The sequence below is a fragment of the Colossoma macropomum genome, unplaced genomic scaffold (assembly GCF_904425465.1).
Source record: "Colossoma macropomum unplaced genomic scaffold, Colossoma_macropomum, whole genome shotgun sequence".
NCBI classification, from domain to species: domain Eukaryota; kingdom Metazoa; phylum Chordata; class Actinopteri; order Characiformes; family Serrasalmidae; genus Colossoma; species Colossoma macropomum.
Window position 1 is genome coordinate 6,412,823 of NW_023494786.1, and position 144,179 is coordinate 6,557,001.

The 144,179-nt window shown below is 40.2% G+C and overlaps 2 protein-coding genes across 2 annotated transcripts; one reads left to right on the top strand and one right to left on the bottom strand.

Annotated features, from left to right (window-relative positions):
- Nucleotides 1-40,473: 40,473 nt before the first annotated feature.
- LOC118799133 (NACHT, LRR and PYD domains-containing protein 12-like) lies at nt 40,474-85,389 on the bottom strand. Its single transcript, XM_036558851.1, has 14 exons — nt 85,124-85,389; nt 79,476-79,572; nt 79,314-79,339; nt 79,016-79,169; nt 73,112-75,058; nt 65,287-65,460; nt 63,037-63,210; nt 62,361-62,534; nt 61,697-61,870; nt 61,179-61,192; nt 60,349-60,508; nt 49,153-49,326; nt 41,281-41,327; nt 40,474-41,077 (listed from the first exon to the last, which is right to left on the bottom strand). The coding sequence occupies exons 2-14, from the start codon at nt 79,520-79,522 to the stop codon at nt 40,542-40,544; spliced, it is 3,801 nt and encodes a 1,266-aa protein (XP_036414744.1). The 5' UTR covers nt 79,523-79,572; nt 85,124-85,389; the 3' UTR covers nt 40,474-40,541.
- Nucleotides 85,390-134,579: 49,190 nt separating this feature from the next.
- LOC118827166 (adenosine receptor A1-like) lies at nt 134,580-139,273 on the top strand. Its single transcript, XM_036598415.1, has 2 exons — nt 134,580-135,000; nt 138,610-139,273. Exons 1-2 carry the CDS (start codon nt 134,669-134,671, stop codon nt 139,262-139,264), a joined length of 987 nt encoding a protein of 328 aa, XP_036454308.1. The 5' UTR covers nt 134,580-134,668; the 3' UTR covers nt 139,265-139,273.
- The last annotated feature ends 4,906 nt before the right edge of the window (nt 139,274-144,179 follow it).

The window sequence follows — 144,179 nt, forward strand, 5'->3', positions numbered from 1 at the left end:
GTCTTTTTAGGTTTTAAATATTACAAACCCCCAGATTTTATTAAACCATGCTAGGAATATTTTTTATTTCCTCCCTTTCTTTGTCTTTTCCACTGTTTTCTGTGCAGGGATCCGGTGAAGCGTCCTTCCTGGATTCAGGATTTCAGACAGCAGAAGGACCTGGACTTCACGAAGACACCATTCCTCCTGGATTACAGACTGCAGAGGGACCAGAACTTCACAGACACCTGCACCTTCTGCGTTCAGCAGCCTACGTCGACCACCGCCAGGATTTGAATCGGCTACAGGATTCGTTAGACTGTGTTTTGTACATCCTTTAGATTTAATTATTAGATTCATGTTTTCATATTTCTTACTTCTTAACATTTTTGCATGTCTGTGTGTTTCTGTGTGAGTGTTTTGTTTTCAGGTGCAGGCGCTGTCGTCTGTAACCAGAGCCCCTAAATGTTGACCAGTGGGAGCGCTGAGGTCGAACATCACATCCACTCATCACCACAATGGAAGTCTATATCCTCCTTATTTTGTCTTTTTAGGTTTTAAATATTACAAACCCCCAGATTTTATTAAACCATGCTAGGAATATTTTTTATTTCCTCCCTTTCTTTGTCTTTTCCACTGTTTTCTGTGCAGGGATCCGGTGAAGCGTCCTTCCTGGATTCAGGATTTCAGACAGCAGAAGGACCTGGACTTCACGAAGACACCATTCCTCCTGGATTACAGACTGCAGAGGGACCAGAACTTCACTAAGACACCTGCACCTTCTGCGTTCAGCAGCCTACGTCGACCACCGCCAGGATTTGAATCGGCTACAGGATTCGTTAGACTGTGTTTTGTACATCCTTTAGATTTAATTATTAGATTCATGTTTTCATATTTCTTACTTCTTAACATTTTTGCATGTCTGTGTGTTTCTGTGTGAGTGTTTTGTTTTCAGGTGCAGGCGCTGTCGTCTGTAACCAGAGCCCCTAAATGTTGACCAGTGGGAGCGCTGAGGTCGAACATCACATCCACTCATCACCACAATGGAAGTCTATATCCTCCTTATTTTGTCTTTTTAGGTTTTAAATATTACAAACCCCCAGATTTTATTAAACCATGCTAGGAATATTTTTATTTCCTCCCTTTCTTTGTCTTTTCCACTGTTTTCTGTGCAGGGATCCGGTGAAGCGTCCTTCCTGGATTCAGGATTTCAGACAGCAGAAGGACCTGGACTTCACGAAGACACCATTCCTCCTGGATTACAGACTGCGCAGAGGGACCAGAACTTCACTAGACACCTGCACCTTCTGCGTTCAGCAGCCTACGTCGACCACCGCCAGGATTTGAATCGGCTACAGGATTCGTTAGACTGTGTTTTGTACATCCTTTAGATTTAATTATTAGATTCATGTTTTCATATTTCTTACTTCTTAACATTTTTGCATGTCTGTGTGTTTCTGTGTGAGTGTTTTGTTTTCAGGTGCAGGCGCTGTCGTCTGTAACCAGAGCCCCTAAATGTTGACCAGTGGGAGCGCTGAGGTCGAACATCACATCCACTCATCACCACAATGGAAGTCTATATCCTCCTTATTTTGTCTTTTTAGGTTTTAAATATTACAAACCCCCAGATTTTATTAAACCATGCTAGGAATATTTTTTATTTCCTCCCTTTCTTTGTCTTTTCCACTGTTTTCTGTGCAGGGATCCGGTGAAGCGTCCTTCCTGGATTCAGGATTTCAGACAGCAGAAGGACCTGGACTTCACGAAGACACCATTCCTCCTGGATTACAGACTGCAGAGGGACCAGAACTTCACAGACACCTGCACCTTCTGCGTTCAGCAGCCTACGTCGACCACCGCCAGGATTTGAATCGGCTACAGGATTCGTTAGACTGTGTTTTGTACATCCTTTAGATTTAATTATTAGATTCATGTTTTCATATTTCTTACTTCTTAACATTTTTGCATGTCTGTGTGTTTCTGTGTGAGTGTTTTGTTTTCAGGTGCAGGCGCTGTCGTCTGTAACCAGAGCCCCTAAATGTTGACCAGTGGGAGCGCTGAGGTCGAACATCACATCCACTCATCACCACAATGGAAGTCTATATCCTCCTTATTTTGTCTTTTTAGGTTTTAAATATTACAAACCCCCAGATTTTATTAAACCATGCTAGGAATATTTTTTATTTCCTCCCTTTCTTTGTCTTTTCCACTGTTTTCTGTGCAGGGATCCGGTGAAGCGTCCTTCCTGGATTCAGGATTTCAGACAGCAGAAGGACCTGGACTTCACGAAGACACCATTCCTCCTGGATTACAGACTGCAGACGGCAGAGGGACCAGAACTTCACGAAGACACCTGCACCTTCTGCGTTCAGCAGCCTACGTCGACCACCGCCAGGATTTGAATCGGCTACAGGATTCGTTAGACTGTGTTTTGTACATCCTTTAGATTTAATTATTAGATTCATGTTTTCATATTTCTTACTTCCTAACATTTTTGCATGTCTGTGTGTTTCTGTGTGAGTGTTTTGTTTTCAGGTGCAGGCGCTGTCGTCTGTAACCAGAGCCCCTAAATGTTGACCAGTGGGAGCGCTGAGGTCGAACATCACATCCACTCATCACCACAATGGAAGTCTATATCCTCCTTATTTTGTCTTTTTAGGTTTTAAATATTACAAACCCCCAGATTTTATTAAACCATGCTAGGAATATTTTTTATTTCCTCCCTTTCTTTGTCTTTTCCACTGTTTTCTGTGCAGGGATCCGGTGAAGCGTCCTTCCTGGATTCAGGATTTCAGACAGCAGAAGGACCTGGACTTCACGAAGACACCATTCCTCCTGGATTACAGACTGCAGAGGGACCAGAACTTCACAGACACCTGCACCTTCTGCGTTCAGCAGCCTACGTCGACCACCGCCAGGATTTGAATCGGCTACAGGATTCGTTAGACTGTGTTTTGTACATCCTTTAGATTTAATTATTAGATTCATGTTTTCATATTTCTTACTTCTTAACATTTTTGCATGTCTGTGTGTTTCTGTGTGAGTGTTTTGTTTTCAGGTGCAGGCGCTGTCGTCTGTAACCAGAGCCCCTAAATGTTGACCAGTGGGAGCGCTGAGGTCGAACATCACATCCACTCATCACCACAATGGAAGTCTATATCCTCCTTATTTTGTCTTTTTAGGTTTTAAATATTACAAACCCCCAGATTTTATTAAACCATGCTAGGAATATTTTTTTTCCTCCCTTTCTTTGTCTTTTCCACTGTTTTCTGTGCAGGGATCCGGTGAAGCGTCCTTCCTGGATTCAGGATTTCAGACAGCAGAAGGACCTGGACTTCACGAAGACACCATTCCTCCTGGATTACAGACTGCAGAGGGACCAGAACTTCACTAAGACACCTGCACCTTCTGCGTTCAGCAGCCTACGTCGACCACCGCCAGGATTTGAATCGGCTACAGGATTCGTTAGACTGTGTTTTGTACATCCTTTAGATTTAATTATTAGATTCATGTTTTCATATTTCTTACTTCCTAACATTTTTGCATGTCTGTGTGTTTCTGTGTGAGTGTTTTGTTTTCAGGTGCAGGCGCTGTCGTCTGTAACCAGAGCCCCTAAATGTTGACCAGTGGGAGCGCTGAGGTCGAACATCACATCCACTCATCACCACAATGGAAGTCTATATCCTCCTTATTTTGTCTTTTTAGGTTTTAAATATTACAAACCCCCAGATTTTATTAAACCATGCTAGGAATATTTTTTATTTCCTCCCTTTCTTTGTCTTTTCCACTGTTTTCTGTGCAGGGATCCGGTGAAGCGTCCTTCCTGGATTCAGGATTTCAGACAGCAGAAGGACCTGGACTTCACGAAGACACCATTCCTCCTGGATTACAGACTGCAGAGGGACCAGAACTTCACAAGACACCTGCACCTTCTGCGTTCAGCAGCCTACGTCGACCACCGCCAGGATTTGAATCGGCTACAGGATTCGTTAGACTGTGTTTTGTACATCCTTTAGATTTAATTATTAGATTCATGTTTTCATATTTCTTACTTCTTAACATTTTTGCATGTCTGTGTGTTTCTGTGTGAGTGTTTTGTTTTCAGGTGCAGGCGCTGTCGTCTGTAACCAGAGCCCCTAAATGTTGACCAGTGGGAGCGCTGAGGTCGAACATCACATCCACTCATCACCACAATGGAAGTCTATATCCTCCTTATTTTGTCTTTTTAGGTTTTAAATATTACAAACCCCCAGATTTTATTAAACCATGCTAGGAATATTTTTTATTTCCTCCCTTTCTTTGTCTTTTCCACTGTTTTCTGTGCAGGGATCCGGTGAAGCGTCCTTCCTGGATTCAGGATTTCAGACAGCAGAAGGACCTGGACTTCACGAAGACACCATTCCTCCTGGATTACAGACTGCAGAGAGACCAGAACTTCACTAAGACACCTGCACCTTCTGCGTTCAGCAGCCTACGTCGACCACCGCCAGGATTTGAATCGGCTACAGGATTCGTTAGACTGTGTTTTGTACATCCTTTAGATTTAATTATTAGATTCATGTTTTCATATTTCTTACTTAACATTTTTGCATGTCTGTGTGTTTCTGTGTGAGTGTTTTGTTTTCAGGTGCAGGCGCTGTCGTCTGTAACCAGAGCCCCTAAATGTTGACCAGTGGGAGCGCTGAGGTCGAGCATCACATCCACTCATCACCACAATGGAAGTCTATATCCTCCTTATTTTGTCTTTTTAGGTTTTAAATATTACAAACCCCCAGATTTTATTAAACCATGCTAGGAATATTTTTTATTTCCTCCCTTTCTTTGTCTTTTCCACTGTTTTCTGTGCAGGGATCCGGTGAAGCGTCCTTCCTGGATTCAGGATTTCAGACAGCAGAAGGACCTGGACTTCACGAAGACACCATTCCTCCTGGATTAGAGACTGCAGAGCAGAGGGACCAGAACTTCACTAAGACACCTGCACCTTCTGCGTTCAGCAGCCTACGTCGACCACCGCCAGGATTTGAATCGGCTACAGGATTCGTTAGACTGTGTTTTGTACATCCTTTAGATTTAATTATTAGATTCATGTTTTCATATTTCTTACTTCCTAACATTTTTGCATGTCTGTGTGTTTCTGTGTGAGTGTTTTGTTTTCAGGTGCAGGCGCTGTCGTCTGTAACCAGAGCCCCTAAATGTTGACCAGTGGGAGCGCTGAGGTCGAACATCACATCCACTCATCACCACAATGGAAGTCTATATCCTCCTTATTTTGTCTTTTTAGGTTTTAAATATTACAAACCCCCAGATTTTATTAAACCATGCTAGGAATATTTTTTATTTCCTCCCTTTCTTTGTCTTTTCCACTGTTTTCTGTGCAGGGATCCGGTGAAGCGTCCTTCCTGGATTCAGGATTTCAGACAGCAGAAGGACCTGGACTTCACGAAGACACCATTCCTCCTGGATTACAGACTGCAGAGGGACCAGAACTTCACTAAGACACCTGCACCTTCTGCGTTCAGCAGCCTACGTCGACCACCGCCAGGATTTGAATCGGCTACAGGATTCGTTAGACTGTGTTTTGTACATCCTTTAGATTTAATTATTAGATTCATGTTTTCATATTTCTTACTTAACATTTTTGCATGTCTGTGTGTTTCTGTGTGAGTGTTTTGTTTTCAGGTGCAGGCGCTGTCGTCTGTAACCAGAGCCCCTAAATGTTGACCAGTGGGAGCGCTGAGGTGGAGCATCACATCCACTCATCACCACAATGGAAGTCTATATCCTCCTTATTTTGTCTTTTTAGGTTTTAAATATTACAAACCCCCAGATTTTATTAAACCATGCTAGGAATATTTTTTATTTCCTCCCTTTCTTTGTCTTTTCCACTGTTTTCTGTGCAGGGATCCGGTGAAGCGTCCTTCCTGGATTCAGGATTTCAGACAGCAGAAGGACCTGGACTTCACGAAGACACCATTCCTCCTGGATTACAGACTGCAGAGGGACCAGAACTTCACAGACACCTGCACCTTCTGCGTTCAGCAGCCTACGTCGACCACCGCCAGGATTTGAATCGGCTACAGGATTCGTTAGACTGTGTTTTGTACATCCTTTAGATTTAATTATTAGATTCATGTTTTCATATTTCTTACTTCTAACATTTTTGCATGTCTGTGTGTTTCTGTGTGAGTGTTTTGTTTTCAGGTGCAGGCGCTGTCGTCTGTAACCAGAGCCCCTAAATGTTGACCAGTGGGAGCGCTGAGGTCGAGCATCACATCCACTCATCACCACAATGGAAGTCTATATCCTCCTTATTTTGTCTTTTTAGGTTTTAAATATTACAAACCCCCAGATTTTATTAAACCATGCTAGGAATATTTTTTATTTCCTCCCTTTCTTTGTCTTTTCCACTGTTTTCTGTGCAGGGATCCGGTGAAGCGTCCTTCCTGGATTCAGGATTTCAGACAGCAGAAGGACCTGGACTTCACGAAGACACCATTCCTCCTGGATTAGAGACTGCAGATGGCAGAGGGACCAGAACTTCACTAAGACACCTGCACCTTCTGCGTTCAGCAGCCTACGTCGACCACCGCCAGGATTTGAATCGGCTACAGGATTCGTTAGACTGTGTTTTGTACATCCTTTAGATTTAATTATTAGATTCATGTTTTCATATTTCTTACTTCCTAACATTTTTGCATGTCTGTGTGTTTCTGTGTGAGTGTTTTGTTTTCAGGTGCAGGCGCTGTCGTCTGTAACCAGAGCCCCTAAATGTTGACCAGTGGGAGCGCTGAGGTCGAACATCACATCCACTCATCACCACAATGGAAGTCTATATCCTCCTTATTTTGTCTTTTTAGGTTTTAAATATTACAAACCCCCAGATTTTATTAAACCATGCTAGGAATATTTTTTATTTCCTCCCTTTCTTTGTCTTTTCCACTGTTTTCTGTGCAGGGATCCGGTGAAGCGTCCTTCCTGGATTCAGGATTTCAGACAGCAGAAGGACCTGGACTTCACGAAGACACCATTCCTCCTGGATTACAGACTGCAGAGGGACCAGAACTTCACTAAGACACCTGCACCTTCTGCGTTCAGCAGCCTACGTCGACCACCGCCAGGATTTGAATCGGCTACAGGATTCGTTAGACTGTGTTTTGTACATCCTTTAGATTTAATTATTAGATTCATGTTTTCATATTTCTTACTTCTTAACATTTTTGCATGTCTGTGTGTTTCTGTGTGAGTGTTTTGTTTTCAGGTGCAGGCGCTGTCGTCTGTAACCAGAGCCCCTAAATGTTGACCAGTGGGAGCGCTGAGGTCGAACATCACATCCACTCATCACCACAATGGAAGTCTATATCCTCCTTATTTTGTCTTTTTAGGTTTTAAATATTACAAACCCCCAGATTTTATTAAACCATGCTAGGAATATTTTTTATTTCCTCCCTTTCTTTGTCTTTTCCACTGTTTTCTGTGCAGGGATCCGGTGAAGCGTCCTTCCTGGATTCAGGATTTCAGACAGCAGAAGGACCTGGACTTCACGAAGACACCATTCCTCCTGGATTACAGACTGCAGAGGGACCAGAACTTCACAGACACCTGCACCTTCTGCGTTCAGCAGCCTACGTCGACCACCGCCAGGATTTGAATCGGCTACAGGATTCGTTAGACTGTGTTTTGTACATCCTTTAGATTTAATTATTAGATTCATGTTTTCATATTTCTTACTTCTTAACATTTTTGCATGTCTGTGTGTTTCTGTGTGAGTGTTTTGTTTTCAGGTGCAGGCGCTGTCGTCTGTAACCAGAGCCCCTAAATGTTGACCAGTGGGAGCGCTGAGGTCGAACATCACATCCACTCATCACCACAATGGAAGTCTATATCCTCCTTATTTTGTCTTTTTAGGTTTTAAATATTACAAACCCCCAGATTTTATTAAACCATGCTAGGAATATTTTTTTTTCCTCCCTTTCTTTGTCTTTTCCACTGTTTTCTGTGCAGGGATCCGGTGAAGCGTCCTTCCTGGATTCAGGATTTCAGACAGCAGAAGGACCTGGACTTCACGAAGACACCATTCCTCCTGGATTACAGACGGCAGAGGGACCAGAACTTCACTAAGACACCTGCACCTTCTGCGTTCAGCAGCCTACGTCGACCACCGCCAGGATTTGAATCGGCTACAGGATTCGTTAGACTGTGTTTTGTACATCCTTTAGATTTAATTATTAGATTCATGTTTTCATATTTCTTACTTCTTAACATTTTTGCATGTCTGTGTGTTTCTGTGTGAGTGTTTTGTTTTCAGGTGCAGGCGCTGTCGTCTGTAACCAGAGCCCCTAAATGTTGACCAGTGGGAGCGCTGAGGTGGAACATCACATCCACTCATCACCACAATGGAAGTCTATATCCTCCTTATTTTGTCTTTTTAGGTTTTAAATATTACAAACCCCCAGATTTTATTAAACCATGCTAGGAATATTTTTTATTTCCTCCCTTTCTTTGTCTTTTCCACTGTTTTCTGTGCAGGGATCCGGTGAAGCGTCCTTCCTGGATTCAGGATTTCAGACAGCAGAAGGACCTGGACTTCACGAAGACACCATTCCTCCTGGATTACAGACTGCAGAGGGACCAGAACTTCACAGACACCTGCACCTTCTGCGTTCAGCAGCCTACGTCGACCACCGCCAGGATTTGAATCGGCTACAGGATTCGTTAGACTGTGTTTTGTACATCCTTTAGATTTAATTATTAGATTCATGTTTTCATATTTCTTACTTCCTAACATTTTTGCATGTCTGTGTGTTTCTGTGTGAGTGTTTTGTTTTCAGGTGCAGGCGCTGTCGTCTGTAACCAGAGCCCCTAAATGTTGACCAGTGGGAGCGCTGAGGTCGAGCATCACATCCACTCATCACCACAATGGAAGTCTATATCCTCCTTATTTTGTCTTTTTAGGTTTTAAATATTACAAACCCCCAGATTTTATTAAACCATGCTAGGAATATTTTTTTTTCCTCCCTTTCTTTGTCTTTTCCACTGTTTTCTGTGCAGGGATCCGGTGAAGCGTCCTTCCTGGATTCAGGATTTCAGACAGCAGAAGGACCTGGACTTCACGAAGACACCATTCCTCCTGGATTACAGACTGCAGAGGGACCAGAACTTCACTAAGACACCTGCACCTTCTGCGTTCAGCAGCCTACGTCGACCACCGCCAGGATTTGAATCGGCTACAGGATTCGTTAGACTGTGTTTTGTACATCCTTTAGATTTAATTATTAGATTCATGTTTTCATATTTCTTACTTCTTAACATTTTTGCATGTCTGTGTGTTTCTGTGTGAGTGTTTTGTTTTCAGGTGCAGGCGCTGTCGTCTGTAACCAGAGCCCCTAAATGTTGACCAGTGGGAGCGCTGAGGTCGAACATCACATCCACTCATCACCACAATGGAAGTCTATATCCTCCTTATTTTGTCTTTTTAGGTTTTAAATATTACAAACCCCCAGATTTTATTAAACCATGCTAGGAATATTTTTTTTCCTCCCTTTCTTTGTCTTTTCCACTGTTTTCTGTGCAGGGATCCGGTGAAGCGTCCTTCCTGGATTCAGGATTTCAGACAGCAGAAGGACCTGGACTTCACGAAGACACCATTCCTCCTGGATTACAGACTGCAGAGGGACCAGAACTTCACAGACACCTGCACCTTCTGCGTTCAGCAGCCTACGTCGACCACCGCCAGGATTTGAATCGGCTACAGGATTCGTTAGACTGTGTTTTGTACATCCTTTAGATTTAATTATTAGATTCATGTTTTCATATTTCTTACTTCTTAACATTTTTGCATGTCTGTGTGTTTCTGTGTGAGTGTTTTGTTTTCAGGTGCAGGCGCTGTCGTCTGTAACCAGAGCCCCTAAATGTTGACCAGTGGGAGCGCTGAGGTCGAACATCACATCCACTCATCACCACAATGGAAGTCTATATCCTCCTTATTTTGTCTTTTTAGGTTTTAAATATTACAAACCCCCAGATTTTATTAAACCATGCTAGGAATATTTTTTATTTCCTCCCTTTCTTTGTCTTTTCCACTGTTTTCTGTGCAGGGATCCGGTGAAGCGTCCTTCCTGGATTCAGGATTTCAGACAGCAGAAGGACCTGGACTTCACGAAGACACCATTCCTCCTGGATTACAGACTGCAGAGGGACCAGAACTTCACTAAGACACCTGCACCTTCTGCGTTCAGCAGCCTACGTCGACCACCGCCAGGATTTGAATCGGCTACAGGATTCGTTAGACTGTGTTTTGTACATCCTTTAGATTTAATTATTAGATTCATGTTTTCATATTTCTTACTTCTTAACATTTTTGCATGTCTGTGTGTTTCTGTGTGAGTGTTTTGTTTTCAGGTGCAGGCGCTGTCGTCTGTAACCAGAGCCCCTAAATGTTGACCAGTGGGAGCGCTGAGGTCGAACATCACATCCACTCATCACCACAATGGAAGTCTATATCCTCCTTATTTTGTCTTTTTAGGTTTTAAATATTACAAACCCCCAGATTTTATTAAACCATGCTAGGAATATTTTTTTTTCCTCCCTTTCTTTGTCTTTTCCACTGTTTTCTGTGCAGGGATCCGGTGAAGCGTCCTTCCTGGATTCAGGATTTCAGACAGCAGAAGGACCTGGACTTCACGAAGACACCATTCCTCCTGGATTACAGACTGCAGAGGGACCAGAACTTCACTAAGACACCTGCACCTTCTGCGTTCAGCAGCCTACGTCGACCACCGCCAGGATTTGAATCGGCTACAGGATTCGTTAGACTGTGTTTTGTACATCCTTTAGATTTAATTATTAGATTCATGTTTTCATATTTCTTACTTCTTAACATTTTTGCATGTCTGTGTGTTTCTGTGTGAGTGTTTTGTTTTCAGGTGCAGGCGCTGTCGTCTGTAACCAGAGCCCCTAAATGTTGACCAGTGGGAGCGCTGAGGTCGAACATCACATCCACTCATCACCACAATGGAAGTCTATATCCTCCTTATTTTGTCTTTTTAGGTTTTAAATATTACAAACCCCCAGATTTTATTAAACCATGCTAGGAATATTTTTTTTTCCTCCCTTTCTTTGTCTTTTCCACTGTTTTCTGTGCAGGGATCCGGTGAAGCGTCCTTCCTGGATTCAGGATTTCAGACAGCAGAAGGACCTGGACTTCACGAAGACACCATTCCTCCTGGATTACAGACTGCAGACGGCAGAGGGACCAGAACTTCACGAAGACACCTGCACCTTCTGCGTTCAGCAGCCTACGTCGACCACCGCCAGGATTTGAATCGGCTACAGGATTCGTTAGACTGTGTTTTGTACATCCTTTAGATTTAATTATTAGATTCATGTTTTCATATTTCTTACTTAACATTTTTGCATGTCTGTGTGTTTCTGTGTGAGTGTTTTGTTTTCAGGTGCAGGCGCTGTCGTCTGTAACCAGAGCCCCTAAATGTTGACCAGTGGGAGCGCTGAGGTCGAACATCACATCCACTCATCACCACAATGGAAGTCTATATCCTCCTTATTTTGTCTTTTTAGGTTTTAAATATTACAAAACCCCAGATTTTATTAAACCATGCTAGGAATATTTTTTTTCCTCCCTTTCTTTGTCTTTTCCACTGTTTTCTGTGCAGGGATCCGGTGAAGCGTCCTTCCTGGATTCAGGATTTCAGACAGCAGAAGGACCTGGACTTCACGAAGACACCATTCCTCCTGGATTACAGACTGCAGAGGGACCAGAACTTCACAAGACACCTGCACCTTCTGCGTTCAGCAGCCTACGTCGACCACCGCCAGGATTTGAATCGGCTACAGGATTCGTTAGACTGTGTTTTGTACATCCTTTAGATTTAATTATTAGATTCATGTTTTCATATTTCTTACTTCTTAACATTTTTGCATGTCTGTGTGTTTCTGTGCCACTTTCCACTGGCTGTTCGAACAGCAGACTCCCTCGCGGTCTTTAACATAAAGCGAAGGCCCAATTCTTCAAGAATCACTTAAGCGAACACTAATTCAAGATTCTTATTGAAATGCTTTGTTTTGCATTTATGCCATGGTTAATTTTGTATTTTTCTTTGTAGGTACTGGCACTTGCTTTCATTTTTGGCAGCGTCTGAGCTCAAGGGTAGTTTTGGAGCATGTCAGCCTGGCATAGTTTTCCCTCTGATTTGGCAGGATGGGATCATGTGTTTTATGTGGACATGAGTCGGGTAAGTCTTTCTTCAGTAAGGAGCACTACCTCAATATCCACACAGTTTCTTCAGCCTCTGCCATGTTTTTATTTACCTCATTTTGTTGCTTTTTCTCTGTCCACCTTGCTGGGTTCACCGTGGACCCAGTGCCATAGGTTGAGGACTGTGGTCTGCCACGTGGAAGAAATCCAGAGAAGTGGTGACCTGTAGTGAAACCTGTTGAACACCATTATTGACCAACTCTGGGTTTGATTTCGCTAAACGTTGTGTGCAAATGAGCAGATGTTAGCAATAATTTCGTGTCAAATATTATCATACTATTATTTTGTGGGTGTGTATGAATTTCCTCAAATGTTGTTGTTGAATCCAATTTTAAGCATGCTTTAATTCATGTGGAATTATTCTGAGCTAGGTTCCTCCTGGCCTGTACTTGCTGACATCTGTGCCTGGCTGGACTGACCAGAGGATGACGTGCAAGTCAGAGTTCAGAGAAGAAGTGTTGAGGATCTCTACACCAAGGACACAGAGGACAGCGAGGCCATCTCTGTTGTTCACCTTGAGTTTGTTTGCTTTTTTTTTGTTACAGTTTAAAAATCAATGTGATGATGGTTCGTCGAACCTCGTGAGGAGACACGAAGTCACCGGGTAGGTTGTGACTGAATGGTAAGTGGAATGCAGTTGTAAGCTGAAGATTGGATGAATGGTTCTTTTCAAACGGAGAATCATTTATTTACAATGTGAAGACATACAAAAGAAAAACTATGCAAACCCAAAATAAACGATAGTTAAAATGTTGACCCGACTCATTGGCAGTACAGGTAAGTATAATTAGCCCTAGGCCGCAAGGCCATAGAACTACACTTTTAGCTTGGCTCTACTTCCTCCCCCACAGCTTCCTCTCAATCTGAGGTGAGTATCCTCGAGCTAGCCTCCCTTTGCTAAACCTCTCCCATACCTTTTATGGGCTTAGCCCCACCCCTGCATCACCTGAGCTGAACCATTCCACTCTGCAGGGGTGTCCTGTAAGAGTATGATTTTATTTCCCTTTGTTTTAAATCCACTCAATGTCATAAGGCCTTAATGTCATTCCCGGTAAAGGTGTTTCATCACGGTGCGCACATTTATTAACCTGGCTCACTCTGTTTTCTTGGATCTAGATTGGAGACATCACCCCTCCCATGAGCTAGCCGTGGGCCCTCCGGCACACTCATGAGTGAGCTCCGTCTGCTCTGCCTCCCTTTTGCAGACTCTGCTAGGAACAGACAACAGGTGAGTATTACAGGTAGACATTCAGGTAAGTATTACATACAGACACAAACACAGTCCCTGGTGATGGGCAATCAATCTTTATTTCTCATTAATTTCTCATGTATCTCTTTTCTGTCTTTGTGTTTTGAATCTGTCATGTGAAGTGACGTCAGAAGAACTTGAACGGACTGAGTTGGATACCAGAGCGGGGAAAGCTGTGTGTTTCCAGGATCATTCAATGTTTTGCCTTCTTAGCAGTAAACTGTACATATGTGGGGTTTAGTCATTGGTGTTAGCTGCATTGTGTATTGGAGCGATCAGTGATTGGGGTTCTCCTGTGTCTGCAGTTTCAGATGTGGTTGTAGGTTAGTCTAAGGTGTGAATTGTAGACTGAGCTGGCAGTCACGATGCTGATTAATTGAGGAGGCATCTGTCATGGACGTGAATACCTGTGGTGGCTGGTTGGACGTACCAGTCTTTTCCACTCATCATGAACACACAGACAGGACCAATCAAACTTGGCTAAGTATCATTTATTGATATTGTTTTTATAATTTCTTTTTTTTTTTTGTTTTGTTTTTTTTTAGTTCTTCACATTACTGCATTTTTGCACTTCCAAACTGTGTTTTTCAATACCTATTTCCACATCCCACAGATGTAGACTACCACATCATTGTCGCAGGATGCGCAATACCTGTGATCTTATCTATCCCCAGTGTTTGTCACAGGTGCAGACCAGGGTGGCCGGTGGTCTATGGAATTGCCCATCTGCAGTCCAGAAGGCAGACTTGATCTCAGCATCAGCATCCTTCCATTTGCTGCACTTCCTGCCTTTTACAAAGACACTGCTGCGTTCCCTTCACTGTCTTTCTGTAACAGCCCGTGTCATATGTAAAACTCTGATGCTTGCCTGCTTGCTTGATTGCAATCATCAAAACTTGATCTGTACCTCGAGCACTTCGAGCTACATGTACAGCTCAGCTTGACCCGCCATCCTTTACGATGTATGGAAGACAAGCATCAAGACCCTTCTCTGTTCTGGCATCCATTGGTGGAACGAACTTATGCTGGCTGTCCGACCAGCAGACTCCTTTGCAGTCTTCAAGCTTTGTATCTTTCTTGCTAGGTACTAGCACTGGCTTTCATTTTTGGCAGTGTCTGAGGTTACGATGAGATCTCCTTGTGTTTTATGTGGACATGAGTCCAGGTAAGTCTTTCTTCAGTAAGGAGCACTACCTTGGTATCCACACAGTTTATTCAGCCTCTGCCATTTTTTGTTTACCTCATTTTCTTGCTCTGTCCACCTTGGTGGGTTCACCTTTTTCACTTTGAGATGTTTTCTACTTAAGGGTGCGGTTGGTTAGTGAAGTGTGCTGTTGGTTAGTGAAGTGCAGGTTCTGGTGTATGTGAATCCAGCATTCTGGTTGATGTCAGTTGATTCTTCCTATTGTTTTGTATCGGGGAAGAAGCATTGGAAAATGTATAATGATGCACTGCCATTAGTGTTGTATGCTGAAGTATAGCATTTTGTCACAACATTGTGGTACGTAGCATGTTAGGAAATTGTTTCTACAAATTTGTCCAACCCACTTTTTCCACAGGCTAACCTGAAAATTTATTCCTGCCTGTGCCACTGGTATGTGTGGGGTTAATCACTGATGTATTCTCTACACTGTATTTGAGTGATCAGTGATTTACGTTCTCCAGTCTGTGTGTGAGGAGAGAGCAAACGTGTTCTCTACCCTAAACTGGTGGGACACCAAATGGCAACATGTCCTTTACACAAAGCTCTGTTGTTGGGAGGTCAAACTGTGCAAGCAGTTTTCTAAACTGCGTATCGGTATTGAAACTGCAGTGCGTTCTCTACACTAAACTGTTGTTGGGAGGTTGAAAAGTGAAGGGTGTTCTCTAAACAAATCTGTGTGTGTGTATTGAGACTGTATAAACCATTCGCTAACTTGCATATGGGTATTCGAAATGTGATGCATTCTCTACCCAAAACTGTTGTTGAAAGTCAAAATGTGCAAGCTCTTCTCTGTGTATGCATATTTAAACTGGAACGCGTTGTCTACATTAAATTGTTGGGAGATCAAAAAGTAAAAGGTGTTCTCTAAACTAAACTGTGTGTGGGTATTCAAACTGTGATACCTTTTTCTACCCTAAACTGTTGTTGGTACATCAAATTGTGTTTGGGTATTTAAACTGCAATGCATTGTCTACACTAAAATGTTGGGTGGTCAAAAAGTAATAGGTGTTCTCTAAACTAAACTCTGTATAGGTATTCAGGCTGTACAAACCATTTTCTAAACCAAACTGGGTATTCAAACTACAATGTGTTCTTTACAGTAAACTGTTGTTGGAAGGTCAAACTGTGCAGGGCATTCTCTGAGCTAAGCTGTCCATGTGTATTCGGACTGCGTGAGCCGCTCTCAAATAAACTTTGCACGCTTGTTCAAACTGCGATGCTTTCTCTACCCTAAGGTATTGTTGGGAGTTCAAAATGTGCAAGGCCTTCTCTCAACTGTGTATGGATATTTGAACTACAACACGTTGTCTACATTAAATTGTTGGGAGATCAAAAAGTAAAACGTGGTCTCCAAACTAAACTGTGTGTGGATTCAAACTGTGATGCATTCTCTACCCTGTACTGTTGTTGGTAGATCAAATTATGTATTGATATTCAAACTGCAATGCGTTGTCTACACTAAATTGTTGGGAGGTCAAGAAGAAAAAGGTGTTCTCTAAACTAAACTGTGTATGGGTATTCAGACTGTACAAACCATTTTCTAAACCAAACTCCATATGGGTATTCAAACTACATTGTGTTCTCTCCACTAAACTGTTGTTGGGAGGTCAAACTGTGCAAGGCCTTCTCTAAACTGTCTGTGTATTCAGACTGTGCAAGCCACTCTCTAACTAAACTTTGTATGGTTGTTCAAACTGCAATGCATTCTCTACACTAAACTGTTGTTGGGAGGTCTAACTGTATAAGGCATTCTCTAAACCGTTTATGGGTACGTATTTAGACTGCAATGTATTCTCTACCCTAAAGTGTGAGGGGGGTCAAACTGTGAAAGGTGTTCTCGAAACTAAACTGTGTATGGATATTCAACCTGCAATGTGTTCTCTACCCTCAGCTGTTGTTGGGAGGTCAAACTATGAAACGTGTGCTCTATGCTATTGGTGGGAGCTCAAACTACAATGTGTTCTCTACACTAAACAGTGTGAACATTCATGGTGCGCAATGCGTTATGTTGCTAAACGGTGTTTGGCAGTCAATCTGTGTATTGTGTTCTTTGCATTGAACTGAAGACAGATCAAACTGTGCAATGTGTTCTCTACACTAAATCGTTGCGAGGTCAAACTTCAAGGTCCTTTCTAAATTAAACTGTATGGACATTCAAACTGCAATACATTATGTATACTAAACTACATTTAGTATCACTCAGGGTGCTACTTTATTTGCACTCATCTGTGGACTGTTACTGGTACTTGATTATGTATAGAGATGCTTAAATGTGGGATTTTTTTTACTTCAATTGCAGTCTTTTCTGTTGATTCATTCTCTCTTGCATATTAGCTCTATCTGAGGTTTTCTTTGTTACTGCACTTACGGCGGTATGCTGTTCACCCAGCAGGCAGCGGCCCATAAATGTCGGGTATTTTTTCTCACTGTGCTGTGTCTTTGGAGGTATTCTTTTTAAACTGCTTTATTGAAGTGACATTTCATGGTTCTACCTGTTATCTGTACATCCAGACAGAGCAGGCTGAATGACCTCTTAGAGCACGTCAGTGAGGCAAAGTTTTCCTGTTTGTCTAAGATAGGATCTCTGTGTTTAGTGTAGACATTAGTCCAGGTGAGTTTTTTTCATTAAGAAGCACCACCTTGATATCCCACAGTTTCAGCCTATTGCAATTGTTTGCCTAATTTTCTTGCTTTTCTCTGTCCACCTTGCTGGGTTCACCTTGAATCCAGTGCCACGGGTTGAGGATTCACCTGTGTGGTCCTCCAAGTGGAAGAAGCCCAGAAAAGTGGTGACCTGTGTGTTTGTGTCTGTGTGAGACTGACTTATTGTTTTGGCTGTTTGTATGTGTTTTTATTAGGACAAAAGGATTCTTCAATTGCGAAGTGCCAAACTGTGGCAAAAAACACATTGAAAGGTTGGACAAACACTACCTTGCTTGCCACAAAGTAGAAGTAAGCATGTGTTTATAGTGACATAACACAAGACGTGACACGTTTCTAAATGATTGTAAATATAATTTCAGTTTTTGTGGGGCATTATTGTTTTTTCAGAAATGTGAGTTAGACAAATTTACTTTCATGGCCAGATGACATTTTACAAAGCCTGGCCATTCTTTGAGCAACCACTGCTATCCATCCTATGCTGTTCTTATTAGATGTAGGTGCTGAGCCACTGCAAGGTTTGGCTTGAGCAAACCAATCTCATAGCTGCATCAAAGTGGAGACAGCTATGAGACAAAACAGAAAAATTTTAACCCATCTGTGTGAGCTATTAGGACTCACCACTTCATCCTCTGACTAAGTGAAGGCTCCATCCCCTCAACCTACTCTCTCACCTTATTTGACAAATGAATACTTAGCTCACACTCTAACAAAGGAATCATTCCTTCCTCTCCATCTGGTCCTTTAGTTGGGGTTTCTTCATCATGGCTGTCTAAACCTGAGCCAATCAAAAAACCTGTAAAGTATCTGCCTGAGGCAACCTCCACCAAAACTGACTGTCCTGACTGTGAGGATGCAAACAGTTGCTGAGCTGAAAAAAAGAAATAACTGTCCTCTAAATGCAGCTGGGGCCGGAAGCCATGGGTTGAGTGCCTGGCAGTCTGGGGCGAGAGCAAAGACAAAGATTAAAAGACCAGGAAGAACTTGTCGTGATTGACAAAGGGGAAAAAAAAGCTGTGAAAGAACTTCAGCCACCACAGCTCTTTTACTGTGGCGGAGTTCCCAAATATGGTATGTAAAATTATTTTGTATAATATACATTTAACTTGTGTACATTTCATTTACATTATATGTTCACATACTTTTACTATATTTTACAGAGCAGAAGCTGGCTGATTATTTGGAATTTCTTGGGGTGTAAAATCCACCCCAAGTTATAGCAAAGTTGTTCTAATGATTATTTTTTTCCCACAAAGGTTGAAAAACAAATCAGCGTGTGCTCATGATCTTGCCCAAATCTGCCTGACCTGTGAGGAACATGGGTGGATGACCACATTCCTGGAAATTAAGAGATGTGTCCCATGTGGTCATTCACCCTATTTCTTTTTTTAATTCATTAGGGGAGCAATGTAGAAAACTGCAGGAATATTTCCAGATGGAGTGGACGAAGAGTCTGGGGTAAAATGGACCTCCCGCCCAATATGAACATCTGTGGTTTATTATGTGAGTTTTCCATACCACATTAGCTTTGAAACTTGTTTCTTCTTGCAGTCCTCACTATGAAAGGTGCTTTATATTATTTAAGGTTTATGTTCTTGTGTATTTCCAGACATCAGCCCCCAGAAGAAGTGCAAGGTCCAGAGGTCCATATGCCACTCGTAGGCACTGTCAAAACAATTTTACATCCCCTTAAACACTGTCTCAGAGGCAGCTTCTGTGAGAAACTCAGAGGGCTGCATTTGGATTCTCAGTGTCCTCAGCCATCGACTTTATGCTGTATCCACTGCCATTGGCTTCACTAGGTCACCGGCCGACGACTTCAAGGGCATCTCCAGATCCTACAAAAAAGAAAAAATGAGGCTGAGATATGATTCCCCAGAAGAATTCTCTTCAGATTCCTCCTCAGAATCCATAGAATCAAAAGCAAAGGGGTCTGACAATGATTCTTCAGAGGGTTCAGAACCTGAAGATCATCGTTCAGCTTCATCAGAGGAACAAGAACCAGGACAGTGATCATCATGCTCGCAGGAGCCCCCGTGTACCCCAGTTGATCAGCATCGCTCCTTAATGATGGTAAGTATGGTTCCTTTCACTTTTCATTAAAAACATTACATGGCCCTTGTGTTAATGTTTCTTTATCTCTGTGACAGGAAGAAAACACTACCAATAGCGAATGAATGAATGACTGTGCCCAGGTGAATGTGGATTTTGGCATATCTCCTGAAATCGCAAGACTGAGCTCTGCATGTACCACATTACATCAGATCGACAAACAAGCGTCTTGCCGGTTCTTAGCACAAGAGTCTTTGAGACGAAGAAGTTCAGGACATGGGCGAAGACACTGATATTCCAAAATGCCTTACATTTTGAATATTTGAAGTCTTTGGTTGACTGTGAATAGGTTTGTTTTGATGTAAAAAGATTTTTTAGATTGCTGTATTTTGACATTTAAGATCAGTTCATTTTAAATTTTCATGCTTAGTTACAGTAAAAAAAATAGTTAAATGTAAAAAGTTTTTTTTTAATTGTTGTATTTGTTGATCATATCTGTAATGGACAATTTTAAAATTAAGGGTTAGTTCATTTTTCATTTCAATATTTGAACAGAAAAATTTCCAAAAATGCTGTTTATTACTTTATATGTTCAATTAGGCTGCTGAACAGTCAGTAGTGCTGGTGTATCGGTCTATAGGCCTGTCACTGCACCTCTGAGTCATCATCTCCATGGACAATCTACACCTCATCCACATCTCATCAGACTCACTCTGATCCTCTGCACCTTCAATCTAGACTGACATTTTGTACATCTTCTATCCATATCTTGTATAATCTGGAAGATTTTTGTATCAATATTCTATCCTCTGTGTACCTGCATCTCATTTATCTACCTCAAGCTAACTGAACATACGGAAATGTGTACAACAGCACATTTCATAGTTTTATTTCATAACTTATTACTGTACAACTGTACATTGGAATAGTGCAATACTAGTGTATATTGTGTATATGTGTATATATTTAGTGTGTGTGTGTGTGTGTGTGTGTTATATATATATATATATATATATTATATTATATATATATATTTTTTTTATTTTTTATTATTTTATTTTTTTGTATTTAAATTCTATAAGGGGGCTATGCACCTAAGATTTTCACTCACTTTCCACCTGTGTAAATGTGATGTGACAATAAATGTGATTTGATTTGATTAGTACTTGTGATATTAAGGTCTTTTGATTTGTTATTAATATATACACTGATCAGGCATAACATTATGATCATCTCCTTGTTTCTACACTCGTTGTCTATTTTATCAGCTCCACTTACTACATAGGGGCACTTTGTAGTTCTACAATTACAGACTGTTGTCCATCTGTTTCTGCATACTTTGTCAGCCCCCTTTTACCCTGTTCTTCAGTGGTCAGGACCCCCATGGACCCTCACAGAGCAGGTACTATTTGGGTGGTGGATCATTCTCAGCACTTCAGTAACACTGAAATGGTGGTGGTTTGTTAGTGTTGTGCTGGTATGAGTGGATCAGACACAGCAGTGTTGCTGGAGTTTTTACACACTGTGTCCACTCACTGTCCACTCTATTAGACACTCCTACCTTGTCAGTCCACCTTGTAGATGTGAAGTCAGAGACGATAGCTCATCTGCTGCTGCACAGTTTGTGTTGGCCATCCTCTAGTCCTTCATCAGTGGTCACAGGACGCTGCCCACAGGACGCTGTTGGCTGGATATTTTTTTTTGATGGACTATTCTCAGTCCAGCAGTGACATTGAGGTGTTTGAAAACTCCAGCAGCACTGCTGTGCCTGATCCACTCAGACTAGCGCAACACACAGGAACACACCACCACCACATCAGTGTTACTGCAGTGCTGAGAATGATCCACCACCCAAATAGTACCTGCTGTGTGAGGGTCCATGGGGGTCCTGACCACTGAAGAACAGGGTAAAAGGGGGCTAACAAAGTATGCAGAGAAACAGATGGACTTCAGTCTGTAACTGTAAAACTACAAAGTGTCCCTATATAGAAAGTGGAGCTGATAAAATGGACAATGAGCATAGAAACAAGGAGGGGGTCATAATGTTATGCCTGATTGGTGTATTTTCAGTTTTTAATTGTCTATAATTATTTTAGTTTTCATTTTAAAATATTTAACTCTAACAGTTAAAGTGAAACAAAAGTTCAACTTGTTAAATGTTTGTTTTTAATAAATGTTTTGTTCTGAGGTTATGGTTTTGTCATTCTCTGTAATTGGGAGGGGCACTAATGGTAAAGTCTGAGCACTTACATTGCATTACATTGTAACACATCCCTCATGACACTGATAAAAAGTCTACATGCATTTCAGCATTTGCAACAAATAGTTAGGGTCTGAGTTACTGGCACTAATGTATGAAAGCCAGGAACCCTTCCTGTTGGGAGGACGTATGGACATGGGACCTGGACGGATGTGCTTGTTGGACCCTGTAAGTGATTATGGTGTTTTGCCCTAATGTTCCTTAGGCTTAGGAGCCAGTAGTACCAAGACATCTTAGTAGTACCAAAGTGGCTCAGTTCCATTTAACAAAAGGGGTAGGTGGGTGGGAACACCAAGCCCTCATATGGCACATACGGGGCCCCATGCTGGAAGCCCACACTAAGCCCTCATATCGGGGCTTATGGTGGGCTGCTGACATTGGGGTTCACATGTGCCCCTGTTTCATGACTGACTGGGGATCCACAATAGGTAGCCCATGGTGGGCCACATTTATACATCACATTTTAAGCCCATTGCTGGGATGGCTCGCCAACATTGAGGCCCACATGTCCCCCTATTTTACGTTATATGCAGGCGACCCACACTTAGTGCCTTTTAAATGGGCTGGGTGGGTTTGGCCACAGTTGGGCCATTAACAATCTGTCAATATATGTAAACGTTATCTCAACATTATGATATATTAGAATATACAATATGTTTTAACATTTTGCTCAAGTATAAACATGAGTATGAATAAATTTTGTAAGACAGCATCTACATCACCAACTTAAAAATTTATTTACATGCAAACCGTTATCAGGATCCAAAGCTTGAAGCGTCCACAGATACGGCTCACTAAGATTTCATTTGCATGTGAGGTACACAGCTCCAAGCTGTCAAATGTCCAGAAACTTCCAACCAAACACACACTTACAAACACTTAGGAGGACAGGGTCTGTTAATATAAAATATAATCAACAAAAATATGAGGGTAAAATCTTAATGCAGAAAGTGTAAAAACAAATGAATGATTATAACATTAATGTCAGACTTTTTGTTTTCTCATGTACACATTTTAAGTATTATTTCCATATTGTTTTATGTATTATTCCTTGTCTTTATGATAATGAGGGGCTTTGCATCCACTAATAACTGATTTACTATTTTATTTATTTTCCATATTGGCAGAAACACGAAAGTCCAATTATTGTCTCATTTTATAGTCACACTTGACAACTTAAATAATTAACATTAATGTGACATCCAACAGTCATGACTATTTGCCTTGCACTAGAACTTCACAGTGATACAGTGGTGAACACAGACTTGAGTGCGGGGACGTAAATGAAAATGCAGTTCTAGACAAACTTATTCTAAAATTGTTATTTTATTCTGTATGCAGACCTAATTTTCATTATACAAATGTATATTCAAGTCTGTTCTTGTTGCAAAAACTAAGACTAGACTTAATCCTAATGTTCTATTAAATAATTAGTGATAATGTAATATTATCCAAACTCTACATTTAACGGATGAGCTAAAAATCATTGTCATTGGTTTAATAGTGTTGTTGTTACTATTAACAACCATATCATAAGAATTTCATTCAGCTCATTCAATATTCTCAATAAGGTTTAAATATGAAATCATATGTTTTTGTTTTTATTAAACCACTTTTAAATGCTTTTTCACTGTTTTCTTTACAGTGTTTTACATGGAAATTATACCAATAATCAACCTGTCATAGCAACATTCAAATGACTTTAATATATCAACACTGAGGACAAGCTGAGCCCCTAATGTCATAGTAAAATTAAAATAATGTCTATATACTAACAATGAAGACAGACTGACCACCTGTCATAAAAAACCTGAGCCTGTGTCAGGTTATCTGTGGGCTAGCCCAGTGGTGTACAGCCCAGTCAGAAACCTTTTGTAGCCCACTGTGGGTTGACTCACAGTGGGCTAGGTTAAAGGGGAACTCCACTGATTTTGTAAAATTACTTAATCATTCAAAGGTTTAGATGTCAACAAAATCATTCAGAGTGGTTTGGTGTGAAATGCGCTTTTCCAGGGAAATTTACAGTCAGAATTGTTCACCAGTATAGTACTAGGAACCAGACGTCTGATGCATTTAATGGCTCTAAAAGACCTCTGTGAAGCTGGCCCCCCATGTGGTCAGAAATGGAATAAAAATGCTAATTAAAATGCTACTATTCGTTTGTGCTGGTTTGTGCCATAGAAATCATCGTTTGTGCTGGCAGCGTTTTTAAGAAATTAAACATTACATTTTACTAGTTGATGGTGAAGATCTGAGAAAGGCCTTTTTGCCTCCTGAGCAGCTGCTGACCCTGATCACTACAGAGTCTTCTGGCTTTTTCAGCTTTAATTATTCAGCTTCATCACTGCACTGAGTAGAAGTCCAGAGCTGAACTAGAAGTGATGATTAGAAACGACTACTTTGCTCTTTAAAAAACACTTTCAAAACGAATCAAGGGTTTTGTGAGGTTACACTTAGTTTAAGAAATAAAAACATTCATGTTGGTCTCTCAGTGTATCATGTGCGCTCATGTTAATGTGTGACTTGTTAAAATGCTCATCAAATATCAAAGAAAATTTACTGGAACCACCAAGAACACAACAGATCTTAACAGTGACCAATGTGGGCTTTAACCCACTCTGGAATTTTTGTGGATATTTCCTTTTCTGTCATCATAAATATGAATGAACATTTACCAATTTTCAAAATTATTAAACTTTTCTAATCATTTTTCAGTTTTTAATGACAATTTATAATGTATTTAATTAATATTAAATCTATACTTAAATGCTATTTAAAGATATGGAGACTCGTTCTGCTCCTCTGTCCTGTGCTCTATAACCCCTCCCAGTGTGCGAAATACCTCCTGGTATTCACGGCTCCCATGTTGGCTGCAAACTCACTCACCATAGTGGCGTTGATACGAGAATCAATGGCAGCAAAATGTTTAGTTCAACATTTCTTCTTTTGGAAATGTACTGTTCAAGTTTGGTAATGTGGTCTAACACACTGAGATCTTAAACACAGTCCTCACTGCCCATTCACTCTAATATCACAGCCTTATGTACAGTGAGTCTCTAATAGTTGAACCTGTCTAGATCAGGAGTGTCTAATCCTGCTCCTGATGATCTGTTCACTCTGCAGAATTTAGTTCCAGCTCTGATCTAACACACCTGATCCACCTCATCAGTGAGGTCAGGAACATGTGAACATCGGGGGTGGAGATGCAACAAGGGTTAAACAGCCCCGGATTTCTACAGTTAAAATGAGAATCGCATGTTGTAGTGAGACAGTTATGAAGGTGGGGCCTGTAAAAAGTGGAGTCAGGCTGCACCGGTGAGTGACTGAAAGGGAAGCGTAGGACTGATAAAGAGAAAGTGTAGCAGCTGGGAAAGTGTGTATTTGGTTTGGGGGGAGGGGGGCAGTTCCTGTGCTAGCAGGGGAGGAATGATTGTCTCTTGTAGGAAGACAGGCCAGGGGTTAGGCGCTCAGCCGTGGGTCCAAGTGCCTCTTTAATCAGATCAGTCTAACTCCAGAGTGGGAGCTGGTGGAGCATCGTTCTGGCCTGTCGTGATTTCCAGGGGACGATGCCATAAGCTCAGACAGGATGCTTTCAATTGTCTCTTGTGCTTTCTTTATAGATATATGGCTATTTTAAAAAGTGAAGAAGAGTTAGGGAAGTAGGTTAAGGGTGGTTTAGGGGGACGTTTTAGGCTTTGGTTTTCCTTTAAGAGACTTCTGTAGTGTAGGTGGTTTGTAGTGGTGGCTACCTGCAGTGAAAGTGAGTATTTTTTAGATGAGTTTAGATGGCCATTATATTTAATATTTACCTAATGGTATTTCCATTTTAGAGTAAATAATTAAATGTTTTATTAGCAAAGGGTAGAAGAGCTTGGAGAGGAGTTTAACAGAAGAGCAGCTGAGAGAGGACAGTAACTGACCATGCAAGCAGAGGAGGTGAGAGCTGGCAGAAAGTGATGGAGAGTCAAAATACCATAAACTCTTTTTACAAATTAGTGTTCTGATTTTTATGGGCACAACAAGAGACACAGATATGTTCATACACACATTTTCTAAACCGATTATCCTTCTGGGTCGCAGGGGTGCTGAAGTCTCTACCAGTGGTAGATATGTTAACTATTATTGTTATTAATAATAATAATAATAATAATAATAGTAATTATAATATATAAATTATGTTTTAGATAAAGGTATTGCTATTTTTTTTTGTTTGAATTGGCAAATTGTTTACAGTCTATAATGTAGGTGCTCTGAAATAGAGAAGACAGGCTGTGTAATCATGGGACCATGTAAAATAGGCCATGGGCTCAGCCCCTGATGTTGGTACAGTCTAGTCACACCCCTGATTCATAGGCTTTGGTGCTAATTTAGAGGAAATGTTCATTAAGCCTACAGGTCTTTTAGGTCACTTAGCCTCTGTGATACGTACAGCTGCTACTCAAGTTCTCCAAGATGAATGAATTAACAGCACTCGGATCTGCTTAAAAATTCTTTAAAAAATGTATGTGTGCCTACATAATGGTACACTTTATCAATAAATCTGTGAAGATATAATTTATTTCTCTTCACATTACAGTGAATCAAGGCCAACAGTAACAGTTTTAAGAATAAATTATACCAGAATCCACAGCATGTGTATCTACAGAAGACCAGTCCACTGTAAAGACATATGTATATTTTTTATATATTTTATATTCATTGTGGACTTTCATTCACTGTGATGAAGTGTGTCTTTCTGGTATTTTAATGTATTAATGTATTAATGATAAGATATTTGTTGTGAAGAGGCCAACTGCAATGCCCAAAAAGACCACCAGATGTCAGGGTGACTACCTAGGTCTCCTGTGCCCTCCTCTGTTGAGCCTTCAGACTCAGTCACTGTTCCACTTCTGGTTTCATTTTTATAGCACCTTTTCTCAAACTCACACAGCCACATCTGCTGTGTTTATAGTCAAGACAGCTCCGCCCACCTTCCCTGAATCCTCACTGACTCTCTACAAGCTCTCTGATTACAATAGCTTCGAACGCGGCTCAGCCAATCAGATTTTAGGACCGGAACTCCATTTTATAATAGACCACTGTAGTCGTGCATCATTCTGTAGTCCTCATTATGCTGATATTAGAAACTCCGGGTCTGTTCAGCTGTGTTAAACAAAAAAATTCAGAATCCGACACGTTTTGTCCTGTGAACATTTTTCCTCCTGAATACCACTGGATCCTCTGAATGACGAGGTCGTTAAAGAGCTAAAATACTAATATTGCTACTTGTGAGCTAAAGCTACTGCGCATCAATTTGATGTCACTAAGCTGCACGAAACTAAGGCGGGCTGTGGCGCTGCTCTGACGAGCTGTGCTACCTTATCAAAATCTTCTGCCATAGCACATATTCACAGGTAAACCCGTAAATAAAACCTCTAGGTGGGATATTTTGATAGATTAAAACTCCTCATCAAAAATACAATACGAGGCTGAATTTAGCTTCTTTTTTCGCAGCCTCTTGTTTGAATGTTCCGTTCCACCTTAAGGTGCAGCAGCTGTGACTAGCCATCACAAACATTCGCAAACGAGACAAAATACTGACCTGTCGGTTCTGTGAAACAGCAAAAATAAGTCAATGTTACTCAGCTGTTAAGCAGAAATAGAGAAACCTCCTCATATCATGCCTTTCATCCCTCCATGAAGCTGAAGTCAGCTTTTTTTTCGCCGGCTGCTTGTTCGAATTTCCCCGTTCCACCTTAAATGGCGCAGCAGTTCAGAAAGTGACTGCTGCACCACTTAAGGTGGACCAGGAAAAGTTAAACAAAAAGCTGGCGAATGTCCTGAGAAAATGTCCTCAGAAAAATGTTACGACCATTAAAATAAAAATTAGCATATTCTAAAATCAGTTTTTCAGGGGGTGATAATACAAAAAAAAATACAAATACACACTCAATATGTCTGAATTGTGTTTAAGATTTACATATATTATTTAGGCAGTTAATACAATTATTTCTAAACGATTTGTGGTGTAATCAATTCATGTATGCTTACCTGTGAACAATTTACGGATGTTGAGCGAACAAGATAAATCTATATATGTACACTAAGATCTAACAATTGGCCGCTGGGGTGTTTCTAGGTTATTGCTAAGGCGAACTAGTTGGTTACCAGATAGTGCCAGGTGGTCATTCGGGTGTATTAGTTGGTTGCTAAGGTGTCTGATTGACTGGAGGCATCTGCACATTTAAGCTACAAGTTGACGGATGTCCTTTTCTACCTTTCACACCCAAACTTTATCAATTATAAACGTGACCAGCAACACTGTATCCCAGAATTCTGGTTTCTCCTATATACATTTTGGAGCCCAGTTTAACAGCAGAAGGCCTTGTGTTTATCTTTGTGTGGGCATCATGCTCCAGCACTGCATCAGTCTAACTTTGCTTTGTTTCTGTTTTCTAGCTACAGAGAGGGTCATGCCCGTCCATAGTGAACACCTCATGGTCAACATCATGCAGAACTGGTGACAGTACACACTCCAGTCATCATCCAACATCATGTCCATGTGAGACTCTATCCCATGTTGAGCCCCCTCTTCGGTGACTCATTATGGTTGATCAACCAGGGCAAGTGGCTAATTTCTTATGTTTATTTGTTTTATTAATATTTATTAATTCCACCATGGATTACCTTTATATACATATATATATATATATATATATATATATATATATATATATATATATATATATATATATATGTTATTTCATTAGCAGTTGTTGACTGTTAAATCTATACCCACTAATTAGTAATTCCTTATGTGCTGTACTGTTTTTTTTTGCAATGAAATTCTGGCAACTACAGCTGCTGCTAATTTACTGTAAAGTTGGACTTTGCAATAAAATACTGTAATGTGTCATACGGTTGTACTGTTTTATCACTGATAGACTGAAATTATGTTAACAGTATATCTGTTGTTTTTAATGTAATTTACTGTATACAGATTTACAGTGTATGCTTTTTCACAGTAATTGTAAACAAACAACAGTTCTCAACAGTGAATTTTACGGTTGCCAAAAAAGCATACCGTAATGTCTTTATACATTGTCACTATATTTTTTACGGTGAATTCTGGCAACCACAGCTGCCTGTATTTTACCGGAAACTTTCCTCCTACTCTGACTGCCTTTCACCAGGCTTTGACTGTAATTGCCCCCTCATAAAACTGTTTTTCCATGTCAAAGTCACTGTCTGTAAGTAGTGGTTTGTGTCCTTTCCTTCCTTTTCTGGCACCTGATAAATGCTTTGTGGATTTTTTAATCTATTCAAGCCATCAGAAAACAGTAATTATTGTTGATTTGAGAAACAGTTTAATAGTCACACATTTGGAAAATCAGTGGTGTTTTGACTGGCTTTCTCTGATGTGTCATTCTTGGAACTACGTTATAACACTGTTGAACTATATCGAAAAATTAACTAACAGGCCAGTTTTGATTACTGCAATAACAATTGACCCACTTTTCTACAGTTTATGACATGCGCCCGTCCCCCCACCCCGATGACGGCCACGAGAGCCGGCGAGTGACGGACGAGTAGCAGCGAGAGACCGAATACGAAAGAACTGGAAAGCTTGAGTGAGAAAAGGACTGAAAAGTCTTGTTTGAAGCCACTGAAAAGTGACCAGCTTAGCTTGGGATTTGGTTTTGAGTTGTTTTGTTTGGTGAGTGAAGATAAAGAAAATGGCTGCTGCGACACAACCCTGCCTCCAGCATCCTTCTTGAGCCGGGGTAACTGTGCTATGCTGTCATAATCCTGCAGTCATATATTAATTAACTGGTAACACTTTATTTCAAGGTCTGATTCTTAATGATTACTTATCTATTAGCAAGCACTTAAAATGACCTACTAAATAGACCATTTTATTTATAAGCAGGTGTAGAAATGTAGTATAAATGTATTTGTGTGTTAATAAGGTCTTCTGTAAATGAGCAATTAACGGTTTGTTGACCAGTGAGTTCAAAAATCATTGTAATCTTTCAGTTACAAGCAGACTTGAAATATCTTTTTATAACATGTTAATCAACGAATATAAACATGCAACAATTATCTGGATTCACAGTGAACAAACAGGGTAGTAAATATCAGTAAATGGTCACATTTCATTTGCAAGCATAGAAGAGTAGAAATGACTGAAAGCAAACCATATGATCTGTATGATGGTGAAAGGAGGAGCTTACAAATCTTTACAAATTCCCTAAAATAGTGTGTAAATAACAAACAAATAATATTTCCATGTAATAAACTGTTAGGAATAGACATGAACTCTGCAAAGTACAATGAAATATTGTAATTTAAGGAAACAGTGCAAGCTGTATTGTAAGTTATTGTAAAATTACTTTGTTCAGGTGTCCCCAACTAATGAAATGTGACCATTTACTTGCATTCTCTGCCTTTTTTGTTCACAGGGAATTCAGATCATTATTTCCTGTTTATTCTTCTTCATTAAGTCTGCTTACATCTGAAGGATTACAGTTAATTAACATTTAACTCATTATTCAACAAGTAGCTAATAACCAGTTTAGAAATTCTCTTATTAATGCATCATATAAGTGCATTTCTATCACATTTCTAAACTCGCTTACAAATAATATGTTTTTGTTTTCTAGGTCATTATTAACCCCCCTAATAATTAAGAAACTTATAATTAGAATTAAAATGAAATGATTATCATTAAATTTTGGCCATTGCTCTAATTTTACTTATTTTGCTACATCACATCATAGTGTTGAAGTGAAAAAAATATATATACTTTTCTGTTTTTCACTGTCATTATGTAAATCCAGTAAATCCACCCGTCTTGTTTTTACACAGTGAAGTGTGTTTTCCATCATTAGTTGTCCTGTGTAGGTTTACATTAATGGTAGTGATTGAATAACAAACATTTTCACAATATTGCGCTGCACAAATGTTCAAAGGTTCGATTCCCAGTCCAGGAAGGAACGCCACACTGTTATAATAAGAGGCTTTGGGAAAGACTCCTACATTCTACATTCATGTATCACTGTAAGTAACTTAGTATAAGAGCATGTATATGGTACATGACCTGCCAGTAATTAAAGCATTTAGTAATAAATAAGTAATCAATAAATATTGAGTCATTAATCAGGAACAAATGTCATATTATTAATAACCATAAGATTAAATTACTCAGTATTAATGATGTACTAATCAGTGAGTATTAAGGTAATAAAGTCTTTCTTCAACATCTGAATTTATCAGGAAATCATGTGTTAATTAAGCATGCAAAAATGTTAGTACACATCGGCCGGCTGCTAGACGCTCTGTTGGTTTCATCCTATTCTTATCCTTCATCTTATTTTGTTATCTTAATATACACCACCATTATAATGGAAAATATATATACCACTCTCAGAAAAATGAAAGTGTGTTTCCCTTTATACATCTGTTATTCTTTTCAAGAATTTGTTATTTCTATTTTTTTTTAGTAATGGAAACACAGCAGTTTGGAACTCTTTAATTCTTTGCACAGCTGGAAATTACTGCTATTTTTCTTTGCCATTAGGTGGCAGTAATTGCGGTAATTGCTGTATGTCAAGTGGCCATAGAGTCTTGAGGGAATATCTCTGATGTGTGAGATTATGTTTCTCGTGCTAAACTCCGTTTTTAATGTCAGGTGCAGATTGAATACTTTTCTGCTGGTCAGGACGGCTAATTAGCACGATCACAGTTATTAAAGAAATAAAAGCTACCGAGAACAGCAACCTGGATTAATCTGTGTCTGAGGATTATAACAAAACAAATTTGGTGAAAATCGGTTGAGTAATAAGGAAATTGTGGCTGATTTAATCCTGAGACTCATCACCTCTCAATACAATTGAACTTGTTCACAAGCGGATGTTGACCTCTCCAACATGACGGACGCGCAGACGTATCACCTCAGATAGAAAACAACAGACACCGTGACATCCAGGTATGTATATCTATGGCCAAGACAGCGAAAGGGCGCTAACTGCGCTTAGCTGAGCGCTAAACTAGCGCGATACCCTCCGCTTTTCTTTTGTATGCCGTTCTGAGTTTTCCAGTAAAGCTGAGTCTGGACTGGATCTTCAGCTTGTGTGAGTCTTTGGAAACACCGCGCACAACAATATGAACATCTTCATGAAGATAATTAGCAGTTCTGTCTGTTTATGGAGCAACAGAACCAGTATGTATTGGTTCCTTTTCATTTTCACTGTACAACACTGACATATTCACGTACCCTGGTTCTGTGTGTTGTGTAAAAGTCATAATTTCATAATAAATTATTTTTATCTCAGTGAATTTTGTCAATGATTATGAGCCACGTTGTACTTCATAACTGTTATTGAGAGAGTAAAAGAATGACTGTCATTTTAATAAGCAATGAATATTCTCAATTATAATGAATTAAGAATTGACTCTATAGTGTTGTGTTTTCCTCACTCTGACACACCTCAACCAGCACAACAGGAGCTTGTGAATCAGAGTTCAGTCGGGTGTTCAAGATGAGGGAAAGCACAAAAATGTCCACAATGTGGGGTCCAGAACTGGGATTGGGAACCTCTGAATGAAGGATTCTTATGATCCTGGGAGAAAGACGCTGCACTTTCCTATCAATTATTAACTAATTTCCGAGTTCAGTGGTCACTGTAGGATAAACTGTTCCCTCATGCAGCTCTGAGTATCAGCATAGGAGTTAAAACGTGTCACATTATTAACATGAAAGATGAATTAAAACTGCCACAAATGAGGACTAGTGGTAAAAAGATGTGAGTGTAAGTGTTTTATTTTATTACATCAATAGATACTCAGTAGGTAGAAACAGAGAAGATAACACAATAAACTCAAGACCTGACAGACAGAGACAGGCAAATACAAGAGCTGCTCACACAGCAAGATGAAGCAGAAGGACAAGATGATGAGAGGATGGAGCTACAGGTGACTTTGATTGACACAATATTCCAGAACACTGAGTCTCAGGAGGATCTTGTGACAACAAACATTAATTAACACAGGAAATCCTGATAAATTCAGATGTTGAAGAAAAGCCTTTATTACCTTTATTACCTTCATCTTCATGTAATTTTAATGTAAAGTGTTACCTTTTGAAAATGGTTTTAAAACGGCACCAGAAGAGATTCTTTTATTGTTACAAGCTTGCCATTATAACAATATCAGAAAATGGTGCTGTATTGAGTCATTTTCAAGAAGGTTCTATATAGAACCACATACCAGATTCATCAGAAAGTGTATAGAGGATGTTGTGCCCACAAAACCAGTTCATGTTTACCCCAGTCAGAAGCCATGGCTCAACTGTGAGGTCCCTGCAGCTCTGAAAGCACGTACTGCCGCTTTTAAATCAGGAAACATGGATGAGTATAAAAAAGCCAGCTATGCTGTCCGTAAGTCCATAACAGCAGCCAAACACGAGTACAGGGCTAAAGTGGAGTCACAGTTCAACACCACCAACACGAGAAGCCTGTGGGAGGATTTAAGCACAATAACAGACTTTAAGAGGGAAACTCATTCTGTGAACATCAGCTTCCAGACTTGCTGAATACTTTCTCAGCCCGTTTTGAGGCAAATCACACCGCACTCCTGGAAAGAGCCCCTGCCCCCACTACGGCCAAGTCAACCCCCCTCCGTTTCCATGGCTGACGTGCGCAGAGCCTTCAAGCGCGTGAACATCCGCAAGAAAGAAGGGCCTGATGGGCAACATCACCTCCTCCTCACTGACCCTTAACACCGGAGCTCCTCAGGGCTGTGTGCTCAGCCCTCTCTTGTACTCCCTGTACGCCCACGACTGCTCAGCCAGACACAACTCCGATGTCATCATCACTTCTGCAGATGGCACCATGATTGTGGGCCGGATCTCCAGTAACAAAGAGAAGGCTTACAGAGAGGAGGTCAGCTTCCTAACACACTGGTGCCAGGAGAACAACCTCTCTCTCACTGTCGACAAGACCAAGGAGCTCATAGTGGACTTCAGGAAGCAAGTGAGAGTGCACACCCCCATCACCATCAATGGAGCCACTGTAGAGAGGGTTAGCAGCTTCAAGTTCCTCTGTGTTCACATCACAGGGGATCTGACATGGACCAAACACACCACACAGGTGGTAAAAAAGGCACAACAGTGCCTCTTCTACCTCAGATTGCTGAGGAGGTTTGGCATGAACCCCCACATCCTCAAAACATTCTACACATGTACTGTGGAGAGCATTCTAACAGCTCCATCACCTCCTGGTAAGGGAACTGCACTGCCATTGAGCGGAAAACTCTGCAGAGGGTGGTGCAGATGGCCCAGCACATCACCGGGGTCCAGTTCCCAAACCTTCTAGTTTTATACACCAGCCGCTGCCTGAGGAAGACCAGGAGGATTCTAAAGGTCTTCCACCTGAGCCACTGTCTGTTCTCACAACTGCTGAGCGGGAGGAGGTACAGAAGCATAAAGTCCAGAACCAGCTGGTCCTGAGACAGTTTCTTCCCCCGAGCCATCAGGCTGCTGAACAGCCAGTATTGCTGGCGTATCGGGTGTCACTGCACCTCTGAGTCATCATCATGATGATCTCCATGGACAATCTACACCACATCCACACCTCAACAGACTCACTCTGATCTTACTGCACCTTCAATCTAGCAAATCTATACTTACACATATAGATTGACATCTTATACATCTTCTATCCATATCTTGTATAATCTGGAAGATTTCTATATCAATATTCTATCCTCTGTGTACCTGCATCTCATTTATTATCTACCTTAGACTCACTGCACATACGGAATGTTTACAACAGCACATTTTATAGTTTTATTTCTTAACTTATTACTGTACAACTGTACATTGTAAATAGTGCAATACTAGTGTATATTGTGTATATGTGTATATATTTAGAGTCTGAGTTTATATATTTCTTTTTTCTCCTTATATATATATATATATATATATATATTGTATTTAAATTCTACAAGGGGGCTACACACCTAAGATTTTCACTCACCTTGCACCTGTGTAAATGTGATGTGACAATAAACGTGATTTGATCTGTTTTGAAAAAGACAGTATTCAGATTACAGATTACCACTCTTTCTCCATCCTGAAATATGCATCATCCCTGAGAGTCTAGAATTAGACAACACACAGTGACACCACAGGCCACTGAACACACTTGCAGCTCAAAGAGACATAAAATCTCTTTATACTTCTCATAGACTGAGATGCTTTGTGTTGTAACAAGGTTCTCAGGGCCTTTGGAGACAAAAACAGCCCAAAACATCAGAGATCCTCCACCTTACTTAACAGCAGGGATGATGATTTTCTACAGAAACATCCTCCTGTTTCCACCAGCCCCACCTTAAGTGTTTGTTTCTAAAAGGTGTGTTTTTTGTCTCGTCTGACCACAGAACCTGTTTCCAGTCAAAGTCCAGTCAAAGTTCCACTGCTATTGTATGACTGTGTGTCATGAACATAAAGGGCAGCTGGATTCTGTGGACGAGTCAGAGTCCAGCACCTCACCTGTTTATCTGAAGGGTCTGACTGCAGAGTTCAGCTACACAGTGAAGTTTAGTTCATGTTTATATTTTACAGTAAATCACACCGTGTTCCAAACCACAGCTACAAGTCTGCACCACCTTCATGAAGACCTGGATGAGGTTTGTGAGGGTTGAGAGAAGTTTTGGAGATGGATTTACAGAAAAGATTTGGGTGACTATTCACTTCTAGTGTTTGTTAGCTAGATTAGCCTTGTAGCTCCAGTTCTAAGCTAAAGAAGCTGAATTTGGACACCAAACAAGTCTTGGCTGTGAGTGGACACGTCTGGGGTGAGTGGACAACTGTGTAAATTTGTTACTGTTTTTAGGAATAATTCCTTTAATTATATTCTGAAAATTATTAGTTATTAATCAAACATTCATTAAAGTCTATGTTGTTGATTATCGTGATCAGAATATATTTATACTTTCTTTACGTCTTAACTGAACTAATGCATAATGTCACAACAGCTTATGTCGCATGACAGTTTTTACTGTGCACTCATTGTGTCATTGTGTTGGGGTAGTGACTCAAAAAAGTAATCCATTACAAATTACTCAGTACTTAACTACAATTGTAATGGGATTACTTTACTCATTACTTTCTGGAAAATGTAATATCAAACTTCATTACATTCTAAAACCCATATAAAACATACTGGAATCAAATCTACAAACATATCTGGAAAGGATAAAAATAGTAGACGATCGTTCTTCTTCCATAGTTTATTTAGAAACAAAATGTACCAGAAACAGCAACATTAAACATGTATAAAATGAATGTTACATACTTGGTGCTGCTGTTTTCTCTGAACAAGTTCTCTATGCAGATGGATCCTGAACTTCCTGATGGGCCGACACGAGGTGTTATTAATCAGAATATATTCCATATGTGTTCAAGCAATAGAAAAATATAGTCCAATAAAAGCTTCTTCAGTGGTCCAACAAAACAAAACCTGTATTTCAAGCATGTGGACAGGAGAGTATAAGAACTGAATTAACCAAGTAGCTTGCAAGTGTTTTTCGCTCTGATGGTGGTACACTCTTGCCTGATATCTTGTTCAGTATTTGTCTAAATCAGGAGACGGCAAAGTGCAGCTCTTTTACTGCCCTGTTGTGACTGCACAGCAGAATTAGATTTGTAGTTAAAAATAAAATAATCCTCCTTTGCAGTAAAATAAAGCTGATCATTCAACCCAGTTTAACAATAAATGGTCTTAAACTCTGGAGTTAATGTAGAACTGCTAATTCACCCTTTAACCCTGAAGATCAGCACAGACTGCTGGTTACCATAGCAACACAGACAACAATCTGGCCTAGCTAGTAGCTAACGAACAGACAAAGAGCCAAAGATGAACATTGATAATTTGGAGATGAATGACGTATTAGCATTTATAAATCACTTCAACTGGTTTCCTGATACGTTTAATCTGCAACGAGACACTGTCGAACACTAAAATGTTGTGAAGCTGTAGTCGGCTTCTCGTTCAAATTTTCCTATTCCACCTTAAATGTTTCAGCAGTTACATTCTGCCACTTCAAGCACCATTTAAGGTGGGTTGCTGACTTCTGGTCTGTATGATGGCAACTCTGCAGTAGACAGTGGTAGCATTTCCTCACTATGTATCTCTTAATTTCTCCTTTCATTCCAGGCGCTGAATGAAAACCGTTTATCTTGTTTGGTAGTTGGGGCTCTCTCTCCTTCAGTACAGTCTTTAGCCATGAGTTTTGTTTTAGCCTCAACCCTGATTAAGTGCTTCAGCAGTTTTCAGCAGTTTAAAGGTGTTTTTGCTTTGGTTGCTTTATATTTTGTGTATTAAAACGCAAGACTACACTTTTTTTTAATAATTTTAGTAACTGTAATGTGATTACAAAATATTTAACTGTAATGCGTTACTTTGTAACACTGCTCATGAGACATTTTTACTAGTAAAAGTTACATGACACTTATACTACTGAACATCTCCATCATGACAGCTATTGACAGTATATGACATCTGCTACGACATGATTATGGCATGATTATGTCGTGCAATGTTACTAATGCATTACTACCTATTTCCATTTATTTTACTTCTGTTTGTTCTTGTTTTAGTTGATTGTTTGGGTTTTATTTACGTCTATGTTTCGTTTTATCTGTTAAGTATTTTATTCATATTTATTTGAGTTTCTCATTTATCTTACAGATGTTTCTTTACTTTGTTATTTTTTAACTTGGCTATAATGAAGTCATGAAGGATTAATAAGAATGTTATGTAGAACGTGTTACCGTGTTACTCTGAGCTGGACTGGACTCTGGACACTTGCGTAAAACAGCATAAGGGAACTTTGATCTTCCCTTTAGCTTCATTGAGGTGTGTAAAACCTTTCAGTGTAAATGTTGAAGTGGAAAGTGAACAAATGTAAACTGAGTTTTAGACACTACATTTAAAGCTGCCGGGGATCCAGCCAGCTCTGTTTTTCTAGAGTGGCACTCTAGAAACCTCTAGCGCTTGGCTCTCCGCAGCAGTGCAAGCTTTGTGGTTTGCAAACTGTTTTTAAAGTAACAATGTAACTTTAAACTTAGTTACTTAAACTTGTAATGTAACTTAAAACTTTAATTCAATGTGAAAAATAAAGATTTTGCTGTAACTCTCACTCATCACCTTCCTCACGTGTTTGACTGAAATCCTGCCCATAAGGTTAAGATGTTTTATGCAGCTGACCACTACAGTCCTCTCTGAGGGGTAAGAGGGTTTTGGGAAGCAGAGGAGACAACAAGGCACAAAGTCCAGCCACCTTTGCTTGTATGGTTTGGCGATGCATCACCAGCCCAGAGCTTCAAAATGATACTGTAGTGGGCTCAAAGCAAATTGAGGAGGTTTGATGTAAATGTTGCTAAGATCATATTTGTTTTCTCAGTTTTAACTGAAATGCTTAACGTTTCAAACATATAAACAGGTTTTATATAAAACGTATATTAAGGAATAATAAATATTACTGTTCTAGTCTTTCTGACAGTGAAAAGATGTTTTTTTGTGAAACTCTTGCAAAACAACATGAACAGAGAATTTGATGTCTTCTATGAATATAATTGAGCTGTAATGTTTTGAGTAACTACTGAGTTTTATTTAATAATGATCATTTGTAAAAATATAAAAACATTATATGTAATTCCATACCTTATAAGAAAATAAAAAAGATTAATAGTAAATAATAAATGTATTAGTAGAACAGTGGACTCTGCTGGTTGAAAATGTAAAGAGAATGAAAAAGATTGTACATCATGGAGGAAAAGTATCTTTTATCAATTGGGTAAATGTGGTTTTAGCTGTGCTGCTCTCTCTGAGACTGATCCTCTGTCTGAGATCCTCAGTGAGCTGGTTCTGGTTTATCTTCTTCAGGATCTTCAGGCTGATCTCCACAGCTCCATTCAGGACATAACTCTCCACCATCCTGTCCACAGTGCCGTGTACGTCAGGGTTCTCCATCAGACCCTTCAGAACACTTTTAAAACCCTCCACTCCTGTTCCAGATCTGTCATCTGCAGCTCTTTTAGAGCACTGAGTCAGGGACATGTAATGTTCACCATCGTTCATCACTGAACATGAAGAGGCACAACAGGCTCAAGTTTAATGGAGAGTTTTCTGTGATCTTATTAATTAAAACCAGAAACACTAAATATTCAGATTTTAAAACACTTCTCTTATCTAGTGACCTCCCACAATGCACTGCTCAAGTCTATTGTCCAGGTTAACAGCAGACAGAGTTTATCGTCCTTTAATTAAACTCTGCATTTACGTCTCAGTCCTGTGTCAGAGTGTGAGCAGCTGTTCCAAATCAGAAGGTCCAAATGAATAAATATTTTCCAGAATTTTCTGACTCAAATGATCTTACTTTCTCAAAATAATGACTCATTATAAAATAATCACGCGCTTCCTTGATGAGTAATAAGATTATTGAGACCTTATTTTTGAAAATCTCAAGAAAAAATCATTATTTTAACCTAATGAGTCACAATATGAACCAAAACTGATTTTTTTCTCCTACCAGCAGAAAGAGCTCTATCAGGGCTCTGTGTTGTGTTGTGTCGGTCAGATGTTAATTACAAAGTTGTGCCTGTGTTCATTTGTATGGAAGCTGGTAAACTGACCACTTCAAATTTGATCCTAACCACACAGTTTATGAGCTGTGTTACATACAACTGTATAAAACTGTATAAATTAATGAACATTAACCTCAGATTAATGTGATGTGTAGGACATTAAAGATTGGATGACATCCCCCTCAGACTCAGTTCAGACAGTCAGAGGACCATCGAAGCCCTGCAGCGCAGCGTCAGCTGAAGACGTCATGATTTCGATACGCACGATGAGGGGAAACAGGGGGACTGAATTTACCATAACACTGGTCACCACTGAACCAACACAGTCATGTGAGCTTTATCTTACAATTTCCTACAGTGTAGGTTTATATTTCCTTCAAAATACTTTATTATTGACTTTAATTTATAATTGATTTAGCTTAGTTAATAAAATAATATTTGTCTGGTGAGTGAAATTTATGTGTGTTTGTGTGTGTGTGCAAATGTGTGAGTGAGTTATGTTTGTGTGTGGTGTGTATTTGTGTGTAAATGTGTGTAAATGTGTGTTTGTAAATGTGTGTGTTTGTATGTGTGTGTAATTGTGTGTGTGTAAATGTGTGTGTGTTTGTATAGTGTGTGTGTAAATGTGTTTGGGTATAGTGTGTGCATGTTTGTGTAATGTGTGTGTAAATGTGTGTGTGTAAATGTGTGTTTGTGTAAATGTGTGTGTGTAAATGTGTGTTTGTGTAAATGTGTGTGTGTAAATGTGTGTGAACAGTGAATCTGAATGTGTCTCATATTTAAACTTGTCTGTGTTTTTGTTCTGTTTAGTGAATCATTTTCTGAATCACATTTTAGAGAAAACAGTTTATTTTATTCTCTTTATTTATTCTGAATAATTTAAACACAGAAAGGTTTGATTTCTCTCATATTTACAGTCTGAGATCAAACTGATAAACAACAAACACATTTTCACAAACCTGACCCCCCACCCCCCCTCACTGTCTTTCTCTCTCTCTGTCTCTGTCTCTGTGTATCTCTCTCTCTCTCTGTATCTCTCTCTCTGCTTTTTCTCTCTGTCTATCTCTCTCTCTGTCTGTATCTCTCTCTTTGTCTGTACCTCTCGCTGTGTCTCTCTCTGTCTGTATTTCTCTCTCTGTCTCTCCCTCTTTCTCTCTGTCTGTATCTCTCTCTGACTGTATCTCTATCTGTCTCTCTCTGTGTCTCTCTCTCTCTCTCTCTCTCTCTCTGTAGAGGTTATTCTATCTCACACAGACTCACTAAGGAGTCATAAACCCAGAATCCAGCGTAAAGCGGTTCAGTGAATGTAGTGGTGAGTGTGTGTAGGTGGGTCAGTGTGTGTGTGTTAGGGGGGATGGTGTAGAAGGACAGAGTGCCGGACCCCCAGTCCAGATACACTCCTACTCTGTTAGAGGGGGAGGGGGGGGCAGGTAGGTCAGTTCTCTGTTTATTATGATAAACAGTGTATCTGTTCTTATTGCACTCCAGACTCCAGGAGTGATTATTGAATCCAAACCCACAGTCATCACTGCCTCCTTTCCTCCTGATTCCTCTGTATGATACTGATATATAAACCCATCTGCTCCACTGAACCTCCCAGTAACAGCATCCAGTCAGACTCTCCACACTCAGAACCTGAGACCAGCAATCAAATCGGTCTGGATGATCTGGATACAACTGATCTTCTCCCACATCCTCCACCTTTCTGTTCCTCTCAGACAGAGAGAGATGACTGTACACTGTGTTTGGATCCAGAGTGAGACTAACAGCATCTGTACACACACACACACACACACACACACACAGATACACACACAAACACAGATACACACACACACACACACACACACACACACACAAAGAAAATTTAATGTGTGTGACTCTAAGATATGAGTGTGTATGTGTGTTTTTATGATTTATATGTATATAAATGAGTGTATGTATTTGTGTGTGTGCGCGTGAGTGTGTTGGTTACATTTCTTCAGTCCTGGTTTGATCCTGATCTTCCCTCCATGATCCACCCTGAAGAACAAACACACATATTTATACATTCATTAAACTTAATATCAAATCAAAACTAAAATAAAGACTAAAACAGATCATTATGGTATAAAATGCCCTTCAGACCTTACAGTCCAGTTAAAACTAAACTAAAATAAAGAATCATATTGTTATGCTCCCTTCCTGGATTGGGGCCTTGTTGAGGCAGAAGGGCTTGTGTGGTCTAGGGATCTTCAGAGCTAAGTCGTCGGGAGCAGTATGCTCCTGGTAGGGTCTCCCAGGGCAAACAGGTCTGGAGTGAAGACCCAGACTAACTCGATCCAAAAATCCTCTATGAAAAATGGACACGGACAATCGTGTACCCTGCCCGGGAGAGGGTCACCGGGACCTACCCCTGGAGCCAGGCCTGGGGGTAGCGTCCCCCGGCGAGCGCCTGGTGGCCGGGCTCAGCCCGAAGATGAAATGTGGGGAGACCATGTGGGCCCACCACCCACAAGGTCCAGCATGGGGGAGCGGTGCAATGCCATATAGGCAGAGGGAGATTGCGGGGGGGCCCCTGGTGGCCTAGGCCCCTGTGGCAGAAACTGGCTCTTGGTACGTGGAATGTAACCTCACTGGGGGGGAAGGAGCCGGAGCTTGTGTGGGAGGTTGAGAGGTACCAACTAGATATAGTTGGGCTCACCTCCACCCACAGTGTCGGCTCTGGAACCAAACTCCTTGATAGGGCTTGGTCCCTCTCCTACTCTGGGGTTTCACAGGGTGAGAGGCGCCGGGCGGGTGTGGGGATACTCACGAGTCCGCAGCTGGCAGCCGTGCAGTTGGAGTTTGTCCCGGTGGACGAGAGGGTCGTCTCAATGCGAATTAAAATCGCAGAGAGGAAAACTCTGACTGTTGTGTGTGCTTATGCACCAAACCGCAGGTCAGAGTATTCGGCCTTCTTGGAGCAAGTGGGCGGGGTTCTGGAAAGGGTCCCGCCTACAGACTCCATAGTCTTACTGGGAGACTTCAGTGCTCATGTTGGCAATGACTGGGAGACCTGGAGAGGCGTGATTGGGGAGAACGGCCTGCCCGATCTAAACCCGAATGGTGAATTGTTATTGGACTTCTGTGACAGGCATGGATTGTCCATAATGAACACCAAGTTCGAACACAATGATGTTTATAAGTGTACACGGTACCAGAGCTCCTTGGGTCATAGATCAATGATCGACTTTGTTGTTGTCGTTTCATCTGACTTGGGACCATATGTTCTGGACACTCGGGTGAAGAGAGGTGCTGAGCTGTCAACCGATCGCCATCTGGTGGTGAGTTGGATCAGATGGCAGGGAAGACCGATGGTCAGACCCGGTAGGCCCAAGCGAATAGTGAGGGTGTGTTGCGAACAACTGTCGGAGGCCCCTGTTCGGAAAAATTTTAACTCCCACCTCCGGGAGAGTTTTTCTCATGTCCCGGAGGAGGTAGGGGACATGGAGTCTGAATGGACCCTGTTCAAAACCTCCATTGTGGAAGCTGCCAGGTATAGCTGTGGCCAAAAGCTTGTTGGTGCCTGTCATGGCGCTAACCCAAGAACCCCCTGGTGGACACCAGGGGTGAGGGAGGCCGTCAAGCTGAAGAAAGAGGCCTTTAAGGACTGGATGGACTCAGCAGATAGGTACCGACAGGCGAAAAAAGGTGGCAGCCGCAACGGTGGCAGAAGCAAAATCCAGGGTGTGGGAGGAGTTTGGAGAAGCCATGGAAAAAGACTTTCGGTCGGCCTCAAGGAGGTTCTGGATGACTGTCCAGCGACTCAGGAGCAGTCGGGGTGGCTGCGCCCAAGTTGTATTCGGCAGGGGTGGAGAAACTCTGACTTCAAATGAGGATATTGTCGGTCGGTGGAAGAAGCACTTTGAGAAACTCCTTAATCCGGGAGACATGCCTTCCTCACGGGAGTCAGGGCCAGAGGCTTCTGGCATGTCAAGCTCCATTTCCCTGGTGCAGGTCACTGAGGCAGTTGGCAAGCACTTCAGTGGCAAGGCACCGGGGGTGGATGAGATTCGTCCAGAGATGCTTAAGGCTCTGGATATTGTGGGGCTGTCATGGCTGGCACGCCTCTGCAATATTGCATGGACCTCGGGAACAGTACCCTTTGACTGGCAGACCGGGGTGGTGGTCCCTATTTTTAAGAAAGGGGACCGGAGGGTGTGTGCCAACTATCGGGGTATCACACTGCTCAGCCTCCCTGGGAAAGTCTATGCCAAGGTGCTAGAAAGGAGACTTCGACCGATAGTTGAACCTCGGATTGAGGAGGAACAATGCGGATTCCGTCCCGGCCGTGGAACAATGGACCAGCTTTTCACCCTCTCATGGATTGTTGAGGGGGCATAGGAATTGGCCAACCCAGTCTACATGTGTTTTGTGGATTTGGAGAAGGCTTACGACCGTGTTCCCCGAGATATCTTGTGGGAGGTCCTCCGGGAGTATGGGGTGCTGGGGCTGCTACTCCGGGCCATTCAATCTCTGTACTCCCGGAGTGAGAGCTGTGTTCATATACTCGGCATTAAGTCGGACTCTTTCAGTGTTAGCATTGGACTCCGCCAGGGTTGTGCCCTGTCTCCACTCCTGTTTGTGATATTCATGGACAGGGTGTCAAGGCGTAGCCGTGGTCAGGAGGGCATTATGTGTGGAGGCCGAAGGGTGGCATCTCTGCTATTTGCAGATGATGTTGTTCTTTTGGCTGGATCACATGGATGCCTCCAGCGCGCACTGGAGCAGTTTGCAGCTGAGTGTGAAGTGGTTGGTATGTGGATCAGCACCTCCAAGTCTGAGTCCATGGTCTTAGCCCAGAAAAGGATGGCATGCCCACTCCAGGTAGGGGGAAAGGACTTGCCCCAGGTGGAGGAGTTTAAGTATCTCGGGGTCTTGTTCACACTGTAGGATAGCTATTGCTAAATCATACTGCTAGGCTAGTTAGCGCTAAATGACAGTACTAGGCTAGTTAGCTCTAAATCACAATGCTAGGCTAGTTTGCTCTAAATCACAGTGCTAGGCTAGTTAGCTCTAAATCACAGTGCTAGGCTAGTTAGCCTTTAACACAGCGCAGCTATAACAGTTGCCACTGAATGATCTTCTCTGTTTATCCAGTGTAGCATGCAGGGGTTGTGAGGTGTTGTCCAAGATGGCTAACAGCTTGTTCAGTGTCCTCTGTTCTGCCACAACCTCCAAAGAGTCCAGCTTGACTCTGACAATAGAGCCAGCCTTCCTAACAAGTTTGTTAATTTTGTTCAGAGCATTTTTGTTAATGCTGCTGCTCCAGAACACAACAGCACAGAATAGAGCACTCACTACAATAGACTGGTAGAATGACCATAGGAGCTTAGTGCTCACACCAAAAGACCTTAGCCTCCTCAGGAAGTAGAGACAGCTTAGGCCTCTCTTGTACACTGCGAGTGTTACAGCTCCAGTCCAGCTTGTTGTCCAAGTGCACCCCCAGATATTTGTAGGTCCCAACCAGCTCCACATCAACTCAATCAATGGTGACTGGTGACAAGGCAGGTTTGGACTTCCTAAAGTCCAGCCCTATCTCCTTAGTCTTACTGATGTTTAGCTGCAGCTGGTTCAGCTTACACCAGTCAACAAAGTCCTTCACCAGCTTCCTGTATTCCTCCTCCTGTCCATTCCTCATGCGCCCCACAATGGCCGTGTCATCCGAGAATTTCTGCAGATGACACGACTCTGTGTTGTACCTGAAGTACGAGGTGTACAGGTTGAACAGAAATGGGGCTAACACAGTTCCCTGGGGTGCCCCAACACTGCACACAGCCTTGTCTGAGATACAGCCCTGCAGTCGCATATACTGAGGTCGTCCAGTCAGATAGTCCATTGTCCATGAGATGATGGATTCCTTCATCCGCCGTAGTTTCTCTCCTAACAGCACAGGCTGTATGGTGTTGAATGCACTGGAGAAATCGAAGAACATCATCCTCACAGTGCTGCCTGATGTGTCCAGGTGAGAGTGTGTTCTGTCCAGCAGGTAGATAACTGCATCATCCACTCCAATGCCATCCTGATATGCAAACTGCAGAGGGTTGAGAGCTGTTCTGACAAGAGGTCTCAGATGAGTTAGCATCAGCCTTTCAAGTGTCTTCATCAAGTGGGATATCAGTGCAACCGGTCGATAATCATTCTGTGCTGTCGGTTGCCTTTTCTTGGCGACAGGAACCACACAAGATGTTTTCCACATAACTGGGACTCTCTTCAGGCTGCAGCTCAGATTGAAGATGTGCTAAAGAATTCCACACAGCTGCTCCGCACACAGTTTCAGCACCTTGGGTTCAATGCCATCAGGTCCCGCTGCTTTGCTCTGCTTGAGGTTTTTTTCAGTTTAATCTTCACCTGATTAGCCATGAATGTAACATCACTGCACATTCCAGTTGTGGGGGAGGATGAGAGGCGTCCATTGCAGACAGTGGTTGCTGATGGTCACAGGTGTGAATGGCTGTGGTGGAGGAAGGTGAGGCTGTGGATGGCCCATGGTGTAGTTGTGTAGGAGTGTTAATCTGCGTAGGAGATGGAGCAGGAGAGGAGCCGTTGTCGAACCGCACAAAGAGCTGGTTTAACTCATTTGCCCATTCATGCTTTCCCTCTGCTGGAATAGGGCTGCGTTGGTTGAAGCCAGTGATGTCTTTTAGGCCTCTCCAGACATCACAAGTGTTATTCAGCTCTAGTTTGTTTTCCAGCTTGGATTTGTACTCCTCTGTGGCCTTCTTAATTGAGGTTTTAAGCTCTTTCTGTACTCTCTTCAGTTCCTCCCTGTCTCCTGCCAAAAATGCACTTTTCCTCTGGTTTAAGTCACTAGTGACCCAGGGTTTGTTCGGAAAGCATCAGACAGTCCTGGAGGGTACAACCACACAGCAGTTGATGTAGTCAGTGATGCATGATGTTATTGCATCAATGTCCTCACCATGTGGTTCACACAGGACATCCCATTGTGTAGCCTCCAGACAGCCCCTCAGTAATTCTACAGCCTCAGGTGACCACTTTCTCACTGTCCTTGTGATCACTGCCTGTCTCTGAACCAAGAGTTTATACCACAAATTGAGGTGAACCAGGTTATGGTCTGAACAACCCAGTTGGGGGAGAGCTGTGGATTTATATACTTCTTTGACTTCTTTTCCCGCAGTTTCTCTCAACGCTCTGCAGCCCTGGTGAGGATGTCTCAGCTCCACTGGAATCCCAGGCCGCTGCGATGTAAACTAAGCCGCCGGCTTCCACAGTGCGATCAGCTGATTCCTTATGTAGACAAAGCGAGGGCGCGTGGTGCAGTCGTAGTCTGGCTAGTTAACTCTAAATAAAACCACCTGGCTACATAGCTCCAATTCACACTGCTAGGTTAGTTAGCTATAAATCATACTGCTAGGCTAATTAGCTCTAAATCACACTGCTAGGTTAGTTAGCTCTAAATCACACTGCTAGGCTAGTTAGCTCTAAATCACATTGCTAGGCTAATTAGCTTTAAATCACATTGCTAGGTTAGTTAACTCAAAATCAAACCACTTGGCTACATAGCTCTATTTCACATTGCTAGGTTAGTTAGCTATGAATCAAGCTCCTAGGCTAATTAGCTCTAATTCACATTGCTAGGTTAGTTAGCTATAAATCAAACTGCTAGGTTAATTAGCTCTAAATCACATTCCTTGGCTAATTAGCTCTAAATCACACTGCTAGGCTAGTTAGCTCTAAATCACACTGCCAGGCTAGTTTACGCTAAATCACACTGCTAGGCTATTTAGCTCTAAATCACACTGATAGGCTAGTTTGTGCTAAATCACACTGCTAGCCTAGTTAGCTCTAAATCACACTGCTAGGCTAGTTAGCTCTAATTCATATTGCTAGGCTAATTAGCTTTAAATCACACTGCTAGGCTAGCAAGCTCTAAATCAAAATGCTAGGCTAGTTAGCGCTAAATCAAACCACTTGGATACATAGCTCTAATTCACATTGCTAGGCAAGTTAGCTCTAAATCACACTGCTAGGTTAGTCAGCTCTAAATCACGTTGCTAGGTTAGTTAGCTGTACCTAGTTAGTATTTGTAACTCTTGTAATTCTTTCAAGCTACAGAGAGCAGCCTAGCTTAGCACAACACAAGCTAAGTGAGCACAGCTAGATGTTTTTAGCCATTTTCATTTTACTTATTTTTATACATACATGAACATTTATGTACATTTTTATTTTTTCATTTTGTTTATTTTTACTTTCATTTTTTTTCCACGAGGGAAAAAAAATATAAATATTTCTAATTTTTCATACTTTTTATACTTTTTTATTTTATAACCCTTTTATTATTTTGAACTCATTGGAGCACCAAGTAAACAAAAATTAGAAATATTTATTTATTTATTTTTTCCCTCATGGAAAAAAATAAATAAGTATTTCTAATTTTTCATACTTTTTACACGTTTTTATTTTATAACCCTTTTATTATTTTAAACTCATTGAAGGCTGAAATTAAGGCACTGCTGGACCGTCAGACTCAACTCTACACACGAAAACCTCGCCTCGAGGCGGCTTGCGAGGACTCCTGTGTAGCTGGAGTGGCTATCTTACCCAGACCTGTGGAGGGTCATGGGAAACATGGTGCGCTAATCAATGGGGCCACCAGCGTGTGGGCAACTTCCATGCCGACCAAAGGTCACCTGAACCAGGCCAGACCAGCCAGTTAGACCAGGGACTCTCATAGTCACCCCCGCCTTTGGACAGTGGAGTCTGGCAACGCCAGCGTTGCAGAAGACGGCCTGGGTCCCCACCACCACCTCAGTCTGAACTCACCACCAGCAACAGATTCAAAGTACTGAGCTCTCTCTCCTCCTCTGCTCCTCCCTCCACCAATGTTTTAGTAATCGGAGACTCGAACATGAAGAACGTGAACTTGGCTCCAGCTAAAGGTGAAGCGTCTGTTTTATCCCTCTCTGGTTAGACACTAGTTCTTTCATTGTTCACAGGAGTGAACAATACATGAGATCGAGAGAATGAAGGCTTAAAAGATCATTTTACAGCACTTTTGCATAGCAAACAGGAACAAACAACAGCCAGCACTGTAGTTTCTGGCCCTCTGCCAACATTTAGAAAAGGAAAAGAGATTTTTAGTAGACTCTACACTAAACGAGTGGCTGAAACGGTGGACTGAGGACAATAACTTGGGTTTTACTGACAGAACACTTTTTGGGAAAGACCTTCTCTTTATCACAGAGACAGTCTCCACCTAAGTCTCCACTGATCTACGTTTTTATCTCTGAACTACAAGTAAGGAATCAGTAAAATGTAACATTAAAATAGAGAAGTATATAAAACAAACAGCAGCTCATCTGGTACTAACGGTTACTTCTCTATTCAAACTGTAGTAAGCAGTCGAAATGCAGTATGTACTGCAGGAACTAAAGGAATAAATAATTAAAGTTAGTTGAAGTTTGTAAGTTTGTTGCACCGTAACAGAGTCAGATAGAGATTTTAGAACAGCACTGCTGAAAGTAAGAGCTCTAACTAACAAAACTAACAGATCTAACTGTCAATCGTCTTATTTCTGAACAGAAACTGTACTTTATGATACTGAAACCTGGCTTAGTTCAGATGGGGCAGTTTCCCTGATTGAATAAATCTGTTAAACTCGGTGTGTAAGACGTGTTCAGTCAGTCTGTATGAAGTTAAACTCAGTGTGTAAGATGTGTTCAGTCTGTAAGAAGTTAAACTCTGTGTGTAAGACGTGTTCAATCTGTAAGAAGTTAAACTCTGTGTGTAAGATATGTCCAGTCGCAATTCAAAAACAAACACATATACCGTAAAACATTACAAAGACAGTAAATCAGTAACTCACTGTATTTTCTCCAGTTTACAGTGTGGATCCTCCAGTAGACCAGATAGCAGCTTCAATCCAGACTTTCCTGGGTGATTATAAGTCAGATCCAGTTCTCTCAGGTGGGAGAGGTTTGATTTCACAGCTGAAGCCAGAGAAGAACAGCCTTCATCTGTAACCATACAGCCACACAATCTGTGGAAAGGAATGAAAAAGAGTGACAGATGGCATTTAAATACAGCAAAACCCGGCTGTAGTACAGAATTGGCCTCCAGCCAGTTCAGAAAGAATTGATGCAGACAATGAGTGAAAGTTTAAGAAAAATCTTATTTTCAAGTTTCAAATTAATCTAATTAAAAATGGGTTGCAAACCACAAAGATAGCCCTACTGAAGTCCACTCACTGGACTCCTGACAGCATTAGCCCCAAGATGGCCAGAAAATGAACTTGCAGTAAAGAGAAACAGAGAAAACAGGCTCCAGCTCTCCACACTGGAAAGCCTTTAAAAGAAAAACCTGCACACTGGTGTGTCTCAGTAGCCAATTAGGTCAAAGCTCCCCCTCAATTCCACCTGCAACACACTCAGGGCAAAACAAACTTAACAGCCCGCAGGGTCATCACACCTTCTCCCTCAAAAAAAAAAAAGCACTGACATAACCCCACATAAAAAATAAACTTTATATACCACCAAGATTTGCAAAAAAATATATATACATTTTACAATTTTCATCAATATTAGACATGCCCCATCCAATACGTTCTTGCACTTCCCTGGCCCTGGAAGTTTAAAGACAGCAAAAACAGGACAGAAAACCAAGTAACAGGTATAAAGACTAAGAGACTGGTATCTGTGACAATGTATCCGCTATCACATTGTCAGTACCTTTGACAAATATCAAGAACAAAAGGCTGCAAGAAAAGGCACCAGCTCATCACAAACCTGAGACAAGCAGGAGTGGGCATTACCAGTAAAGGTGGTGACACATCACACTATGCACATCCCCCAGCCAGGTCGTTCCCCAAAATTACTGAAGCCCCATCCACAGGGAGCCCAGGGCAAACCTCTAACATGACCTCAAGTTTAACGAGGTCTGGAAAACGAGAAACTCTATGCAGTGGAAACAAAAAATAGCTAAACTACAAAAAGAGGGATATAAAAGTGACACAAAAGATGTCAAACAAGTGTTTGAAAGCCCCTCACTACCTGAAACTGATAAGAGACAATTAACCAAGTAGAACCTGATCTTCAAACAGTTACTAGTGGCAAATATTTATGCACTGAAGCCCATTAGTGTGAAAAAAAAAATAAAATAAAAAATAACAACAACTGGCCACACTTAGCACAAAATATGAACCAAACTGGCACCAAAACAAAGCCAAATTAATCATATGAGCCCAATACTAACAAAAAATATTTTCAATTTAACCTTTCCACCCTCACCCCGCCCTCCTCAAAAAACACTGGCAAACCCCAGCAATTATATTAGCCAGGAAAAAGTGCAGCCAAAAACAAAAAAGTCCTCACATTGTTACAGACCAGCCTCCAACCAGTCCATAACAAACAGCTGAGGGAGATGATGAGGCTCCAGCTCTCCACATTGGAAAACCTTTTAAAGAGACCCAAACACCTGTGCACAAGTGTGTCTTAGTAGCCAATTCGGTCCAAGCTCCACCTCCCAATTTCACAACACATTCAGGGCAAAACAAACCAAACGGCCCGGAGGGTCATCCCAATATATATCAACACTCTGACACTGAACAGGATGGAACAAAAACACAAACTGACTCTTCACACAACTAATTACAACATGATAAAACTCTCATTATGATTTAAAACTCCAGGAGATTTGATTAACAAGAGATTTAGTGAAGAACCAAGATTCCAAAGCAGAAACCCTATTATATAGAGGCACTTTGGAAGCAAGCGCTGTTTGCTGATCAATGATGAAAAATGGAACTCTTTGGCCACCGATGTTGGGGTAGGAACTCAAAGTAAAACAATTTGCTAATTACTTTTTTCAAAATTAAATATGATTACATTACTTATTACTACCTGAAAAAGTGATCTCACTACATTTTACTTGTATGTTACTCTGTAACCTATTTCTGCTCCTCCCTCTAGTTCAGCCTGTGTCATGACAGCTTTCAAACCCATAGTTCCACAGTTCACATCCACCTCAGAGTGACTGAATTTCTGTTTTAAGTTTGTTCCTTTCTCTTCTCTAATTTTCTCTGTTAGTTTAACCAGTTCTTGAGTTCAGTTCTGCACTTGAGTTTGTGTTTGTCTACAGTAGGTGACGTGCCTTGTTGTGCATTGGACTCTAGTATTAGAGGCCTAAGTTTGATTCTCGCACAGGGTCAGTCAGCCTCACTACAGGAGCTCAATCTGCCGGCCTGAGCACTGAGACATTTAGCTTAAATAAAGTTCAAACACTGTTCAAATCCAAACACTGTATTTTCATTACGTTCTTTCATATCTTTCTTCTCCTTCTAATTTAATGTCCTATAAACATCCCAGCTCTATCTTCAGCCCAGGTGATTGAGAGTTAAGAGAACGCTGTTGTTTTTTCTCTGATTTTGCATATTTGTCACACTAAATGGTTTGGGATACTCATATAAAATGTAATGTAAGACAAGGAGAACTTGAGGAAAAACTAAGAAGTTTTCAAAAGGTCATTTGAAAAAGTAACTGCCCCTAAACTTAAATAACTGGTTGAGCCATCTTTTGCAAGAACAACTGTAACCAAACCCTCAAGTCATTTGTTCCACTCTTTTTTTGCTTTAATTCAGCCAAGGCTTTTGAGCATGAGGTGTAACAGCATGTCAATGAGTTTAAGTCAGGACTTTGATTAGGCCAATCAATAACTTTAATCTTGTTTAAGCAATCCGAAGATGGACTTAATCTTGTGCTTGGGATTGTTGTCTAGCTGTATAACCCAATTATGTTTGAGGTTCAGATCATGATTGGTGACTAAACATCCTCCTGCAGGATTTTGCAGTAAAGAGCAGAATTCATGGCTCTGTCAATTATGGTAAGTCACAGAGGCCCTGAAGCAGTAAAGCACTGCCACACCATAACATTAACACCTCCATGTTTCACAGTGGTATGATTTTCTTATTGTGGAATGCTGCCTTAGCTTTACACCAGATGTAATGGCACCCATTTTCCAAAAATGTTCCACTTTTGACTCATTAATCGACAAAACACTGCTTCAAAAGTCAAATGTGACACAAGCCTGTATGTTCTTCTTGGTTAGCCAAGGTTTTTGCTTTGCAGCTCTTACACTGATGTCATTTTTCTCCAGTCTCATTCTAATGGTGGAGTCATGTACATTATCTAAGATGACTGCAGTTTCTTAGATGTTTGTCTGGATTCTTTTGTGACGTCCTAGATGAGCTGTTATTGGGAGGAATTGTGGTAGGCAGACCACTTTCTAAGAAGACTGACCACAGTTCAAAGTTTTCTCCATTTGGAGATAATGGCTCTCACTGTAGTTCACTGAGGTCCCAGTGCCATAGACATGGCTTTGTAACCCTTTTCAGACTGATTTCACATCTTTTCTGGAATTTCTTTTGATCATGGCGTAGTGTGCTGCTTGTTGAGACATTTTGGCCAACATAACATTGCTGGAGGAGTTATATTTAAGTGGTGTTTAGATTCAACAGGGCTGGGACTAATCAAGCTTGGGTGTGTCTAGTTTAATTGATCCCAAATATCAAGTAAATATCATTAATTGACTTAATGAGTAGATCTGTGGGCAATTACTTTTTCATATAGAGCCAGTTGGTGTTGGATAACTGCTTCCCCTCAATAATTGAAATCACTTAAAATCAGAGTTTTATATAAATCATGTTCCCCTTGTTTTATGTCACTTTTTGTGTGATTATCTAAAACTATCCATCCATCATCTAAACCGCTTATCCTTCTGGGTCACGGTGGGGTGCTGGAGCCTATCCCAGCTGTCATTGGGTGGAAGGCAGGATACACCCTGGACAGGTCGCCAGTCCATCGCAGGGCAGACAGACAGACATACACATTCGCACACACACCTAGGGGCAATTCAGCAAGTCCAATTGGCCTGACGGCATGTCTTTGGACTGTGGGAGGAAACCAGAGTACCCGGAGGAAACCCACGCAGACACGGGGAGAACATGCAAACTCCACACAGAAATGACCCTGGTCACCCGGCCGGGAATCGAACCCAGGCCATTCTTGCTGTGAGGCGACAGCACTACCCACTGCGCCACCGTGCCGCCCACTATCTAAAACTATTTAGTGTCAAATATTCAAAATTGAGGAAATCGGGAAATACTGTTCCACAGCACTGTATATATGTAAATGTGTGTGTTGATATTATATTGATAGCCAGTACATATTAAACTAAACACTTAAACAGAGCTTTGGTGCAACAAAGTAGTGAATTATAGCAAATTGAATGAATGTACTTTAGAGATCTGTCCAGTATGAAACTGTAAAAAAGGTGTTACCCATAATTTTGAAAAGAAAGTAGCATGACTGCCTTTTTGAGTGTGCTGAATCTAAAACTGAGTTAACATATCACTTCTTCATATCTTAGATCCTGTTAGCTTTTTTATAGAAATGTAATAAAACCTGTTTTAGGGCAGCCACGATAATGTAAGTTAAAACAAATCATTTTACAGTGAATTGGGGAGCGTATCACCCAAGAGGTTTCTAATAATTTCCTTTTTTTAGCTTATTTTGGACAAATATGTTACAGATTTACTACACAGCTTTATCAGAGAGTCTAATTGATTCTTTATATGGTGGTCATTTGTAATTTGTAAATGAGTGAGGGTTATGCTCAATTTCTGATCTTATTAGGTGTCATGCATCCATCTGGCTCTGAGGCACACTTGGACTCCATCTCTCAGAATTCTTGGGAGATTACCTGACTCCTGATCTTCCCTCACACTCCAATCAGCGCTGTGTCATATGATCCTCTTAGTTTAGTTTATAAGCTCAGGCTTTAGCAGAGACAATTTGCGAGGTATTGTATCACTTTTGATCTACTGAGCGTTCTGTTGTTGTTTGACTCCTGTTTTTGACCAGTTGTTTGTATTCTCGACTCTTCATTTTTGCCCGACCCTTTGGATTGTTTGCCTTTCGTGATATCACTGTTTATGACCTTTTTCCTTGTTTTCTCATATCGGCCTTTTTGCCTGACCCTTTTTTATTGTTCGCCTGTTGTTATGTTTGTCTTTTTGTACTGGTTGTGTTTTGTGGGTTTGACCCATGCTTGTTTTTTGACTATCAGTAAAGCCTCCTTTGATCTTTTTAACTGTGAGCGTCTGACTCTTTCTGGCACGTTACATTAGGATATTTTACCTAATTGTGCTCCAGTTACTCTGCTGTTGAGATGCTGTAAACAGACATTGTTCACATTGTGAAGCTGTTAGCATTTTAAATGTCTGTCATGTGCAACTATTATTAAGTAGAACATGAACACATAACAGTAATTTTAAAAAAAAGTGGGCCAGTGACATGGAGAACACATCACTGAAGCTCTCACAGACCTTCAGCACCTCTACTGATTCTCAACAGTGAGTTTTTTAATGTATATAAGGTCCTTCCAAAATATTCTTGTTAGACAAGACTCCTGATCCTGCTGATTGACTGCTGATCGACCACGCTGTAACTATACTCTGTATGTGGAAATAAACTCCAGTCAACGCTGAAGCTCTAGTCTCCTGACTCTTGGTGCCAAATTTCTAACAACGGAATTAGGATTTGGGTGAGGATTAGTACCAGGGTTAAGTTCATCACCAGGGTGAGGGTTAGTTTTAGGCCTTGGGATGATATTATGGTTGGGTTTAGGCTCAGGTTAAATTTTATAGATTAAGGTGAATAGATATTTAATTGAACGTAAATTAAATGAAACATAAGCATCTACAAGGCATCTACAGTGGACTCTCCAAATAAAGTGTCAACTAATAATAAAATTAAACTGAACAGTAAAGAACTAACATCATATCAGTAGTTGCAGGCTGAGTGGAGATGATTAGAGTTTAAAAGTGTAAAATGGTGGAGAGACACCAGCAAGTGGAGCTTTAGAGTTTTCTGGAATGTATTCCAGTTCACTGGTGCACTGAAGCTAAAAGCAGATTTCCTCAGCTCAGTAAAAACTTTGAGAATGTGACAAGTGATCCAGTAACAAGAGCTGAAGATCTTCTGAAATTCCTGAGCAGCTGAAGAAACACAGTTACATGTAAATCATTTAGTGCCCCCTGTGGCAGCCCCTGAAAAATGGTTTTAGGCCAGGCCTGTTCATATTTTTTTGTGATAAAAAATTTTTATTTGTTTTTTATCTTTTCCATCAAAACACTTCAGTACAAAACTATGTACATATCCAGGGCCACCCAAAAAAAAGACACATCAGACTTGGTCTACCTTGATGAGTAGAGAATGTACAGAATAGATGATCCACACATCCCTATCATAGCCGACAGCCTACAGACATTGGAGCACAGTATCCTCAAGTATCTCCGCACCCACAAGCCTCCAAACATATGCCACACCCTATACCTTAGAGCTTTTATCCAGAGTTTAAAGCTGAGACCTGATCATTTTTTATATTACATATATGTAATGAGGCTATGAGTTTATGAGAGTGACACAGTGGATTATCTTTGGTTCGCTGTTCCAACATAAACCAATTTCTTATTCCTGCCACACCTCAAAACTGTGAAGATAAGCAGTGATACCAACTGCTGTTCCTTTGAGTCAGCAGATTTCTTCCATCAGTTACAGCACTATTACAGTGTACATGTGTGTTTATATGTATATTTATATATGATCAGAACCTTGGGGTCCTGGTAGCAGTTCTTGGTTCATTGCTGCTAGGCTAAGTCGGCGGGCATGTTGTTGTCAGCATTCCTTGTTGAAACCGCGGGTTCAGTTTTTACTACGTCAAGGTATGTTGAGTTGTATGTTGCCTACTTTGCTCCTGCTATAATGCTCGTATTAAGCGATTTTAAAGTAGATTTCTTCTTGGCTAGTGTCGAGGCACTGGTGGACGGGTGCAGCTGAAGCTTGGGTCCTGTTAGCTTTAGCCACTTGGAGCTAAGCCGGTGCGAGTGGTGACAGCAGCAGCGGTGCATGTTTTAATTCATTTAGTGTGCAATAAGGTACGCTGCCGTGTCCCCCACCCGATTACTGTGGTTTCTGTTGGCTTAGCTATGGCCAGTAACGTGATGTTCTGTTTGTGTACCTAGCCAAGTAGCATGGTGAATTTGGAGCAAAGTCAGCACCAACTGTAGCGTCCAGTTTACATCATTGGCCTTAGTACCCCAGGTATGTTTTGATTTTGTATCATGCAGAATGTTCTACTTTTGTTGGCTCACTGAGCATTTGGCTCAGTAACATGGCTGTTTATGAAACATTTGAGTGTAGCTTCTAGCTGTTGCATTATTGCTGTTTCAAATTATTGCTGCTAATAGATGTGTTTTGCAGTGCAATCATCTATGTTAGACTTCAGTCCATGTTTCTGAGCCAGGCTATCAAGTTATTCTTACACTAAGTTGTTCCTCTGTATGTGCCTTACGAGGGATGAATGTCAAAAATGCCCTGTGTCTTTTTCTTGTGTATTTTACTAGATTGATTACAGCGTATGTCCTGTGCCAGTTGCTGTTCTCTAACCACTTTTATTCCGTTTTTTTATTTTTTTTATTGAGTTTTAATTGTGATGCTGCTCTAACTTTTAAGGAAAGTATTTTATTGCCTAAGCTGCCCTCTAGCCTGTGGCCATATTGTGTGTGCAAACGGGGATTTGGTGTAGTGTGAGCCACTGGCTAGAGGGATTGTAAATTCTTTTAGTTATTTTTTTATTACTATTATTTTCCCTTAGTTATATGCAGTCCACGTGGAGTTAAGTTTAGTCCGGGGAGTTTGGGACTGAGGAATGTTTGGGGATGGATTGCTTTGTTCACTAGAATGGTAGAAATTTGTAGTGCAGTGCATTTGAAGTGATTAGCATGTATTGCTGGAATGGTGCTTTTCTTTTTTGCTTTTTGAATCTATTCACGTGTGTCACTGAGAGAATAATCTTTTGTTAGTGTCCCAACGGGCCAAGGCTTGAGTAGCCCCAGTAGTACTGTGAATATTTTTTAGTACTGGTTGTTTCTATTTATTTTTGTTTTGTTTTATAAACTGAACTGACAGTCAGTGTATGACCTCAGCTTCCTTTAATAAAGATTGTATTTTTGTATTTTCCTGAACCTGCATTTGTGAATTTACTATGGTCAGAGCTTCCCTTTGCTCTAGGTATAAACCAAGGGGTGGCATAGTCTGGTATACAATAACGGGACCTCCCCTCCAGGAGATTTCTGGGGAAAATCTTTTACCTTGTAAAAAGAAATTAAGTATCAAATAAATTACAATTAAAGTATTAGGAAACTATTTAGACAATGTGGGTTTAAATAGTGTCTGAACCATTTCCTTAGAAAATGTACTTCTTTGACTGTTTTAAAGCAAAGCTATCAAACAGTGTCTTTAAATCTTTTTCCTCTAATTTCAAGACTGACACTGCTACCAAACCTTGGAGATATTCCTACTCCACTTTTAAACTAAAGTAGGTAAAGTTTCAATGCAAAAAAACATTTCACCATACGAATACATTTAGAGTTGTTTCCTGTAGTCTGTAATCACTATTTAGCATGTCATAGCACATGCTAAATATTAGTCATTACAATAATGTATGTAATTACAACGAGCTTAATAGCAGAAGCAAGAAAACTGAACAAAAAAAAACCTAAAACTAAAAATTTAGTGTTCATTTTTACTGGTGGTTAGTCTAATTGCTTGCAACAGACTCAAAGAAACTCAAAGAAGATTTCTGAATTGAATGAGAGAAAATATGACATGACAGCTCACTACACACTCATTACAGGTATAAGGACAGAGAGATACAATAAAAATGACACTGAGGTACTGATTTGCCAGTTCAATGATTCTGTAACTTTTTCAGGATTGAATTCACTGAAAACTCGCCTGAGTGTCTCCAGTTTACAAAATGAACTCTTCAGTCCAGCAGAGAGCAGAGAGCTGGACTGAAGAGTTAATTTTGTAAACTGGAGACTGCAGGTCGTTGTCGCTGAGGTCCAGCTCTTTCAGGGAGGTTTGGTGACTGTAAAGCTGATCCCAGATTTCTACAAGCTTTTGCACGAAGACTACAGATGTGAACTCTGCAAACAGGCAATACAATGTAGTCAAAGAAGGATTTATGCATACAGAAACTATCTATCTATCTATCTATCTATCTATCTATCTATCTATATATATATATATATATATATATATATATATATATATATATACATACATACATACATACACACACACACACACACACACACACACTAGAGATGAAACTATTGAAATTAAAATATTAAGATATTAAAATTTCTTATCACGATTACTGGTATTATCGCGATATTGTTCAAATGTGTTGAAAAGTTAAATAAATAAATAAATAAATGCTGATACACAAACTGAAACTTGTTTCACCAACTTTTATATTAACACGAATAGAATTGGTAGCAATATGCACTTTTTGTTTGCATAAACATAAAAAAATATAGTCAATACATTTGTAGTATTACTTTTGTTTTACTTACAATACTTGTAATACTCTGTAAACAAAAGAATAGCAAATGTGTTATTATTATTATTATTATTATTACTGTTGTGATTATTTTATTATTATTATTATTATTATTATTATTATTATTATTAATTACAATAACTAGGAATTTCCCTGCATAGAGAATTAAATCTCGACCAACTCTGAGGTGGGTCTTAATGGAAAATTACTACTTCTAAGAAGTGTTGCACTCGGGGGATTTCTGTCCTAACTGCAATTGCAGCATTATTGTGCCATTGTGGTGCTGTACCCCTAATCAATACAGCGCACCAGGAAAAACAGCCAAAATCACAGAAGAATTGCATAACCATGCTGTGAGCTGCAGACAGTGTAGAACTCACATAGTGTGTCTTCACCTGTGGAGCTGCTTCTCTAAAAGCATTTTAAAACTAAAACATAACTTAAAATGAACATGCATCTGAGCTGCAGCAGAAACACTCCTAAAGTTTAATCTCTGAAACTCTGCTTTTCCTAAAAGTAGCACACAGCGTTTACTCGCACAAGGTCCTGTCTCAAAGCACACTATCTTCCCTATGTAGTGCACTTCGTAGATCATGAAATAGCAAATCCTTCACCCAAAGAGTGCATGAAATGTTCAAGTCATCTATAATCAACAATAACAATAGGTTACAAATTCCATATTTAAAACTCAACTGCTTGTTAATGATGATTGTGTTTGAAAAGTAGCGCACTATGTAGGGGAGATTGAGTGATTTGAGACAGTGTTATTATTTTCTCAGAAAGTAAACACTGCAAGCGAGACAAGAAAAGGGAACTGTGCAGATTGAACTTCTGCAGCGTCTCGTTCCAGAGCTTGTGTGACTGTTAACTCAGAGCTCATTTTGGAGACACTGCTCCACAGAAATATGTGTTAAAAGCTTTAGCTTCGATTCACAGTTGATTCACCGATTGCTTTTTTTTTATGCTAAAAGCTTCATTTTATATTTTTAACAAACAATAAGCCTAAGTTAAACCACACAAACCATGACATTTCTTCTATTTCCAAGTCCCCACAGACTTCTACGTTAAAGTTAACCTTGCATTCTCTAAAAAGTAGCAGGTGGTGGTCGCGAAGACGATGTGTTGCCCCCTTTTGCCGCTATTTTCTTTCGGCATGTTCTGCAGACAGGGTGGTCATCTTCATTTAACTTTCCTTCTGCTTTCTTATAAAACCCAAAATATGACCAAACGTCAGACTTGGTCTTCTTAGAAGGCTGAAATATCTCCGGATCTCTGTCACTACATTCCGTCATGTTCTCCCTTCTCTCCCTCTCTCTCCCACTCTCTCCCCCTTCCCCTCCACACACACACACACAGAGCTGCTTCTGAGAGAATGATTCTGCCTTTGTTTGACTCTGTACAGCAAGTTTGTCACACCGTGGTAGAGAGAGAGAAAGAGATAACATACTACAACATTTTTGTTTATGTTTATATTATTGTTCAGGTTAGAGTGACAGAATTTCAAAATCCCAATTAATTCTGTTAGTATTTTATGTTTACATTTTATTGTGCCTTATCAGCTTATTTCAATTCAAGAATTAATTTACAGAAAGTTCACCTGAGTATCTCCAGTTTACAGTGCGAGTTCTTCAGTCCAGCAGAGAGCAGCTCCACACCTGAATCCTGAAGGTCATTTTTACTCAGGTCTAGCTCTTTCAGAGACGAGTTTACAGTTTGTAGAGCTGATGAAAGATTCTCACAGGAACTTGTGGTGAGACCTGTATAGTCTGTAAAAGTCAAAATATAATACACAGTGTAATCAGGAGAACTGTAATAGAATTACTGTACTCTCTGCATTCTACTTTGTCTTTCAGAAAGAAGTATATGAGATATTCATAGCTTGATTATTCATCCATGTGATCCCATTTACAACAGAAAACATAGCTTATTTTTTTTCTCTCTAAGCAGAAGTTACCTGTTTAGTGGCATAGAAAGTTAACTGCCATGACAATACATCCAATATATGATATAATTAAACTTAGAACAGATCTTGCAATATACATAAAAAAACATTTTTGAATAATTAAAGAGAAAAAGAATACCATGTTTTTCGGTAGCACATTATACTTTTAATGTGTTATTTTAGGGAAGGCTGGAGAAAGAGATTCAGTAGAAGTATAAAACCATGTGAAATGAATATTAAAATTACACAAATCTGTTATTGTAAGGTTACCATTTATTATATGCTGTCATTTTCTTATGAAACATTTAATTCACACAAAGTTTACCTGAGTATCTCCAGTTTACAGTGCGAGTTCTTCAGTCCAACAGAGAGCAGCTCCACGCCTGAATCCAGAAGGTCATTGTTACTCAGGTCTAGCTCTTTCAGAGACGAGTTTACAGATTGTAGAGCTGATGAAAGATTCTCAAGGGAACTTGTGGTGAGACCACACCTGTCTAGTCTGTAAAAGTCAAAATATAGTACATGGTGTAATCAGGAGAACTGTAATAGAATACTGTACTCTCTGTATTCTACTTTGTCTTTCAGAAAGAAGTATACGAGATATTCATAGCTTGATTATTCATCCATGAAATCCCATTTACAACAGAAAACATAGCTTATTTTTTTTCTCTCTAAGCAGAAGTTACCTGTTTAGTGGCATAGAAAGTTAACTGCCACAATACAGTCAATATATGATATAATTAAACTTAGAAAAGATCTTGCAATATACTTAAAAAAAAACATTTTTGAATAATTAAAGAGAAAAAGAATATCATGTTTTTCGGTAGCACATTATACTGTTAATGTGTTTTAATATTTTAGGGAAGGCTGGAGAAAGAGATTAAGTAGAAGTATAAAACCATGTGAAATGAATATTAAAATTACACAAATCTGTTATTGTTAGGTTACCATTTATTATATCCTATCATTTTCTTATGAAACATTTAATTCACATAAAGTTCACCTGAGTATCTCCAGTTTACAGTGCGAGTTCTTCAGTCCAGCAAAGAGCAGCTCCACACCTGAATCCTGAAGGTCATTGTTACTCAGGTCTAGCTCTGCCAGAGACAAGCTTTCAGATTGTAGAGTGGATGAAAGATTCTCACAGGAACTTGTGGTGAGACCACACCTATCTAGTCTGCAAAAGTCAGAATATTGTACACGGTGTAATCAGAAGAACTGTAATAGAATTACTTTACTCTTTGCATTCTACTTTGTCTTTCAGAAAGAAGTATACGAGATATTCATAGCTTGATTATTTATCCGTGTGATCCCATTTACAACAAAAAAACACGACTTATATTTTTCCTCTCTAAGTAGAAGCTACCTGCTTAGTGGCATAAAATGTTAACTGCCAAACAATATATGATATAGTTAAACTTAGAACAGATCTTGCAATATACTGAAAGAAGCATTTCTGAATAGATTAAGAAAAAAAGAATATCTTGTTTTATGGCAGCACATCATACTTTTAGTGTGTTTTTATATTTCAAGGATGGCTAGAGAAAGAGATTCAGTAGAAGTATAAAACCATGTGAAATGAATTTTAAAATTACACATAAATGTATCATTATAAGGTTTCCATATATTATGATAGCCTGTCATTAAAAAAAATACACAAAGTTCACCTGAGTATCTTTAGTTTACAGTGCGAGTTCTTCAGTCCAACAGAGAGCAGCTCCACACCTGAATCCTGAAGGTCATTGTTACTCAGGTCTAGCTCTTTCAGAGATGAGTTTACAAATTGTAGAGCTGATGAAAGATTCTCACAGGAACTTGTGGTGAGACCACACCTATCTAGTCTGCAAAAGTCAGAATATAGTACACGGTGTAATCAGGGGAACTGTAATAGGATTACTTTACTCTTTGCATTCTACTTTGTCTTTCAGAAAGAAGTATACGAGATATTCATAGCTTGATTATTCATCCATGAAATCCCATTTACAACAGAAAACATAGCTTATATTTTTTCTCTCTAAGCAGAAGTTACCTGTTTAGTGGCATAGAAAGTTAACTGCCACAATACAGTCAATATATGATATAATTAAACTTAGAACAGATCTTGCAATATACTTAAAAAACATTTTTGAATAATTAAAGAGAAAAAGAATACCATGTTTTTCGGTAGCACATTATACTGTTAATGTGTTTTAATATTTCAGGGAAGACAAGAGAAAGAGATTCAGTAGAAGTATAAAACCATGTGAAATGAATATTAAAATTACCCGAATATGTTATTGTAAGGTTACCATTTATTATATGCTGTCATTTTCTTATGAAACATTTAATTCACACAAAGTATACCTGAGTATCTCCAGTTTACAGTGCGAGTTCTTCAGTCCAACAGAGAGCAGCTCCATGCCTGAATCCTGAAGGTCATTGTTACTCAGGTCTAGCTCTTTCAGAGATGAGTTTACAGATTGTAGAGCTGATGAAAGATTCTCAAGGGAACTTGTGGTGAGACCACATCTGGCTAGTCTGTAAAAGTCAGAATAAATATAGTACATGGTGTAATCAGGGGAACTGTTATAGAATTACTTTACTCTCTGCATTCTACTTTGTCTTTCAGAAAGAAAGATATTCATAGCTTGATTACTCATCCATGTGATCCCATTTAAAACAGAAAACACATCCATTGTTTTTTCCCCTCTAAGTAGAGGCTTAGGATTGTTTAGGACCACAGAAAGTTAACTGCCACAAAATGCGACCAATATATGATAACATTAAACTTAGAAAAGATCTTGCAATATACAGAAAGAAGCATTTCAGAATAAATAGAAAAAAAATATGTTTTTTTGGCAGTGTACTACACTTTTAGTGTGTGTTTATACACTGCTCAAAAAAATAAAGGGAACACTTAAACAACACAATATAACTCCAAGCAAATCAAACTTCTGTGAAATCAAACTGTCCACTTAGGAAGCAACACTGATTGACAATCAATTTCACATGCTGTTGTGCAAATGGAATAGACAACAGGTGGAAATCATTGGTGATTAGCAAGACACACTCAATAAAGGAGTGGTTCTGCAGGTGGGGACCACAGACCACTTCTCAGTATCTATGCTTTCTGGCTGATGTTTTGGTCACTTTTGAATGTTGGTGGTGCTTTCACACTCGTGGTAGCATGAGACGGACTCTACAACCCACACAAGTGGCTCAGGTAGTGCAGCTCATCCAGGATGGCACATCAATGCGAGCTGTGGCAAGAAGGTTTGCTGTGTCTGTCAGCGTAGTGTCCAGAGCCTGGAGGCACTACCAGGAGACAGGCCAGTACACCAGGAGACGTGGAGGAGGCCATAGGAGGGCAGCAACCCAGCAGCAGGACCGCTACCTCCGCCTTTGTGCAAGGAGGAACAGGATGAGCACTGCCAGAGCCCTGCAAAATGATCTCCAGCAGGCCACAAATGTGCATGTGTCTGCACAAATGGTTAGAAACCGACTCCATGAGGATGGTATGAGGGCCCGACGTCCACAGATGGGGGTTGTGCTCACAGCCCAACACCGTGCAGGACGCTTGGCATTTGCCAGAGAACACCAGGATTGGCAAATTCGCCACTGGCGCCCTGTGCTCTTCACAGATGAAAGCAGGTTCACACTGAGCATATGTGACAGACGTGACAGAGTCTGGAGATGCCATGCAGAGCGATCTGCTGCCTGCAACATCCTTCAGCACGACCGGTTTGGCAGTGGGTCAGTAATGGTGTGGGGTGGCATTTCTTTGGAGGGCCACACAGCCCTCCATGTGCTCGCCAGAGGTAGCCTGACTGCCATTAGGTACCGAGATGAGATCCTCAGACCCCTTGTGAGACCATATGCTGGTGCAGTTGGCCCTGGGTTCCTCCTAATGCAGGACAATGCTAGACCTCATGTGGCTGGAGTGTGTCAGCAGTTCCTGCAAGATGATGGCATTGAAGCTATGGACTGGCCCGCCCGTTCCCCAGACCTGAATCCGATTGAGCACATCTGGGACATCATGTCTCGCTCCATCCACCAACGTCACGTTGCACCACAGATTGTCCAGGAGTTGGCGGATGCTTTAGTCCAGGTCTGGGAGGAGATCCCTCAGGAGACCATCTGCCACCTCATCAGGAGCATGCCCAGGCATTGTAGGGAGGTCATACAGGCACGTGGAGGCCACACACAATACTGGGCCTCATTTTGACTTGTTTTAAGGACATTACATCAAAGTTGGATCAGCCTGTAGTGTGTTTTTCCACTTTAATTTTGTGTGTGACTCCAAATCCAGGCCTCCATTGGTTAATAAATTTGATTTCCATTGATGATTTTTGTGTGATGTTGTTGTCAGCACATTCAACTTTGTACAGAACAAAGTATTCAATGAGAATATTTCATTCACTCAGATCTAGGATGTGTTATTTGAGTGTTCCCTTTATTTTTTTGAGCAGTGTATTTCAAGGATAGCTAGAGAATGAGATTCAGCAGAAGTTTAAATTTATGTGAAATGAATATTAAAATTGCATATAAATCTATTATTGTAAGATTGCAGTTTAAACTGGCTTATCTCTTTTATTTAAAAAAAACACAGTTCACCTGAGTGTCTCCAGTTTACAGTGCGAGTTCTTCAGTCCAGCGAAGAGCAGCTTTATGCCTGAATCCTGAAGGTCATTGTTGCTCAGGTCTAGCTCTTTCAGAGATGAGTTAACAGACTGTACAGCTGATGATAGATTCTCACAGGAATTTGTGGTGAGACTACACCCAGCTAGTCTGTAAAAGTCAGAATAAATATAGCAAATAGTGTAATCAGGGGAAATTTATTAAAATTACTTTGCTCTCCATATTCTACTTGTCTTTAACTTTAGAAATATATAATAGAGATATAATGCTCAGTAGTTCGTAATCGAAACAATACCTCACAACTGTCTATGGCTAAAGCCCAGGCTTATAAGTTAAGCTAAGGATGTCATATGATCAAACACACAGGTGTCACACATTAGTATTCAGGTGATCTAGAACACTGATAGGAGCGTGAGGAGAGTTCAGGAGTCAGCTGATCTCCCTGAGGATTCTGGGAGATAGAGTCTGTGTGCGTGGCTGAGTGCAAAGGGGATGTCGAAGTCATGTGACCTCCCAAAGGATTCTGGGAGGTCGAGTCCATTTCCTCACCAGAGCTCGTGAGATTTGTGACAAGGTGTCAAACTTTTTCATGTTGCAGTAAATTCTTTTCACTTAGACATGATCAGGTTATGTCCTCATAGACCTAATTATGAGATTCCTCACTGTGGACATTACTGTACACTGAGCCAGTGGCAGGACAGTAGCTGGACACTACATTACATCTCTCCACTCACATTACTATGCACTGCCACTTTTATTATACATTTAGTCTTATTTCATATTGCACTGCTACTTTGTTTATGCATCCATAAATGTCATATTGCACAACTGTTGACATTTATTGCTACAGTCCATAATCACTTGTTCATTCACTGGAGGGACAGGCACCACTGCATTGTCAACTGCATAGTATTTATGCAATAACTTTGTATTTTTGTACCGCACATTACTTTTATTGTTTTAACATATTTGATTTTAGTATTTATCTCTACTTTCTATTTATTCATTCTATTTATATCTATCTATCTATCTATTGACAGAACATTTGCCACTCTTTCAGGGACCAGATCAGCGATCAAAACCTTTATACAGGATCATAAATAGAGAAGGAGAAGCTGTAAGTAAGAAAGTCAGGGTGCTGGTTCACCAGTTAGATCAGGGGTGTTCAATCTTATCCACAAAGGGCGGATGTAGCTGCAGGTTTTTATTGGAAACAAGCAGGAGCTCAGCTGATTCCCCTTAATCAGGAAAAACAAATATCCATGAAAACCTGCAGCCCTGTTCTGCATATACAATAGGACACCAGCTATCGTGTTAAGCAGATGATAACTTCCTCCACAGCTGGTAGCTTTATCAGAAACCTCCCACAGTTATCAGCTTCTATTAGCTGTCAATCTAACCCTACCGAATTAGATATTATGACCGTGGTATAATGATCACACTCGAGCTTTAAAACAGACTGTCAGACAACTAGAGCAAAAATGACGTCTGACTAAACTGGAAGTGTTCCAATCCGCCTGGAGGAATTATAGCCTTATAGACTATAGACGAGCACTTACTGCAGCACACTCAGCCTCTCTCCTCTCTCATAGACAACAATAAGAATAATTCTAGATTATTATTTAGCACAAATTCTAAATTGACTAAGAACCAAACAGCTACTGAACCCCAGATGCCATCAGCCTACAGCAGCACAGTTAAACTCTACAAACCTGCTACCTTACAAAGCCAATCCAGATCTTGAAAATACTGTAACTACTGCAGAGAGACTGGAATCGTTAAACTTTAACAAACTGAGCTAGTTAAAATGATTCCCTCCTCTAAATCTTCTGTTTGCATCTGAAGTCTCCACTGTCCAGGAGTGGAATTAACAACCATCACTAAGGATCACACTGCCTGCTGGTAGGGAGTCCTGTGTGAAGGACCCTGCACTGTTGCAGGACAAGCCTATAAAAACATCCAAATCTTTGCCTGATAATCACATACAGCCTGCAGCTGCACAGGTTCTCCAGGAGCTTTAATTCAAACATGGCAGCATCTATAGCAGAAACTACACATCAGAAAGCTGCATGATTCCCCAGCCTCACAGAACCTTTTACATGATTCGTAATTCTTCGCTTTTTGGATGCTGGGAGAATTCACCTCATTTCATGAGAAAGGAGGCTAAAAAAGTAGAGAAACAGATGGACAACAGTGTGTAACTGTAGAACTAAAGAGTGAAACTATACGGTCAGTGGAGCTGGTAAAGTGGACAATGAGTGTAGATAGAAGGAGGTGGACTAAATGAAATAGTTAGATGATTAATGAACCATATATGAAGTGGATAAAAGGGTTTACTGCTGTTTTTTCTCCCCAAAGTGCTTAGAGGAAAGTTTACCTTTTTTAACTGTTCAATAGCATCACATGACAGCTGAGGTAAGTAAACACTGGTCGTTTGCAGTGGGCGGGAACAAGTGGCAACGTCATCACTGTGTGACTAGAGCGTCTCATTTATCTGTCTTCAGGTTCAGTGACAGTTAGAACGCTGCCTATTTAAACAGCTGCCTATGTAGACAGCAGCTACTAAGAGAGCTCGCTAGGTTTTTAGACACAACCTTAAAGTTTTATCTTATCAACTTCATTGTCTTTTGTAAATATAAGCTCATTCTGAAACTGATACACGCTACACATTCTAAACGTATGGACGGGCGAATTAACACTGAATATTGTTAAATGTTCTGAAAACATTTTAAAAGAGGAGATGTAAACATGCTCTGTATAAAAGGAGCATTCAGGACAGGCCTAGACCACGCAGCCAAAAATGCATCAGCAAATTGTATTAAAACAGCATGACTGCATAATCAGAGAGTGAGGGTTCTAGACTGGCCTGCCATCTCTTACTGAAAATGTGTGGCATATTATGAAGAGCAAAATACAACAATAAAGGCTTCACACGACTGCACAGCTGAAGACTGGTATAAGTTGTATAGTCCACATACAATTATTTATGCAAGTAAAAGGAAAGGTGATGTAGTAAAGTGATAAACCTGCTTGTGTCCCATCTTTTTTTAACAAATTTAAATAAAGTTCAGAAGGTAAAACATGAGGTAAAATAACGCTTCGGGGCTGTTTTCAATATAACAGCTCAAACAGAACTCACTCATCACTGCTTTCTGTATATTTTTTATGGAATTGGGTTTGTAATTTGGCCAGGGGTGCCTAGACTTTTGTATAGAACTGTATCTGCAAAGAGAGTCTCATTACACCACAGTCTAGTTTAAAATAATCCAAAGCACTGCTGAAATGAGACATACAAGACTGTCACTGTGCATGAATTCTCTGAGTTCTGTCAAAATATTGGATTTTTAAACTTTGATACAATAATTTAAAAACTTTTGATATTTGAAACTGTTTTCAAAACCACAATATCAAATGAAAAACATTATTTTCATAACACTGACTCTTCACACCAAATGTATTTTTTAAACAATAACTAATAAAAGCTGCAGACAGACATCAAGGCTTTAAGGATTACAGTTCAGGTTATCTTAGCCTTACAGTAAGGATGTTAAGTCTTCTCTATAAAGGGCCAGTGTAGCTGTAGGTTTTCAGTCCAACTAAGCAGGATCACCCCTGAACTCAAGCCCAATGTGAGAACTGTCCAATAGGAATGTCCCTTAGCTCTCCTTTGATTGGACAGTGTTTACTGTGAGTTTAAGTTATCAGACTAGCTGAGAAATCCTGCTGTGTAAAACACCCCCTTGATCAGATGTTTGAAGACTAAAACTAGTAGAACAAAGGAGGACATCAGTTCAGCTCCTGCTTGGTGAAAATGAAAAACCTGCAGGCACACAGTCCCTCTGTGGATTAGAGTGGACAGTAATGAGCATCAGAAACAGCAGTTTGACCAACAGGACTATATGTAGCAGAACTGACACTGACTGGAATGTATCTCTAGATTTTTACTAATGTGAATATAAATTAATACCACATAATACATGTTTAGTGTTTGCTGCACTTAATTCACCACTTTATCAATGAGCTGTAAGAGACTTTTATTTTGAAAGAGTGGTCGTACTGGCTGGGCGATTGGAGTGTAAAATAACAAAGCAGCATCAGTCCATCCTTTTTTCTTTTCCACACTGATGTATGAGGTAGATCTGCAGTGTGATGACTATAATTCACAGGTTCAGTGTTAGTTTTCACTGCTATGCTGACGACACTCAGCTCTACATACCTGCTAAACCAAATGAGGCTCTGAATCTAAATAATCTTGAAGAATGTGTTAAAATATCAAAAGCTGGATGACCAACAATTTCCTTCTTCTTAATCCTAACAAAACTGAGGTCCTACTACTTGGACCCAAAGCAGAGAGATCTCAACTCTCCAAATCTGAACTAAATTTAGAGGCCATACGGTCATTCCAAGCACTACTGTAAAAAATCCAGGCGTCGTCTTTGATTCCCGTCTCTCTTTTTATACACATTTGCAACATTGTTAGAACCGCATTCTTTCACTTGTGTAACATCACTAAACTACGCAATATTCTAGACCTAAACGATGCAGAAAAGCTGGTGCCTTCATAACATCCAGTCTGGACTACGGTAACACCATTTTAGCTGGAAGCTTACAAGGACCAAAAATTTGACCATATATTCCCAATCCTGTGGTCATTACACTGGCTACCTGTTAAATTTCCTGTAGAGTAGAAGATTCTTTTCTTAATGTATAAATCATTAAATGGCCCCACAGAATTAATTATTCTCCAGAATTTACAAGCAATAAATCTTGACAATATACAACATATACCTGTCTGTCCTGCTAATCAATCTCTCTCTCTCTCTCTCTCTGAAATCTCTTTCTTTCTTTCTCTCTCTGAAATCAATCTCTCTGAAATCAATCTCTCTCTCACTCTCTCTGAAATCAGTCTCTCTCTCTTAAATCAATCTCTCTCTCTCTCTCTCTCTGAAATCAATCTCTCTCTCTGAAATCAGTCTATCTCTCTCTCTCTCTCTCTCTCTCTCTCTCTCTCTCTCTCTCTCTCCTCCCCCTTTTTTTTGCCTGAGTCGCCACATGGGAGCAACCAGAGCTGCTAGAGTCACCACCAGAGTTTCAACCACCATGGAGCTTCACGCTGTACAACGCTGTGCAAACCTCACCCTCATAAATTGACCCACCTGATGCTGCTGCTGATGCATAAACTCAATCTATCTAATTAACCATTGATCCACCTGTTTTTCCCGTTTTGTATTTGAATATTTTATACTAACACTGTTTGCTATCCGGTGTTGACCATAGGAGGATGGGTTCCCCTTTTGAGTCATGGTTCCTCTCAAGGTTTCTTCCTCTTGCTCTTAGGAAGTTTTTGCTTCCCACTGTTGCCATTGGCGACGCTCATGGACCCAGATTTTTCTGTAAAGCTACTTTGTGAGAACACCTGCTGTAAAAAGCTCTATATAAATAAACTTTGGCTTGACTTTGACTGGTCTAGTGCTGTCTGTCCATTTCTCTGTGAAAACTTCTGTACAGAATAAACCACTGCAGATTCCACTGTGGTTCTGTCTCATTCAACACAGCTGTGAGGGAGTCTGGGTTACACATATGTACATATGGAGTACCTGCTCCCCCAAGTTTATTTAGAAAGGGGGATTACTGATGCTCACTGTCCACTTTATTAGAAATACCTACTTCACAACTGACAATACTTGTTGCTTGTGTTTCTGTTTAGTTTTCAAAATTCTGTTCAAGGAGTTTTTCACAAAGAATAATTTCTCAGCCAAATAAATTCTACCCAAAATAACCACTTATCAATAAATTTGAAATAATTTTATTATGGAAATTAGATGCAAATAAATGAATGAACACAAGTTTAAAAAATTATATATGTTATACAGTCATATAACTATATAACTTACATTCTTTATTTCAGCAGTTATAAATAACTGAGACTGTTGTCCATAAAAAGTTTCAGTATCTGGTTTAGCAGCACACACAGCATGACCCCACCTCAAAAACGACAACGGTATAAAAACTACAGCTATACTTAGCGTGACCCCTCCCCTAACACTATAACGCTATAAAACTAGAGCCATACTTAGTGTGACTCCTCCCCTAACACTATAACACTATAAAACTAGAGCCATACTTGGTGTAACCCCTCCCCTGACACTATAAAACTAGAGCCGTACTTAGTGTGACCCCTCCCCTAACACTATAACACTATAAAAACTAGAGCCATACTTAGTGTGACCCCTCCCTAACACTATAACACTAGAGCCATACTTAGCGTAACCCCTCCCCTAACACTATAAAACTAGAGCCATACTTAGCGTGACCCCTCCCCTAACACTATAACACTATAAAAACTAGAGCCATACTTAGTGTGACCCCTCCCCTAACACTATAACGCTATAAAACTAGAGCCATACTTAGTGTGACCCCTCCCCTAACACTATAGTGCTATAAAAACTAGAGCCATACTTAGCGTGACCCCTCCCTTAACACTATAACACTAGAGCCACACTTAGCGTCACCCCTCCCCTAACACTATAACACTAGAGCCACACTTAGCGTCACCCCTCCCCTAACACTATAACACTATAAAACTAGAGCCATATTTAGCGTGACCCCTCCCCTAACACTATAAAACTAGAGCCATACTTAGCGTGACCCTTCCCCTAACACTATAAAACTAGAGCCATACTTAGTGTGACCCCTCCCCTAACACTATAACACTATAAAAACTAGAGCCATACTTAGCGTGACCCCTCACCTAACACTATAACACTAGAGCCATACTTAGCGTGACCCCTCACCTAACACTATAACACTAGAGCCATACTTAGCGTCACCCCTCCCCTAACACTATAACACTATAAAACTAGAGCCATACTTAGCGTGACCCCTCCCCTAACACTATAACACTAGAGCCACACTTAGCGTCACCCCTCCCCTAACACTATAACACTATAAAACTAGAGCCATACTTAGCGTGACCCCTCCCCTAACACTATAAAACTAGAGCCATACTTAGCGTGACCCCTCCCCTAACACTATAATGCTATAAAACTAGAGCCACACTTAGCGTGACCCCTCCCCTAACACTATAGTGCTATAAAAACTAGAGCCATACTTAGCGTGACCCCTCACCTAACACTATAACACTAGAGCCATACTTAGCGTGACCCCTCCCCTAACACTATAACACTAGAGCCACACTTAGCGTCACCCCTCCCCTAACACTATAACGCTATAAAACTAGAGCCACACTTAGTGTGACCCCTCCCCTAACACTATAACACTATAAAACTAGAGCCAAACTTCACATCACTTGAACTTTATTTAAGAATTCTATTCACTGTTAATATGTTTAACTGAAGGACATGTAAATGAGCCTTGTTTTATATTATTTATTCTAGATGATGGCATCCAAATAAGCTACTGTTTAACACTGCTTCTTCAAGATTTACTCAGTTATATATTTTTTAAAAATGTTCAAATATTTACAGTGTATATTTAATGTTATAATTAATAAACTGAATAATTCCATGCTTATTGTTCCAAAAACTGAAGAGTTATTTCACATGTCAATATCACAGTGTACCACAGTATATACTAACAATATAACAATCAGTCATAACTCCAAAAATAGGGGTTTCTATTAAAGTGGCTAAGCAGTGAACCTTCAGCTCTTCATAATAACTAAAACTATAATAACTAAAATTTATTTTTCATTGTCTGAACTGAAGCTCTAATGTGTTCAGCCTTCAATCATCAATAATCCAATATTGATCTGCTGTATTAATGTAGATGTAACACTCACTGAGCTTTTCTGCAGACAGTCAGAGCTGGGATCAGTCTCCTATAACCCTCCTCTGATGTGTTGTATTTCTTCAGGTCTAGCTCATCCAGAACCTCCTCTGAGGTCAGAAGCATGCAGGCTAGTGCTGAACACTGTCCAGGAGAGAGCTTCACCCATGAGTGTCTCTCTGAGTTTAGATACTCCTGAATCTCTCTGGAGAGAGACTGGTCATTCATTTCAGACAGACAGAGGAACAGATTGATGGATCTCTCAGTGGAGATGTGATATTGTTTACCTTCTCCTTTGATTAATCTCTTGATGTGCTGTCTGGTTCTCTCTGAGCTGCTCTGTGTTGGGGTCAGTAGACCCTGTAAGAGTCTCTGATTGGACTCCAGTGAGATGCCCAGCAGGAAACGGAGGAAAAGATCCAGGTGTCCATTCTTACTATGTACAGCTTTATTCACTGCTCTTTTCAGAACCTCATCCAGAGGAACATCCTCAGACCTCTCACTGTACAGTGGGTTAAATATCTGCAGTTCCTTCATGTTTTTGCTCTCATAGCAGTCAAACACATAAACAGCAGCCAGGAACTCCTGAAAGCTCAAATGAACAAAGCAGTAGACCTTCCTCTGGTGAAGCACACATTCCTCCCTAAAGATCTCAGTGAAAATCCCAGAATACACTGAGGCCTCAGTGACATCAATGCTGCTCTCCCTCAGGTCCTCTTCATAGAACATCACATTGCCCTTCATCAGCTGTTTGAAAGCCAGTTCAGCCAGTTTCAGAAGAATGGTTCTGTTGGACTCCAGCAGGTTCTTTGGGTCTCTCTCATCTTTCTCCTCATACTTCTCATTCTTCATGTTTGTCTGAGTAAGCAGGAAATGTGAGTACATTTCAGTCAGAGTTTTAGGGATTTCTGTGTGACGCTGTTGGATGATTTGCTGAAGAACAGTGGCTGAGATCCAGCAGAAGACTGGAATGTGGCACATGATGTGGAGGCTCCTCGCTGTCTTAATGTGGGAGATGATTATCTTGGCTTGGTCTTCATCACTGATCCTCTTCCTGAAGTACTCCTCCTTCTGTGGGTCACTGAATCCCTGAATTTCTGTCACACGCTTGATGTATTTAGGAGGGATCTGATTGGCTGCTGCTGGTCGGGAGGTTATCCAGATCAGAGCAGAGGGAAGCAGCTCTCCTTTGATGAGGTTTGTCATCAACACACCCACTGATGATGTCATGGTGATGTCAGATACTTTCTTACACTGTTTAAAGTTCAGTGGAATTCTACTTTCATCCAGACCATCAAATACAAACACAGCTTTGAGCTGATCATAAATCTCTGGGTCCAGATCTTTGAGCTCAGGATGGAAGTCACACAGAAGTCCATGAAGACTGTATTGATCATCTTTAATCAGGTTCAGCTCCCGGAACGGAAGCACAAACATGAGCTCTACATCCTGATTGGCTTTTCCTTCAGCCCAGTCCAGAATGAACTTCTGCACAGAGACAGTTTTTCCAATTCCAGCGATGCCTTTAGTCAGAACACTTCTGAGCTCTGGCTCTTTTGGTCTGTTATCTTCTTTTCTTTCTTTGTGTCTGAGACTGTCAGCCTCCACAGCTCTAATGTTCTCTTCTTGTGTTTTTCCTTCAGGACCTTGTAGAGGTTTAAAGATGTCTAAGCAGTTGATTGGAGAGTCTTGTAAGTGTCTCCTGGATGTTTTCTCCATCTGTAGAACCTCATGTTCTTCATTCACTCCTTCACTCTCTCCCTCTATGATGTAGAGCTGTGTGTAAATCCTGTTCAGGAGGGTTTTATTCTCTTCTGTTCTGATTCCCTCAAATAAGCTCTCGTACTTGTTCTTCATGCTGGTTTTGTGTCTCTCTAAGACTCTGTGATGGACGTCATCCACTGGTTGGTGAATATCTGCCAGAGTGTTTATCTGCAGTGCTGTTTGTGTGGAGTGCTGCCTAATCAGGGCCAAACACAGTAACACAAACATCATTAACACAAACACCCATAAATGTTTTGTAATAATTTATTTAATTAGATTTGAGATATTTTGTTAAACAAAAGAAACAAAGAAACTTTGGGTTTGTAGTAGTTTATAAGAATGTAAAACAATAACTTATTTGGATGGCTTTATCTAGAATCAGCAATTATATTTAATATAAAACAAAGCTTATTTACATGTTCTTCAATTAAGCATAATAACAGTAAATAAGAGTATATTAATAAAGTTCAAGTGAATCTTTTCTCTAAATGTAAACACTATAGTTTCAGTTGTGTAAAATTACATATTCAGAATGGATGCATTCAGATACATTTCACATGGTAAACACTTTGACAGCATTAAGTTTGAAGAATGCATTTAAGACTTCTAACACTTTCAGTAAATGAATAGTTATTAAAGTCCATGCAGTAAAAATTAGGTAGCAATAACTAGGCAGTAAAGCTTCTCTTGGACTGAAATGAAGCCAGCAGCAGCTCTTCAGCTGACAAACAAACAGTATCTTTGTAGTTTGTATGTGGTAATATAATGTATATTAATTAATAATAACTGAGGTTAAATAACATGAATTTATGTTAAACTTGGTTTTAAATATTATAGAACTGGTTATTAATAGTTAAAGATTCACTAACACACATTGTGATCTGAGCAGCAGTCAATCAGAATCAAACAGAATCAAACCTGTACTGAGGCGTGTGGCTCTGTTTGGGTCTCTATTCTGCTCACTAAGTTAGCCAATGAGACAGTACAGGCATCTTAATAACATAAATCTCAGTGTACAGTGAAAATAACTGACCTGTTTGTAAAAGCTCCTCATCACAATGTTTGCGATCATGTTGAAAGTGATATTATTATTATTATTATTGTTATAATAATAATACAAATAAAAATAAAGCATAAATCAAATTAAGTTACTGCATTAATTAATAAATAAGTTCTTTTAAAACATTAAAAATGTCTCTACTGGGAAATTGTTTTTTTGTCACAATAAACATCATCAAATAAAAAAGTTTGATTAATTAACACTGTTATGAATTATTGATTAACATACGTTTCTTTAAATCCCAATAATGTATAGTCAAAGTCAAAGTTTATTTATATTGTGCTTTTTATAGCAGGTGTTGTCACAAAGCAGCTTTACAGAAAAATCCGGGTCCAAGCCCCCATGAGCGTCACCAATGGCGACAGTGGCAAAGAAAAACTCCCTGAGAGCAAAAGGAAGAAACCTTGAGAGGAACCAAGACTCAAAAAGGGAACCCATCCTCCTCTGGTCGACACCGGAGAGCAAACAGCATTAGAATAAAATATTATAATACAGAATGGGAAAAACAAGTTGAGCAATGGTTAATTAGATTAGTTTTAGTTTATGCAGCAGCAGCAGCTTCAGGAGGGTCAGTTCATGAGGGTGAGGTTTCCACAGCATTGCACAGCATGAAACTCCATGGTGGTCAAAACGGCTCCCATGTGGCGACTCAGGCAAATGTCGCTCAGGGGCTCAAATAAAGGGAAGGCGATATATATATATATATATATATATATATATATATATATATATATATATAGAAAGAGAGAGAGAGAGAGAGAAATTGATTAACAGGACAGGTCTGTTTATGGAGAGATATTAGGTAGTTAACAGTGCAACAAATGCTTGTGCAAACAGAAACGTTTTGAGTCTAGTTTTAAATGTAGAGAGTCCCGAACAGAGGTTGGGAGATGATCTCACAATTTTGGGGCTACGTAGGAAAATGCTTGACCCCCTGCTGTGTTTTTTCTAATTCTAGGAACTGTCAGCAAGCCGTTATTTTGTGAGCGGAGCGTATGTATGTGGATATTCACTAAGATACTGCGGGACCATTTAATGATTTATATATTAAGAGAAAGATCTTATACTCTACAGGAAATTTAACAGGTAGCCAGTGTAATGACGACAGCTGACGCCTAGAATATTGCGTAGTTTAGCCTTGTTACGCAAGTGAAAGAATGTGGTTCTAGATTTTTTACAGTAGTGCTTGGAATGACCATATGGCCTCTAAATTTAGTTCAAATTGGAGAGTTGAGATCTCTCTGCTTTGGGTCCAAGTAGTAGGACCTCAGTTTTGTTAGGATTAAGAAGAAGGAAATTAGTGGTGACCATAGCAGGTTTATTTAGGCTTTCTTGTAGACCTGAAAGACCAAACAGTATTTAGTGCTGGTTTAAGGAGCCGTTAGTCATAACAATTCTTCTGCTTTAAATTAACTGACTGTAAAAAACCCTCATAATTCAATTAAAATGGCATGTTTTGAAAATAAACATACAACCTGATGTATTGACATGTAGAGTGTATTCAGTGTAAAAATAAATAAACAGTGTGATGAAACATGCATGTGTTTCATGAACTACATACACACTACACCACTTGTTAAACAGACTCCAGGTTAAGAGCAGGTCATCCTCCCCCTCTGCTGCGGTCAGTGATAGCCTGATGTCCTGACTCAAAACCAGGCAGCAGTTTATCCAGTGCCCACCTGAGTGTCTATGAAGAGTGACTGTGTGTGATACATTAGCTGGGAAGGTAAATAAGAGTCTTTAATGTTTAACTCTTTGTGGGTCACAGGACTGAATGTTCAGGCAGGACCATGACTCTTCTTACACACAGATCTGGACACTGGAGGAACTGCAACTAATGATTATTTTGGCAGTCGACTTATCTGTTGATTATTTTTTGATTAGCCAATTAGTCAATGATTATTTCTGTCATGACTTCCACCTCTGCTTCCTGTCTGCTTCCTGTGTCTCTGCTTCCTACATGTGAATGTCGCACTGTTGTCAAGTCTCTGCCTTAACATAAGTTCCCATAGCAAATTAAAATAATGACCCATGAAACATGAATATAAAACTTATGCCCGATAGCTTAAGTAAATACATTTGTAACATTAATAAATGTAATCCTAATAAAAGTGAAATAAACTAATTTAATAATACAAATTAAAGTGTAAGAAGGCTTTCAAATGAAGATAATGTGTAAAAATGTAACTCAAAATAGCTGCCTCTGCCCCAGCATGGGGGCTGTTGAATTGCAGAAGTCATAAAAAATAGTCCATCCTATATAAAACTTTGCTGGATCTGGAAGCCCAGCAGTTTACATAATGCTTCATACATAAAAAATAACTTTTTCCAGTCCAAAATAACTCTTAGCAATAGTTTACAAAAGCTTTAATTGGAGTGCAGGAACGTGAGCATGTTGACGTGCTCTGAAGCGAGGCTGGCTAGCGTTCTCTTAGCTAACACAACCCATGAGACCTTGTTTTCCGACTGGTAAACATAACAAACATTATGATACTAATATCATTCGACTAAAATACGAAGTGGTAGAAAACACTTGTACCCTTTCAGAACAGAATTAGGCCTGATTCACACATGGTACCTCTGTGTGGTGTGAGTGATGTGGCAGTGTGATCTGGCCTTTCATACATACAGTATTCAAACTTCAGAGCGTAGTAACTATCATTTTCCAGGCCACATGGAAATGGTCACATCAATCACTCTGCTCAACAAAAATACAATTCATAAAAGTGCACGGTATGTTTGTTTATCATGACGAACGCTGTCCATGATGAAGTGTCACATGCCGTGAAGTAGCACGGAATGTTTAACTAGTATTTCGTCATGAATTAAATTAATTAAAAATAGCATTTTTATGTTTGTCCGTGGTTTCCTGTTTAATTTTCATTGATTTTCAGGACTTTTCAATGTATTTTGCTGCATGACGCGTGTGGCACTTGGAAAAAACGTCTCCTGGTCTATTCTCTAAACACTGCAGCGCTTCAGTGCAGCATCACCTCGCATCTGCAGCCAGTGTGAAAGCGCTGACCATTGTTGAATATTAAATATGTGAAAAACTCTTACAACTGCTGTTTACTGTTAGCAGTTATTTACCCCGAGTCAGAGGTTCGTCTCCCTCCACTGGACTGTGCTGGTAACATCATGGACCAGTCACTCTTCATAGACACACAGCTGGGTTCTCCTCCTCTTCTGCTGAATTCAAGAGGGTTCCCCATGGACTGGTCACTCTTCATAGACACACAGCTGGGTTCTTCACCTCCTCTGCTGAAACTAAAAGGGTCCTCCATAGACTGGTCACTCTTCATAGACACACAGCTGGGTTCTTCACCTCCTCTGCTGAAACTAAAAGGGTCCTCCATGGACTGGTTACTCTTCATAGACACACAGCTGGGTTCTGGAGGTCCTGCACGCTTCACTCTGAGAAAAGATCATCCACAGTGAGATTAAAATGCTGAGTAATTATGTTCTTCACTAAGACTCATTTATTCTGATCATAAGTCACGATTTCCTCTTTCTGTTTAATCAGGTTAAGAGCTGATATAAAGTTACTCACTTTGAATCAGAGGTTCTTCCTCCACTGCTGGAGTGATGAAGCTCCATCACTGAGGTTTTACTCTCCACACACAGCTGGACACTGGAGATGCTGCTCTCTGTGAAAACATGTATAATTACTCTTTGTTGACTAATGTGTTTGTTTTTAACACAGCAGCAAATACTTTTAACTAATGTTTTTTTTTATTAAAATAATCCAATCCATATTTATCATTACAGAGGAAGTTGAAGTAGACACAGGAATCTACTGACACAATTACATCTTCTGCTGCTCCACACCCTTTATTTATCATAATCAGTCATTGTATGATACTAATCTTTGTAGAGCTCATATTGTCCATCACACAGAACTGCACACTAGAGGGTTTTATCACTTTGTACAGGAATTCTGAGATTAGACATTAGAAAATGTCAATAGAAAAGCCGAACAAAAACACCTAAATGTTATAAAAGATGATTTTACATTTAACTGAGGTGAACAAAGTCTATTAATACAGATGAGATGTGATACAGGGTGATGGAAACAGAGTGTTGAATAAACAATGACGTTGTGGAGACGTAAATCTCATATTTTAGCTTCATCTGAGCTCCATAATAATAAAATGTCTCTGTGTAATATTGATCCAGAACTGTGTGGTCATTCTCAGGTGGACGGTGTTGAAGTGGAACAGTAATCTGATCTCTAAGTAAATGGTCCATCACTCTGAGCTGCTGTAGTTCAGCCGTATACAGATGACCACTGTACTCAGAGCTAATACAGACTCAGACTCTCCATTAGGCTACAGTTGGGTTCTCTTTAGTTCCACAGGACTAATCCTGTTATGGCATCTTCAGGATCTTCATAAAAGAGTAGAGTAGCTGATAGAAACACTCAGAGACTGATGAACTGAGCTTTTAATAAACTGTATTTACTGATAAATGATATACTGAAAAATCATACTGGAGAAAAAATATATAATAAACACTGTGGAGTTTATAATGTATAGACAGTAAGATTATAGAGTTTATTAAGTTAAACTCTCTTAAGTACACCAGTGGATATTCTGGCTGTAAGTGGACAGGTTTGTACAAATATTTGTGTGTTATTACTTATAACATAAGCAAATTATTATTGTAACTTTCATCTGTAAACTGTAAGTTGGATAGGCTACTTTCCTCATAGCCAACACTGCTAGTAATGTTATAAATCTGTGCAGGTAAAACACAGTCAGCGAATGAATGAGCCGCCACTGAATCCTTGGAATGCAGTGATTCACGCACTGAGCTCTGAATTCTTGCTGAATCTGTTTGTACATTCAATCACAAAACATGTCTTTCCCATTATAGATGTTTTTGTGGCATTCACACTGGACACTAACTCTTCTTATCTGCCCCCACCCCCACTTTATGGAGGACCAATCAGACTTTGTTTACAAAGTCTTTACAATACATTTCTTACAACAAACATCTTGTAACATAATCAACTGTTGTGTACAGCAAGCAGCATGAGTAAATGACTTTATCAGAATCCATTGTGCGTGCTGCCTTTTAAATACAGTAAGGTTTATGTACATGTCGCTGCTGACTGGCTGACACCTCTGATATGGCCATCAAATGAGAGAAAACACACCTAACAGCATCTAAAATGCCTCTAAAAATGCGGTGCTGCACAAGCTGCTATCTAAGAGCCAGTCATGAACGGCTAACATAACAGGGTTCGCAAAAACAACAAATGCTGCATAACCTTCATTGTGCACTGACAGAAATACAACCACCAAAAAGTAATGGTCTAAGCACTATAAGCCTCCATTAGCAGCCATACTCATCCAATGACTGAGTTGTCCTCAGTAGACCACAGATGTAACATGCAGAGTTTCAGTTCAACTGGAGAAGTGGTTGCTGAGAAATAGATTTTTGGATATTACATAATCTGCTACTGAAAAGTTGGTGTCAAACTGGTTTGCTTTCTCAGAATTATGTTTGGTATAAGAGTCTAAAATTTCATGCAATTTGGTCAGAAGGGATTAATTGGTATGAGGTGGCCATATTGTTTAAAACTCTTGACCTCTAGACTCCCCTGAACATTTTGAGACCAATATTATGTGGATATCTTGAATAACCTCAGACTAACAGAAAAACACAGATGTCACATATTTTTTGGATTGATGTCCACCTCTAAAAGCTCCCTCACAGAAAGTTATTACATAAAATGGCTGATGTCTGAGATGTTTTACAATAGTTTTGAGAAGATTTTGGCTATTTACATTATTTTTTTTTTATCCATTCACATGGGAGAGATTCCTGCAGGGCATTGTGAGGCAAAATAGTCCACCAGTGCTTCATTGAGGGGGCAGCATTGCGGTCAAAAAAATAAATAAATAAAGTTGCGTTATAGACAGTAACCTCGAGTCATCAAAGTTTTTGATAGTTTTGATAGATTGAAGTAATTGATAGCCTACATTTCACCCAAAAAAGAAAAGAGTATCCAAATCCTAAAATTTAAAACTAAATACCTACCGAAAAAATGAAAATCTGAATAGTCAAACATTCGTGTCCAGCCCTGGAAATTTTTAAAGAGCAACACCAACAGCCTTTTAGCCTCACCTCCCTTTTCTGAGCTCCTTCAGGGTCCTGGAGTAACGGCCGCTGGTCATTGTAACGTAATCATGGGTGGGTCATTTTATGGCGTGTCAGTGTGAAATCAACAATAAAAGTACAGTTTTATAGACATTATCAATATTGTTTGTTCATATTAAAGTAACATACAAATTTGATCTATAACCTAAATCAGGGATTTTTAATTAAAGTTCTATAAGGTCCATCCATCCATCCATCCATCCATCATCTAAACCGCTTATCCTTCTGGGTCGCGGTGGGGTGCTGGAGCCTATCCCAGCTGTCATTGGGCGGAAGGCAGGATACACCCTGGACAGGTCGCCAGTCCATCGCAGGGCAGACAGACATACACACACACACACACTCACTCACACCTAGGGGCAATTCAGCATGTCCAATTGGCCTGACTGCATGTTTTTGGACTGTGGGAGGAAACCAGAGTACCCGGAGGAAACCCACACAGACACGGGGAGAACAGGCAAACTCCACACAGAAATGACCCTGGTCACGCAGCCAGGAATCGAACCCAGGCCTTTCTTGCTGTGAGGCGACAGCGCTACCCACTGCGCCACCGTGCCGCCCTCTATAAGGTCCAGTTAAAGAAAATTTCCTCAAGCAAAGGTCCGGAACATCATAATGTCTAAGTTGCATTATGACTTATAGTGCCATATACTGTTTACTGAAGTAGCCTAGTAGTTATATGAACATCTTATACAGTCAACAACTGAATATCAAATCAAATAAAGTACAATTCAGTAATATTTCAATAACATTTATTGTCAGTTTTCTCTTTTTAGAGCACGACATGTGAAATGATCTGGCTCACTTTCTTCTCCGACTGTTGTGTCTCGCCTCGTCCTTTCCCTGTGTGTGCGTCACTCAGTCCGTAATGGACAGATCTGATTGGCTAAATCGGTACCGCAATGATTAGAAATCATACGCTGACTAAAATAGGACCACCCCGTGAAAATTAAATAATTACTCGCAGTTTATTGGTTGTAGGTCCAGGTCCGCATAGGACAGCGTCTGGGTCCGGACTCGGACCACGGTCTGCCTGTTAGTGACCTCTGACCTAAATCTGCTGCGAAATATATTATAAAATATTTTAAATTTCGTATGTTTTTAAATCAAAAATTGCTGCTGTTCCGATTAAGCTCAGTGTGCTCACTTTCAGCTCATTTACATTGAACATCTATGTAAACATTTAAATGAACAGACTTGAAATGTTCAGTGATGGTTGTTACTTTAAGTTAATCTTTAAAAAAATATTAGGCCAATAAAGTATTTCAATTTAAATAACTGAATTTAGGTCATTTATGTAATTTAAATAAAAGGACCATTTTAATTTAAGTAATTTAATTTCGATCCTGGCCTCTGATTCTTGGGTCAGCCAGATGAATGAAGCGTTTAATTGGCTTGATTGATTTTAAAGCTCTGGAATTTGTTACTTACTGTAAAACCTGGTTTTAAAAAAATGGGGCATTTAATTTTAATGACTTTCCACCGTCAATGAAATAATTAATCTATTTTAATGGCACTTTGCTTGATTTTAGTGGTTTTGTATTTGTTACTAACTTTTTATTTTCATATTGAACTTATTTCAATGACTTCTACGTGTGTTTTTTAATAAACAATAATTTTAATAAAACGTTTTAGCTTATTTGGAACAGGGTTGTGTTTAAAGGGTAAAAAATGTACCCGTTATTGCATATCTTTATTTTAAATTAAAAAAACAGTTACTGTATGAGTTAAATATTACTGTATGAGAGGTTAATATTTCATTTTAACATCACTTATCCTGCTAAAATCAGTGTCTTGGGCTCTAAAAATGTCTCAGAGTAGAGTTTGGTGAGCTGAACAGGTGCGTTTACTCTACTTTCCATCATACATTATAGCTGAAAAACAGCTCGTTTTGAGAGGTAAACGTGATGTTAGTTGATCAGTAGTGGTGCTTTCACTGCAAACCTCACCACAGTGCTGAGATCTGCCTCTTATTCTACTTTTCTGTTCCACTTTAAATGGAGCAGCAGGTTCATCCTGGCGCCTGTGAGGTGTTTGTGAAGTTAGTTAGCTGCTTCCAAGCGTGATGAATCCACTACATGATACTGAAACTTTTATTTCAGTAAATCTGTATGATTAGAGTTTAAGATGAGTTTGGTGTAGATCTGCACTCTCACTGTGATGCTTCATATGTGCTGTTTAACCAGAGCTGCACCTGAATATCTGATAAAACCTCCTTTCTGATCCTTTTCCTTGATCTTGATCTGATCTCTGATCTGTTGGTCATGTAGGACCACGTTAGTCGGCTCTGCAAACGCAGTGAGACCATAAGATTACAGATCAGCCAAAATGAAGGACATTATGTAGAAAAGTTGGTGTTTTTTAACTGTTCTAAACCACCCCAGACTGACAAACCCTGCCACAATGGCAGATACCCATAAACCACTGCGTTATGACATCACATTCCCACCCTACATGTATGTGAGGGTAAACTCAGCCCTGTGGTTTGATGAAGTGTAAATCAGGGAGCTGCTTGATTTCACACAGCTGAAGCTGATTCATCAACAAAACTCGAGGTTTTATGGCAGATTCATGAATCAGATGCAGAGTTTGTTCATCATTCAGCTCTGATCTGTGATCTTGGATAAATAAGAGCCAGTATTTCTGCTGACTAACAGCTTTTCTCCACACCAGCTTCTCTAATCTACTTCCTCCTAAACTCCATCACCCGCCCTGTAGCAGCTTTGGCCTCGGAGAGCCTCTAAACGGGTGCGATTTTATTCAACTTGGAGCTCAAGTTCAGTAACACCTTCACTAAAACTATAAGACAAAGGAAACACAAACAAAGCCACTTTCACCAGTTCAGAAGATGCAGAATTAAAAACAAAGGCTTTATGATTTTAATGAACACAGAGATTCAGTCTAATGCCGGAAAACGGGTGGGTTTTGCGACCCGAACGAACCGAACAGAACTTTACAGAAACTATAAAACACACAGAAACTCAGCTCAGCCCGTTTCTTAATACACGGGTCCACCAGCTTAGAGTCTCATACCTGCTCCAGTGTTTGACGGAGCCTCGAGGATTTTCTCTTTCAGCCTTTTTCTGAATCCGCTACGTGATGAGAGCAGAGTAAACACGGCGAGGAGCGTCTCCAGCTGAGCTCTCTGTAGAGGAAGGCTTTTACAGACACACGCAGAAGGACGTTACAGCCCCAAAACGAGGGAAAACCAAACTACGGAGCTGCTACGGATGTTTTCCTGGATCATCTCCAAATAAGATGGTCTCAACTCCAAGACTCAAAGTGAAAGGAAAACTCCACTGGAGTTCCTCTTTTACTTGGGGGAGGGATTAAAGCAAAAAACCTTCTGACCGAATATTTTTCAGGCCTTTACAAAAAAAATCACTGCAGTTTTTTTTGTGACAATACTGCACGTTTCCTTACAGGTAAAACACAAATGGATTAAACTCCTAAAATACTACAATTATTGCAGTTCAAACACAATAATAATGCACTACAACTGCAATATAAAAGCAGATATTTAATTAGATTATTCAGCGATTTGAGTATAATTGAAACAATACAGTGATACTTGCAGTAAATTCATCTTCAAGAACTGCAGTGTCCACAAAAAACAACTGCAGTCCTACATTTATGAGCCACATCAGAACTTTTTATAGTGAGTAAATGGTAAAGAAAATTACAACATACCAAAGACACAATTACATCCAGTGAACTTTGTCACAGTTCATTTACAGGTTGTGATTTTTAAAGATAGAATTTTATTTTAAATAATCTAAACATGAATTTAAACAACTGAATTCAGATTCAATCATCTGAATTCAGTCTAAGAGGATGAAACTGGTGCAACGCAGTGTCTTTTTTCCAAAGTTTGTCTTCATTGTTCAGCTTGGTATGAATGACTGTCTTGATCTGAGATGCTGAAACATTAAATGTCTGCTGGATGTGGTTCTGTAACAAATAACAAGAAGAGAAAATCCTACATGTTTCAGTTAACTATTCTGTAGTTATGTATGTATTTTATTACAATTGTCCAGTTCCACTGATCATTACCCCACTTCACCACAGCCTGACTCCCATGCTGGCAAGTAGGGCTGCAGGCCACCACATGCCTCCTCTGATACATGTGGAGCTACCAAACTCCTTTTCACTGAACAGCAGTGGATCTCTATGGGAAGTAATGTGCCACTCTATACTACCCAAATCCATCTAGTCCAGCTCCCTGGCCAGCCAGTAAGCAACCATAAGACTCTCTGAAGATACACCTAATTAGAGTCCTCATGGTCTGGACAGTGGTCTAGTAAATATTCCCCAAAATTAAATTCGCAGCAAAGATATTATTTGGGATGCTGAAGTCACACATACACACACCATACATACACCAGTCAGTCAAAGATTTAGCAGTTTTGTGATCACAAGAATACATTTAATTCAAGTGCCACATTGCGATAGCTTGAACTTTCCTTTGGTCATTGGACACTTCCACAGAAACCTGTCAATCCCTTAAAAAAGTTTAACAAAAAACTTATTATTGTAACGTTTGAGGCATGGAGGCGGGATGCAAATGCGAGTTTTTATTGAAATGAGAGTCCATAATGAAAACAAAACAAAACCAAACTACAAGTGCAACAAGCAAACAAGAGACAAGGTTACATCCACAATGCAAGACGAAGACTGAACAAACACAGGGGTATAAATACACAGAGGGGAAATGAGACACACCTGGGACTAATGAGGGGTGGAGCTACAAGCAGGTGGAATAGATAACAAGGGGGCAGGACCAGGGAGGAGACACAGAGCAACAACAAAAGCACATGGTACAAGAAAACAAAAGACACATGGCTACAACAGAGGGGAAGAAACAGACACTCAGAGGGAGAAAAGAAGGAATCCGTGACAATTATAATCCAATTCAGGGCCCTTGTTATCAGACTTGGCCTAATCAAATCCATCAACACACTGATCTTCACATTCAGTTTTGTCTAAATAATGATTTGACAGGTTTCTTTTATGAACAGTTGTTAAAAACCATACAATGAAACTCTTCAGGCTCTTTTGATTAAAGATACTCACTAACTTGTTATTCTTGTGTGCTGTGGCTACAGAATGCACTGTGTTATGTTTGCGTTGTGGCAGAAATGTGAAAGCCATTCTTTGATGTACTTGGATGTAGCTAAGAGGTTACATTCAAAATGATACAGTTGTTAAAATAACTGGATACACTCAGTAAATTTATCACAAGATTTCCAAATGCATTTGACAAGAGATTTTATTCCAAGCCATTTCAGAGAATTTCTACTGGTCCATTCATCATTACATGTTAAGACTGAACACAGTTCAAACAAATAATTTAATAAATAATAAATAATAAAATAATAAATTTAATAAAGCTTTTTTTCATGAACTTTCTTTTTAGTTCCTGTCTACCTACAACTTTAGGAAATAGCTGTGAAATCATTTCACAAACCTTTACAGCAAAATTACATAAAAGCCACAAATGTGATGGCAACTTAAAAACAAGCTAATTTAATCAATTTGGACTGCAAACATCATAAAAAAATCTCTAGAGAGACTTATATACACACATCTCGAAGATCTGGCATCTGAAACATCTTGACAGAGATGAAGTAGCATCTACCTATTAAAATTGACACTTTCTTGGCTGGCAGGGCCTCCTTGATGGTCTCACTCGCAGCATTGGTTGCCTTTCGGCTGTTTAGAGAACATGTGGCCAGGGTCTCTCCACCAAAGATCACAACAAGCAGCTCATATGTAAATTCCTTGACTAAAGGAATTTACATATGATCTATTTAGATGTCTAAATAGCCGGGTGAAACTGGTGACAACTTAAATCAGGTATTTATAATGTGTTATGTATTTGGAAATATATGAGGCAAAAGTCCTAAATATTATGTCTTTCCAGTCCACATCCTTGAGCGGTGCTGTCTCTAAGTTGTTGGCCTGGCAGAAGTGTCATGAACTGAAGAGTTGCATGTTCTGGAATTATTGAATTGCTTGTCAGACTTCTGTTGTCCATCGCTTAGCAAAGCCTTTATGCCCCCCACTGCAGCTCTAAGCTCCTGGATAACACTGTGCATTTCTGTCAGAAAGCAGGACGATATACAAGACAATTATGCCATTAAGACCAACAAAGTGCTGTGGTTTTCATCAGAAATGAACAAATTAAAGAAGAGTTTTCAGTGATTTCATTCTCGTCTTATGTTGCAGAGAACTGTCGTACTACTTTCTGTTCCAAATTACATGCAGGTAAACTAGGCTTTCTAAAAGCAGATTAGAAATGGCTCACTGTCCAGTACATGACCTTATAGTTCATACACCACAGTATGGAGTTTACAATTTGAGCATATTTTTGTTTATATAGAAATTAGGTGAATTTAATTGAGTATAGCTTAACCATGAAACGAATAATAAAATCACATATGTTCAAATAATATGTGCACTAATTCTTACACATTAACTTAATTGCAGCTACAACAATGTCTGTTGTTGATTCACAAATGATTATGCAGAACTTGAGAATCTACATTATACAGCGTTTTTTAGCATCCCTTCTTCATGATTCTGTTCAAATGTTGTTAGAGTTTAAGGGTCGGAAACTGTGGGGGTCAGGAAATCTGCTGAATTAATAGCAGATACAGTCTGTAACTAAGGCAAACAACGTCAATGATTAAGATTCAAGTGAACGCCTTGAACCATCACCATACATTTGTTGAGTGCTAAAATCATGAAGCTCTGTGTGATGTAACATGTACAGAGCTTGAATGATAACAAAAAGAAAAAAGAAGCTTTTGAGGAATTTATTGTATTTCTTTTTGTGGTAAGACTATACATTTCTTCCGATATGACATATAAGTAAAATAAATTAACACATAGAACATAAAACCTTAACCTCTTTAAAAAATCACTGAAGTCTGAACAACAGAATGCATCTATATACGGTAATTAAATCAGAAATGGCGCATTAAATCTATGTTATTTGCAGTAGTTGAAAACAGAGCCAAAGCTAGCATTAGCAAGTTTACCCCCTTGTATTTGAGCAGTAAACCCTCTATTAACAGCACATTTAGTACTGTAGTAAAACGTGAAGACATGAACGATTTTTTGAAAACCCTATTCATTCTGGCCACAGAGAAATGGAGCTCAGACCTGGAGTTTCTAATATGGGCATAAGAGCATGGCACCGACTATAAAATGACGACACGACTACAGTGGTCTATGAGGGGAAACAGGGGGAACTGAGTTTACCGTAACACCGGCGCTGCACCATTTAAGGTGGAACAGAAAATTCCAATACGAAGCTGCTGGTGAAAAAAGGTCAACTTCAGCTCGTACAGTCAGCATCATTTTGCTAAAGGTTTATTTGTGCGAATAAGCTTCAATGGAAATAAATCAATGGGAAACTGATGTTGTAGGAAACCGAACTGGACAGTAGATGGCAGCATGGAGCCATATGCTTCAAGTACTGGTTGAAATATGAACAGGACAGATAGCAACACTCAGTGTGATTAAGGGAAGACCCGCCCTTCAAAAAACAGCCAATCGCCTGAGACCTGAGACCCTCCTCCAGGAGAGACTGCAATCCAAAGGCTAAAACCATAGATATACATACGGATGCCGCGTTGGGTCCAGCCAGGCACGTCAAAGGTGCCGTCATTTTAGGGCGGTCAGCATCTCTGCTGGACTGCATTCAGCACCATTATAGAGCGGCAGTTTAAGATACTATTACACTGTTTCAAGAATATCACACCCAGAAAGCGGGATAGGATCATACAACGGAGGGAACACAGCGATGCCTGCTCATGTTTGTGTGGTGGGTATCGTTTGTGTAATGTTTATATGTAGATATCTTCATGAAGCTAATTAGTAGTTCTGTCCGTTTTACAGATGTTTGTGGAACCAGTATGTTTTGGCTCCTCTTCATTGTCAGTGTACTACACTGACTTATTCACAGGTCCTGGTTCTGTGTATTGTGTAAAAGTCATAAGATGGTAATAAAATATTTCTTTATTCCTATGAATTTTGTCAATGTCCTGTTGTTATATGAGCCCTACTGTACTTGAGAGGGCAATTTAATAATTTAATTTTTTAATGCAGAAAGAAAAGTTACTTCAGTAAGTCTACAAAAATATATAACTGAACATGACCAACACTGTTATTTCTGCTGTATCTCATTTTAGAAGCAGTAAGAAGAAACCGCCTCACTGCAACTTCAGCGGACCAGGAAATCGAGCAGTGGATTAAAAGGTGGCTCCATCTTGCTGGAGACAGAGATGGGGGACGCCGTGCCAGGCAGCGACTTGAATAGACTGGTTTGATGAGACTGTTTTAACTGTTCCTCAGTTTGTTACATTGACATGCAGATTTTACTTGTTCTGTTTGTTTTGTTCATTTGTATGTTTGTTGGTTTGTGTCCGAAACAGTTAACTGTGTGTAAGAAGTTTAATATGTGTGAAAAAATAAGATTTAAACACTGAATACATGCTTATACTTAAGACGCAGTGTTACCATGCATCCTGCAAATGCTAAATTTTATAAAAGGTCTTGGAAATAGTCAAGGTATCCAGAAAATTATAAAGTTCAGCTGAGTTACTTTTTTTAGCTCACATTGCACCTTTTAGCTTCTGAAATTTTAAATGTGCATGTTGATCGTCATTTCAGCTTAATAAATTGAAATGAATTGCAAAAGCAGTAGTTGTCTGTTACTATGTAGGACTCTATTACTAGTTTTAGGTGGCTTGAGGCAGGATGAGGGTCAGGGGTGGTGTGCTGGTAATGCAGAACTGTTAACTTGTTTTGGTATCTGACTTATTCAAGGTGGAATGTGGTAAATTGTTTTAGTCCATATAAAATAGAAGTGTGATCCATTTTGTAGGTCCTGAGCTGGTACCCACCATGAACAAGCTTGTGATTTTCTTCTGGCACTCTTTCGGTGCATACCTGACTCTGAACATGTAACATACAGCCCATCTAAGGTGAACCGGTGGTAATTTCCTCTGTCCCCGATCTGGCCCATAACATGGCCCATAGGATAAGAGTGTGGTATGGCCCTGATCTGGCACACATTTGGCCTATAAGATGCCTGACATCTGGCCCATTTAAGGTGAAGCTGAAGTTAATTCCTCTGGTCCAGTTTTGGCCCAGACCTGGCCCACAATATGTGAAATATGGCCCATGTAGGGTAAGAGTGTGGTATGGCCCTGATCTGGCACACATCTGGCCCATAAGTTACCTGACATCTGGCCCATTTAAGTCAAAGGTGTGGTTAATTGCTCTGGCCTAGATTTGGCCCAGATTTGGTCCACAACACACCTGACATCTGGCCCATATACGGTGGACATGTGGGCCATAAGAGAACTGCAGATGTGGGCCACATTTGGGCCAAAAATTGCTATCTGGGTGTCATTTTAATAAGTAATGATTAACATTTACTATTTTATTAGTTTTTCAGTAATCATTACTTTCTTTATAATAAATTGAGAACTGACTCAGTCGGGTGTTCAAGATGAGGGAAAGCACAAAAATGTCCATAGTGTGGGGTCCAGAACTGGGATTGGGATACTCTGAATGAAGGATTCTTATGATCCTGGGAGAAAGACGCTGCACTTTCCTATCAATTATTAACTAATTTCTGAGTTCAGTGGTCACTGTAGGATAAACCGTTCCCTCATGCAGCTCTGAGTATCAGCATAGGAGTTAAAACGCATCACATTATTAACATGAAAGATGAATTAAAACTGCCACAAATGAGGACTAGTGGCAAAAAGATGTGAGTGTAAGTTTTTAATTTTATTACATCAACAGACACTCAGTAGGTAGAAACAGACAAGGTAACATTATAAACTCAAGACCTGACAGACAGAGACAGACAAATACAAGAGCTGCTCACACAGCAAGATGAAGCAGAAGGACAAGATGATGAGAGGATGGAGCTACAGTTGACTTTGATTGACACAATATTCCAGAACACTGAGTCTCAGAAGGATCTTGTGACAACAAATATTAATTAACACAGGAAATCCTGATAAATTCAGATGTTGAAGAAAAGCTTTTATTACCTTCATCTTCATTCATTAGTACTTCATTAGCAGTTTAATCTTGCTGTTGTTAATATATGTTATTCATTTGTTCCTGATTAATGACTTTATGTTCTGTTTAATTATTCATTAGTAAACGTCTTAATTACTGGCAGATCGTGTTCTCTTAATGTGAAGTGTTACCAAACCTTTTCAAAGTGGTTTTAAATGGTGCCAAAATGAATTTTTTCATTGTTACAAGCTTTTTTATCATAACAGTAGCAGAAAATGGTGCTGTATTGAATCATTTTCAAGAAGGTTCTATATAGAACCGCATACAAGGACACACCGGTGATGTCACAGCCAGCTATAACAGTGGTAGCCCAAGTGATAAAAATGCCTGGTGGACCTGAGTGATTGAAAGAGTTTGAGTTTGTGGGGAAAATGAGTAAAAACAGATTCTGTAGTGTTTACTTCACTGAGATGTAGAACTAAAAATGAGAGTTAAGGGAACTTTGGACTGATTTAAGAAGTTTGAGTTTGGAGAACTCAAGAAAAGTGAAGTAATCAGTTACCCTGTCATTTTAAGTTGAGCTGAGAGGCGAGGAGCATTCAGTGGGCCAGAGGAAGACTCACTGAGCCAGACTTGGCAGATGGAATGATCAGTATAATTTCTCAGTTCTCAGAGAAAATAGAAGCCTTTACAGATCAGCGATGTTGGGTGCTTTACTCCTCAGTTTCTCAGTTGTTATCCTGAAGCCCCACTGCCTTGCAGTTTTTAGTACTCTCAACACACCTGATCCAACTAATCAGCTCATCAGTAGCCCATTATTAAGTTAGAGTGAATGTATTAAAGCAGGAAAAGCACTATAGTGTACAGGTCAGTGGGCGTCCCTGACCAGGATTCAGAAACACTGCTTTAGTCAATTGATCTGACTAAATAACTAATTAAAGACTAAAAGGAATTTTCATCATTAAGGGAATAGAATTCATGAGCTTTACATTCTCAAGCTAGTGCTGCCACACATATTGTCACAAACTTGATTTTCTGAGAATTAATCTGTGTCATTATTGGAAACCGCTAAAGAAAATATGCTTATTTGTACATTCTGTAAACATGTGCTATTTGTAGCTGTGCGCATAACTTAAAAACCTGCTCTTAAAGTCATTTATCAACAGCTAAAAACACATTAAAACAGACTAACCAGAAAAGACTTTTATTGAAAGTTAATAAAACATATAATACTCATTTAATTCAGTAATTAATTTAATTAATTAAATAATCTTCTCCTCTTGCTGGGGCTGTCGTCCGTCTCAGGGCTGTTAAAGTCGCTCTCTCACTTCCTCTTCCTGGAGTTGCTCTGGGTCTCCAGGCTGCTGGAGCTGTGGCCCTCAGAGGGACCAGCAGCATTGGAGCTATGAGCTTCAATATTATTAGGAGCTTCCAGGTGGTGTCCAGGGACAGGGTCATTCCAGGTCGGGTCATTCTGAGGCCGTGTGGAGGCATCAGGACGTGGCATTGTGGAGGCTGAGAGTGAAAATCACCCATCTAGTTGAAAATCACTCATCTATTTGACTGGAAAGAAGACAGTTACAGCCTCATATGACACTCACCTGTTAAATGTAGCTTATGAAATATGAAAGTTATGAAGAATATGAGGAAGTGCGTTTTGGAAACATCAGTGGTCTCAAGGAGTTTAAGAGGTTAAAGGAGGAGCTTGGAAAGTTGCTCTCTCTCTTCCTCTTCCTGGAGGTGCTCTGAGTCTCTGGGTTTCTGTAGCTGTGCCCCTCAGAGGGACCAGGAGCATTGGAGCTATGAGCTTCAACATTATTAGGAGCTTCCAGGTGGTTTCCAGGGACAGAGTCATAATACAGTGTCTGCTAAAATGATGCTTCATGGTGATCCTGCAGCTGTGTGTCTAGTCACTGTCCTCATCACTGTCCGATCTTTTCCTCTTGCTGGGGCTGTCGTCCGTCCCAGGGCTGTTAAAGGAGAAGCTTGGAAAGTCTCTCTTCCTCTTCCTGGAGTTGCTCTGGGTCTCCGGGCTGCTGGAGCTGTGGCCCTCAGAGGGACCAGCAGCATTGGAGCTATGAGCTTCAACATTATTAGGAGCTTCCAGGTGGTTTGCAGGGACAGAGTCATTCTGGGTCGGGTCATTCTGAGGCGGTGTGGAGGCATCAGGACGTGGCATCGTGGAGGCTGAGAGTGAGAGATATGACAAAAGTGAAAACGACACTCTAAGAATACAAAACATGCATCAGAATATGTTGTCCTGAGGTCTGAAAACAAGTTGGAAGAGTTAAAATAAATGAGTAAAACTAGACCTTTTTCACAGTCTCTGCATCACATTCGGTAAATAGTAGCATTATCGAACTTCCACCTGCACCGTTTAACAGAGCAGGGCAGATCTTTATGTTCAACACCACATCAGTGTGAGTAAATCTGTCCCACTGTACGGCCCACCTTCGCTCTCCAGATCAGTTTTAGCCTTTTTTGATTGGTTACCTCATTAAAAGTGACACATAACTAGTGGAGCTTTTCATCTGAAGCTGAACATTTTTAATCTTGATCGAGTGGAAACTCAGATCAGGCTGTTTGATTGAATTATTGGTACATTTAGAAACGCAGCAATGATTTCGGACTGTATCAGCCATTGTTTACAGCGCAACCAGAAGCTGTTTAATGCTACTATTTACTCTTCTGCAGTAACAAACACAGAGGTGTGAAAATGAGTTTCACAACATGTAATTAAACATCCACTCTGCTACTTTACTGTTTACTGTTACTATACTGTTTGTACAGTCTCTGTCCACTTGTTCATGTTGTTCCTGTCGTTAACAGGACGAGTCATCTAGAGATGTTAGTTGTTCAGTATTCTTTAAGTACCTACAACACAGAACAGAAGTGTGTAATATGATGTCATGATATCAGTAACATACCGTGATATTGCTCATCCCTGATAGGCAGTGAATTGTTGTTCCATCTAGGTCTGCTGTCCGATCTTCTCCTCTTGCTGGGGCTGTCGTCCGTCTCAGTGCCGTTAAAGGAGGAGCTTGGAAATTCGCTCTTTCTCTTCCTCTTCCTGGAGGTGCTCTGGGTCTCCGAGCTGCTGGAGCTGTGGCCCTCAGAGAGACCAGCAGCATTGGAGCTATGAGCTTCAACATGATTGGAAACTTCCAGGTGGTGTCCAGGGACAGGGTCATTCTGGGTCGGGTCATTCTGAGGCGGTGTGGAGGCATCAGGACGTGGCATTGTGGAGGCTGAGAGTGAGATATATGATAAAAGTGAAAACGACACTCTAAGAATACAAAACATACATCAGAATATGTTGTCCTGAGATCTGAAAACAAGTTAGAAGGGTTAAAATAAATGAGTATAATAGACCTTTTTCACAGTCTCTGCATCACATTTGGTAAATAGTAGCATTATTGAACTTCCACCTGCACTGTTTAACAGAGCAGAGCAGATCTTTATGTTCAACACCACATCACACATCCCTAAACAGATTTGATCTAATTGCGCTTCATTTTGGAGAAAAAGTCCACCAGGTTTAACTCTTCCTACTCAGGAAAAATGGACAATGAGTGTAGAAACAAGAAGGTGGTCATAATGTTGTGCCTGATCGGTGTATTTTGAGCGCTTTTGAACTCCAGTTATGGGACCTCAGTGTTTTCTTTTGTTTTCACTCTTATTTCAAAAAAAATAATAGAGCAACACAGATACACACATAATGAAAATACAGTGTCAATCATTCTTGTAAGGCCACAAAAGACAAGAACACAAACACTGTCCTCACAGCTTTGGGATTTGTTGAGTAATCTAAACAAGCATGATGCTCACTTTGAAATCCAGAAAAACAAGGTCTTCAGTGGTCAGGACCCCCATGGACCCTCACAGAGCAGGTTCCCCATGGACATACTCCATCAGGACTTCAAAGTGTTCCTCCTCATGCTCCTGTTCTTGCCTCACATCAGCATCAATCATTGCTTCACCGAAATGTTCCTCCTCATGCTCCTCTTCTTCCCTCTCATGAATGCCAATCACAGGTTCTTCGGCATTTTCCTCTTCACGTTCCTGTACCTCCTCACCGAAATACTCAATTAGGACCACTCTGTGTGACCTTAATGAAGACGTGGACGTGGTTTAAGTGGATAGAGAGAAGTTCTTGGGATATATTTACAATGAAGATTTGGGTGACTATTGACTTTTAGTGTTTGCCACATTAGCATCATAACTCCAGCGCTAAACTAAAGGAGCAAAATTTGAACACCAACCATTTCTTGTCTGATCAACTTCACGTGGCGTACGCATAAAATTGGGTGTATTAGATTTTTCACTCAACCATTCCTTTTAAAATTCCTTGTCTCGGTTAAATAAAAGCTGATTTTTCATCACTGGATATCTGAGCTGTGGCAGAGCGTGCAAGTAAATTAATAATCAAATTAATTAAAGGCCCAATATCATGGTAAACTGGATTCTCCTCACTTTCTTAAAAGAGTTTGGTGTAGTATGTAGATACTGTGAAAGCTGCAAAATGTAGCATTCATTACAGTATGTATATGCTATGTATACTTTTTAGTCAGAGCTGGATTTATGGAGGTCAACAACCTTTTGCCTCATTTAATGGTGTATTTTTTCATCTCTTGATGGATGAGGGTCTTTGGCCTCCCCGATGTTTTTATACCCACCAGTGGACTAACGCACTCCTGGACCCCTGGGCTTCACTTTCTTGTAGGCCTTCCAAACCTACAGCAACGTAATCATATGCACCTTAAAGACAGTAGATAAAAAGAGCAATACATAAATAAAACATTCAGCAAATCTGAGAAATCCGAATGTCCTAATATTTTATCTTCTACAGCTGTTAAACTATTTGACAATTTTATGTCTCCTGTAACGACGAATTTGAACTATCTTTATATTTCATCATTTGTAAAGCACTTTAAATGACCGCAGTGCATTAAATGTGCTGTATAAATGAACCTGCCTTGCCTTCAATTCAAATACTTCCACAGCATAATTCTACTAATTGATAACCCAAGGGGCCATTTAACTCAGGGCTGAGAATGATCCACCACCCAAATAGTACCTGCTCTGTGAGGGTCCATGGGGGTCCTGACCACTGAAGAACAGGGTAAAAGGGGGTAACAAAGTATGCAGATAAACAGATGGACTACAGTCTGTAATTGTAGAACTACAAAGTGCACCTATATAGTAAGTGGAGCTGATAAAATGGACAATGAGTGTAGAAACAAGGAGGTGGTCATAATGTTATGCCTGATCGGTGTATTTTGAGCGCTTTTGAACTCCAGTTATGGGACCTCAGTGTTTTCTTTTGTTTTTATTCTTATTTCAAAAAATAATAGAGCAACACAGATACACACATAATGAAAATACAGTGTCAATCATTCTTGTAAGGCCACAAAAGACAAGAACACAAACACTGTCCTCACAGCTTTGGGATTTGTTGAGTGATCTAAACAAGCATGATGTTCACTTTGAAATCCAGAAAAACAAGGTCTTCAGTGGTCAGGACCCCCATGGACCCTCACAGAGCAGGTGCTATTTGGGTGGCAGATCATTCTCAGCACTGCAGTAACACTGACGTGGTGGTGGTGTGTTAGTGTGTGTTGTGCTGGTACAAGTGGATCAGACACAGCAGTGCTGCTGGAGTTTTAAACACTGTTTCCACTCACTGTCCACTCTAATAGACACTCCTACCTTGTCAGTCTACCTTGTAGATGTAAAGTCAGAGACGATAGCTCATCTGCTGCTGCACAGTTTGTGCTGGCCATCCTCTCGTCCTTCATCAGTGGTCACGGACGTTGCCCACAGGACGATGTTGGCTGGTTATTTTTGGTTGTTGGACTATTCTCAGTCCAGCAGAGACACTGAGGTGTTTAAAAACTCCAGCAGCATTGCTGTGTCTGATCTACTCAGACCAGCGCAACACCATGGGCCCTTTTCACAAAGGATCGTGATTACTTACGCTTTAAGTTGGCAGGGTAAAACTCACGTCCGCTCAATATAACTATTGCAGAAGTGATGACAAAATGTTGTAGTAGTGAACTATAATGCTCAAACACTGAGCTACAACAGCTGTATTTTAGTTTTCCTGCACTGTTGTGACAAACAGTGAGAATAAGAAGTGGATGGAAGCGCTGATTTAACTTTAAACAGAGCTAAAATGTGTGGGACAGCCTTGTTTTTACTGCAGTCTGCTGCAGCTTCTTACATCAAGCAGTCTCTGTGTCTTTGTACAACATGCCAGCCATTTCTGTAGTATTTCTGTTTTCAAAAGAAAGAAGAACTTTTATATGCAGCATGAATTTGATGGACTCGTTTATATTAAGCTAGCTAAGCTAGCTAAAAGCTATTGCTAACTGTAGCTATCATCCCAAACTAGATTACCCGGCTAACATAAAGCAGCATCACCAGTTAATTTTGAACTCCTCTTTAAAAACTAATGCAGGCAATAAACCATCACTGAAATCATTCTTACAGGATCAGCTCGGTACAAACAGCTAAGGTTAGCTGGCACATTATGTCAGAGACCTTACGTGGCTCTTCCCAGATCCCAAACAACTAGCTAGCTATGCTAGAAAATGGAAATCAAAACGCCACAGCAAAACTGCGATGCTGAGATACAAGTTAGCTAGGAGTCGCGTTTTTGACTGAGCAGTGAAAAGTGGATGTTTTCTGAAGTAGTGCTTCAAAAATCGCCATGAAACTAAAAGATGCTGTTTGGCAGATCGCTAACATAGCTAGCCAGCTAGCTTTAAAGTCTGCTACTCGTATGAAGCTGGTGCTCCTTAAACTGCTAACGGTAGGCTAGCTATTTAGCGACTGTAGCCTGCTAGCCTACCATGAGCTAAAAGAGAGTTTAACTGAGGTCTGTCAAACAGACTTTACATATAAAAGTTTTTGTTTGTGTTTATGTCACAGAAATCACTGCCATGCTGTAAATGTGTCACAGAACCTGCTCCACATTATCTAGCTGATGCAGCAGCTAATAAAAACTAGCTTCCTTGTTTGGGAACACAGCTACAGTTAACAATGGCTCTACTACAGCTAACTGTGTTGGCCGACCTCACTGAAGCCATTAGCCATCATGATATCTGCTGCAACATCTTTACACAGATGATGACTGACAGGGCTTAAAGAGGTGGTTTTGTAGGTGTAGTTAGTAATGAGTTTATTTCTAAATGCTGAAAATGTTCCTCTGAATCCGACATAAAGCTCTTCATAAAACTAGACTCACCTGAGCTCAGTACAGCCTGGCTGTAAAGGATGGGAGACGCCTCACACTAAGCACTCAGTAAGGAGTTTCCAAGAACACATGTTATGGTTATAGTCATAATCGCTCTGCATGTAAAACAACTCATCACATAACTGATTTTCAACATTTGTATAAAACAGATTTGTGTTTCCTTTTTATATCATTAACATTATAATACATTTTTAAAATATGTATTTTATTTAAAAAAAACATTTTAGCAGAGATTTTGGTCACTGGTGTTATCAGAACTCTTACATTACATTTTAACACAGTACTTTCAACTCTATTAAACTGCTTTCTTGGGTCAAGGCTCATCAGAGAGGAAGCGAGTCAATACTTGCTTATTATATTTCATGAATTTATTAATAATGTTGTTAATGATTTATCCAGTTTCACAGACATGTTATGACAACAGTGGCTGATGTCAATGTCATCAATGATCAGAACATACAGATGAGTAAATACAGAAACTGGTGCTTATTTAATCATTTTGCTAGCCTGACTGGGTCGGCTAAACAGAGTGCAGGAAAGAGGCAGAGGCTGTACAGGCAGTGTAGAGACTCAAGTAAAGCTGGTTACTCTGCTCAGTCCTGAGACTGAACAGTTTAAAAACAAATAATGTTTTGTTTTGAAACACGTCCTCTGCTGCTTAATTATTTTCTTCTGTCTACTGGGAAACATATTCAGTGTCCAGAGTACTGGACATTTGGACTTGGACTTTGCATGTGTATAAAACAGCTTGGGAAATAAGATTATTCAAATTGAATATCTTCCACAAAAGCAGTCACATTAAATGTAATCAAAAAAAGATAAAAGACAAATTAACTAAACCTTTGCATTTTACAATAAAATAAATTCAAATACATTCAGAATTAAGCTCTTCATTTAAAAGAAATTGATTTAAAAACATATCCACCTGATTTCCCACTCCAAAATGGAGAATGACCCAAATGCCTTCTGTGGAGTGATGCATCATGCTTCTCTATCTGCCAGTCTGATGGACAAGTCTGGGTTTGGTGAATGCTGAGAGAACATTACCTGCCTGACTGCATTGTGCCAAGTGTAAAGTTTGGTGGAGGAGGGATGATGCTATGGGGTTGTTTTTCAGGGGCTGACCTAGGCCCCTCAGTTCCAGTGAAGGAAAATCTTAATGTTTTATCCATACCAAGACACTTTTAGACAATTCTACGCTTCCAACTTTGTGGGAACAGTTTGGGGAAGAGCCCTTTCTGTTCCAGCATGACTGAGCTCCAGTGCACAAAGCAAGGTCCATGAAGGCATGACTGGGTGAGTTTAATGAGGAAGAACCTGACTGGCCCCCACAGAACCCTGACCTCAACCCCATCGAACACCTTTGGGATGAACTAAAACGAGATTGCGAGCGAGATCCTCTCGTCCAACATCAGTACCTGACCTCACAAATGCTCTTCTGAATAAATGGGCAAATGTCCCACAGACACTCTCCAAAATCTTGTAGAAAGCTTCCCAGAAGAGTGGAAGCTGTTAAAGCTGCAAACGGGGGACTATTAATGCCTGTGGATTTAGAATGGGGTGTCATTAAAGCCCCTATGGGTGTAACATGTAGGTGACCCAGTACTTTTGTTCATATAGTGTATGTCCTGCAATGACTTATAATGTCCCTTTAACCATAACTGAGTATAGACAGATATGATACAGACAGTAGTGAATAAAGGCCAATACACTAAATACATACGTCCTACTAAGACTAGTGAAGGCTAATGCTAAGATTGAAATTACACAAGCCCTCTTTTGTCAAATCATATCCTCCCAAATCATAATTTCACACATACACAAATGATGCAGACAGTTAGGAATTGTTCCTCAGTAATGCAGGCCATCAGAAAAGTTATGTAAATCCACTTAAACATGATCTCATCATTTTACCCAAATATCAGCAGTTTAAAGGACATAAGCACTGCTCCACCAAAACAGGATCTTCAGTACTTTAATATCCACAAATATGATGCAAATATGAGATAGAAATACATAAACAGATCATATGCAAAGGCTACATAACATTGTAAAGCCCTTTACTAATGTAAGTACTGATGTTGTGTAAGGCAGATGTGTTGGCTGACCTCACTGAAGCCATTAGCCATCATGACATCTGCTGCAACATCTTCACACAGATGATGACTGACAGGGCTTAAGACCAGCTGGGCTGATGACTGGCCTGTTAGTACATGGTCCACAAAATGATTACTTTAATACAAACACAAAGAAGCCTAAGCAGCTAAAGCTGACTTACTCTTTTTTGCATGATATCGCACTGAAAAGTAACATACAAGTGAAGCTTTTGATTAAGCATAAGTTCTTCAACTTCACAGACGCTCACAAGAGGCTAAAAAGGAGTGAATTCACTACCTGAAACAGTTGAAGTCTCTCTTATGGTGACCCAAACTGCAGTTCTTAAGCTCTGTCGTTCTCTCTGCAGGGTCACTGGCTCCAAAAATCATTTCCTGTACATAGATTAATAGAAAGAAATGTCTGTTTGAGAGAAAACAAACATCTATCTTATTCATTTATTTATTAGATGGGTGTGAATGTGCTTCAGGAAGATGGCCGTTCTCTGTGATAAATACATGATCAGTGGTTTCTCACCTCTCTTATAGCTTGAGAGTGCCACACCTTTCAAAACAGCTCCATGCTTTGCCGAAGCTCCAGACTTCATAGTAATGTGAGAACAGTGACTTTGATACAGGCTTTGATTCAGTGTGAGAATCAGCGGGTTTTGAAAAAGTAAAGAAAGCTTTGACGCCTCGAAGTTTATATATTACACCTTTCCACAAAGCACAGCTTCAAAAGAAATGTTTTTAATTTTTATTTTTGAGCAGCAGAAACTGTTTTAATATAAACAAATAAGAAACAAAAAACAAACAGCACCCCTCAAAAAACTACAGTATTACATACAGTACAATATTACATTTAAACAAAATAACGTTTTAACAGAACACGTGGTACAGTAGTGGTGCACTATGGGAAGCTGTAAACGGTACATATACAGCTGTGGACGGAGCTCCGCTCATTTGTGTTGGACGGTCAGTAGGTAAGACCTGCGCTGCTGCTCTCTGTAACTCACTCACCTCCACTTGAAGTCTGTCGGGTTCTCTGAACGACATCAGTGCAGAACCGAGCTGTGATTTTCAGCAGAACAGTCAGGATGGTTGATTCAGGAGATTCATGTCTGTCGTCTGTGGGAAAGAATTCATCACTAAACTAAACTCAGCCGCGCAGATTAAAGCCTTAGAGATCACCTGGAGTTTTTTACCCTGAATTTCCCGCGAAAACGGTTCACTCTTCTTACGAGGCTTGAGTTCAAATCCTTTTTGAATTGTCCGTTCCACCTTAAATGGTCAGCAGTCACAGCTTCGCGCCTCAGGCTTCTCAGTTAAATGTTCAGTTCCACCTTCAGTGATGCAGCAGTTAAACTGTGTCTCCTCAAACGGGCCCGAGGCGGCGGACTGTACCAGCTGCCCCGTTTAAGGTGGAGGGAATCTGGAGTAAGAAGTCCAGATTCAGCTCGGCGCTTGTTTTTTTTTCTGGTCATTTTGGCGCGGTTTGCAACGCTGAAGCGGAAGGCGGGAAAATCAGGGTGACTGCGCGCGCTTTAAGGCCTTAATCTGTGCGCGCGCGTGGTTATTTAATTCCCCGCAGTCCGAGATCAGCCTCCGTTTGTAGAAGCGCTGAGGAAGAGCGGAGAACTAAAGAGACTCGACGGTAGTTTAACTCCGTCTCTCCTTCGCTGAGCTAATGGGTGGAACGTCTTACAGGAAGTGAACATCTGTATTCCCGCCAAAACTCTTTACCCTTCGTACGAGGCCGAAGTTTCATTCCTGTTTGTTTTCTGTTCCACCTTAAATAATCAGCTGTTACAGCCTTGCGCCTCGAGCTTTTATGTGAAAATGTCCATTCCACCTTAAACATTGTTCCACCTTAAGTGGTGCCTGCGATGTTTACTTTCTGTAGGATGTTTCACCCACCAGAGCAGCTCTAAAGAACCCACCCAGAAATGACCCCACAGTTCTGTATCTGTGTTTATGTGAGTAAATACATGTTTACTGTTCTGTACTATTAAGTTCAGTTACTGTAAAATAATCACATCCATTTACACAGTATAACGATATTTTAGATGTCATTTGGGTGAAGTGTTTAGTTCTGAAATGTAACAGCAGGAAAAACGTTCTATAGTTTTGTACATTACTACTGATTTCATACTGATGTAAACAGTAAAACTATGGCTTTTTCCAGTGAACCGTTGACTAGGAAGAGGGCTGTTTTTAAACAGAGCATCACCTGAAATCTGTGTGTGAAGCGATCACTGTTCACTCAGACATTTCTAATGTCCTGCTGTACCGTCTAAATTTAACCCTAACCCAACCCAAGAGATGGCAAAGTGATCCACAAAACATCACCAAACCTCAGGGTTTTTAAACCCCTTTTGAAAATGTTGTTTTCTGTAAACCAAGATGAAGTGTTTTAACACAACACCTGATGTAATGTAATCTGTCTACAGAACTTGCTAATATAGTAAAGATACCGTTTACGTACTTTTTAATTAATTTGTGTCTTAAATGTGCATCTTGGAGAGGCTTCAGAAGATCTTCAGCGAGTTGCAGTGGGGAGAGATTTGTGTTTTCAGGATCATTCTGTCTTGACTTTTCTACCCCAAAGTGTCGTATATGGCAGGTAATGATTGGTGTTATATTGGCTACATGTGTGTTAATGTGTTTGGAGCAGTCTGTGCACTGATTTCTCACCGATAATCTGTGTTTATGGGATGTGAAACTGCGCTTTGCCTTCTATGCTAAACTGGTCAAACTGTGACGTGTTCTCTACATCAGACTGTGTTTGGAGATCCAGCTGTGCAATGCGTTCTCTACATTGTTGGCTATTCGAAATGTACAATACCTCCTGTACACTAAATTGTTGTTGGGAGGTCAAACTATGCAATGCGTACCATAAACCATGTTGGGAGTTCTGACTGCTTGTGTTCTGGATGCTAAATTGTGTTTAGGATCATTCAGAGTGTCACTTTTTCACACTCAGCTGTGTACTGTGAGCGCTGCTGATGTTTGTGAAATGCTCTTATGTTTGGTTGAATTTCTACACTTAAGTTGCAGTGACTGTATTTGCAATGATTAGTTTTCTCTTGTATATAATCTATATTATCTGTATTATTTGTTACAGCACTTACGGGGTGTTCATGCAGCAGGCACTGGACATAACTGTGAGGTGATCAGTTCTCCCACTATGCTATTATAGAGACTGGGCTAGCAGTCACAATGCTGATGAATTGAGGAGGAAATCACAGTTTAACAGGTGTGAATATGGAGGCTTGGTGGACAAAGCAAGCTTTTTTATTCATCAACACACAGATGGGATCCACCAACCTTGCCTAAGTATTATTTATTATGCATTATTTAGTTCTAATCTTCTAATAACTGCATGTTTGCACTTCCAACACATCAAAGAGATCTAGAGTACGATAACGTTGTTACCTGGTACACAATACCTGGAATCTTCTCTCTCCCCTAAGCTTGTCACAGTTGCAAATTAGCGTGGCAGGTGGGCTCTGGAACTGCCAATTAATAGTTTTCTTCATATTGGGCAGGATAAGATCTCCATGTGTTTTATGTGGATATCAGTCTGGGAAAGTCTTCAGTAAGGAGCTCTAACTCGATATCCACACAGTTTCTTCAGCCTCTGACATTTTTTTTTATTATTTACCTCATGTACTAACTTTTTCTCTGTCCACCTTGGACCCAGCACCATAGGTTGAGGATTCACCTCTGTGGTTCTGCAAGTGGGAGAAATCCAGACAAGTGGTGACCTGGAGTGAAACCCTGTTGAACACCGTTATTGACCAACACTGGGTTTGATTTTGCTAAACTTTGTGTGCAAATGAGCAGATGATAGTATGAAAATATCTGACATGAAATAATTGCTATTATTTGGTGGGTGTGTATGAATTTCCTCAAATGTTGTTGAATCCAATTTTAAACACTCACTGTTGTTCATCTTGAGTTTGGTTAAATGGTTTGCAATTTTTTTTCTTTGTTTTTTTTTGTTAGAGTTTAAAAATCAGTCTTTTTTATTTCTCATTAATTTCTCATTAATCTCTTTTCTGTCTTTGTGTTTTGAATCTGCCATGTGAAGTGACGTCAGAGGAACTTCAACAAGACGGAGTTGGATACCTGAGTGGGGAAAGCTGTGTGTTTCCAGGATCATTCAGTCTTTTACCTTCTCAGCAGTAAACTGGACATATGTGGGGTTTTCTCATTGGCAGTGGTGGACGAAGTACACAAATCGTGTACTTGAGTTAAAGTAGAGAAGTTAAAATATTACTCCAGTAAAAGTAGAAGTCCTCCCTTTAGACCTCCACTTGAGTAAAAGTACAGAAGTATTTGTCTTCAAATGTACTTAAGTATTGAAAGTAAAAGTACTAAAAGATTAATTATGACTGTAATGTCTTATAATTTTTATAACAACTCTTGGTTCACTAACTAAGTTTAGGTGAAAATACTCCAGTGTCACTCTCGGTAAACCAATCTTTTAATAGAATGTCATTAATTAGGCTGACACTGATGTCTATTAAATTGATCATAAGCACAAAACACTGAAAGCAAACAATTTTCATTAGGAAGAACTGAGTGACTCTGAAATAACTTTTTGCGAACAAGCAAAGTTTCAGTTTAAGATTTATCAGTTACAAGTTTAAGTTTAATAAAAACTTGCTTTAAACTCAGGTTCACCAATGAGTTTTCCTTTACTATATTGTATCTGTAGGTATCTGTTCATAAACGTAAACTAGCAAAAACAAATTTACTATAAAATGAAATAGTGTTTGTATAAATTCAGAAAAAAGGCACGTCAGTCACAATTGCATATGTGTACATATTTCTATATTGTGATCTATTTACACAAAGTTAGGTTAGTTCCATCATTTATGTTGGAATAGACACTCCCAAAATTTTGCACTGCTGCACTGACATTGAACCGTGTGCTGGCACTGGGTCAGTATGTCCAACAGGTCAAAACAAAGTGTGCGCTGTGCCCTGATTGGTGTTCTTGCTTCACACTTCTTTCGTTTTGACGTTACGTTTTTATACACACAAGACAAAAGGAACGATGGATTTCTCACAGTGTAGTGGAGTAAAAAGTGAGATATTTGACTGAAATGTAGCGGAGTGAAAGTAAAAAGTGGAAAAAATGGAAATACTTCAGTAAAGTACAGATACATGAATAAACTACTTAAGTACAGTGACGAATTACATTTACTTACTTACTGTCCACCACTGGTCATCGGTGTTGTACTGGCTGCATTGTGTATTGGAGTGATCAGTGGTTGGCGTTCACCTGTGTCCGCAATTTCAGATGTGGTTGTAGGTTAGTCTAAGGTGTGAATTGTAGACTGAGCTGGCAGTCACGATGCTGATTAATTGAGGATGGATCCACCATGGACGTGAATATCTGTGGTGGCTGGTTGGATGTACCAATCTTTTCCACTCGTCATGAACACAGAGACGGGACCAATTAAACTTGGCTAAGTATCATTTATCATTCTTTGTGTAGTTCTTTTCTTCTAATTACTGCATTTTTGCACTTCCAAACTTGTTTTTCAATATTATTTTCATATCCCACAGATGTAGAGTACCACATCATCGTTGCAGGAAGGGTAATACCTGTGATCTTATCTGTCCTCTACAGTTGTCACAGTCGCAGACCAGGGTGGCCGGTGGACTATGGAATTGCCCATCTGCAGTCCAGAAGGCAGACTTGATCTCAGCATTAGCATCCTTCCATTTGCTGCACTTACTGCCTTTGACAAAGACACTGCTGCGTTCCCTTCACCGTCTTCCCGTAACAGTGTCATATGTAAAAAAATAATACAGTGCCTGTAAAGCCTAAAATGGATCAGCCCCAGTTTACCTCATGGCAATCAAAACTTGATCCGCACCTCGAGTACAGCTCGGCTTGACCCGCCATCCTGAATGTTGTATGGAAGACATTTAACATTTTGTCTGTCTGTGTTTGTGAGTTCTTTTCTTTCTTTTTTTCGTCCAAGAGCAGGCACAGTCGTCTGTAACCAGAGCCCCTAAACGTCCTGTAGATTATTAGGTTCATGTTTTCATATTTCTTACTTCTTAACATTTTTGCATGTCTGAGTGTTTCTGTGTGAGTGTTTTGTTTTCAGGTGCAGGCACTGTCGTCTGTAACCAGAGCCCATAAATGTTGACCAATGGGAGCGCTGAGGTGGAGCATCACATCGACTCATCACCACAATGGAAGTCTATATCCTCTTCATTTTTTCTTTTTAGGTTTAAAATATTACAAACCCCCAGATTTTATTAAACCATGCTAGGAGTTTTTTTTTCCTCCCTTTCTTTGTCTTTTCCACTGTCTTCTATGCAGGGATCCGGTGAAGCGTCCTTCCTGGATTCCGGATTTCAGACAACAGAAGGAACTGGACTTCACGAAGACACCATTCCTCCTGGATTAGAGACTGCAGACAGCAGAGGGACCAGAACTTCTGGAAGACACCTGCACGTTCTGCGATCAGCAGCCTACATCGACCACCGCCAGGATTTGAATCGAATACAGGATTCGTTAGACTTTGTTTTGTACATCCTTTAGATTTAATTATTAGATTCATGTTTTCATATTTCTCACTTTGTCTTTTCAACTGTTTTCTGTGCAGGGATCCGGTGAAGCGTCCTTCCTGGATTCAGAATTTCAGACAGCAGAAGGACCTGGACTTCACGAAGACACCATTCCTCCAGGATTACAGACTGCAGACAGCAGAGGGACCAGAACTTCACGAAGACACCTGCACCTTCTGCATTTAGCAGCCTGCGTCAACCACCGCCAGGATTTGAATCGGCTACAGGATTCGTTAGACTGTGTTTTGTACATCCTTTCGATTAAATTATTAGATTCATGTTTTCAAATTTCTTACTTCCTAACATTTTTGCATGTCTGTGTGTTTCTGTATGAGTGTTTTGTTTTCAGGTGCAGGCGCTGTCATCTGTAACCAGAGCCCATAAATGTTGACCAGTGGGAGCACTGAGGTGGAGCATTAAATCCACTCATCACCACAATGGAAGTCTATATCCTCCTTATTTTGTCTTTTTAGGTTTTAAATATTACAAACCCCCAGATTTTATTAAACCATGCTAGGAATATTTTTTTAGCCTCCCTTTCTTTGTCTTTTCCACTGTTTTCTGTGCAGGGATCCGGTGAAGCATCCTTCCTGGATTCAGAATTTCAGACAGCAGAAGGACCTGGACTTAACGAAGACACCATTCCTCCTGGATTAGAGACTGCAGACAGCAGAGGGACCAGAACTTCACGAAGACACCTGCACCTTCTGCGTTCAGCAGCCTACGTCAACCACCGCCAGGATTTGAATCGGCCACAGGATTCGTTAGACTGTGTTTTGTACATCTTTTAGATTTAATTATTAGATTAATGTTTTCATATTTCTTACTTTGTCTTTTCCACTGTTTTATGTGCAGGGATCCGGTGAAGCGTCCTTCCTGGATTCAGAATTTCAGACAGCAGAAGGACCTGGACTTCACGAAGACACCATTCCGCCTGGATTAGAGACTGCAGACAGCAGAGGGACCAGAACTTCACGAAGACACCTGCACCTTCTGCGTTCAGCAGCCTACGTCAACCACCGCCAGGATTTGAATCGGCTACAGGATTCGTTAGACTGTGTTTTGTACGTCTTTTAGATTTAATTATTAGATTCATGTTTTCATATTTCTTACTTAACATTTTTGCATGTCTGTGTGTTTCTGTATGAGTGTTTTGTTTTCAGGTGCAGGCGCTGTCGTCTGTAACCAGAGCCCATAAATGTTGACCAGTGGGAGCACTGAGGTGGAGCATCACATCCACTCATCACCACAATGGAAGTCTATATCCTCCTTATTTAGTCTTTTTAGGTTTTAAATATTACAAACCCCCAGATTTTATTAAACCATGCTAGGAATATTTTTTTATCCTCCCTTTCTTTGTCTTTTCCACTGTTTTCTGTGCAGGGATCCGGTGAAGCGTCCTTCCTGGATTAGAGACTGCAGACAGCAGAGGGACCAGAACTTCACGAAGACACCTGCACCTTCTGCGTTCAGCAGCCTACGTCAACCACCGCCAGGATTTGAATCGGCTACAGGATTCGTTAGACTGTGTTTTGTACATCTTTTAGATTTAATTATTAGATTCATGTTTTCATATTTCTTACTTAACATTTTTGCATGTCTGTGTGTTTCTGTATGAGTGTTTTGTTTTCAGGTGCAGGCGCTGTCGTCTGTAACCAGAGACCCTAAATGTTGACCAGTGGGAGCGCTGAGGTGGAACATCACATCCACTCATCACCACAATGGAAGTCTATATCCTCCTTATTTTGTCTTTTTAGGTTTTAAATATTACAAACCCCCAGATTTTATTAAACCATGCTAGGAATATTTTTTTATCCTCCCTTTCTTTGTCTTTTCCACTGTTTTCTGTGCAGGGATCCGGTGAAGCGTCCTTCCTGGATTCAGAATTTCAGACAGCAGAAGGACCTGGACTTCACGAAGACACCTGCACCTTCTGCGTTCAGCAGCCTACGTCAACCACCGCCAGGATATGAATCGGCCACAGGATTCGTTAGACTGTGTTTTGTACATCTTTTAGATTTAATTATTAGATTAATGTTTTCATATTTCTTACTTTGTCTTTTCCACTGTTTTATGTGCAGGGATCCAGTGAAGCGTCCTTCCTGGATTCAGAATTTCAGACAGCAGAAGGACCTGGACTTCACGAAGACACCATTCCTCCTGGATTAGAGACTGCAGACAGCAGAGGGACCAGAACTTCACGAAGACACCTGCACCTTTTGCGTTCAGCAGCCTACGTCGACCACCGCCAGGATTTGAATCGGCTACAGGATTCGTTAGACTGTGTTTTGTACATCCTTTCGATTAAATTATTAGATTCATGTTTTCAAATTTCTTACTTCCTAACATTTTTGCATGTCTGTGTGTTTCTGTATGAGTGTTTTGTTTTCAGGTGCAGGCGCTGTCGTCTGTAACCAGAGCCCATAAATGTTGACCAGTGGGAGCACTGAGGTGGAGCATCACATCCACTCATCACCACAATGGAAGTCTATATCCTCCTTATTTAGTCTTTTTAGGTTTTAAATATTACAAACCCCCAGATTTTATTAAACCATGCCAGGAATATTTTTTTATCCTCCCTTTCTTTGTCTTTTCCACTGTTTTCTGTGCAGGCATCCGGTGAAGCGTCCTTCCTGGATTCAGAATTTCAGACAGCAGAAGTACCTGGACTTCACAAAGACACCAGTCCGCCTGGATTAGAGACTGCAGACAGCAGAGGGACCAGAACTTCACAAAGACACCTGCACCTTCTGCGTTCAGCAGCCTACGTCGACCACCGCCAGGATTTGAATCGGCTACAGGATTCGTTAGACTGTGTTTTGTACATCTTTTAGATTTAATTATTAGGTTAATGTTTTCATATTTCTTACTTTGTCTTTTCCACTGTTTTATGTGCAGGGATCCGGTGAAGCGTCCTTCCTGCATTCAGAATTTCAGACAGCAGAAGGACCTGGACTTCACGAAGACACCATTCCGCCTGGATTAGAGACTGCAGACAGCAGAGGGACCAGAACTTCACGAAGACACCTGCACCTTCTGCGTTCAGCAGCCTACGTCGACCACCGCCAGGATTTGAATCGGCTACAGGATTCGTTAGACTGTGTTTTGTACATCCTTTAGATTTAATTATTAGATTCATGTTTACAAATTTCTTACTTCCTAACATTTTTGCATGCCTGTGTGTTTCTGTATGAGTGTTTTGTTTTCAGGTGCAGGCGCTGTTGTCTGTAACCAGAGACCCTAAATGTTGACCAGTGGGAGCGCTGAGGTGGAGCATCACATCCACTCATCACCACAATGGAAGTCTATATCCTCCTTATTTTGTCTTTTTAGGTTTTAAATATTACAAACCCCCAGATTTTATTAAACCATGCTAGGAATATTTTTTTATCCTCCCTTTCTTTGTCTTTTCCACTGTTTTCTGTGCAGGGATCCGGTGAAGCGTCCTTCCTGGATTCAGAATTTCAGACAGCAGAAGGACCTGGACTTCACGAAGACACCATTCCTCCTGGATTAGAGACTGCAGACAGCAGAGGGACCAGAACTTCACGAAGACACCTGCACCTTCTGCGTTCAGCAGCCTACGTCGACCACCGCCAGGATTTGAATCGGCTACAGGATTCGTTAGACTGTGTTTTGTACATCCTTTCGATTAAATTATTAGATTCATGTTTTCAAATTTCTTACTTCCTAACATTTTTGCATGTCTGTGTGTTTCTGTATGAGTGTTTTGTTTTCAGGTGCAGGCGCTGTCGTCTGTAACTAGAGACCCTAAATGTTGACCACTGGAGCATCACATCCACTCATCACCACAATGGAAGTCTATATCCTCCTTATTTAGTCTTTTTAGGTTTTAAATATTACAAACCCCCAGATTTTATTAAACCATGCTAGGAATATTTTTTTATCCTCCCTTTCTTTGTCTTTTCCACTGTTTTCTGTGCAGGCATCCGGTGAAGCGTCCTTCCTGGATTCAGGATTTCAGACAGCAGAAGGACCTGGACTTCACGAAGACACCATTCCTCCAGGATTACAGACTGCAGACAGCAGAGGGACCAGAACTTCACGAAGACACCTGCACCTTCTGCGTTCAGCAGCCTACGTCGACCACCGCCAGGATTTGAATCGGCTACAGGATTCGTTAGACTGTGTTTTGTACATCCTTTAGATTTAATTATTAGATTCATGTTTTCATATTTCTTACTTCTTAACATTTTTGCATGTCTGTGTGTTTCTGTATGAGTGTTTTGTTTTCAGGTGCAGGCGCTGTCGTCTGTAACCAGAGCCCCTAAATGTTGACCAGTGGGAGCACTGAGGTGGAGCATCACATCCACTCATCACCACAATGGAAGTCTATATCCTCCTTATTTTGTCTTTTTAGGTTTTAAATATTACAAACCCCCAGATTTTATTAAACCATGCTAGGAATATTTTTTTATTCTCCCTTTCTTTGTCTTTTCCACTGTTTTCTGTGCAGGGATGCAGTGAAGCGTCCTTCCTGGATTCAGGATTTCAGACAGCAGAAGGACCTGGACTTCACGAAGACACCATTCCTCCTGGATTAGAGACTGCAGACAGCAGAGGGACCAGAACTTCACGAAGACACCTGCACCTTCTGCGTTCAGCAGCCTACGTCGACCACCGCCAGGATTTGAATCGGCTACAGGATTCGTTAGACTGTGTTTTGTACATCCTTTAGATTTAATTATTAGATTAATGTTTTCATATTTCTTACTTTGTCTTTTCCACTGTTTTATGTGCAGGGATCCGGTGAAGCGTCCTTCCTGGATTCAGAATTTCAGACAGCAGAAGGACCTGGACTTCACGAAGACACCATTCCTCCTGGATTAGAGACTGCAGACAGCAGAGGGACCAGAACTTCACGAAGACACCTGCACCTTCTGCGTTCAGCAGCCTACGTCAACCACCGCCAGGATTTGAATCGGCTACAGGATTCGTTAGACTGTGTTTTGTACATCCTTTAGATTTAATTATTAGATTCATGTTTTCATATTTCTTACTTCAACATTTTTGCATGTCTGTGTGTTTCTGTATGAGTGTTTTGTTTTCAGGTGCAGGCGCTGTCGTCTGTAACCAGAGCCCTAAATGTTGACCAGTGGGAGCGCTGAGGTGGAGCATCACATCCACTCATCACCACAATGGAAGTCTATATCCTCCTTATTTTGTCTTTTTAGGTTTTAAATATTACAAACCCCCAGATTTTATTAAACCATGCTAGGAATATTTTTTTATCCTCCCTTTCTTTGTCTTTTCCACTGTTTTCTGTGCAGGGATCCGGTGAAGCGTCCTTCCTGGATTCAGGATTTCAGACAGCAGAAGGACCTGGACTTCACGAAGACACCATTCCTCCGGATTACAGACTGCAGACAGCAGGGACCAGAACTCAGACACCTGCACCTTCTGCGTTCAGCAGCCTACGTCGACCACCGCCAGGATTTGAATCGGCTACAGGATTCGTTAGACTGTGTTTTGTACATCCTTTAGATTTAATTATTAGATTCATGTTTTCATATTTCTTACTTAACATTTTTGCATGTCTGTGTGTTTCTGTATGAGTGTTTTGTTTTCAGGTGCAGGCGCTGTCGTCTGTAACCAGAGCCCCTAAATGTTGACCAGTGGGAGCGCTGAGGTCGAACATCACATCCACTCATCACCACAATGGAAGTCTATATCCTCCTTATTTTGTCTTTTTAGGTTTTAAATATTACAAACCCCCAGATTTTATTAAACCATGCTAGGAATATTTTTTTTATCCTCCCTTTCTTTGTCTTTTCCACTGTTTTCTGTGCAGGGATCCGGTGAAGCGTCCTTCCTGGATTCAGGATTTCAGACAGCAGAAGGACCTGGACTTCACGAAGACACCATTCCTCCTGGATTAGAGACTGCAGACAGCAGAGGGACCAGAACTTCACGAAGACACCTGCACCTTCTGCGTTCAGCAGCCTACGTCGACCACCGCCAGGATTTGAATCGGCTACAGGATTCGTTAGACTGTGTTTTGTACATCCTTTAGATTTAATTATTAGATTCATGTTTTCATATTTCTTACTTCTTAACATTTTTGCATGTCTGTGTGTTTCTGTGCCACTTCCACTGGCTGTCCGAACAGCAGACTCACTCACGGTCTTCAACATAAAGCAAAGGCACAATTCTTCAAGAATCACTTAAGCGAATACTACTTCAAGATTCTTATTGAAATGCTTTGTTTTGCATTTATGCCATGGTTAATTTTGTATTTTTCTTTGTAGGTACTGGCTCTTGCTTTCATTTTTGGCAGTGTCTGAGCTCAGGGGTAGTTTTGGTGCATGTCAGCCTGGCATAGTTTTCCTTCTGATTTGGCAGGATGGGATCATGTGTTTTATGTGGACATGAGTCTGTGTAAGTCTTTCTTCAGTAAGGAGCACTACCTCGATATCCACACAGTTTCTTCAGCCTCTGCCATGTTTTTATTTACCTCATTTTGTTGCTTTTTCTCTGTCCACCTTACTGGGTTCACCGTGGACCCAGTGCCATAGGTTGAGGACTGTGGTCTGCCACGTGGAAGAAATCCAGAGAAGTGGTGACCTGTAGCAAAACGCTGTTGAACACCGTTATTGACCAACACTGGGTTTGATTTCGCTAAACTTTGTGTGCAAATGAGCAGATGTTAGCAATAATTTATTGTCAAATATTATCATACTATTATTTTGTGGGTGTGTATGAATTTCCTCAAATGTTGTTGTTGAATCCAATTTTAAGCATGCTTTAATTCATGTGGAATTATTCTGAGCTAGGTTCCTCCTGGCCTGTACTTGCTGACATCTGTGCCTGGCTGGACTGACCAGAGGATGACGTGCAATTCAGAGTTCAGAGAAGAAGTGTTGAGGATCTCTACACCAAGGACACAGAGGACAGCGAGGCAATCTCTGTTGTTCATCTTGAGTTTGGTTTTGTTTGTTTTTTTGTTACAGTTTAAAAATCAATGTGATGATGGTTCGTCGAACCTCGTGAGGAGACACGAAGTCACCGGGTAGGTTGTGACTGAATGGTAAGTGGAATGCAGTTGTAAGCTGAAGATTGGTCGAATGGTTCTTTTCAAACGGAGAATCATTTATTCACAATGTGAAGACATACAAAAGAAAAACTATGCAAACCCAAATAATTATACTGACCTGGCAGTACAGGTAAGTATAATTAGCCCTAGGCCGCAAGGCCATAGAACTACACTTTTAGCTTGGCTCTACTTCCTCCCCCACAGCTTCCTCTCAATCTGAGGTGAGTATCCTCGAGCTAGCCTCCCTTTGCTAAACCTCTCCCATACCTTTTATGGGCTTAGCCCCACCCCTGCATCACCTGAGCTGAACCATTCCACTCTGCAGGGGTGTCCTGTAAGAGTATGATTTTATTTCCCTTTGTTTTAAATCCAATCAATGTCATAAGGCTTTAATATGTCATTGCCGATAAAGGTGTTTCATCACGGTGCGCACATTTATTAACCTGGCTCACTCTGTTTTCTTGGATCTAGATTGGAGACATCACCCCTCCCATGAGCTAGCTGTGGGCCCTCCGGCACACTCATGAGTGAGCTCCATCTGCTCTGCCTCCCTTTTGCTGACTCTGCTAGGAACAGACAACAGGTGAGTATTACAGGTAGACATTCAGGTAAGTATTACATACAGACACCTTACTGTCTAATATCTAAGGTGTGAAATATAGACTGAGCTAGCAGTCACAATGCTGATTAATTGAAGAGGCATCTGTCATGGACGTGAATACCTGTGGTGGCTGGTTGGACGTACCAGTCTTTTCCACTCGTCATGAACACACAGATGGGACCAATCAAACTTGGCTAAGTATCATTTATTGATATTGTTTTTATTATTTTTTTTTAGTTCTTCACATTACTGCATTTTTGCACTTCCAAACTGTGTTTTTCAATACCTATTTCCACATCCCACAGATCATCGTCGCAGGATGCGCAATACCTGTGATCTTATCTATCCCCAGTGTTTGTCACAGGTGCAGACCAGGGTGGCCGGTGGTCTCTGGAATTGCCCATCTGCAGTCCAGAAGGCAGACTTGATCTCAGCATCAGCATCCTTCCATTTGCTGCACTTCCTGCCTTTTACAAAGACACTGCTGCGTTCCCTTCACTGTCTTTCTGTAACAGCCCGTGTCATATGTAAAACTCTGATGCTTGCCTGCTTGCTTGATTGCAATCATCAAAACTTGATCTGTACCTCGAGCACTTCGAGCTACATGTACAGCTCAGCTTGACCCGCCATCCTTTACGATGTATGGAAGACAAGCATCAAGACCCTTCTCCGTTCTGGCATCCATTGGATGAACGAATTTACGCTGGCTGTCTGACCAGCAGACTCCTTTGCAGTCTTCAAGCTTTCTATCTTTCTTGCTAGGTACTGGCACTGGCTTTCATTTTTGGCAGTGTTCGAGGTTACGATGCAATCTCCTTGTGTTTTATGTGGACATGAGTCCAGGTAAGTCTTTCTTCAGTAAGGAGCACTACCTCGGTATCCACACAGTTTATTCAGCCTCTGCCATTTTTTGTTTACCTCATTTTCTTGCTTTTCCTCTGTCCACCTTGCTGGGTTCACCTTTTTCACTTTGAAATGTTTTATACTTAAGGGTGCGGTTCTGGTGTATGTGAATGCAGCATTCTGGTTGATGTCAGTTGATGCTTCCTATTGTTTTGTATTGGGGAAGAAGCATTGGAAAATGTATAATGATGCACTGCCGTCAGTGTTGTATGCTGAAGTATAGCATTTTGTCACAACATTGTGGTACGTAGCATGTTAGGAAATTGTTTCTACAAATTTGTCCAACCCACTTTTTCCACAGGCTAACCTGAAAATGTATTCCTGCCTATGCCACTGGTATGTGTGGGGTTAATCACTGATGTATTCTCTACACTGTATTTGAGTGATCAGTGATTTACGTTCTCCAGTCTGTGTGTGAGGAGAGAGCAAACGTGTTCTCTACCCTAAACTGGTGGGACACCAAATGGCAACATGTCCTTTACACAAAGCTCTGTTGTTGGGAGGTCAAACTGTGCAAGCAGTTTTCTAAACTGCGTATCAGTATTGAAACTGCAGTGCGTTCTCTACACTAAACTGTTGTTGGGAGGTTGAAAAGTGAAGGGTGTTCTCTAAACAAATCTGTGTGTGTGTATTGAGACTGTATAAACCATTCGCTAACTTGCATATGGGTATTCGAAATGTGATGCATTCTCTACCCAAAACTGTTGTTGAAAGTCAAAATGTGCAAGCTCTTCTCTGTGTATGCATATTTAAGCTGGAACGCGTTGTCTACATTAAATTGTTGGGAGATCAAAAAGTAAAAGGTGTTCTCTAAACTAAACTGTGTATGGGTATTCAAACTGTGATACCTTTTTCTACCCTAAACTGTTGTTGGTACATCAAATTGTGTTTGGGTATTTAAACTGCAATGCATTGTCTACACTAAAATGTTGGGTGGTCAAAAAGTAATAGGTGTTCTCTAAACTAAACTCTGTATAGGTATTCAGGCTGTACAAACCATTTTCTAAACCAAACTGGGTATTCAAACTACAATGTGTTCTTTACAGTAAACTGTTGTTGGAAGGTCAAACTGTGCAGGGCATTCTGTGAACTAAACTGTCCATGTGTATTCGGACTGCGTGAGCCGCTCTCTAAACTAAACTTTGCATGCTTGTTCAAACTGCGATGCTTTCTCTACCCTAAGGTGTTGTTGGGAGTTCAAAATGTGCAAGGCCTTCTCTAAACTGTGTATGGATATTTAAACTACAATGCGTTGTCTACATTAAATTGTTGGGAGATCAAAAAGTAAAACGTGGTCTCCAAACTAAACTGTGTATGGGTATTCAGACTGTACAGACCATTTTCTAAACCAAACTCCATATGGGTATTCAAACTACATTGTGTTCTCTCCACTAAACTGTTGTTGGGAGGTCAAACTGTGCAAGGCCTTCTCTAAACTGTCTGTGTATTCAGACTGTGCAAGCCACTCTCTAACTAAACTTTGTATGGTTGTTCAAACTGCAATGCATTCTCTACACTAAACTGTTGTTGGGAGGTCTAACTGTATGAGGCATTCTCTAAACCGTTTATGGGTACGTATTTAGACTGCAATGTATTCTCTACCCTAAAGTGTGAGGGGGTCAAACTGTGAAAGGTGTTCTCGAAACTAAACTGTGTATGGATATTCAAACTGCAATGTGTTCTCTACCCTCAGCTGTTGTTGGGAGGTCAAACTATGAAACGTGTGCTCTACGCTATTGGTGGGAGCTCAAACTACAATGTGTTCTCTACACTAAACAGTGTGAACATTCATGGTGCGCAATGCATTATGTTGCTAAACGGTGTTTGGCAGTCAATCTGTGTATTGTGTTCTTTGCATTGAACTGAAGACAGATCAAACTGTGCAATGTGTTCTCTACACTAAATCGTTGCGAGGTCAAACTTCAAGGTCCTTTCTAAATTAAACTGTATGGACGTTCAAACTGCAATACATTATGTATACTAAACTACATTTAGTATCACTCAGGGTGCTACTTTATTTGCACTCATCTGTGGACTGTTACTGGTACTTGATTATGTATAGAGATGCTTAAATGTGGGATTTTTTTACTTCAATTGCAGTCTTTTCTGTTGATTCATTCTCTCTTGCATATTAGCTCTATCTGAGGTTTTCTTTGTTACTGCACTTACGGCGGTATGCTGTTCACCCAGCAGGCAGCGGCCCATAAATGTCTGTTTTCTCACTGTGCTGTGTCTTTGGAGGTATTCTTTTTAAACTGCTTTATTGAAATGACATTTCATGGTTCTACCCGTTATCTGTACATCCAGACAGAGCAGGCTGAATGACCTCTTAGAGCACGCCAGTGAGGCAAAGTTTTCCTCTGTTTGTCTAAGATAGGATCTCTGTGTTTAGTGTAGACATTAGTCCAGGTGAGGTTTTTTTCATTAAGAAGCACCACCTTGATATCCTCACAGTTTCAGCCTATTGCAATTGTTTGCCTAATTTTCTTGCTTTTCTCTGTCCACCTTGCTGGGTTCACCTTGAATCCAGTGCCACGGGTTGAGGATTCACCTGTGTGGTCCTCCAAGTGGAAGAAGCCCAGAAAAGCTGTGACCTGTGTGTTTGTGTCTGTGTGAGACTGACTTATTGTTTTGGCTGTTTGTGTGTTTTTATTAGGACAAAAGGATTCTTCAATTGCGAAGTGCCAAACTGTGGCAAAAAACACATTGAAAGGTTGGACAAACACTACCTTGCTTGCCACAAAGTAGAAGTAAGCATGTGTTTATAGTGACACAACACAAGACATGACACGTTTCTAAATGATTGTAAATATAATTTCAGTTTTTGTGGGGCATTATTGTTTTTTCAGAAATGTGACAAATTTACTTTCATGGCCAGATGACATTTTACAAAGCCTGGCCATTCTTTGAGCAACCACTGCGATCCATCCTATGCTGTTCTTATTAGATGTAGGTGCTGAGCCACTGCAAGATTTGGCTTGAGCAAACCAATCTCGTAGCTGCATCAAAGTGGAGACAGCTATGAGACAAAACAGAAAAATTTTAACCCATCTGTGTGAGCTATTAGGACTCACCACTTACTTCATCCTCTGACTAAGTGAAGGCTCCATCCCCTCAACCTACTCTCTCACCTTATTTGACAAATGAATACTTAGCTCACACTCTAACAAAGGAATCATTCCTTCCTCTCCATCTGGTCCTTTAGTTGGGGTTTCTTCATCATGGCTGTCTAAACCTGAGCCAATCAAAAAACCTGTAAAGTATCTGCCTGAGGCAACCTCCACCAAAACTGACTGTCCTGACTGTGAGGATGCAAACAGTTGCTGAGCTGAAAAAAAAGAAATAACTGTCCTCTAAATGCAGCTGGGGGCAGAAGCCATGGGTTGAGTGCCTGGCAGTCTGGGGCCAGGGCAAAGACAAAGATTAAAAGACCAGGAAGAACTTGTCGTGATTGACAAAGGGGAAAAAAAAGCTGTGAAAGAACTTAAGCCACCACAGCTCTTTTACTGTGGCGGAGTTCCCAAACATGGTATGTAAAATTATTTTGTATAATATACATTTAACTTGTGTACATTTCATTTACATTATATGTTCACATACTTTTACTATATTTTACAGAGCAGAAGCTGGCTGATTATTTGGAATTTCTTGGGGTGTAAAATCCACCCCAAGTTATAGCAAAGTTGTTCTAATGTATATTTTTTTCTAATGTATATATTTTTCAAACAAGGCTTCTGGAGGACAATCACTATAAACAGAAAAGTACTTTGGATATAATTCAAAATTATAAAGAACACATGAACAACTTTAGTCCGTGGCTTTCAATTTTCTTCAAGAGATTCAGACCTGGCCATATTCTCATCCAGTCTGCTGCGTGAGTTGCCCGAGTCAGCAGACACGGTTGACTGTACCTGCCTCGTGACCGCTTCCATTTCTTGGCCTGTCTGCTGCCTTATCCCTGGGGGTGCATGCTCCCCTGAAGCCGACGTCTGGCCTCTCTGAACCTGAGCTCCATGTACATTATTATCTTAAAAAGTCATCCTAATGACGGTGCTGTGTAAACGTTTACCTTAAACTAAATGGTTGAAGTTAGACTACCAACATGACACTGAAGCCTGTATCCTGAACTGATGTATAACACCAGTAATCTGTCCTGTTGTGGCTTATTTATTGTAAATTATTTCCCAAAATCACATTACATTGTGGGTTTAAGCCCTATAGCAGAGGCTATAGGCTAACTAACGGTACATTATTCAACTAAGTTAACCATACTGCTCAAATAACCACTAAAAGCTTCAATACAAAAAGCTATGACCACGTTAGTAATAATCATCATAAGTGACTTTATGAGGGTAACGTTACTTTACCGTTTTGAGATGGCGACTCCAAGACCTGCTTCAGTATTCCTATGATGCGCCTCGCTGTACTCTGTAATTGCGTCTATTTTAAGTTGATGGGGGAACAGGCAAGTGGGCAACGGGAATCAGTTGAATGCATGCTCATAAAAAGTGTTAAGCTTGACTATTGAATTATTCTTATAATTTAGATAAACCAGAGTTTGCTTTTAACCTTACTCACCTGCCGACGCTCGTCTTTGTCCACCATGTTTGTCTTCTGGAGAAGGGCTTTTCATACTGTGCGGTCAGCCACAACACCAGGAGCCATCAGCCAATAGCATTCACTGACAGAAACGGCCATGAGCCCGCCCCCAAACTGTCACAACCACCCCAATCCAATACTCAAGCACAAAAATTTCACTCGAGCACAGAAAGCAGTCGAAGGTAATTCACACGGCCGCGAGGACAACTATCGAATCAAGAAGGAAAAAAACATTCAAGAAGGAAAAAAAGGCAGTTTGAGCGCGATATGATGATAAATACACATGCAGGACTTCTTTCTGTGCTCACGAGTTTCACATTCACGCTCGCAAGAGGGATATTTACACACGCGAATTGTAAAAACTTGCAAGTTTATATTTTTCATCTTGTGTTTTCCATACTTCTCTCTCTCTCTCTCTCTGTATCTCTCTCTCTCTCCCTCTGCGCATACGCAGGTGTGAGCGTGAGTGTGAGTGGTTGGCGTTTTGCCAAACTTTTTTTCTCTGTTGTTGCGTCGTTGTCAGTCTGTATCTGTAGTTTGTTTAAGTGAGTGATTATGTGTGAGTGACGTGTGGTGGGGTGTGTTTGTGGGGCTCTGGCCCGCGGCGAGTCTGTTACTGGCGTTTTGCTGGGAGCATGGCGTCCCAAAACACCAGGCTGTATGAAAGCCTCTCTCGCCAGCATGGTGTAAAGGTGGAGTGCCGCGCGAGTGTGGAGGAGTGCTGTTTGGTGGCGGGGAGCGCCGTCGGGTACAATAATGTTGTGTCTGCTTCGCATGAACAGTGCTGTGGTAATGTTTCTGTCCACTGTGGACAAAACCAATAAACTGGAGTGGAGTTGTTATTAATGATCAGTTTGTGTCTGTTCTGCCCCTCAGTACTCCGTCCAAAAAGATCATTCTATCCAACGTCCCCCCCATTTATATCTGACGAGCTGATCACTCAGGAGCTGTCCCGATTTGGAAAACTTGTCTCCCCCATCAAAAAGATCCCCCTTGGCTGTAAATCACCCCTAGTGAAGCATTTAGTGTCTTTCAGGAGGTTGGTTCAGAGTGGAGGGGTTCGGGCGTGGAGCCAGCTGCAGCCGTGCCTACCTCAGGAATGTATGCTGGGGTTGCGCCAGCCACGGATGAGCCCTTCCCAGTGGCGCTATCCGTGAGGGAGCCCGCAGTGGACATGCCTGGTGGTGAGGAGCAGGAGCAGGGGATTCCTGACCCGGGGGAGCAAGATAACCAGAGGGACAGCGGTACTGAGATCAGTCTAGCTGATACAGTAGTGGGGGTGGAAATGGAGGAGGAGACTGTTTTTAAAGTTCCTCATAAAAGAAAGAAGTGGAACCAAGGTTCTGTCTGTCTGCCCTGCGATGGACTGGCGACCTGTCCAGGGTGTATTCTGCCTTCCGCCCAATGACAGCTGGGATAGGCTCCAGCACCCCACCGCGACCCAGAAGGATAAGCGGTTTAGATGATGTATGTATGTATGTATGTATGTTTAAGGATAACTTCAAAATGTTAAAGTTGCTATTTTTGCAACCTATACTGTCTAAATGTGAAAGCACTTTTTTATATTGTTCTAATATTAATATGATCTAAGCTGTGAGTAAGAAATTTAACTCTTGTAATTTTTTACATGCTGTTACTACAAGAAAAAAAAAGTTTTTTTTAATGTATTTTATATATTTGTTTTTTCACTTGACCTAGCAGATGAAGACAATTTTCTGAGTCTGACAAATGATCTTATCTAAAAAGAGGGGTTCCCAAACTCCCATAAATGGATTAGGAAAAGGATTCTTCAGTGTTACGTCCCTAGGACGCATGTTTTGTTTTGCTTGCTTCTCTTTCGTTCTCTCTCTCTCTCACACTCTCGCTTATTAAGAACCCACCCCCTCATGCGTGTGATTGGCTGGAGTCCCGTAATGATGCTTGAATCTGATTGGCTGGCTGTGATTGCATGGAGTATTTCTTCGAAGGCCAAGCCGGATGTCATCGAGGTTTTCCTCCTTGGGGCGACCGTTTTTAGATCTGAACTGCAGCTCAGCTTGTTTGTTTTACGGCTAGTGTACTATTTCTGTCCTCGTCTCAAATTAAATAGCTTAGCTTTACCTTTTGTTCTCTACTCAGTTATTTCTACTGTTTAGCGGTAAGCTCATGATCTTTCTCTGTAAACTTTCACTCTTATGATGACCAGGCTGTAGGAGTGGGTGCCATTTCTTTTGACTCTTCTGTTTTTGGTATAGTCAGGGAGTTAGGGAAGACTGACTGTATTTTTGTTTCTTTATCTTCACATAGGTAAGTTCTCTAAACTCCCCAGCTAGGCTGGTCATGTTTGTTGTTTTGGCGCATGCCCACTCTGAAGCTGTCCTGTGTCGTACAAAAGAGCAGCTAAACAAAAGAAAATAACATGACTTGATATGTTTAAATGTCATCTGGCTCTCTTTCATCTTTTTTTATGTTATGACCATCACAAACCCTAGACAGGTCATAACATTCATCACTTGATGAATCTTTATCTAGATTCATCTAGTAGTATTTATCTAGTAGAAAAAACTGGAGTCGGTAGAAGAACATAAATCATTTTGTGAGTCCTTCTGTATCTCAGAGTGACTTGGACCTGGATTAGAGTAAACAAATGCAAAAATTAGCACAAATACAATTTTAAAACACAATCACTTAAACACAACAGTAATGTTCATTTTATGCAACTTAGGACAGCAAAACTTGTTGTATCTTATCCTGAGCCAAACTGCTAGTGTTTCGGTCAAAGGTCAGTCACCAAACAAGCATCTTAGCATAACAAACATAATGAATACAAAAGAAAAAGAACGTTCATGAATGAACTTGAATGGCTTGACAAAAATAGCTAATAGCTCGCTTCAAATATTAAAGCAGTTGCAGAGAACTGTTGATTGCTTTTTGATAACTGAAGTAATTATGTAACTTGGATATCTGGGTAAATGGCTTTATAACTTATGGAGGCATATCAGTAGCAAAATTAAAATGAAAATGTAATATGCAAAATGGTAACTTGACTGCATTTTCATTTTCATAGACTTGTACCTGTCACTCATCCAGGCAGAGCAGGGCCAACAGCATGCTTAGTGGAAAAGGTTACATTAGTAACTAGGTAATTAGTAATTAGGTAATTAGTTACATGTTAAGTTAGTAAGTTTCCCCACAATGAACCTTTTCACTGAATGGCTTATCAATGTCTGACTTACCTTGAAATTCTGAAAAACACTTGCTCAAATTTTTAGTGTCAGCAGGTGGTGAGGCAAGTGTTCTGGTTGGCGGTAATGTAAAAGTAGTCGAGTTCAATGAAAGTGAAGAAAAAGTCAACAACTCCTATCTCAGATTTCAGATTCACTTCTTTGAGGTGTCATCCATAAAAATGTTCATGGGTGCTGTTGTAGATGTTAGAATATCCCACTGGAGACCTTCTGTGTAATATTCAAAAATGTTCACCACATACACTGAGATTTTGCATGGTGCTGAACGTCTCTCTTGCTGGTTTATGTTTCATTGCCAAAAGCCAGTTTGCATTTGTCTGCATCAGTAGGAAACTGGCGGTAATGTACCAGACTACCTATAGATTTTTTGCTTTTTTTTTGCAAAATGGAATGAACATCTCATTTTCGTGGGTGTATTTTTATTCACATACAACTTCTAACTTTCTTAGCAAGTCTTAGGTAAGACATGAACACCTGCATAGTGAGGTTTTACATCACTGATAGGTCACTGACTGCACCTACCAGAGTTAGCCTGTCCAATGCATTTAAGTTAGTGATACTGGGTCTTCTGGAGTCGACTCTGACTCTTGACTCCTACCGCTGGAGTTGATGGAGTTAACTCCTGGACTCAGTCCGAACCAAAACAGCACCAGAGCCATGGATACATGGATGTAGCAAAAATTAAAGATCATAGTGAAATGAAACTTCGACTGGGCGACACTAACTTTACTGTGTATTAGTACAACTCTATTCCCCTGTTACTAGTTTTGCCTTGGATGGAGGCTGGCCTAAATCAGTAAACACATGCTTATAATAGATTACCATTTATTAAAAGGAAACAAATACAGCCAACCTAATGAAGAAGCTCATACAGCCACGCAGGAGGAAGTAGTGGAGAGTGACTGGGGCAGCTTACCAGCCAAAATTCCAGAGCAACGTACTGAGAAGATCACTGATATAGTCACAGTCAAATTAACCAGAACAAAATAATATTATTTTCTGGTTAACTATGTTTAAAATATGTCTTCACTCCTGAACAGGTGAAAGTGTTTTTGTTTTCAAGATTACTTCAATGTTCTATGACAAATATTTTTGTTCCTTTTCCATAGTGTGGTGCTTAAGGTGATTTTGACATTTTGTGGCCAGAGTTTGCATTTGCAGTGGCAAGTGAGCAGCTTTGGCATGAAATAAACAGAAGGACTGGATTAGGCTTGCAGAGTAACAGTAGTGCTTTGATACTGAAAACTAAACAAACATCAACACCAGCATTCCACATGCTGTCAAAAAGGCTTGATTGTAAATAATAACATTTGGGAAAACCATTTCATTTGAGGCAATCGTAACATGACATTTGAAATAATGTGGAGTCAACAGAGTTCTTAGCCATGAAACGACCCCAACTATCAGGTACGTTGAAGAACTCTTTTGCAGTTGACTCCCCGTCTATGGAAGCATATCAGTAGCAAAATAGAAATGAAAATGCAATATGTAAAATGGCATTTGTTCTCAAAATGAAAATTCAAATTCAGTTTTTACCATTTTCATTTGCCAGTTGGTATACTAGCATTGATTTCATTTAGATTTGGACACATCATAAGCAGCTTTATTTATTACATTAAAATGCATTACAGTTATTATTACTGTTAAGCACAATCAAGGTGATTCATTCAAATAAAAAAATTAAAAAGTTGAACAGTTGAAAATTTGGGAGGAAAAGGAAGCATCAGCATACTGGAAAGCAGCTGGCCCTGATAGTGTTTCACCTGCAACACCCAGACACTGTTGTGGACAGCTTTTCCTATCCTCACTGATCTCCTTAATTAGTTCCTGACCCAGTCTGTGGTACCTGTGTGCTTTAAGACCTCTATCATCACACCAGTTAGTAAAAAGCAGATCTCCTGCCTGGATGACTCCTAATTCCAAAACAAGGGCACATCTCACATCCTTACTTTACATGTACTTTATTACCCACTTTGTAATATACATAACCTACTGTAAAACCCATACCATAATTCTTCTAAGAGCCTTTTCATTTTACTCAAATTTCAATTGACAACCTGTGGTGTGTATTAGAATATCAGGGAACTGGAAATGTTCTGCATGGAGGAGTGGTCCACGATCCCTCAACAAGTGCTCTCCAGCTTTGATAAGCATCACAGAAAGCAGCTCAGAGCTGTTATTCTCACCAGCGGAGGTGATTATTTGGTGATTATTCTTCAGCAAATATTAATAATGGGTGCTAATATTTTTTCTATAAATCTATGTTTTCAAAAAAAGTTGCAAAACACAATGTATAAATAAAAATATACACTTTGCCAAATTGTTTAAAGGAGTAATTTGCCTAAAAAATTTAATTAAAACGATTCATCATCCAGATCAGCCAAGAAATGTTTGATATATGTGTACTGCCAGGGAGACTCCAATGCTACGTCACTCATTACTCAATCACAAGCTTCCACCTACCTTTAAAATGACTCGACTTACACACCTGCTTTGCTGCTTTCAGATGCTGACGTTTCATCGTTCCCCTTCCTCCTCCCTGCCGCCACCAGTTGGTCCTCATTCGGTTGCCCAGGGGGTAGGCTCCTGGAGTCTTTCTGGTAGAACCTTTAATTCTATCAGTGTGGACTTCTGTCACCAAACTCATCTCTGTGAATACATACCAAAATCTTCTTCTACAAAGCCTGCTTTAAGAATCTATCAAAAACCTTAGTAAAAAAACATCTTAGTAAAACATCCTACATCCCACTTTGTAGTATGACTCAAAGGGTACAGCTGTCTTTGTTTTACGCTCATTCAGCTCCTGTCATGCTGTTGAATATTGCATTTACTATTGAATTTTAATTTTTTTGACCATCTTCACTGCAGATGTGTTCAAGTTCTGGCATTAATTGGTTGTCAGTTGGTTGTTTTGTATGGAATGACTTCACAAATTGCTCTGAGGTAAAAGGAGTTCCTCACTACATTACTCACAAAGGTTGTCCCACCGTTCACCTGTGTGGAAAACATTATTTTCCATATAGGACTGTGTCACGGGCCAGACTTGGTCTGCGGGCCTTGTGTTTGATATGTGGTTACTGGACCTAGAGGACTAACAGTGCACAGATGCTGCCCCCTGCTGGCCTGAAATGGACATGCATGAGGCTAGAGATAAGACACATTCTCAGACGAATTCCACTTCAAAATAATCAATACCACAGTTTTATTTAATATTAATATTTTATTCACAATATAATAATCATTCCTTACGTTCTGATTGCTTTAACGTTTAGTTGTTCATGCGTCCACATGAATGACTGGACCCAGGGTTTTCCAGCAGAACATTACCCAAAGCATCACACTCCCTGCATCGGCTGTCTGTGTGACATAAATAAAAACAGGACCAGGCGATCTTCTTTTAATCCTCTAAGGTCCAGTTCCATGGTGGACCAGCTTTCGATGGAGGACAGTGCTTAGCATGGGCACCCTGCCAGCCCAGCCCAATTCCTCCCTCAACCATCATCAGACATTTCTGTGGCTTGTGCCATAGCAGCCCTTCTGTGGTGTCTGACCACACAGGATTGCCTTCACTGTCCTCACACATCAATGAGCCGTGGGTGCCCAACACCCTGTTGCTGGTTTGTGACAGTAGATAATCACCACTGCTGACCAGGAGCACCCCACAAGCCTTGCTGTTGTCTGGCCATAACGATTAATGAGTCACTCATACTAAGTGGAGTTGCTTTTGTAACACAGTTGCTTCTTCTTGCAGAAGGTGATGCTGAAACTGCCAGGTGCTGTTCTAGAGAGCGTCACTCTTTCAGATATGAACGACTGGCTCATGTACAGAGGGAGAAAGATCTTCACAAAGGTGTACGTTTCTGTCGGTTCAGATTCAGTATAGTTAGAACAGAAAAAAACTTACTTATGTGAAATTACACCAAAAGCAACTGTTTACAACTAAAATTGTTTTATGTTTTTATGTGAAGGTAACAACATGGAACTGAATGGAATGATCTGTGTTATGCTGCAAAGTCACCCAAGTTCCTGGATCTCAGGTGGGAGAGGAACACTCCATAGTCCCCATAGTCAAGACAGCACAGCAGAGGATGTTCTTCCTGAGACAGCTGAAGAAATGAATCTGCTGCAGAATCTGATGATCCAGCGATCATTGAGTCCATCCTCACATCATCCATAACCATCTAGTTTGTTTCCTCCACCTCACGAGAATCAGCCAAACTGCAGCGCATAATCAGGGCAGCAAAGAGGATCACCCAGTGTAGTCTGTCAACGCTTCAGGACAACTACAACAGCAGAGTGATGAAGTATGTTGGCAACTGACCCCTCTCATCCTGGACATCACCTTTTCCAGCTACTTAACCACTTTTTATCCAGACCTGTAGCGCTCATTAACTCCTCTGTAACATAATGCTTATTTGCAGAACTGTACAAATGTAAGTTCTCACAGATGCTCATATCATTCTGCAGTGTAGTGTATATAATAGTGAATAGTTGTAAGTTTCTTCAGACCTGCATACATGTACAGATATTCATATACAGAATCTCCTTAGCTCTTTTCACATTGGCTCTTATTTTTTATTCTATTTTCATTTAATTCGTGCCTGGGTTTGATTCCCCGGCCAGGTGACCAGGGTCCTTTCTGTGTGGAGTTTGCATGTTCTCCTCGTGTCTGCGTGGGTTTCCTCCCACAGTCCAAAGACATGCAGTCTGGCCAATTGGACAAGCTAAATTGTCACTAGGTGTGAGTGTGTGTGAGTGTGAGTGTATATGTCTGTGTGTCTGACCTGTCCAGGGTGATTCGTGCCTTCTGCCCAATGACCGCTGAGGAAGGCTTCAGCATTTTGGAATGTGCATTTCCTTCCTGCTGTCTGTTTTTGAAGGTAATACAAACTAAATAGCACCAGAGTTCAAAAAGAGAAACTAAAAAACGAGAAAAGACAAACTAGAGGAAAAGCCCCCAATAAGCCCACATACCAAACAAGCTCACTTGCATTTATATTGCAAAATATTACCAAAACTGGACAACCTGAAAGTACTGGACATCCCATCAAACGCACACTCATATTCTATGTCTGGTACTGTGAGTTTTGGCCAAAATAATATATTTACCTTGAGATATTCTTGTGAATATTGAGATACTGTATCAAGGTAAATGTTGATAATAGTCACAAGTATTGTTTTCCAACACGTCCTACACACTTTAAAAATATGGTCCTTCAAGGGTCCTTTAGTAAAGAAAATGGTTCTATATAGATCCATAAACACTTAAAGAATCCTTTGCATGATTAAAGGGTTCTTTGCATCGTGAAACATTTCTTCAACCTGATGGAAAATGTGTTGTATATGGTTCTATATAGCACCAAAAGGGTTCTGCTATTGTTACGATACCAGTTTACAACATTAGTACAACCCTTTTTGGTGCTATACAGCAACCTTTTCAAAAGGGTTCTATATAGAACAATTTTCTTTACTAAAGACCAGTGGAAAAACATCTTTTTTTAGAGTGTTGAATGCAAAAGATATGACATATTAGAAAAGAAACATTACTTGTAAAATGCAGAACGTTGTACAGTGAAGTCAACATTCATTCCAGGCTCTAGACCAGGTGTCATATGGTGAGCCTCAGTCCACATGTGGACCCAACAAAGTATTTCAGCGAACTCATAGTGATAAATGCTTCTATTTCAACAACATACATGAACGTGAAACAACATATTTTCAGTAGCAGGCCTGCAGCAGCTCTTCCACTATTCACGTGAAGTTATGTAAATGACTTTAGCCAAAGGCTCATCAGAACAGAGACAACAGGGTCAAGCTAGAAAGCCAATAATTTCACAGATTTTCAATTTTATGTTTTATTTCTAAGTGTAGAAGCAACATGTTAAAACAAGGAAAGTTGTTGATGAAAACAAAGGAACAGAGAAGTTTGTGTTTTTATTCCCTTTTTAAGTTCAAAACTGATGTGTTTGATCTGTTCAGAGACTGTAGCACTGGTTAAAGGTGGAAAAATCGCCTCTGCAAAATAAAACAACTTACCAACAAATTACAGTTCTGTGGACGAATAAAATAAACCCGAAGCTCAGTATGACAGCTCCACCAGAGTGCTTGTTTATTCCCTCACAGGAAGAGCATGAAATGCTCGTAAAAATATCCTTGATTATTTTTAACTTAAACAGATTTGTTATTTGTTATTTTTTAATAAATTAATTTTACCTTATAACACAGGAGTTCTTACTTGTTAGATTATTATTAGTAAAGCTTTGTTTCTCATATCAAATAATTTTCCTTTCTTTTTTCAGGCAGGGGCTGCAAAAGGCTCAAATTATAAAGGTACATCCAAAATAAAATAGTTCATCAAACATATTTAATGTGTTTTTTTATTCTATTAGTTGCTTCAACTGATCATTAATGTTTCAGCATTTAATGGTAAACATTGTCATGATTCACTTAGCAACAAATCTGATGTAAGCTTTTGTTGAACACTCACAGTAGCACAGTGTAGCAATGCTCTACAAACAGTCATAAACTAACGCAGGTTATTTTGTGTTAATGCTGATTATTACAGGTGATCTGAAAAGTTGCAAGTGTCTCCACTGAGGTTCTGTTAAAGCCTGGTTTGTGACTGGCAGACATTTAATGAACACACCCATTTCACAGACTACATCCTGAACATTAATGTGCTGCCCTGATTTCCTATTAATATAGTCAGCTTCATGGTCTCCCAGTGATGCTGTAATAGGAATGTGTGTGCAGTCTGTTTCTCCAGGAAATCTGCTCTGTATATTTAGTAGTCTACCTGCTGTTTCATTAAAACTGCATTTCATTCACTGCCCACTGTGCACTTTACATGCTGCATCTGCTTCAAAGTTAAAAACAACTTGAAAAGAAACACCACCAAAGCTTGTTTATTTTAAAACTTGTGTACAGCATGCAGCAAACATGCATGTTAGACGAACTCTAAGCATCAACTCAATAAACAACTGCTGTTCCTGCTAAAGCCTGAGTAGACTGATAAATCAATGTGATCAGTTATTGATCTCAGTGTTACTGAGCTCTGTTAAAGCCTGAGTAGACTGATAAATCAGTGTGATGATCAGTTATTAATCTCAGTGTTACTGAGCTCTGCTAAAGCCTGAATAGACTGATAAATCAATATGATCAGTTATTGATCTCAGTGTTACTGAGCTCTGCTAAAGTCAGTAACAAAAAAAGAAGGACCATATGTTCTGCTCTCTTATTTGAAAACCATCACCCTATATAAGCAGTGGGCTATACTGTTCTGGAGGGGACACTTCAGAATTGGCACGGATCCCCTCTCAAGGACTTTATGGTGCTTGATATGATACAGTTTTACTTTGTAATAAACATCTTATACAAGCAAGACGGTGTCAGCGGAGACTCCTTCATCATCTTCACATCATCGCTATTTAATAAACAACAGTTATTAATCTCAGTGTTACTGAGCTCTGCTAAAGCCTGAGTAGACTGATAAATCAATGTGATCAATTATTAATCTCAGTGGTACTGAGCTCTGCTAAAGCCTGAGTAGACTGATAAATCAATGTGATTGGTTATTAATCTCAGTGTTACTGAGCTCTGCTAAAGCCTGAGTAGACTGATAAATCAGTGTGATGATCAGTTATTAATCTCAGTGTTACTGAGCTCTGCTAAAGCCTGAGTAGACCGATAAATCAATGTGATGATCTGTTATTAATCTCAGTGTTACTGAGCTCTACTAAAGCCTGAGTAGACTGATAAATCAGTGTGATGATCAGTTATTAATCTCAGTGTTACTGAGCTCTGCTAAAGCCTGAGTAGACTGATAAATCAATATGATCAGTTATTGATCTCAGTGTTACTGAGCTCTGCTAAAGTCAGTAACAAAAAAAGAAGGACCATATGTTCTGCTCTCTTATTTGAAAACCATCACCCTATATAAGCAGTGGGCTATACTGTTCTGGAGGGGACACTTCAGAATTGGCACGGATCCCCTCTCAAGGACTTTATGGTGCTTGATATGATACGGTTTTACTTTGTAATAAACATCTTATACAAGCAAGACGGTGTCAGCGGAGACTCCTTCATCATCTTCACATCATCGCTATTTAATAAACAACAGTTATTAATCTCAGTGTTACTGAGCTCTGCTAAAGCCTGAGTAGACTGATAAATCAATGTGATCAATTATTAATCTCAGTGGTACTGAGCTCTGCTAAAGCCTGAGTAGACTGATAAATCAATGTGATTGGTTATTAATCTCAGTGTTACTGAGCTCTGCTAAAGCCTGAGTAGACTGATAAATCAGTGTGATGATCAGTTATTAATCTCAGTGTTACTGAGCTCTGCTAAAGCCTGAGTAGACCGATAAATCAATGTGATGATCTGTTATTAATCTCAGTGTTACTGAGCTCTACTAAAGCCTGAGTAGACTGATAAATCAGTGTGATGATCAGTTATTAATCTCAGTGTTACTGAGCTCTGCTAAAGCCTGAGTAGACTGATAAATCAATATGATCAGTTATTGATCTCAGTGTTACTGAGCTCTGCTAAAGTCAGTAACAAAAAAAGAAGGACCATATGTTCTGCTCTCTTATTTGAAAACCATCACCCTATATAAGCAGTGGGCTATACTGTTCTGGAGGGGACACTTCAGAATTGGCACGGATCCCCTCTCAAGGACTTTATGGTGCTTGATATGATACGGTTTTACTTTGTAATAAACATCTTATACAAGCAAGACGGTGTCAGCGGAGACTCCTTCATCATCTTCACATCATCGCTATTTAATAAACAACAGTTATTAATCTCAGTGTTACTGAGCTCTGCTAAAGCCTGAGTAGACTGATAAATCAGTGTGATGATCAGTTATTAATCTCAGTGTTACTGAGCTCTGCTAAAGCCTGAGTAGACCGATAAATCAATGTGATGATCTGTTATTAATCTCAGTGTTACTGAGCTCTGCTAAAGCCTGAGTAGACCGATAAATCAATGTGATGATCTGTTATTAATCTCAGTGTTACTGAGCTCTGCTAAAGCCTGAGTTGACTGATAAATCAATGTGATGATCTGTTATTAATCTCAGTGTTACTGAGCTCTGCTAAAGCCTGAGTTGACTGATAAATCAATGTGATGATCTGTTATTAATCTCAGTGTTACTGAGCTCTGCTAAAGCCTGAGTTGACTGATAAATCAATATGATCAGTTATTAATCTCAGTGTTATTGAGCTCTGCTAAAGTCAGTAACAAAAAAAAACAGTGTTGATTAAGTGTAAGTCCCCCCATATGTGCCTTATCAATATGTATTGTAAATGTATCCAACCAAGCAGTTAAATAACAAACCCTTCCTTAGTTAAAGTGGGTGTTCTAGAGTGGGGCCAGGTTTGGAAACCTGTGGTTTACAGTAAGAGAATCAGGTTTGCTTTAATCGCAATAAACCCTGCTGTGATTTATTTAATTTTTGTTTTATATTATTAATTTTGGGGTCATATTTGGGGAAGAAGCTGCCAACCTGTGTCACCCATTTTGTATCTGACTGCATGTGTATTTTATGTGAATCCTATTTTATTAATGATTCATTTTTAGATCTTCAATTAGTACAAAAATGTCTCAAGAAGTTTTAATCAGTCCCTGCCAGCTTAACTGGGACTTATAAATGGCTTTGGTTAATTGTCTGCATTTTGGTCTGATTACAGACCCTGCAGACACTGAAGAAACAGCACTGTCCAGGCACCAGACTCTTCTAACTACATGGGTAAAGTCTGCAAATATTTTTCAAATAAGTAAGTATTTTTAGATATTGGAGAGTACTACAACTGACTAATCTCGGAAGAGTCTGATAAATGCCAGTCTATAGTAATGTTTGGTTTGTAAGATTCCTTATGTTCTCTTTGAGTCGTGTTATCTCAGCTCTGTAGTTAAACAGGTTGTGCTGTAGTTTCACTTTGAGCACCTGCCTCTGCAGGATATCTGCACAACCATGCAAACAACATGAAATGCTAAAGTACTGATATTAAAGGAAGTTCCCCTCCGCGTCTGTCACCGCCACACGCCCCTCTGTGGTCTGTAAGGTCAAAACTTTCTGTCTTTTCATTTCTGTTAGTGTGTGTGCAGCAAATGAACGAGTGACTTGTGTGGAAAGCTTCCTGTAATCACAACCAGACAGCCAGCACGTTCCTCTGAGGTTCCCCTCCTTCTAATTCACAATGGCTGATGTTGGGGAGGTGATCTACACAGCACTGGAAATATTCATTGCTGTTGCCTGTTGTCTGGGCAATGTGCTGGTCATCTGGGCAGTGTGGACATCTGGAGCCCTCAGGCAGCCCACCTTCTGTTTCATTGCGTCCCTCGCAGTGGCTGATTTCCTGGTGGGGGCTCTGGCTGTCCCCCTGGCTGTGCTGGTGGATGGACGGGTCGAGATGTCTTTCCATGGCTGCCTTTTCATCAGCTGTGTGGTCATCGTGCTGACTCAGGCCTCTGTGTACTCCCTATTGGCCATTGCTGTGGACCGATATCTGCGTGTTTACATCCCTCTCAAGTAAGATCAAGTACAATTTGTGTTCTGAGAGTGCAGAGATAACTTACTGAACTGCAGGCAAAATGAGTTCTGAAGATCATATAAAGCAGTGTAAAGCACTAGATTACATTTATTTCAACCGTGTAGTTGCTTCCTTCTAAAATAAGTGTAAAAAGTAAATATGCAGAACTGTGAAAAAGTGTTAAGTACCTAAAAAATTGTTTAAGATCATTTTCATCAGCAGTCAGTGGGTTTTTGTTAGTAAAAAAACACTGTATGGGTTGTTCTACCAAATTAATGCAAAGTCAGAGTTGAAAACACATTTTAGACTTTTAACTGACTTGGAATTTAGACAAAAATTTCTTTTGATTTGAGTGACCTACGATGCAATGATTGGGAGTTCTCAAGTGGCGCAACCATCAAAGCGTTAGCCCTATCAGGAAATCGCGAGTTCCTTCCCCGCTGATGCTGCAGCCATCTGTGGCCGTGAGTCCGAGAGAGAACAATTGGCCTCGATCTCTGGGTGGGTAGGATGCCTCCCGATGCTAGTCAGCGCAGGCATCTGTTAGCTGTCGTAACAGATCTGGCGGTTGGCACCTTCTTCCGAGCGTGTTTGGCTGTCCAGTAGCATTGCATAAGCAGCAGTTCAAAAACAATACAGTGGTGCTTCACAGGTCTTGAAGGAAGCCTGTGCTGGCCTTCACCCTCCTAGTGCTGGTGGTATCGTGTGAATGGGGAGTGCTAACTAGTGGGTGGAAATGGATACCACTAAATTGGGAGAAAAATAAAAAAAAATAATAATAATAATTTTTGTTGAATGTTCCATTTTGCCACTAACAAAACAATAATAACATCAAAACTTGGTAGTGAGCCAAACTCAAAAATGTTAACCAGTACATGACTAGCAAACACATTTGCACAGATGTACACAAATAAAATCATATGTAAAACACGGATGAGGTCTCAAAAAAAAGTTATCCAATTAAGTGTTTTTGATATAGTTTTGTAATTTTGTTGTCTGTAACTTTTACAAAATACTGTATATTTGGTTGTAAGTCAAGTGGTCAATAAAAAAATCTTGAGTCTACATAAAAGCTGAGCTGATTAACATGAACTGCATAAACATTACAATAACAGTATCAATGAGCATACCTTTTATTGTATTTTATTTATTTTTGTTATTTTAGTCCTGTTTGGTTGTGAATCAAACAAAGTTATACATGCGTACAATAGGTTACGCATGTTGCCGATTCTCTTCACAAGAGTAAAGAGTTCAGGAAAAAGCCTTCACCTATGTCTGGTACCAACTTGCATTTGAAGATGTTTACATTTGACTGGAATTATGCAGGTATTTTGTTGTTATTGTTTTGCAAATTCTACAGTTTTTCCCCAAGATCATCTTATGTCAGGTCAGTATCAGTGTGAGTATCAAATCGTGAGAAGTCTGACTAGTAGCAGTGAATCAAGTTTCATTACTTCGTCTTTTCCAATGAAGTTATGTGCATTCGCCCCGTGATACCTAAACCCACAAGGTCACGTGACCATCTTTGTGGTCAGAATGAAACTGCCAGAGTAAGCAGTGTCAGAGTTCAGGTGTGTATTTCAGTTTGACGTTCTTCACACCTCCTACAAAGCTGTTGGTCTACTTGATGCAAAATGTGTAAGCAGTGCTTCATTCTTTGGAAGTACGCAGACTGAGTCTTGATTTGAGGAGAAAACTTGCATATTTTTGACTTTACGGCATAAAATGTAATATGTTCATCATAGCATTTACAGTAAATGACATTTTACTTAAAATACTAAACCAGATTCATAAAACCCTGTGATAACAGTGCTACGGCATGCAAAATGTGCAGCTATGGCAAATAAGAGCTATTCTTGAAGTCACTGTGGTGATGATTAGCACATCAGTGTTTTGTAATGCTGCGATAATTTAACAGAAGTTCTAGGCAAGGGCCAATTAAAATCTATATGCAAATCAGGCTAAACATACTAAAAAGCCACCAAGTGAAGCTCTGGTTGGCTGCCAAAAGCAATGAAAACAAAGAAACAAAAAATTTTTACGTTTTACAATTTAAATTAACAAGCTAAACTGTAGGGCTGAGTGTGGTTGCAGTGAGAGCAGCGTTTTGTCTTGGAAGGACACCATACACGTGTTTTTGTTGTTTTTGCTGCTTCTCACAACCAAAACACAGGCCATATTTACAAAAATGGCTTTATAGAAATAATCCGCTTTGTGAACTTGATGCATTCAAGTACAGTTAGAAGTTGTGCAGTTTGAAACAAAATACAGGCAGAAATTAGAAACTGCTACAGTTTGAGCCACCTTACCTGCGAGGGTTGCAACTAACATTCCCTGCCCACTGTCGTGAACTTGTGACCTGGTATCAAACGATCACCGGCCAAGTAGTGGTCCACCACTCTGTGGTTAGGGAGCTCTGGTGTAGAGAATGCAACAACAGCATCAGCACATGACTGCAAGACATCTCTCATGTTGTACAGTATACAGTGCCCAACTCTGTAACACACACTAATACATTTTAAATGGCTAGATGGAGTTACAAACTTCCCAAACACATGTAGAGGTAGTGATTGACCCAAAACCAACTAAAATGTGCAAAGTAAACTGTAAACTCGTCAAAAAAGTACACGTTTAGTAAATATACTGTTCAGCTGGTATACTTGCAAAACATTGAATATTTCTTTATTGTGTCTACACTATATGAATAATAGATCTGTATCTGTGCTCTAGGCTAACTCAGCTTAAAGGAGCTGTAAGTTTCTTTCATAATGTACACTCACCTGAGATGAGGACTCAGTTTGCTTCGTAAGCTTATATAAACCATTTTATCAAAATGAGCCGCAGGTCCACACATAGGCAATGCCATGTTTCGGTCATGTGACAACAGCCGGGCAAACTTGTTGTAGAAGAAAAAGAATTGCATGCTCAGATTTGCATGGTGAAAGCTTCACTAGTCACTTTCCCATCAGCCATTCAAAGTAGTATCTAACAGGTACGCTACATGTTTCTGAGTACTGTATAGAAAAACTACTCTATGCTACTCTTTACAAGCAGAAACAGTCGAGGGGTCACCAGGGAACAATGTCAGATCATGTAAAAAAATCCAAAAAACAAAGGAAGAGAACGATGAGATCAGCATCGACAAAGAACCAGAACTAAGGTAAACACTGGCATTACGTCCACTTTGATAGCCTCCATGAAGGACAGAGGACTTCAGAGTAACACTGGGAGGGTATACAGTTCCAAGAACACTGCCATACTTTATAAGGCAAAGAAAAAATTGCTTATTGCTCCTTTAACTCTGGTAAGCCTACTGCATGCTGTGTAGAGGCAACAAAAATAGATTCGAAGCTTTTAGCACAGCAAGCATTCTCTTGTGCAGAAGCAGTGTGGTTACGGCTTCTGATCTAAAATGCTCTTCCTTATAGCTGTACTCTTGTTCTAAAAATGCATCAATGTGGTTTCCTCACAACCCACTCGGGCCCACACTGCAACCCACATGATGAAAACCACTGACCTAGACAATTAATATTTTTCAGTCATATTCAGAAATCTATAATCAACTACATTTTTTTCTCCCCAGTAATTCAATTTAATCTCCTTTTCAGGTACAAAGGACGAGTCAAACGGACACACTCTTGGGCCATAGTGACAGTATGTTGGATGATTGCTGCTGTGTTGGGCTTCATTCCTATGTTTGGATGGAACAACTACAACTCTTTACAACCTTCCAACTCCACCACCATCGTGTGCCAGTTCCTGACCGTCATACCAATGTCCTACTTGGTCAACTTCATCTTCCTCAGCTGCCTTCTTCCTCCCATGGTGATCATGACTGTTCTGTATGGCTTCATCTTCTGCACAATATCTCAGCAGCTGAGAGGAGGTGTTATCAGGGCCGTCAAGTCCAGCACATATTACGTTAAAGAGAAGAAGCTGGCCAGTTCACTGGCTCTTGTTCTGGCTCTGTTTGCAGCCTGCTGGCTGCCCATACACATCATGAACACCATTGAGTTTTACAGCCAGAGCAGCCTTGTCCCTCACATCGCTTTCTATGTTGGCATTCTCCTCTCACATGCCAACTCAGCGGTGAATCCTGTAGTTTATGCTTTCAAGATACCCAAAATAAAGAAAGCATACACAATGGCCTGGAGGAAGGCTCTCCCATGTCAGAGAGAACAGCAAACAGATCAGAGCAGATCAGAAACCAATGCTAGCAGCATCACATACAGCACTGCTAAATCTGCTACAGTTCTTACATGAGCTGCATATGTGCTACATAACTGCTTAGAGCTACTCGCTTTCATTAGAACTGGACACGATAAATGTGACAGTTTCTTTCTGCTACCGCCTTGCCAATTTTGCCAAGCTATGAAACTGAATTAAATAAGCTTACTGGGCCTCCTGAGATACTAGATTTGGGTTGGTTGACTCCCCTTAAAGTGTTTTTTACGATGGCTTTTGAATCATATTATTTATGTTTCCTGGATGAAAAGGCAAATTTATCAAGGGCTCGGGTTCCAGCCACACAGTTTTATGCATATTTTGACTCAGAATTTAACACAGACAGTCTTATTCTCTTTTACAGAGCGGTTGGAAACACAGCCTTGTTTACATTATTGTTTTGTGACATTTCGGTAATTTGCTTGACTTTAATTAGACAGCAGGATGGAGATGAGGAGTAGACAGCATGCAAACTTCTCAGTATATTTTCTTCATTCTAACATGACACAGTGTATGAGAAGTTTCATTTTCCTGTTTGTTTAACCAAGGCATTTAGAGTTCCGCAGTTCTTTAAAAAGTAAGCCACAGACAAATCAAGAACATTGTTGACCCAGGACGCATATTTTCTACAGCACTGAATGTACTTTAAAGGCTAAATGTTTTTTTCCAGGCTTAAGCCGAATTTTTATCTTATCAAAGTTTATTCTTCTTTCATTCCTTCTTCATTGGGGACCCCCACCTTCATTGTCCATTCTATCAGCTCCACTTACTGTATAGGAGCACTTTGTAGTTCTACAATTACAGACTGTAGTCCATCTGTTTCTCTGCATGCTTTGTTAGCCCCTTTTCACCCTGTTCTTCAGTGGTCAGGACCCCCACAGGACCACCACAGAGCAGGTATTATTTGGGTGGTGGGTCATTCTCAGCACTGCAGTGACACTGACGTGGTAGTAGTGTCAGTGTCACTGTAACAAACAGATGGACAAATGGACAAGTAGGTATACTTAATGAAGTGGCCAGTCAGTGTATAGTGTTAAGTATTTAGGTTGAAAAGCAACATATACTTGTATTGAATTCATTGTATTTGCACTGATTTGCTAGACTTTTCAGTAAATGTTATGAGGTAATTGCTCGATTGCACTCACTCTAATTATGGATGAACTGTTCACAACCAGAAGGACCTGAGAACAAAGTTTACTTTGTAGCAGAGATATTTAGGTTCCTTATATAATCTTGCTCAAATATTTTTGAAATTATTTAGCAAAAACCACTGGACTGTTTAAACTAGTCAGCAAAATGGCCCAAAAGGTTAACCCAGCAGTGTAGATAAAACAGCTGGTAGAATAAAATGGTATTTGAGCAGCCTTTATTTACTATTTTACTGCTAGTAGAAGACTGACATGTATTTGAGTCAGATTTTCTTTCCCCAAATAGGAAGAATATTGTTGTTATTGTGTTTGTTTTGTTTGTTAATATTTTTTACTACTTTATTTGTGTGATATTTTTTAATCTTTTATATAACAGACAGTTTTTGTTACTTGTTTTCTTTATACATCTACTTGCACATGGCTAGATACTTTGATTTTTTTAAATGTATTTTGTTTCTCATACATAAATAAAGCTCACTGTATTGTTATTAATGCCATTATTGTAGTTGTTCTATTACTAACAGACTAAAGCTAACAAAAACTCTAGAATACAAATACAATGTCCCACCCAGGGAAAGATTACTGAGGGGGCCAGTTGGACCTCTGACTGCCAAGTTTTTGTATCATGATTGGGTTTGGTTTTCAAAGAAAAAGAAAAGTAAACATGATTCAAGTTTGTCTTCAGATCTAAAAATCACAAAAAAAGTTATGATGTAGACACAATAAGATATTACACATTAGTAAGGATAATTTGGTTTATTTTCAAACAAAAAAAACTTAAAAAGTTGCATTACTAAAGTGCAGTACACACATGAAATATTGTTTATCTTACTTTTCAGGTCATTTTGTTTATTTATGTATTACATGCTATTATCAGAGTTTGGGGGGCCTCCAAAGATGGTTGTTCCAAGGGGCCTTGCCACACCATGATCCACCCCTGGTACTACCCTCAACCCCTAAACCACTGTGGCCTATCAATGTTCTAATGCTTCTAATAGTATGTGACTGAAATGTACCACTCTATGCATTTTAGGGCACTATTATGTACAGTGAGAAGCAAAATATGGGAAAAATTAGGTGAAATAGTTTTGTTATATTTTTATAAAATTTGTATAAGATCAAATAATATGCTTGATACTAAAGCACAAGACAGCTTTTGGGCAGTGTTTGTCATATAACATAAACCATTTAGGAAAAAACGTAATTTGTGTTCTCCTCCATTTTCAGCTGAGCATAAGAGTTGGGGCGAAAAACTTTAACGCAAAAATATTAGTTTAAAGTAGTATTTAGTCCCAAAACCTTTACAGGCAATAACGGCCTCAAGTCTGTGAGCCACTGACATCACCACAGCAGGTGATGCTTATTTTAGGGGCGTTTCTGACTTCAGTTTACTTCTAACAGGTGATATGTGTTCTGCTGCTACCATTACTGCTTCTCCTGCATGTTCTCCCCCGCTCTGAACTTCAGGTTAGAAAGGTGTTCTGCAACATTGAGCTCCTGATGACTCCTCTGGATCCTATGGTGCATGCTGAGCTCTGATGGATATATTTATATTCATAACATACACTTATGATCATTTTCAAGGTTTGCGGATTATCCATAAAAGAACGTAGATGTTTAATGTCTCTCACTGACAAAACATCTTTTTATTCCGCTGTTATAAACACTATATACTAATAACTTCAGTATTTTTGCAAGTAAAATGGCTCATCATGAAGACAGAAATCAGCCATTTACTTACTCATTCATTGTAGACTTCGAATTCTGAATGAAAGCAAAGAGAAAATTGAACTAGATCAAGAGTTTTTGGAAAAACGTAGCTGCCAAAAGCTGTAACTGTTAACTTACCTTTGAAATGATCTTGCTATTGGTGTTCTTGGGGTGCCCATATATGCTGTTGGCCCAGATGTAGCTGAGGGTGCAGAGCGCATAAAACTAAACTGTGGTCTGCTCAAGGTCGTTGGAGACGGTTCTTACTGTTCTACGCTCACCCCATGTACTTCATTATGTCCTCAAGGATGAAGGTCAATGACGCTGAATCGCCCACTTTCGTTAGGGAAAAGTGCCAAGTGGTTATCACGCGTGATATACAGAGTGCTGGTGTTGACCTACGACATGATTCATAGACGACAGCAAGGGTTTAAGTTGAAATCTTTACTAATAGAGTCAAAGTAAAACCTCAAAATACATTGACTGGCAACATCAAGTACACCTCCTTGTATCTACAATCATTGTCTGCTTTATCGGCTCCACTTATCATATAGCACTCTGTAATAGGTATTCAATTCCAGATTGCAGTCCAGGTTTCTCTGCATAATTTGTTAGCCCTCTTTCACCCTGTCAGTGTCACTGCAGTGCTGAGAATGATACACCACCCAAATAATACCTGCTCTGTGGTGGTTCTGTGGGGGTCCTGACTACTGAAGAACAGGGTAACAAAGTATGCAGAGAAACAGATGGACTACAGTCTGTAACTGTAGATCCACAAGCTACAACGTGCTCCTATATGGTCAGCGGTGCTGATAACATGGACAATGAGTGTAGATACAAGAAGGTGTACTTAATGAAGTGGCCAGTCAGTGATTGTTGCGTGTCACAGAAGTCTGTAACAAGCTTCAAAAGTCTATATTTATGCCAAATTTCCATTAATTGCAAGTTATATAACACAGTACAACCCTATACCCTGCCAGGAAAGGTGTGTAAGGAACCATTACAGTGAGCCCAGGAAAAAAAGGAGTGAAACATCTTTAGTACATGTTACATCTATCACTGAGAAAGCATACATTATATACTGTATAGGCAATATTGCAAATATTGCCTATACAGACACCAGTGAAAACAGTATTATTGCAGTGTGGTAACTGAAGAAAAAAAGAACACATTAGGTTTCTGAATTAAACACACCTGTAAATGGCTTTCAGTATAAACAACATGTTAGTTAGCACAGTTATTTTAGCTTGAAGACCCATAGCCCTCGTCTACACTGTTAGCTAGCTAAAACAGACTTATTGACAGATTTTTGTTCTCTAAGCTCAATTTTCTGAACACTTTGCTAGTATAAGTTAATTTCTACCACATAAGGAAATCAGGCTGAAAGAACTAATTTACAGCAACACTGTTGATTATGAGCTAGCTAGTTACTTACATTAGTTAGCTAGTGATCTAATATGTTATTAATGAAAAACACTACAGCCACTTTGATTTTTTTTATCAAAGAGATAACCAGAGAACCTGTAGGGAGGAGAATTCCCACTCTGCAATGTCTTCCGGTTTTCTCAAACGCTAGAGGGCGCTCCCAAGTGAGTCCAAAATGAAGGGGTTGATATGGAGCATTTGAGGAAAATCATAGTTTATAAATTCTTAAACATTTTTAATGTAAAAGAATGCTATCATTTCCTGAACACAGAACCGCATAAAACATTTTAACACAGCTGTTATATTTTTGAGAGCTTTTAAACTCGAGTTAAAAGAGTTTAAAATGGCACTTCATGTACGTCCATGACGTCAGTGAGCGCGAACAGCCAATGATCTGCTCCGCTCGCCAACCAATCATCACCCTCTAGCAGTAATGCCCACCTCCTGCTGCCCAAAACCTGTTTGCTGTAGAAAAAGGATATATATCGTTAGTCATTGAGCTCCATTCACTCTCATTCATTGAGGACCCACTCGCAAGCACCCTCTGCTGTTCAGCAATACTGTTTTTGATATAACGGGGGAAATAGGAAGTGGCCAGGCTTCTCATAAACCAGCTCTGGATTAACTGCTTACCTGTAAAATCTGGCTGATATTTTTCACAGTCACGTCAT

Coding starts and splice junctions, on each gene's coding strand:
- LOC118799133 (XM_036558851.1), bottom strand. CDS start 79,522: ATGGAGCTTCATCACTCCAGCAGTGGAGGAAGAACCTCTGATTCAAA. Junction 65,461..73,111: donor ACTGTCTGCAGAAAAGCTCA/GTGAGTGTTACA, acceptor TGACTTTTACAG/ACTAGCTGGGTGTAGTCTCA. Junction 63,211..65,286: donor TGTAAACTGGAGACACTCAG/GTGAACTGTGTT, acceptor TGACTTTTACAG/ACTAGCCAGATGTGGTCTCA.
- LOC118827166 (XM_036598415.1), top strand. CDS start 134,669: ATGGCTGATGTTGGGGAGGTGATCTACACAGCACTGGAAATATTCATT. Junction 135,001..138,609: donor CGTGTTTACATCCCTCTCAA/GTAAGATCAAGT, acceptor TCTCCTTTTCAG/GTACAAAGGACGAGTCAAAC.